Here is a 103,386-nt window from a genome sequence, read left to right as displayed (position 1 = left end):
GGAGAGGGGATGGAGAGGGGGGAGAAAAGGAGGAAGGGGGAGGGAGGGGGAGACAGGGATGGGGAGAGGAAGAGGAAGGGGAGAGAGGGAGGGGAAATGGGGAAGAGAGGAAGAAAGAGGGAGGGAAAGGAGGAGAGAGAGAGAATGAGAGCAGAAGAACGGGAGAGGAAGAGAGAGAACAATAACCAGAGGGTCCCCACCTCGCAATCACCACAGATTGGAACCAAGCCATTAGCATGTGGACCACTGGAGAACACAAAGCCTAAACCAAAGCCCCCTTCCCTCCTTCCTACTTTTTTGAACCCCATAACCTGCTCCCACTTCCCTGTCTTCATAAACAACTGATCGATGGTGCAAAAGATGCATATTTTATATGTAAGTGCCCCCAGAAAAGGTCCGTGGCGTCTTATTATACTCATATGTGTAATTCACATAGATCATACACACACACACACACACACACACACACACACACACACACATACCTTTCTCCTCGTAGTAGTATGTTTTTAAAATCCACTCATGTTGCTATTTGTATATCAGTTGAGTTTTAAATGCTGCCTGATAGTCTGTGGCATCTATGTCAGCACATTTACACATTCCTTCTTCCAGGAATGTACATGTAGGCTATGTTTTCTTCCCTTGAATAATTTCTTTGGGACATGTATTCTTCAGCAGAGTATCTAATATATATGTGTATACCCAACACACACACACACACACACACACACACACACACACACACACACACACACACCATTTGCTTAAAGAGAATAAGAAGTGCCACCATTTAGAACATTCCTCCATTGCAGACTACTTGATGTTGTATACTTTTTTCTACATTGTACTCTGTATTCTCTTGGTCACTTAAGGGCTCACAGATGTTCTTTTTGCCATGGCTTAGAACTGGAGTTCACATGAGCAGTGAGTAGTCATCTACTCTGTGTTCCTGGTGAACTTGAAACCACAGTTCTGAGAGACAGTGGAATACACAGAAGAAGCAAGAAGAAATACAGAATGAGGAACAAGATTCGAATACATGAAGGATAATGGAATAATAGATGAAATAAAGTTCATAACCCACGGAAAGAAGTGAGCTTAATTATGTAGAAATGTAGACACTAGCAAATAGAACTCTTAATTCTTAGTGAGCAAGGAAGTAATGAGTGACGTATGAATACATACACTCGAGAGAGATGATGGAAAAATGTGAAGGCCTTTAATTTGCCTTTCAAACAAATAGAAAGCCATCTAAAAATGGGGGGAGGGGAGAAAATGGCTCAGTAGATTGCCACACAAGCATGAGTACCTTTGTTTGAGTCCTCAGAACCCACATAAAGCCAGGCATGTGTAGCACACACATCTGTTATCCCCCATCTCATATGAAGATACTGGGTGACTGAGACAGGAGCATTCCCAGAACCTCACTGCTAATTGTTCAGTTGTTGCCATCTGAGGCTGTGTTGTTGTTTGAATGTGAAATGTCTCTCATAGGCTCATGTGTTTGAAAGCTGGGTTCCCAGTGGTGGTGCTGTTTAGGAGAAGGTGCTTTGCTAGGGGTAGTATGTCACTAGGGGGAGGGGTTGAGGTTTTACAGCCTGGCTACTTTTCTTGATCTCTCTTTGCCTCCTGACTTCCAGACGGACCTTAGGCTCCTGCTACCATGCCTTCTCTACCAGGATGGATTCTGTCCTTTTGGAATTGTAAGCCAAAATAAACCCTTTCTTCCCCCAAGTTACCTTTTGTCTGGAACCTTTCTCACAGCAAACAAAATGAAACTAAAACAGGCTGTTATGAATAATGTGATCGTAAATATTCATGAACAAGTTTTTATGGAGTTATGTTTTAAAATTTATGGGGATATATACCAAGGAGAATAATCACTAATGATACAGGAAAAACATAGGCAACCCTTAGAAGAGCATCTACTATTTCAAGTCTACTTATTCCAAAGTATCTGCACAATTTACAAGCAAAGTTTATGGGTTCCAAGCTCTCAGAATATTCATCAACACTTGTTTTTGTCTGTCTTTCTCCCTTATATTTACCCTAGTGGGTGGGAAATGGCATCTTGATGTGGTGTGTTAGTGCGGCTTGGATTTGCATTTAGATAATCAGTAACAGAGTTCAACCTCTTTTTGTGAGTTTATTGACCATTGCAAATCTTCTCTGAAGATATAGACTCTTTTGTCAATGTTTAATAAGGTCACATTATTATCCTCATTACAGGTTGTAAAGGGTCTTTATATATCCTCAACTGAAATCCCTTCTGAGATGTATGTGGATACTGTGAGATTTCAACCTGAATCCTTGCAAATAAAATTTGCTTTCATTATATGAGTCATCATTTTTTTACACTTTTATTTATTATGTACAAAATAATGGGTTTTACTATAACAGTTCATACATGCATTTCATTGTGATTTGTCCATGGTCATTCCCAAATTACCCTCCCTTGATAGGTCACTGAAGTTAGTTTGTATGGTTTTATTTTTAAAATTGCCTCTATGCTCATCCAAGAAATTGCCCTATAGTTTAAAGGCTTCTATTATGTTGTGATCTATTTGTTTGATTTGTAGCAGGGAGGAACTTGCAGCAATCTTCCTTCTTCAGCCTCCTAAATTCTGGGACTACAGGTGTGAATTGCCACCTTTGTTATCAAGGGAGTAGCCTTTTAGACTAGTTTGGTAGTTCTTTCTGAAGCACTGGGTGAGTGGAGACTGTCTCCTGTTTCCATCTGAGTTCTTGTCTGCCCTCCTTCCAAGAATGGAGTGGGTAGAAAATAATAGAGAAACAATAAGGTAACTATTTGCAAGAAGAGCATCACAATTTTAAAAGAAAAAATTCCAAGGCCCTTGGTGGCAAGAGACACTAAGCAAGAGGCCATGTTCCAGCTCTAAGTCCACAGTAAGCTTGGGGTGAGAGGTTGCATGTGTTACAGGTCTGCAATCTCCAGGGGCTTTGGGGTGCCAGCCTAGAGCAATCTCTTACAGACCAAGTCTGCAGTATGCCAAAGAGAGTTCTCCAGGAGCTTCCCGCCCAGGGCAGACACTTCAGGCATGAGAAACCATTGAGTTCATCTCCTGTTTCCATCTTCCTCGAGTCTTGAGCACTCATGAACAGTCCATACCCAGAGCCAGCATCTGGGCTCTGAAGACTGGTGTCTTCCTCCTCCATCAAGTGTTCCATGACTAAAGTGTGCATTGAAGCCTTGAGCATGCCAGAATTTATTGAGAAACCAGCTGGGCCCTAGCTGGTTGAATGTGGGCACACAGCAAGGTAAGACTTAGGATCTATGAGGGAAGAGCTATCAACCTCTAACTTTTGGATGTTCCCAGTGATTCCAGTCATCTTTGCCAGCTTCTGCCTGCTCTTTCTGGCTTGTTCATACTCAGGACTCTGGCTGTTAAGCCGGAGCTCTCATGTGGCAGGGATTTGTGTCTTTTACAGATGCTGCTGCTACACTGACAGCCATCAGCTGTCTACTCTTGTCCTCAGGCTTGAGTTGACTGTCAGAGCCCTGCAGCATATGGGGAGCTCACACTGGGGCTCTTCCTACCCCTATCACTTCTTTGTTGTTGTTGTTTTCCTTTATTTTATTACTAGTTATTTGAGAGTTTTATTCAATGTGTGTTAATCATATTCACCCTCTTTTCTACCTCTTCCCCAACTTACCCCTTTCCTACACACTCAACTTTGTGTCCTTTTTGTTTTAATCCTTCAAGACCCGTGTGTGTTGCCCAAATACACATTCTTGGATGTGTGGTCTTCCACTGGAGAGTCATCAACTTACTAAGGGCTTCTCTCTCTCTCTCTCTCTCTCTCTCTCTCTCTCTCTCTCTCTCTCTCTCTCTCTCTCTCCCCCAGCAACTAACAGTTGCCAGTAGCTTCATGGCTAGGGGTGGGATTGCATGCCCCTCTGCCTGTTAGAATTTGGTCTGGTGTGGGCTTGCACAAGTTTTGTACATGCTGTGACAAATGCTGTGAGTTCATGTGTGTAGCTGCCCTGCCATGTCCAAAAGATAATGTTTCCTTAAAGTCATCCATCTCTCCTGTTTTTACGTCCTGTCTGTCCCCTCATTCTCGGTGATCCCTTCTCTTACCTGTTAGAACACGTGTCAAATGTCACTGGAAATGATGTACTTTCTGGTCCAGAGCAAACTTAATGAAGGACAAGGAGAGGTGATAAAACAAAGCTTCAAATTATAACTTTGAGGTTAAGTGGGATGGTTAAATGGGATTCATCATATATGTTTCTGTGTGTCCACAAAATCTCAGTAAACCCAAGATCCTAACAGGACTTCAAACTTCCCTCATCATCTCCCTGGTTCCCTGTCCTCCCTCCCTGCATGAGCCTCCTCCTAGAATATCTTGGGAGACTGGCTTCTTGCCAGACCTGTGGTGGTATTGCATTCCCCAAAATATTGTGCACTCTAATAAACTTATCTGGGGTCAGAGACAGAACAGCCACAATATTAAACATAGAGGTTAGGCAGTGGTAGCACATGCCTTTAATCCTAGCATTCCAGAGGCAGAAATCCCTCTGGATCTCCGTGAGTTCAAGGTCGCATTGGAAACAGCCAGGCATTGTTGCTAGAGTTTTCCTGCCTTGCCCACAGTCAGGACAAATCTTTGTCACCCGCCAGTCCCACAGCCACTCAGACCCAACCAAGTCAACACAGAGACTTATATTGCATACAAACTGTATGGCCACGGCAGGCTTCTTGCTAACTGTTCTTATAGCTTAAATTAACCCATTTTTATAAATCTATACCTTGCCACGTGGCTGCTGGTGGCTTACCGGCATGTTCACATGCTGCTGGTCATGGCGGTGGCTGCAGTGTCTCTCCCCCGTTCTTCCTGTTTCCCCAATTCTCCTCTCTCTTTGTCCCGCCTATACTTCCTGCCTGGTCACTGGCCATCAGTGTTTTATTTATATAGAACAATATCCACAGAACTTCCCCTTTTCTTCTTTTTTTAAAAAGGAAGGTTTTAACTTTAACATGGTAAAATTACATATAACAAAACAATTATTGAGCAAGAATTGCAGTTACAATATTAAAGAAGATGTCCTATGTATCTTATATTTGTGAGTTTAAGGTTTTATATCTAACTTATCTTTTATCATAATTGAGGAAATTACAACTATCTAGTCTTCAACCATATCAAAGACCTGAGAAGGAACATAATGGTACCTGAGAAATGGTAGATGGATGTAAGCAACTTTCAGGAATCTTGCAAGAGTAGACAGAGACAGCTGGCAGCCTGGACAGTCACCTAATGTTTCTCAGCATTGTTGGTGCATTCAAAGTGGCTACAGGCCTAGAGTATCTGATAGACCATTTTTATAAGCAGGAATTCTGAAAGACCATCTTACCCTGTCTTGGCAGAGTACAGTGGTCGCTTTCCTTGTGTCCTGCTTGTCCAGGAAGGACAGTATTGCATTTGTACTGTCAGCAGTTGAGGCAAGGGCAGTTCTTTGCCCAGTAGGCCATTTTGTGCCAAGAAGACAAACTTCCAAATGGAAATGTCTTAGAAGCCCAACATTCTCTCGGGATCAAATTGGTGCAGCCAGGAGCAATTGTGTCTCATGTCAACAGAATTCTAAGTTATTTAAATGCCATATTCTCTAGGTCTATGAAGTGTTTGAAGATTGCCTATCTATCTGAAATATATCTATGTATACCTAGAAGACAACTAACATGGCTACAAATATGATTATCATAGATGACTAATTATTAATCTATTTCTTATTTATCCATTACAATTTTAAATGAGTTACATAAACATAATACCTCAAACAAGAATAGAAATATATATATATATATATATACACAGTATAACAAAATTAACTTTAAGTTTGTATCAATAAACTAAAATTTATACCAATGTAAAACATTTTAAACATAAACTAAAATCTATACCAATGTAAAACATTTTAAACAAGTTGTTCTTTAAAAGTAGGTTCATTAATCTACCCTTTTATCTTATCATCTCTATATCCTATATATCTATATCATATTCCCTTTTCTTTTTTAGAAAGAGATCACATTTATAATCAACCTGTTTTAAATAAAAATATTGGTTTTTCTATGTCCCATACCAGAGGGCTCTTTTGATTTGGGACAGAAGAATCTTAACCATTTTTTTTAAAAATATGTCTGGGTTTAGAGGGGGAGTGAGTCAATTCCACCTCTAAAGCCAGCTTCGTATATTTGGGTATTTGGGCATAGCATCTCTTACTACTTCCTGCTGGAGGGGGGCGCTGTATCTTATGGGGACACAAAATTTTAGGCCTATCGGGTAGTCCGTGAGGCTGTATTGTGTGAACCAGTTGCCTTGAAACCTCTCTGGATGTTAGATCATCTGGGCCATGGTGTCATCAGAGATCTTTCAGGGGGTCTTGGCTGGTCAAACCTGATGTATCTTAATCTGGAACAAATCTATAGCCTCTGGCTTTCTGTGAAAACAAAAGCAGAACCTCTTTTCCAAAGTAACATATCCTTATATCCAAATTTTGAAGTCAAGGTACCTTTAAAATATACATTTTGCATAACTGAACAGCTTTTGTAATCAAATGTTGTTTTTTTTTAGTTACGAATATCAAAGAGAACATAATCCAGATTCTCTGTGTGGTAGCCATCTTTACGTGGCTTATTTTTTTATATTACCTTGAGCCTATTGCTTTAAACTTCAGCCTTTTAAGCCTGAAACAGCACTGGCACTGTGGCTGCTGGCTCCACCCACTTTAGCTTCCCAACATGGTGGTGGTACATTTTCCGCCAGCTCTGGGAGCCATCAACTCTCAGAAATAGTGGATCTATGCTTCTATCAAGGCAGCGTGTAGCCCAGAAATCTCTTTTTGTTTTGTACTAGCAAAGGCTAAATCCACCACACAGCTTAATGTGCCACTTGCAGAGGCCTCATTCTTGCCATACTGCAGGTCAAGTGTACAAGCCAGGAACCCGCCATAGTAGCTAGTAGCTCAAACACACATGCTGCCACTAACTTGAAAGAGACAACTAGGAACTGTTTTTAGCTCCGTTTTAGAATCTTTTTACTCAGGTTTTAGGTGGAAACTCTTGCCCCACATTGGGCGCCATTTGTTGCTAGAGTTTTCCTGCCTTGCCCACAGTCAGGACAAATCTTTGTCACCCGCCAGTCCCACAGCCACTCAGACCCAACCAAGTAAACACAGAGACTTATTTTGCATACAAACTGTATGGCCACGGCAGGCTTCTTGCTAACTGTTCTTATAGCTTAAATTAACCCATTTTTATAAATCTATACCTTGCCACGTGGCTGGTGGCTTACTGGCATCTTCACATGCTGCTGGTCATGGCGGTGGCTGCAGTGTCTCTCCCCCGTTCTTCCTGTTTCCCCAATTCTCCTCTCTCTTTGTCCCGCCTATACTTCCTGCCTGGTCACTGGCCATCAGTGTTTTATTTATATAGAACGATATCCACAACAAGGCATGGTGACTCACACCTTTAATCCCAGATGGCAGAAAGCAGGAAGATATATAAGGCGTGAAGACCAGAAACTAGAAGCTTTTGGCTGGTTAAGCATTCAGGCTTTCGAGGAGCACAGTTCAGCTGAGATTCATTGGGATGAGGACACAGAAGCTTCCAGTCTGAGGAAACAGGATCAGCTGAGGAATTGGGAAGTGAGGTTAGCTGTGGCTTGTTCTACTTCTCTGATCTTCCAGCATTCACCCCAATAACTGGCCTCGGGTTTGTTTTTATTAATAAGAACTTTTAAGATTCCTGCTACACAGACCTGATCCCTGCCCTCTGCTTGCCCCAGGTATCCCTGAGCTTCTCTCTGTCCGCTTCTTTATGCCTTTGATCACATTTCCCCCGTCAGCGAGGCTCTTGTGTACCCCTCCCATTACCATGCACCCCATATACCTCTGTACTAAGATTTATTTTTTCTCCTTAGCGTTCACTAATTCTGACATGACATTTTCTTGTGGGTCTTGTTTACTACTGTTTTCACTATAATAAAGTCCCCCAAAGAGGTGTTCCACTAGTTTTCTTCATTGTTGTTTGAGACCAGTGCCTGGCACATACAAGTCCTCAATGAAAATGCATTGAATGTTAGGCCATAAGAGGGAGCCTACTGTTGTAATTTTGCTAAGTGCTCATGCTGTCAAATTGTGTTCTAAATATTTATATTTATTTCCGTAGATCTGTACTGCTCTGAACCTTGGTCAGAGAAGCTTTTTTCGGCAGTAAGTAGAAGTTAATGCAGAGATTCATAGCCAAAGTGCTGAGAATAAAGGGCTGTAAGTGTCCAGCTGTATATGGCTCCTCCATATCAACCTCCCCAATCCAAGGCTCAGCAGACATAGAAGAGATGACAGAAAGAATGTAAGAGCCAGAGGAAAAGGGTAAAACTTCAAAATACTATCTTTTGGCCGTTACACAAACTCATGGCAGCTGTGGCTACCTACACAAGACCTATGTAAGGTAAAACCAGTTAAAAATCCCAGTATGGATGGAGGCCTTCCTGGGGCCTTCCCCCTCGGTGAGGAACTATTGGTAGCTGGTAGTGGCTGGGGGAAGGACAGTCATTTTTCTCTGGAAATGTGACACTGGTAGGTTGCTCTTGCCCTAGTGAATAGCCCTATACTTACCAGCTTAGGCAGCATTTATGGACTCAGTGTATTACACAGGGGAGAGGTAGTAAAGTTTGGAGGAAGATATGTTGGAGATCTCCAATGAGTCGGAGAGGGGAGGAAGAGTGGATATAATCAAGATTCACTGTATACATGAATGAAATTTTCGAATAATAAATTTAAATTCTATTTAAAAAATTTATCAATTTCCAATACACCAAAAAAACATTGTTGCCAACTGCTATCTGTAATTCATCATCTGTTAGAAATAAGAATCACTTGTTCCTACCATATATGACTGAACACTAAATAGGAAGCTCCCTGTGAGGGACATAGGTAATGTGGGAATGTGTTTATAAAATAATCTTGATCTTCAAACTGCTGTAGCACAAATTTGTGAAGTACCTATTCTGCCAAAGGAGAGACTGAGTAACCAAAAAGTTAAATGGAAAATGCTTACAAGGTTGTGTTCACCACATCTAGTTTCTTGGGGTATGGGAGCTTTCAGAAATTGTTTTTATTTAAAAAAATATATATATATAATTACATGATTTCCCTACTCCTCCTATGTCCTTCCCACTCCTCCCCCCAAAGCCCTCCTATATAAATGAATAAACATATAAATACAGCCTTGCTGAGTTCCTTCAGTGTTGCCTACATGTATATGTTTCTAGGGTAACCACTTAGTATTGGGTAACCAATCAGGGGCCTCATTCCCCAGGAAGACAGATCTCCTTCTCTCAGCAGTTGTTGTTTGCCCCCTTCTATCCCTATGTTTCTTTTTTTTCATGTTTTTTTTAATTATTATTATTTATTTTACAATACTATTCAGTTCTACATAATAGCCACAGATTCCCTTGTTCTCTCCCTTACAGCCCCCCTCCCCATCCCCCCGGCACACCTCCCATTCCCACCTCCTCCAGATCAAGGTTTCCCCGGAGGACTGGGATCGACCTGATAGACTCAGTCCAGGCAGGTCCAGTCCCCTCCTCCCAGATTGAGTCAAGCGTTCCCTGCATAAGTCCCAGGTTTCAAACAGCTAACTCATGCAATGAGCCCAGGATCTGGTACCACTGCCCAGATGCCTCCCAAACAGATCATGCCAATCAACTGTCTCACCTATTCAGAGGGCCTAATCCAGTTGGGGGCCCCTTAGCCTTTGGTTCATAGTTCATGTGTTTCCATTCATTTGGTTATTTGTCCCTGTGCTTTATCCAACCTTAGTTTCAACAATTCTCGCTCATATAAACCCTCCTCTTTCTCACTAATTAGACTCCCAGCGCTTCACCCGGGGCCTAGCCATGGATGTCTGCATCCAGATGCTATGTTCATATCAGCATTGTTTGTAATAGCCAAAACCTGGAAACAACCTAGATGCCCTTCAACTGAAGAATGGATAAATAAATTGTGGCACATATACACAATGGAATACTACTCAGCAGAGAAAAACAATGACATCATGAGCTTTGCAGGCAAATGGATGGATCTAGAAAAAATCATCCTGAGTGAGGTAACCCAGACTCAGAAAGACAAATATGGTATGTACTCACTCATAGGAAGATGCTAGATGTGGAACAAGGATGACTGGACTGCTACTCACATCACCAGTGAGACTACCTGGAAAACGGGACCCCAAGAAAGACACAGAGAAATGGATGAGATCTACATGAACAGCCTGGACATGAGTGGGAGCAATGAAGGGCGAGGGTCAAGGAAAAGAGAGCGGGAGATCCCAGCTGGATCAAGAACAGAGAGGGAGAACAAGGAATAGGAGACCATGGTAAATGAAGACCACATGAGAAAAGGAAGAAACAAAGAGCTAAAGAGGCCCACAGAAATCCACAAAGATACCCCCACAAAAGACTGCTGGCAATGGTCGAGAGACAGCCGGGACTGACCTACTCTGGTGATAGGATGGCCAAACACCCTAATGGCTTTTTTTTTTTTAACTTTCCATACGCTATATGTAGGTATGTATGTATGTATTATGTATATAGGTTTTTCGAGACAGGGTTTCTTTGTGTATCTTTGTGTATCTTTGGTGCCTGTCCTAGAACTCACTCTGTAGACCAGGATGGCCTGGAACTCACAGATACCTGCCTGCCTCTTCCTCCCACATACTGGGAGGTGTGCTATAGTTTATCAGATCTTTCCCCTTCCAGAAGTCTTCCCAGATATTTCCCGTCTCCCTACCCACCCAACTTCATATTGTTTCTCACTCTCAAAAGAAAAAAAAAAAAAAAAAATCAGAGAAAAAAAAAAAAAAAAAAAAAAAACACTAAGCAGTAACAACACACACACAGGGAAACATGGAATCCATCTTGTGTTAATCAACTAAAAGCATGCCTGGGCTTGCTGCATGAGATAGCTGTTTGAAACCTGGGACTTATACAGGGATGCTTGGCTCAATCTGGGAGGAGGGGACTGGACCTGCCTGGACTGAGTCTATCAGGTCGATCGCAGTCCTCGGGGTGGCCTTGATCTGGAGGAGGTGGGAATGGGGGGTGGGCTGGGGGGAAGGGGAGGGGGCAGGAAGGGGGAGAACAAGGGAATCTGTGGCTGTTATGTAGAACTGAATAGTAATGTAGAACTGAATAGTATTGTAAAATAAAAGAAAAAAATTAAAAAAAAAAAAAAAAAAAAAAGCATGCACAAATTCAAGCCAGACAAAATCCCAGCAAGGAAGAGGGGAAGTGGGCACAAAGTCCCACCCCTAACCAAGACCCTGTTTGCAAATGATACTTGCTGAAGGGGGAAATCAATTTTCTCCAACCTAGTGACAAGGTGTGTGCTTCTTCAAAAAGGGCGGTCTCGGACGGGCACTGGGTCGCCAACACTCGGTGGTAGAGGCTGACACAGTGACTCCCCCCACTCCACCCGAGCTGTGTGGCGCGAAGGGACAAGGACAGAGAATAAGATACTGGCACTTCTAGGACAGCTGTGTGTTTGGCAGCTGCTCCCTTTATCCTCAGATGAACTGTGGAATCAGCAGGGCTGCTGCGTGCCACCGCCACTGTGCCCGGTGCCCACGTGGGCCTCTTGCGTAGCGCCCTTAGTAACCAAGCTCTTGCCCACAACCGCAGCTTTAGATTCTCCCGAGTGGGGGATGAAGGGGTACCACCCAGGCAGCAGTGTCCACCAGGCTTCCCTGGCTGCGAGGCTGCGAGGCCCCCCACAGAGGGCACTGTCCACCAGACCACACCACTGGCCCTGATGTGAGTGTGGGAGCCTTGACCCAGGTGCCATTAAGACTCAGACGGGGTCACACCAAGGACAGGTTTCGAGGCCATGGCCCCTGGACTCTCTCATCCTGAGTTCTCCCATTGCTAGGAATGTTTTTCTGGTAACAGTAGCTGAATTGCGATAGCCAAGCTCATCTATGTCTTTGGGAGAGATTCAGACGTCTAGGCAGTTTGCCCGGCTTCACGTCGGAGAATCTTCTAAGTAAGTGAACGCCAGTGGAAAGGTTGCCCGTATTGGATGCACACCATCACAAATCAAGACACCCAGGTTATGTGATCCACCAGATTTGAGGTCTAGGTTGAAACTTGTTTATCCTTATACCTGTGTTTATCCCTATACCTAACACTTTCAACAACCCTGGAGTGTCCTTTTGAACCTGGAGTCTGCATCACCAGGATCCTTAAAGTGATCTTCTCACACCCCAGATACATATATTCATATAGCCTAGATTTTATACATTGCCATCCCACACATACCACCCAAATTTGATGAAAGTTACTGAGTTCCAGCTTGTTCTTAGGAACAATAGCAAACACCACAGTGACTCTATCTATTCCACCCTCCCTCTGTGAGCAGACACTTCTTTAACTCCTCTTTGTTAATATTAAGCCGATGAATGGCTTGAGCCCATAGGATAAGACCCTGCCACCTCAGATACCCTGAACCAAAAGCCGTCCTGCTGGGTTGTTACAAACATCGGGAGCCCACAGAAACTTAGATAGGCATCATGCACTATAGAGCTCCAGGGATGTGTCACATGGTATGTGCTTAAAATCTGCAGTGTTGAGAATGAATATGACACAAACACACAAAAATTTGACACCTTGGTGGACCAGAAACTGATCAGAAATTGCTGGAGTATGATTTAGTGATCATATAAGCTTTTGTTTCCATGGAACCTTCCTTCTTGAGACATACTTTTACTGCACATGGAAATAATGTATTTTCACTGTCATTTGTCTTAATATCTTTTTTTACTTTTTAATTGTTATTATTAATTTAGCATATTTACATGAATTTATAAGAATTTAAATTTTCCTTATTTTACTGAGGGTGTCAAGTTCCATCCCATAGTGACTGGTGACAAGGATGTCAGTATAATTTCAATCTTAATTTTTTTTCTCATTTGCACTGTATTTTAAATGTTTGTCACCACATTTACTTTGAAATTTCTCATTTTATTAGTATTAAAACCCACAGAAACCACTAGCCTGGCTCATGGGAACTCAGAGAGTCTGAACCAACAACCAGGAGCCTGCATGGACTGACCTCAGCCTTCCATATGTATGCAACCGTTGTGTAGTTTGGTCTATATGTGGCATTTCCAGCAATGGGAGCAGGGCTGTCCCCAGTGCTTTGGCTCTTGGGAACCTATTCCCCTTGCTGGATTGCCTTTCCCAGCCTGAATACAGGAGGAGGTGCTTGGTCTTAAGGCAACTTGATATGCCATGCACAACCCCTTCCCCTCTCCCTCCCTGTTTCATCATCCCATTCCAGCCTTCCCTATTCATCTAAACTATCTATTCATTTTCCTCTTTCTAAGAAAACCCATCACTCCCCACTAGTCCCTTACTGTATGTCAAACCTCTGTGATTTATATGGACTAGCTTGTTTGTCAAAGACTTAACAGCCAACATCCACATATAAGCAGATAAATATTTGTCTTTCTGAGTATGATTGTTTTTTTCCTAGTTTTATCCATTTACCTATGAATTTCATGATTTCATTTTTTAACAGTTGAGTAATATTCCATTTTGTAAATGTTGCACATTTCTTTTATCCATTCATCCACTGAAGGACATATAGGTTGTTTCTAATTTCAGGCTGAGTAGAGCACCAATGAACATGGTTGAGCAAGTGTCTCTAGTAGAATGAAGCCTCCTTTGCCCAAGAGTAGTATAGCTGAGGTAGATCTATTTCCGTCTTTGTGAGGAACCACCACACTAATGTTCCACAGTAGTTGTGCAAGTTAACACCCCCACCAGCAGTGTATAAGTGTTGCTCTTTCTCCACATCCTCACCAGCATGAGCTGTTATTTGTTTTATTGATCTTAGCCATCTTAGTCTTGATTTGCATTTCCCTGATGAGTAAGGATGTTAAACATTTCTTTGTGTTTCTCAGCCATTTGAGTTTTCTCTTTTGAAAATTTCCTATTTAAATCTATACCCCACTTTTTAACTGAGATATTTGTTTTCTTCATGCTCAGGTTTTTGTTTGTTCGTTTGTTTAGTTTAGTTTAGTTTTTATGTATTTTGGATATTAGCTTTCTATCAGATACATAGTTGGTAAAAGTCTTTTCCCATTTTGTAGGCTGTGACTTAGTCTGAATGACTGTGTCCTTTGCCATGCAGAAGCTTTTAGTTCCATGAGGTCCCATTTATTAATTGTTAATCTTAGTGCCTATGCTATCAGTGTTCTGTTCAGAAGGTCTTTCCTTGTGCGAATGAGTTCAAGACTATTCCCCACTTTTTACTTTTCTATCAGGTTTAGTGTATCTGGTTTTATGTTGAGGTCTTTGATCCATTTGGAGTTGAGTTTTGTGCAGGGTGATAAGTAAGGATCTATTTGTAGCCATCCAGTATGACCAGCACCATTTGTTAAAGATGCTGTCTTTTTTACCATTGTGTATTTCTGGCTTTTTCATCAAACAAGTCAGGTGTCCATAGATGTATGGACTTATTTCTGGATCTTCAGTTTGATTCTATTGATCAATGTATCTGTTTAGTGCCAATATCATACTGTTTTTATTACTGTAGTTCTGTAGCACAATTTAAGATAAGGAAGGGTGATAGCTCCAGCCCTATTTTTATTATTCAGCATTGTTTTAGCTATACGGGGTGTTTTGTGTTGCCATATGAAGCAGAAAATTGTCTTTTCAAGTTCTTTGAAGAATTGTCTTGTCTTGGAATTTTGATGGGGTTTGCAATTGAATCTGTAGATAGCTTGTGGTGGGATGACCATTTTTACTATGTTAATCCTACCAATCCATGAGTATGGGATAGCTTTCATCTTCTGATATCTTCTTCAGTTTTTTTCTTCAATGTCTTAAAGTTTTTATCGTACAAATCTTTCACTTGCTTGGTTAGAGTTAACCCAAGATATTTTATGTTATTTGAGGCTATTGTGAAAGGTGTTGTTTCCCAGATTTCTTTCTTGGTCTATTTTTCATTTGTATATAGGAGGGCTACTGATTTTTTTGAGTTAATTTTGTATCCAGCTACTTTGCTCTAAGTGTTTACCAACTGTAGGAATTTCCTGGTGAAGTTTTTAGGGCCAGTTTTGTATACTATCATAACATCTGCAAATAAAGATACTTTGACTTCTTCCTTTCTAATCTGTATCCCCTTGATCTCCTTCAGTTGCCTTATTGCCCTAGCTAAGTCTTAAAGTACTATATTAATAAGTTTGGCAAGAGTGGACAACCTTGTCTTGTCCCTGATTTTAGTGGAATTGCTTTAAGTTTCACTCCATTAAAGTTGATGTTGACTATGGGCTTGCTGTGAACTGATTTTACTATATTAAGGCATTTCCTTGTATCCCTAATATCTCCAGAACTTTTATTATGAAGTGTTTCTCTAATGCCAGCAGAGAAACAAACCATGAGAGACAGGAAGGAAACTTGGTTTAGGATAACTTAGTTAGCTGGACTGGTTCAACCTTCTAGAGTCTGACCCTGAGCAGTTTATTTTTACATATTTAAACACAGTACAACTTTGGGAAAAGGTTTTCTCATGACAGTTATCACAATAAAGCTTAGGGCATGACTATATCAAAACTCCTTTGTAAATTACATCTCTTTTGCAAAGCACCTATGATTTTTTTCATAAGAAAGTGTTCAATTGACTGAGAAACAATGCTCAAGATAAGGATGTAGGGAGGAGGAAGGAAGTGTTTGTAATAAGCATAATATCAAACTCTTTTGCAAAGTACATGGCCCTTCTTTCATAAGAAAGGGTTCTATTGACTAAGAAACAATGCTCAGGAGTCTGTGAAGGCTGGCTTCACAGAACAGCAAAGATTAGCAAGTTATTCACACATCCATTCAGAGATTTTTAGATGGAAAACTAATATGCATATCCCTTTTGTTGAAGAGAAAAGCATTCTTGTTTAACAGTCCTAGTTTCTCTATTGCATGTGGACCTCATTCTCTCTACAATGAAGGGGTGTTGGATTTTGTCAAAGGCCTTTTCTGCATCTAATGATTGTGTGTTGTTGCTGCTGCTGTTTTACTTTCAGTTTGTTTATATGGTGGATTACATTTATCAATTTATATATGGTGGACCACCCCTAAATTTCAGGAATGATGTCTACTTGATCGAGGATGATCTTTTTGATGTATTCTTCAATTAGGTTTGCAAGCATTTTATTGAGAAATTTTTACACCTATGTTCATAAGAGAAATTAGTCTGTAATTCTTTTTCTTTATAGAGTCTTTATATGGCTTGGGTATCAGGGTAATTGTGGCCTTGTAAAACAAATTGGGCAGTATTTCTTCTGTTTATATTTTGTAGAATAATTTGAGACATGTTGACATTAACTCTTCTTTGAAAGTCTAATAGAATTCTAGGCTAAAACCATCTGGCTCCGAGCTTTTTTGGTTGGTAGATTTTAATTACCACTTTTACATCACTAAGGGCTATAGATCTGTTTAAATTATTTATTTGATCCTGATTTAACTTTGGCTGGTGGCTTAAATTGAGAAAATTATTCATTTCTTTTAGATTTTCCAATTTAGTGGAGTAAGACTTTTTTTTAGTGTTTTTTTCTCTTTTTTTTTTATTTAATTAACATTGTTTTCATTTATTTTACATACCAACCTCAGTTTTCCTTCCCTTCTCTTCTCCCATCCCCTGCCCCCAACTGCCATCTACCTCCCTCCCAATGCACTCCACCTCTGCCTCCATTCAGAAATGGGCAAGCCTCCCATGGACTTGAACAAAGCATGACACATCAAGTTGAGGTAGGAACAAGCTCCTCCCCCTGTATCAAGACTGAGCAAGGAAATCCAGCATGGCAAACAGATTCCTAAAAGCCAGTTAAGCACCAGGGACAGGTCCTGATCTCACTGCTAGGAGGCTTACAAACAGACCAAACTACACAATGTCACACACATACAGAGGACCTAGGTCAGTCCCATGCAGGCTCCCTCACTGTTGTTCCAAAGTCCATGAGCTCCCAAGATCTCAGGTCAGCTGTCACTGTGGGTTCCTCCATCATGACCTTGACTCCCCCCCTCATAAAATTCCTCCTCCCTTTCTTCAGGAGGACTTCCTCCATCTGCTTCCATCAGTTAGTGAATAAAGGCTCTATGATGACAATTAGGGTAGCTACCAATGTGATTACAATAGATGGCCAGTTCAGGAACCCTCTCTACCACTATTGCTAGGAGTCTTAGCTGGGGTCATCCTTGTGGATGCCAGGGAGTTTCCCTGATACCAGGTTTCTCCCTAACCCCAAAATGGCCCCCTCTAAAAGGATGTTTCTTTTGTTACTCTCTCCCTCTGTCTAGCCCCCAACCTACCTCCCATGCCCAGCCCACCCAACCCACTCCCTCAAGTTCCCATTTCCCCCATTCCCACAGCACCAACCCCAGTTTACCCAGAAGATCACTTCTATTTTGCCTTCCCAGGGAAATCCATGCATCCCTCTTTGGGCTGTCTTTGCCATCTAGCCTGTCTGGGACTGTGGATTGTAGGTTGGTTATCCTGTACTTCACTCCTAATGTCCACTAATGTGTGAGTATTTACCATGTTTGTCTTTCTGGGTCTGGGTTACCTCACTTAGAATGTTTTTTTTTTTTTTCAGTTCCATCCATTTGCCTGATGGATTTCATAATGTCATTGTTTTTTTTCACCTGAGTAATACTCCGTTGTGTAAATGTACCACATTTTCCTTATCCATTCTTCAGTTGAGGGGCATCTAGGTTGTTTCCAGGTTCTGGCTATTACAAATAATGCTGCTATGAACATAGTTGAGTAAGTGTCTCTGTGGTATGATTAAGCATCTTTTGGGTATATGCCCAAGATGTGTATAGCTGGATCATAAGGTAGATTGATTCCCAATTTTCTGAGAAACCTCCATATTGATTCCCAAAGTGGCTGTACAAGTTTGCACTCCAACAAGGAGTAGAGAAGTGTTCTCCTTACTCCACATCCTCTCCAACATAAGCTATCATTGGTGGTTTTTAATTTAGCCATTCTGACAGGTGAAAGATGGTATTTCAGAGTCATTTTGATGCACGTTTCCCTGATGGCTAAGGATGTCTAACAATTCTTTAAGTGTATTTTGGCCATTGGAGATTCTTCTGTTGAGAATTCTCTGTTTAGATCTGTACCTCATTTTCTAATTGGATTATTTGGTATTTTGATGTTTGTTTCTTGAGTTCTTTATATATTTTGGAGATAATCCCTCTGTCAGATGTGGGGTTGGTGAAGATCTTTTCACATTCTATAGGCTGCCATTTTGTCTTATTGACATTGTCCTTTGCCTTACAGAAGCTTCTCAGCTTCAGAAGGTCCCATTTATTTGTCAATCGCAGTGTGTTGTGCTACTGGTATTATATTCAGGAAGTGGTCCCTGGGACCAATGTGTTCAAGGCTACTTCCCACTTCTCTTCTATTAGGTTTATGTTGAGTTCTTTGATCCACTTGGACTTGAGTTTTGGGCATGATGATAGATATGGATCTATTTGCAATCTTCTACATGTTGACATACAGTTATGCCAGCACCACTTGTTGAAGATGCTTTCTTTTTTCCATTATATAATTTTTGTTTCTTTGTCAAAAATCAGGTGTTCATAGGTATATAGATTTATGTCAGGGTCTTCAATTTGATTCCATTGATCCACATGTCTATTTTTATGCCAATACCAAGTTATTTTTATCACTATAGCTCTATAGTAGAGTAGAAGTCAGGGATGGTGATACCTCCAGAAGTTCCTTTATTGTACAGGTTTTAGCTATCCTGGTTTTTTGTTTTTCCATATTAAGTTCAGTGTTGTTCTTTTGAGGTCTATGGAGAATAGTGTTGGAATTTTGATGGGGATTGCATTGAATCTGTAGATGGCTTTTGGTAAGATTGTCATTTTTACTATGTTAATCCTACCCATCTATGAACATGGAAGATTTTACTGTTTTCTGCAATTTCCTTCTTCAAAGACTTAAAGTTCTTGTCATATAGGTCTTTCACTTGTTTGGTTAGAGTTACCCCAAGACATTTTATATTATTTGTGGCTATTATAAAGGGTGATGATTCTCTGATTTCTTTCTGAACCTGTTTATAAATTGTATATAAGAGGGCTACTGATTTTTTTTTTAGTTAATCTTGTATCCAGCCACATTACTGAAGATATTTTTCAGCTGTGAAGTTCCTGGTCCAATTTTTGGGGTCACTTATGTATACTATCATATCATCTGCAAATAGTGAAAGTTTGACATCTTCCTTTCCAATTTATATCCCCTTGATCTCCTTTTGTTGTCTTATTGCTCTAGCTAGAACTTCAAGTACTACATTGAATAGATATGGAGAGAGTGGACGGCCTTGTCTTGTTCGTGATTTGAGTGAAATCACTTTAAGATTCTCCCCATTTAGTTTCATGTTGTCTGTCGGCTCACTGTATATTGCTTTTACTATGTTTAGTTGTGTTCTTTGTATACCTGATTTCCCCAAGACCTTTATCATGAAGGAGTGTTGGATTTTGTCAAAAGCTTTTTCAGCATCTAGTGAGATGATCATGTGGTTTTTTTTCTTTCAGTTTATTCATATGGTGCATTACATTGACAGACTTTCATATGTTGAACCATCCCTGCATCTATGAAATGAAGCCTACTTGATCATGATGCATGATTTTTTATGTGTTCTTGCACTTGGTTTGCCAGTACTTTATTGAGCATTTTTGTATCGATGTTCATGAGGGAGATTGGTCTGTAATTCTCTTTCTTTGTGGCAAATTTGTGTGGTTTGGGTATCAGGGTAACTGTAGCCCCATCAAAGGGGTTTGGCAATGTTCCTTCTGTATATTTTGTGTAGAATAATTTTAGAAATGTTGGTATTAGCTCTTCTTTGAAATTCTGGTAGAAGTCTGCATTGAAACCATCTGGGCCTGGGCTTTTTTTTTGGGGGGGGGGGGTTGGGAGATTTTAATGACTTCTTCTATTTCCTTAAGGGTTATAGATCTATTTAGATTGTTTATCTGGTCTTGATTTAATTTTTGTATGTGATACTTATCAAGAAAATTGTCCATTTCTGTTAGATTTTTCCAATTTTGTGGAGTACAGGTTTTCAAAGTATGACCTAATGATTCTCTGGATTTCCTCAGTGTCTGTTGTTATGTCCCCCTTTCCATTTCTGATTTTGTTAATTTGGATGTTCTCTCTCTATCTCTATCTATCTATCTATCTATCTATCTATCTATCTATCTATCTCTCTTTTGGTTAGTTTGGATAAGGTTTGTCTGTCTTGTAGATTTACTCAAAGAACTAACTCTTTGTTTCGTTGATTTTTTTGTATTGTTCTCTTTGTTTCCATTTTGTCGATTTCAGCCCTGAGTTTGATATTTTCTGTCATTTACTCCTCCTGAATGAGTTTGCTTCTGTTTGTTCTAGAGGTTTCAGGTGTGATGTTAAGTTGCTAGTATGAGATTTCTCCAAATTCTTTATGTGGGCACTTAATGCTATGGACTTTCATCTTAGCACTGTTTTCAAAGTGTCCCATAACTTTGGGTATATTGTGCATTCATTCTCATTGAGTTCTGGGAAGTCTTTAACTTCTTTCTTCATTTCTTCCTTGACTCAGTGGTAATTCAGTTGAGAGTTGTTCAGTTTCCATGAGTTTGTAGGCTTTCTGTAATTTATGTCATTGTTAAATTCTAACTTTAAGCCACAGTGATCTGATAAGATACAGGGGGTTATTCCAAATGTTTTTGTATCTGCTGAGATTTGCTTTGTAATGAGTATATGATCAATTTTAGAGAAGGTTCCATGAGATGCTGAGAAGAAGTTATATTCTTTTGTGTCTGGGTGAAATGTTCTATAGATGTCTGTTAAGTCCACTTGAGGTATAACATCTGTTAGTTCCCTTATTTCTCTGTTATGTTTCTGTCTGGCAAACCTGTCCATTGGTGAGAGTGGGGTGCTGAAGTCTTCCACTATTAGTGTATGGGGTTTGATGTGTGGTTTAAGCTTTAATAATGTTTGTTTTATAAATGTGGGTGTCCTTGTATTGGAGCATAAATGTTCATCTTGATGGAGTTTTTCTGTGATAAATAAAAAATATCCTTCTCCATCTCTTTTGATCAATTTTAGTTTGAAGTCTATTTCGTTAGATGTTAGGATAGCTATACCAGCTTGCTTCTTAGATCCATTTGAATGGAAAAATCTTTTCTCTACCCTTTACTCTGAGGTAATGTCTGTCTTTGAAGCTAAGGTGTATTTCTTGTGTGCAGCAGAAGGATGAATCCTGTTTTTATATCTATTTTGTTAACCCGTGTCTTTTTATAGGCGAATTGAGTCTATTAATAAGTGATAATAATGATCAGTGATTGTTAATTCCTGTGATTTGTTTGTTTGTTTATTTTGGTGGTGGTGGTGGTAGTGTGTGTGTGTATCCCTTCTTTGGGTTTTTCTGGTGTAAGATTATCTATTGCCTGTGTTTTGTGGGTGCAGCTAACTTCCTTGCATTGGAATTTTTCTTCTCATACTTTCTATAGGGTTGGATTTGTGTATAGGTACTGTTTAAATCTGGTTTTGTCATGGAATATCTTGTTTTCTCCATCTATAATAATTGAAAGTTGCTGTGGGATGGTCTTTCTGTATGCTGTGAATATGTGTTGCTATTATTAGTTAATAAAGATGTTATTCTGACCTATGGCAAGACAGGTTATAGCTAGGAGGGAAGTCCAAGACAGATACAGGGAGGAAGGTGGAGCCAAAGTAGATGCCATCCAGATGCCCAAGGAACAAGATTCCAGCAGACTGGTAATGCCATGGCCACGTGGCAAAATATGGATTAACAGAAATTGGTTAATTTAAGTTGCAATAGATAGCTAGCAATAAGCCTGAGCCATCGACCAAACAGCTTGTAAATAATACAAGCCTGTGTGTGTTTATTTGGGACCAAACTGTTGCAGGACACAGGAAAACTTCTGTCTACAGAAAGTTTTCCAGGGTATAGTAGTCTGGCTTGTCATCTGTGGTGTCTTAGTGTCTGAAAAATGTCTGTCCAGGACCTTCTGGCTTTCAGAGTCTCCATTGAGTAGTTGGGTATAATTCTGATAGGTCTGTCTTTATATGTTACTTGGCCTTTTTCCTTTGAAGCTCTTAATATTCTTTCTTATTCTGTATGGTTTTTTTTTCTGGTCCAGTCTATTTGGTGTTCTGTAAGCTTCTTGTACCTTCACAGGCATGTCCTTCTTTAGGTTGGGAAAGTTTTCTTCTATGATTTTGTTGAATTTATTTTCTGTGCCTTTGAGCCGGAATTATTCTCCTTCTTCTATCCCTATTATTATTAGGTTTGGTCTTTTCATTGTATCCCAGATTTTGTGGATGTTTGTATTAAGAATTTGTTAGATTTAACATTTTCTTTGGCCAATTAATCTATTTTCTCTATTGTATCTTCGATGCCTGAGATTCTCTCTTCCATCTTTTGTATTCTGCTGGAGAAGCTTGCATTTATAATTCCTGTTTGTTTACCCAGATTTTCCATTTGCAGGACTTTCTTGGTTTGTGTTTTCTTTATTGCCATTATTTTAATTTTCAAGTCTTAAACTATTTCCTTCATCTGAGTGTTTTTTCTTGGCTTTCTTTAAGGGATTTATTGATTTCTTCTGATTTTTTTGTTTGTCTTTTCCTCTATTTCTTTAAGGGAATTTTTCATTTTCTCCTTAATGGCCTCTAACATCTTCATAAAGTTATTTTAAGGTCATTTTCTTCTGCTTCATCTGTGTTTGGATGTTCAGGTCTTGCTGTTGTAGAACAAATAGATTCTGATGGTGCCATATTGCTTATGCTGTTGAATAAATTCTTACACTGGCATTTGTTTCACTGATTCTTTATATTGTTTTTGTTGTTGTTTCCATTTTATTTATTTGGTCTGGGTTTGATTTTTTTCCTGCCATCTGCTCTTTTAGGTGTGATTTCTTTTTATGGTTTCTTGTTGCTGTTGTTGTTGTTCTAAAACTTTCTTGTATGCTGTTAGGTTGCGAGTAGAAGACCTTTCCATGGGCTGGAGAGATGGCTCAGCCGTTAAAGGCTAGGCTCACAACCAAAAATATAAGAAGACCTTTCCAATTTTTTATGTAGGTACTTAGTGCTATGAACTTGCCTCTTAGAACCACCTTCATTGTGTCCCATAGGTTTGGTTATTTTGTGTATTCATTTCCACTGAATTCTAGAAAGTCTTTAATTTCTTTTTTTATTTCTATCTTGACACATTTTCATTCAGTAGAGAGCTGTTCAGTTTACATGAATTTATAAGCTTTCTGTTGCTTCTGTTTTGTTGTGGTGGTGGTGTTTTGTTTTGGGGTTTTTTTGTTTTGTTTTGGGGGTATTGTTTTGCTTTTTTGTTTTTGTTTTGTTCTGTGTTTTGTTTTTGATATCCAGCTTTAATCCATGGTGGTCAGAAGGATGCAGGGTGTTATTTCTATTTTCTTGTATCTGTTGCTTTGTATCTGATTATGAGGTCAATATAATTCCTCACCAGCAAATCAAAAGAGGGGAAACATACACACACACACCAACAACAACAGCAAAATAACAGGAACCAACAAACACTGTTCCTTGATACCTCTCTCAACGTCAATGGTTTAAATTCCCCCAATAAAAGGACACAGGATAGCAGAATGGCTGTGAAAATTGGATCCATTCTTCTACTGCATCCAAGAAACACACCTCAATGTCAAGTATAGACATCACCTCAGTGTAAAAGGATGGAAAAATATATTCCAAGCAAGTAAGTAAGGTAGCCATAAAATCTGAAAAAAAAATAGACTTCATACCAAAGCTAATCAGAAGAGATAGAGAAGGATAATACATACTCATCAGAGGAAAAAATCCACCAAGGGGACATTGCAATTCTTAACATCTATGCACCAAACACAAGCACACCCACGTTTGTAAAAGAAACACTACTCCAGCTTAAATCACATACTGACCATCACATAGTGATAGTGGATAGCTTCAATACCATACTCACCAATAGATAAGTCATTCAGACAAAAACTAAACAGAGAAATGCTGGAGCTATCAGATGTTATAAACTAAATCAACCTAACAGGTATTTACAGAATATTTCACCCAAACACAAAGGACTATAGCTTCTCAGCAACTCATAGAACTTTCTCCAAAATTTATCATATGCTCAGACTATTACTTCTATCTTGTCTTTGCTGCCTGAAATTTTCTCTTTCATCTCTTGTAGTCTGTTGGTTAGGCTTTCCTCTGAGGTTCCTATTCAAGTTCCTAAAGTTTTCATTTTCAGTTTTCCCTCAGTTTGAGTTTTCTTTATTTATTCTATTTCCACTTGCAAGTCTTGAACTATTTACTATTTTCTTCATTTCATTCCACTGTTTGCTTGAATTTTCTTTCTTTCTTTCTTTCTTTCTTTCTTTCTTTCTTTCTTTCTTCCTTCCTTTCTTTCTTTCTCTCTTTCTTTCTTTCTCTCTTTCTTTCTTTCTTTCTCTGGGGGGCAGGGGTTGAGATAGGGTTTCTCTGTGTAGCTTTGGCACCTTTCCTGGAACTCACTCTGTAGCCCAGGCTGGCCTCAAACTCACAGAGATCCACCCGCCTCTCCCTCCCGAGTGCTGGGATTAAAGGCGTGCACCACCACTGCCTGGCCCTTGTTTGCATTTTCATAGATTCCTTTAATGGATTTACTAATTTCCTCTATAAGGACCTCTAACATATTCATGAAGGCTATTTTGAAGTCCTTGTCTCGTGTTTCAGCTATATTCTATTTCTTGGGCACACTGCTGTGGATGGTTGATAAATAAAACACTGATTGGACAGTAGCCAGGCAGGAAGTATAGACAGGACTAGCAGAGAGGAGAATTGAGAGAACAAGAAGGTGGAGAGGAGGAGACGCCAGCCTGCCATCCAGGGAGCTTGATGTAAAGGCAGCAGGATGTAAAGGCAGCAGGTAAAGCCACAGAACACGTGGCAACATATAGATTAACAGAAATGGGCTGAGTATAAGAGTAAAAGCTAGACAATGGTAGGCCTGAGCTAATGGCCAAGTAGTTTAAGTAATATAAGCGTATGTTTGTTTATTTTATAAGTGGACTACAGGACTCCCGGGGCTTGGCGGGACCCAGAGAAAAACTCTAGCTACAAATGGCGCCCAACTTGGGGCAAGAGTTTCCACCTAAAACCTGAGGAAAAAAGATTCTAAAACAGAGCTAAAATCAGCTTCCTAGCTGAGCTCTAATGAAGACATATTGTCTTGGTTGTTATTGTTTGTGTTTTTATGCTGGTATCTGGGCATCTGGGTTTAGGATGACTATAATTATAGGTGTTGACATCTAGTCTTGTCTTTGCTGGGTGGGTGTTTTGTTCCTTGGTTTCTGTTGCCCTCTCTGGTTCTTAAGAGAGTGTGGTTACTGTGGGTTGCCTGGTAGGGAATGCTTCTGAGATCCTGCCAAGTGTGGCCATTGAGGGTTCCAGATAGAATGAGTTTTTAGATGTTAGCAGCTGACACTTAGGAATAGAGTTGGGGGGCTGAAGGGGTCAACAGGAGGGAGGAAAGTAGGGTCTGCCCCCGAGATCTTCTTAGTCCCCTGGGAATGGGAGGAGAGAGAGAGAGAGAGAAGAAGAAGAAGAAGAAGAAGAAGAAGAAGAAGAAGAAGAAGAAGAAGAAGAAGAAGAAGAAGAAGAAGAAGAAGAAGAAGCCATAGCATGTAGTCTGCTATAGAACTGGGGATGAGACTGGGGACTGGATTTAGATGTGGGAAGAGAAAGTGAAAATCTGAAGATTGGCTACCTGTTTCCCTGAACTGGTGTTGGTAGTGGGTTCCCAGGGAATGCCTGTGGGAGATGCTGCTTAGACAAAGGGATGGGACATTGAGGGAGGCTATAGGAGATTTATGTCATCTGCCAGAGGAGGGAGTAGAGAGGAAGGGAGGCCACAGCAGGTGGTCTGTTGCAGGAGACTTGGGGATTGGATTTGGAGGAGAAGAAGGAGAGTGAAGATCTGGAGCTTAATTGTCTACCTGCTTCCCTGGCAAGCTGGTAGGCTTGCTAGTTTTGCCTTTTTTAAATGAACCCCTATTTTCTAAATGTTAGTCTTCTGCCTTCCCACAGTCTCCTGACAATGTATCTCCCCATATACCTTCCTTCCACATAGCCTACAATGTTTGAATCAGAGTGTTAGTGAGTGTGCTATTTTAGGGTCTGAAAAGCAAACATTTCTTTTCCCACTTGCTGGAGTTTTTCTCAATGCTGATGGTAGCCTGTGAGCTTGCTCATGTCCTCTTTCTGATATCCACATAGAAGAACAGAAAAAATCCCAAGAAGTGATATCCTCACAGAAGAGGGAAATGAGAAAAACAGATAATGAAAACTTCTAGTGTTGTAAAAAGGCTTTGGCTCAGGAACAATGTGTCATTCTCAATGTCACGCTGTCTAACACATTATCAGTGAGGTAGAGAGATATACTTCTCCAATGGGGTGAAGGGGGATTCTACAAGCCACATGGTATAAAGTCTTCTGATATGGAAATGAGGAGGACTAGCTGGGGACAATAATGAAGCTGGTTGCAGCAACTCTCTGAACCATCACCTACCAGTCAGCTCAGTCACCTACCAGCTACTAGGCTCATCTTTAGCAATATGACTAATGCCAGATGCAACACATTGCCTTCCTTCTGCTCTTCTTCCATAAGGCAGCATGAGAGCTCTGCTACTTCTTGCTCAAGAAGCCAGCCAAGAATGAGACTGTGTTACCTTCATACTAAACATAGTTGACTGTGACACCCACTGGCTTAACTAGAATTGGCTGTATACTTGTTCTATGGTGGAGAGGACATATTCTTTTATTATTATTATTATTAAGAAATTTTCTATTCATTTTACATACCAATGACAGGTCCCCTCTCATCCCTTCTCCCACCTCCCCTCCAGGCTTCCTCCCAACCTACCCCCTAGTCTCACCTCCTCCAAGGCAACGCCTCCCATGGGGAGTCAGCAGAGCCTGATACATTCAGTTGAGGCAGGTCCAAGCCCCTCCTTCCTGCACCAAGGCTGTGTAAGGTGTACCACTATAGGCACTGGGCTCCAAAAAGTCCACTCAGATTGGTGAATACCCTAAGTGTCATCATGGGGCATGTTCTTAAGAGAGAGAAAAAAACAGCAGTCAGGAACCCAAGACTCCAGTGGACTTAGGAGGGGCAGGCAATGCCTAGAAAAGATAAAGACAATGAGAGGACAGTAACTATATTTTAAAAAATCTACTCTAGGCCTGAAAGATGGTTCAGTAGCTAAGAACACTTGCTGTTCTTGGCTAGGACCTAATTTTAGTTTTTAGCACCCACATCCGGTGGCTATAATTCCAGGAAGTATGACACCCTATTCTCACTTCTGAAGACACACACACACACACACACACACACACAAATACATACATACAAGCACACGTACGCTTTTTTTTAATTTTTCAAAGTATCTGCTCTATCTCATTAAAGACCATGGTGAAGGAACAATCTGAGATGTAGCTCTTGTTTTTTTCCAGAAAATAATTAACCACATAATAAAAATCAATGACACTTGATTTACATTTTTAAAAATAAAGCTATTTTCAAAAAAAAATCTATGGTAGTCTAACAGGGACTTCCATTTTAAATACATTCTTCAGAAATAATTAGTATTACTTTTTTCTCTGTATCCCTTTACAGGAAAGCAGCCCATTCATCTTCTATAATTTTTATGCCATATCTAACTCAAAATGCAAACAAATAAAATACCAAGAACTTATATCTTAAAAGAAGAGACACGTGCAATGGGGGTAAGCACTAAATATTATTTTAGTTAATAAATAGTGTTACTTTTTACTAATAAAAAATATGGAGAAGCATTGATGTCATTTATAATGAACTCCTTGAGGTTCAAAATATGGATAAATGTGTTTTGAAGTGAAGAGAGACCGGAGCTAGTTGGACACACAGAGCAAATATTCGCACATCATTCCCAAATACTTCAACATTATCCCAGCCTACCCAGGTTCTTAGGCAACATATTCTGGGGTTACAGTTGTTTAAGAGATTTGTTTTCTGCCTTTGCTGGTAACCCTTGCTTGAAAATGGTTTAAAACAATGTTTGTAGATGACAAAATAAAAAGTCAAATAGTGGTCTCAAACACAAAGCCAAAAGACGCTGTATAGACTCTGGGGTCTTGTGTTGTCAATACTGTCCCCCACACTCATCCCCAGGGAAATCAAATAGTGAAGCATTGCTGTCCCTCTCAGCTCTCTTCAAATTTAGAACACTATACTTATCCATAATAACCATTCATATTTATGGGATCTGGAACAACATTTGGGTCTAAACCAACAGCATTAAAACTTACACCCTATCCAACCTCTCTACCCAGCCAGATCTTCCACATCCTTCTCCAGAATCCAACCCAATGACTCTATCAGACACTCCCCATATATGCACCCTCCCCAACCCACTAGATCTAGCTTGAGTCCCATATCCAGTACCCTGGATGAGTCTGGCCACCCCTACCTGTGCCATAACCAACTTCTACTACTCTGCCAGGACTTACCCTACCTAACCCCCAATACACAGGTCTCCCACACACCACATCCAAAAATTCCACTCATATAGATCCACCCCTACACTCAAGGCTTAGACTAAGAGGTACATCTGTACACCAGCCCATTCTCCTACGTCTACCTGGCTCCATTCCACCACCTAAGCTATTTTCAACCTCTAGGCCCAAGCCACACACACATCCTGTCTTCTATCCCAATCTTCTCTGCCCGTATCTGACTTAAAACTAACAAAAGAAGTTCTCATGCCCAGATCTCACCACAAAAATATAAACAATATGAAAGATTAATTATATCTTCATTTTAAAACGTACCAGATGGGAGGAAGGGACTGGACCTCCTGGACTGAGTCTACCAAGTTGATCACAGTCCTCGGGGAGGACTTGTCTGGAGGAGGGGGAATGGAGGGTGGGCTGGGGAAGGGGAGGGGTGGAGGGGGAGAATAGGGGAACCCATGGCTGATATGTAGAACTGAATGGTATTGTAAAATAAAAAATATATATCACAAAAAAAAAAAAAAAAAAAAAAATAATAAAACGTACCAGACCTATATAAATGTGTGACACTGTGAAAAAAAAAAAACTTTCAAATTATAAGCATAGATGAAGGAGGAGAATCCAAAGTCAATGGAATAAACCAGGTCTTCAGCAATATCATATAAGAAAACTTCCCCAAACTAAAGAAAGACACACCAATACAGATACAAAAAGTGTACAGAACACCAAAGAGGCAATAACAGAAAAGAAAATCCCCATGGCACACCATGGTTAAAATAATAAGTATAAATAACAAAGAAAGTATGTTGAAAGTTAAAGAGAAAAACAACTCACATACAAAGAAAAATCTACCAGACTAACAATTGATTTCTCAATGGAAACTTTGAAAGTCAGAAGAGCCTGGAGTAAAGCATTCCAAACTTTGAAAGCCAGAAGAGACTGAAACAAAACATTCAGACCCTAAAAGACCATGTCATATAGCCTATACTAATATTCCCAGTAAAACCACCAGCCATTATTGAATGAGAAAGAAAAACTTTCCATAACATAAATAGCCTTTAAAAATTATATCTAATAAGCCAAAGCTAAAGAAAATACAGGAAGTAATATTTTGGACTGATGAGAGGAATGAGCATAGCATAGAGACTGTAAAAGGAAATATGAAGCCATAATTATCAAGTACTACTGAAAACACAACACCAAGAGTCAATAAAATGATGACTGCAATTAATACAAACATTTCAATAAAATTTTTAAATATTAATGACCTCAATTATCCAATCAAAATATAAGACTGGAACCATCCCTGATGGCATCAGAGGCCCCAGAGGCACAGGTACCACATGCACTGATTGGAAAAAGAAACTCCTATACCTATAACTACCCCAACCCATATGAGTAGACAGCAGTGTAAGAATATATTCAACAACATAAAGAGCAATATGGCACCACTGGAACCTATTTGTTCTACAATAGCAAGACCTGAACATCCCAACACAGATGAAACAGAAGAAAATGACCTTAAAAATAACTTTATGAAGATGATAGAGGCCATTAAAAAGGAAATGAAAAATCCTCTTAAAGAAATCAAGGAAAAAGCAAACAAAAAATTGGAAGAAATCAATAAATCCCTTAAAGAAAGCCAAGAAAAAAAAAACAGGTGAAAGAAATAGTTCAAGACTTGAAAATTGAAATAATGGCAATAAAGAAAACACAAACCAAGAAAGTCCTGCAAATGGAAAATCTGGGTAAACAAACAGGAACTATAGATGCAAGCCTCTCCAGCAGAATACAAAAGATGGAAGAGAGAATCTCAGGCATCGAAGATACAATAGAGAAAATAGATTAATCAGCCAAAGAAAATGTTAAATCCAACAAATTCTTAGTACAAACATCCACAAAATCTGGAACACCATGTAAAGACCAAACCTAATAATAATAGGGATGGAAGAAGGAGAATTCCAGCTCAAAGGCACAGAAAATAAATTCAACAAAATCCATAGTAGAAAACTTTCCCAACCTAAAGAAGGACATGCCTGTGAAGGTACAAGAAGCTTACAGAACACCAAATAGACTGAACCAAAGGAGAAAAAGTCCCCTCACCACATAATAATCAAAACACTAAACATACAGAATAAAGAAAGAATATTATGAGCTGCAAAGGAAAAAAAAAGGCCAAGTTAAATATAAAGACAGACCTATCAGAATTACACCCAACTACTCAATGGAGACTCTGAAAGCCAGAAGGTCCTGGACAGACATTTTGCAGACACTAAGAAACCATGGATGCCACTCAGACTACTATAACCAGCAAAACTTTCAATCACTATAGATGGGATGGAGAAAACAATATATTCCACAACAAAACCAGATTTAAACAATACCTATCCACAAATTCAGCTCTACAGAAAGTAGTAGAAGGAAAATTCCAACTCAAGGAAGTTAGTTGCACCCACAAAAACATAGGCAATAGATAATCTCATATCAGCAAAACCCAAAGAAGGGAAACATTCACACACACACACTGCCACCACCACTACCAAAACCAAAAAATAACAGGAATTAAAAATCACTGATCATTAATATCACTTAATATTAGTGGATTCAATTCACCTATAAAAAGACACAGACTAACAGAATGGATACAAAAACAGGATCCATCCTTCTGCTGCATGCAAGAAGAATACCTCAACTTCAAAGACAGAGTAAAGGGTAGAGAAAAGATTTTCCATTCAAATGGATCTAAGAAGCAAGCTGGTATCCTAATAGCTAACAAAATAGACTTCAAGTTAAAATTAATCAAAAGAGATGGAGAAGGATATTTCTCTTTTATTACAGGAAAACTCCATCAAGATGAAGTCTCAATTCTGAACATTTATGCCCCAATACAAGGGCATCCATATTTGTAAAACAAACATTATTAAAGCTTAAACCACACATCAAACCCCACACACTAATAGTGGGAGACTTCAGCACCCCACTCTCACCAATGGACAGGTTTGCCAGACAGAAACATAACAGAGAAATAAAAGAACTAACAGATGTTATTCCTCAAGTGGACTTAACAGACATCTATAGAACATTTCACCCAGACACAAAAGAATATAACTTCTGCCGGGCGTGGTGGCGCACGCCTTTAATCCCAGCACTCGGGAGGCAGAGCCAGGCGGATCTTTGTGAGTTCGAGGCCAGCCTGGGCTACCAAGTGAGCTCCAGGAAAGGCGCAAAGCTACACAGAGAAACCCTGTCTCGAAAAAACCAAATTAAAAAAAAAAAAAAAAGAATATAACTTCTTCTCAGCATCTCATGGAACCTTCTCTAAAATTGATCATATACTCATTACAAAGCAATTCTCAGCAGATACAAAAACATTTGGAATAACCCCCTGTATCTTATCAGATCACTGTGGCTTAAAGTTAGAATTTAACAATGACATAAATTACAGAAAGCCTACAAACTCTTGGAAACTGAACAACTCTCAACTGAATTACCACTGAGTCAAGGAAGAAGTGAAGAAAGAAGTTAAAGACTTCCCAGAACTCAATGAGAATGAATGTACAATATACCCAAAGTTATGGGACACTTTGAAAACAGTGCTAAGATGAAAGTCCATAGCATTAAATGCCCACATAAAGAATTTGGAGAAATCTCAGCTGGGCGGTGGTGGCGCACGCCTTTAATCCCAGCACTTGGGAGGCAGAGGCAGGCGGATCTCTGTGAATTTGAGGCCAGCCTGGGCTACCAAGTGAGTTCCAGGAAAGGCAAAAAGCTACATAGAGAAACCCTGTCTCGAAAAACCAAAAAAAAAAAAAAAAAGAATTTGGAGAAATCTCATACTAGCAACTTAATATCACACCTGAAACCTCTAGAACAAACAGAAGCAAACTCATTCAGGAGGAGTAAATGACAGAAAATATCAAACTCAGGGCTGAAATGACAAAATGGAAACAAAGAGAACAATACAAAAAAATCAACAAAACAAAGAGTTAGTTCTTTGAGTAAATCTACAAGATAGACAAACACTTATCCAAACTAACCAAAAGGCAGAGAGAGAGAGAGAGAGAGAGAGAGAGAGAGAGAGAGAGAGAGAGAGAGAGAGAGAGAACATCCAAATTAACAAAATCAGAAATAAAAGGGGGTACATAACAACAGACACTGAGGAAATCCAGGGAATCATTAGGTCATATTTTGAAAACCTGTACTCCACAAAATTGGAAAATCTAAAAGAAATGGACATTTTTCTTAATAGATACTGTAGGTTTTGCAACTCTGGAAAAGGTGTCCTGACTATCTGGGGAGTCAGATAACACCTTGAGCTGCTTAGGACATCTCTGATGGCTGGAACTGCAAGAAGACAGTTCAGCCCTGGAGGGGGTATCCCAGACACCTTGAGCTACTAAAAACAACAGCTCTGCCCTGAAGGTGTCCCAGACACCTGGAGCTGTTTAACACAGCCCTGAGGGCTAGAACTGCAAAGAAGCAGCCCAACCCTGGAAGGAAAATTTTTCTGACTTCTTGGGAGAGTCAGGCCTGAAACTGCTTCAGAAGGGATGGGTATCCTCACTCTTCGGGAAAGTCAGGGTATACCTGGTGTGATGGGGGATGGTCTCCCCGTGGGATATAGCAATCGTGTTCCTCTCCTGGAGAGCCACTACAGCTGAGTTTTGCTTAGCCCCCACTTAAGGGGGCTTCCTAGAGCTCTAATTCTCCAGTCTAAGATGTTGCTTCTTTTGCTTCACTCTGCAAAAAGGGAAACCCCTGCAGAAATGTAGCAATCTCCTCCAGCTGGCTCCAGAGAAAAGTGTTACTTTTCAACTCTCTCACTCTGTCCACTAAGGGATCTTGTAACTATAGTTTTTCTGCCTTGCCCACAGTCAGGACAAATCTCTGTCACCCACCAGTCCCACAGCCGCTCAGACCCAACCAAGTAAACACAGAGACTTATATTGCTTACAAACTGTATGGCTGTGGCAAGCTTCTTGATAACTGTTCTTATAGCTTAAATTAATCCATTTCCATAAATCTACACCTTGCCACTTGGCTCGTGGCTTACCGGCATCTTCACATGCTGCTTGTCATGGCGACGGCTGGCAGTGTCTCCTCCCACCTTCCTGTTCTCTCAATTCTCCTCTCTGTTAGTCAGTCCCACCTATACTTCCTGTCTGGTCACTGACCAATAAGTGTTTTATTTATTGACCAATCAGAGCATTTGATATACAGACCATCCCACAGCAGGATCTCTCAGCAAAGATCTTCTGTCCAACTCCTCCTTGCCCTGCTCTTTCAGCTCTCCCTTATTTTGTCCACTAGAGGACATCTCAGCAAGGATCTTCTCTACACCAGTGAATAAAGATCTTCACATTCTAAACTCTTGAAAAAGAGATTTATTTGGGTAGGAAGAGTCCAGGAAAGTAACTGCCTTTACCAGGGTGGAGAGAACAGCTTTTTTTCTAACTGACCAGGCAGGGTGGTTTACACAGGATGTCTTGGGGGTGGAGTCAACCAGGGGTTGACTTAGCATGTTCTACTGTCATGCTCTGTGATTGGATGGTTTCATAAGTCAGTTGGCCAGGGGCAAAAAAGGCTCTGATCTGACTGAGCCAAACTATGTCTTTCATTGGCCTTATCTGAGCCATCTTTCCCTAGTTCTGGGCTCCAGGGTCAGGGTGGGTTTCTTTAGCCAGCCCCCTTTCCCTCCAGGTACCACATACAAAAATGAAATCAAGACAAGATAAACAATTTAAATGGACCTATAACCCCTAAGGAAATAGAAGAAGTCATTAAAAGTCTCCAAACCAAAAGAATTCCAGGGCCAGATGGTTTCAACACAGACTTCTACCAGAATTTCAAAGAAGAGCTAATACCCCTAAAATTGTTACACACAATAGAAACAGAAGGAACACTGTCAAACTCTTTTTACAAGGCTACAGTTACCCTAATACCCAAACCACACAAAGATACAACAAAGAAAGAGAATTACAGACTAAACTCCCTCATGAACATTGACGCAAAAATACTCAATAAAGTACTGGCAAACCAAATCCAAGAACACGTCAAAAAAATCACTCATCATAATCAAATAGGCTTTATCCCAGAGATACAGGGATGGTTCAACATATGAAAATCTGTCAATGTAATCCACCATATAAACAAACTGAAAGAAAAAAAAACACATGATCATCTCATTAAAAGCTGGAAAAGCCTTTGACAAAATCCAACACCCCTTCATGATAAAGGTCTTGAGGGGATCAGGAATACAAGGAACATTCCTAAACATAATAAAGGCAATTTACAGCAAGCCAACAGCCAACATGAAACTAAATGGAAAAAAGCTCAAAGTGATTCCACTAAAATCAGGAACAAGACAAGGCTGTCCACTCTCTCCGTGTCTATTCAATATAGTACTTGAAGTTCTAACTAGAGCAATAAGACAACAAAAGGAGATCAAGGGGATACAAATTGGAAAGGAAGATGTCAAACTTTCACTATTTGCAAATGATATAATAGTATATATAAGTGACTCCAAAAATTCTACCAGGGAACTCCTATAGCTGGTTAACACCTTCAATGTCGTGGCAGGATACAAGATCAACTCAGAAAAAAAAAATCAGTAGCCTTCCTATATACAAATGATAAATCGCCTGAGAAAGAAGTTAGAGAAACATCACCATTTATAGTAGTCACAAATAACATAAAATATCTTGGAGTAACTCAAACCAAGCAAGTGACAAGAACTTTAAGTCTTTGAAGAAAGAAATGGAAGAAGATATCAGAAAATGGAAAGATCTCCCATGCTCTTGGATAGATAGGATTAACATAATAAAAATGGCAATCTTACCAAAAGTGTTCTACAAACTCAATGCAATCCTCATCAAAATCCTAACACCATTCTTCACAGACCTCAAAAGAACAATACTCAACTTCATATGGAACAACAAAAAACCCAGGATAGCCAAAACAATCCTGTAAATAAAGGAAGTTCCTAAGTCATCACCATCCCTGACTTTAAGCTCTACTATAGAGCTATAGCAATGAAAACAGCTTGGTATTGGCATAAAAACAGACACGTGGATCAATAAAATTGAATTGGAGACCCTGACATTAATCCACACACCTATGAACACCTGATTTTTTGACAAAGAAGCCAAAATTATACAATGGAAAAAAGAAAGCATCTTCAACAAATGGTGCTGGCATAACTGGATGTTGGCATATAAAAGAATGCTGAAATTTGCAGGCAAACGGATGGAACTAGAAAACACCATCCTGAGTGAGGCAACCCAGACTCACAAAGACAAATGTGGTGTGTACTCACTCATAAGTGGATACTAGATGTAAAGCAAAGGATAATCAGACTACAACCCACAGCTCCAGAGAAGCTAGGAAACAAGGAAGACCCTAAGAGGGACTCATGGATCACCTTTGGAAGGGGAAACAGATGAGATCTCCATAAGTAAACAGGGACAAGGGGGGCAATAGAGGGAAGGGTATGGGGGATGAGAACATAAGGAAATGGGATGGTCAGGCTGGAGGAGGGAGAGAGTGGGAGAGCAATGAAAGAGATATCTTGATAGAGGGAAATATTATGGGGTTAGGCTGAAACCTGTTACTAGGGAAATTCCCAAGAATCCACAAGGACAACCCCAGATTAGACTACTAGCAATAGTGGAGATGTTGCCTGGATAGGCCTAACCTGGTAATCAGATTGGTGAATACTCTCATTGTCATCATAGAGCCTTCATCCAGTAACTGATGGAAGCAGATGCAGAGACCCACAGCAAAGCACCAGGATGAACTCTGGGAGTCCAGCTGAAAAGAGAGAAGAGGGATTACATACATGAGCAAGGGGAGGAGGGGGTCAAGATCCTGATGGGGAAATCTACAGAGACAACTGAACCAAGCTCTTAGGAACTCACAAACTTTAGACTGACAGCTGTAGAACCTGCATAGGACCAGAGTAGGCCCTCTGCATACAGGAGAAAAAATGCAAATAGATTCATATCTATTACCATGCACAAAACTCAAGTCCAAGTGGATCAAAGAACTCAACATAAATCCAGTTACACTTAACCTGATAGAAGAGAAAGTGGGAAGTAGCCTTGAACACATTGGCACAGGAGATCACTTCCTGAATATAATACCAGTAGTACAGACACTGAGAGCAACAATTAATAAATGGGACCTCCTGAAACTGAGACTCTTCTGTAAGGCAAAGGACACAGTCAATTAGACAAAACGGCAGCCTACAGAATGAGAAAAGATCTTCACAAACCCCACATCTAACAGAAGGCTGATCTCCAAAATATAAAAAGAACTCAAGAAACTAGACATCAAAATAAGGAACAATCCAATTAAAAAATGGGCTTCAGAGCTAAACAGAGTATTTTCAAAGGAAGAATCTCAAATGACCAAAAGACATTTCAGGAATTGCTCAATGTCCTTAGCCATAAGAGAAATGCAAATTAAAACAACTTTGAGATACCATCTTACATCTGTCGGAATGGCTAAGTTCAAAAACATTAATGACAATTGCTGGTGGGAGTGCAAGCTTGTACAGCCACTGTGGAAATCAGTATGGCGGGTTCTCAGAAAACTGGGAATCAGTCTACCTCAAGACCCAGAAATACCTCTCTTTGGCGTATACCCAAAGGATGCGCAATCATACCACAAGGACACTTGCTCAAATATGTTCATAGCAGCATTATTTATTAGCATTATAGCCAGAACCTGGAAACAACCTAGATGCAGCTAAAGAATAGATAAAGAAAATGTGGTACATTTACACAATGGAGTATTATTCAGTGGCTTAAAAAAAATGAAATCATGAAATTTGCAGGCAAATGGAAAAAAATTAGAAATCCACAAGGATGACCCCAGCTAAGACTCCTAGCAATAGTGGAGAGGGTGCCTGAACTGGCCTTCCCCTATAACCACAATGAGTTGCTCATTGTGAGTTAGGTGTTACCTAACCCACCAAGCCACAAGTTGGGCATTCCCAGCAAAAACTCCATCACCAAATGGACATATATTTATGGTCAAATCCAAGCAAACAAGACAGAAAAAACAGCCCAAATGCTCTTACTAACTCTTCTCATCCAGCTTCTACCTGAGGCCTGATGGCCCTGTTATCAGGTTTAACAGGAAAATGTAATTGAGCCCTGGTTTACAAATGATTTTGCCTGATATCCAAGAACCTCCCAAAAGTAGGTAACTGCAATACTACAGCCCCTGGCTGGGATAACCCCTGAAGGAGAAATGCAAAGGAAAACCTTTCCAAGGTGTATAATTTCAAGCGTTACAACTGCTTGCTTATTTTGTATAGGAGAAATGGGAAGATGTATGATCAGATACTAACCCATAGCTACAACTTTGATGGTTCAACTAGACGGTCAGAAACTTGGAGGAAAACAGACTGATAAACTGGTAACAAGTGTAGGTGCAATAGTGTTAACTGTCAACTTGACAGACTAGGAAATCCTCAGGAAGGGAACCTCTGAGCATGCCTGCCGAGGATTAACTAGACTATGTCAATTGAGAAGGGAAGACATGGCCGCTGTGAGTGGTGTCATTCCCTGATCAGGATTCTGCACGGTGTAAATGGAGAAAGAGGACTGAGCAAAGCAAGCACGCCTCTCTCTTTGCTTCCTGACCCTGCGTAAAATGACCAGCTGCTTCAGGTTCCTGTGGCCTTGACTTTCCTGCCCTGATGGACTGCACCTTTGAACCGTTAAACAAAAGAAACCTTTTCTTTGTTAAATTGCTTTTGTCAGAGTATTTTTTTTTCACAGCGACACTAGGAAAGCATTATTTGAAATAAATCTCGAAATAAGCAAAAGAAAATTGAAGATATTTGCATCTCACGTCAGCCCTCAACAAAGGGCATTCTCAGTAGAGGATTTTAGCAATCAAGTGGAGGGAATGGCTTGTGCTGTGGATACCTGCCTTAGTTTGCTTCCTTTCTGTTGCTGCAGGGGGAGAAAAAAAAAACATGACGAAAAGCAACTTGGGGAAGAAAGGGTTTGTTTGGCTTACAGGTTACAGTCTATCAACAGGAGAAGTCAGTGCAGGGAACTTGAAGGCAGGAGCTAAAGCAGAAGCCATGGAGGAATGCTGCTTAGTGGCTTGTTCTTCATGCCTTGCTCCACCTGCTTTCTGTTCTGTTCTGTTCTGTGTTTTGTTTTGTTTTGTTTTGTTTTGTTTTGTTTTGTTTTGTTTTGTTGAGACAAGATTTCTCTGTGTAACAGCCCCGTAAATGGCTTTGTAGATCAGGCTGGCCTTGAACTCACAGGGATCCACCTGCCTCAGTCTCCTGAGTGCTGGGATTAAAAGCATGTGCTGCCACCACCTGGCTCAATCCACTTTCTTATATACTCTAGGAATACTTGATCAGAAGTGGTCTCTCCACATCAATCATAAATCAAGAAAATGTCCCACATGCTACCCTACAGGCCAGTGTCTTGGGAAACCTTAGGGTACCTCTTCTCATTGGACTCCAGTTTCAAGTTGAAAAAAAAAAAAAAAAAAAAAAAAAAACTAACTAGCACAGTACCAACCCACCTCTTTCCCCATCTTTATCTCAGTTCCATAGGTCCTTATCTGGTTTTTGGACTTTATGAATACTATTTTTTTAAAACAAGGCCTAGACTGGCTTAGTCTCCAGTGGCAAAGGTCAACACTGGATGTGGGAATGGGTAGGACAAGGAGAACCAAAGTTCAAGACCCAGATAAGAGGAGAAGAGAGAAAGAAGTAAGAAGAGGCCAAATGTCCCTAGCTGGTTTTGTGGGTGAAGAACAAGAGATAGATCTTTTTGCTAAAGTCTGCCTAAAGATCCAGCCTAGGAGGGAGAGCAGTACTCAGAAAGAGACTTTCAGATCCCCAGGGTCAGCAGTTCTCCTTTTAGCCATGGTGTCCTTCTGAGAAAGACAGGTCAATAGGTCTCTGCTTCTCATTTAACTAGAACCACCTACAAATTCAAAATAATTGTCCTTGAAGTCTGCTGTTAAATAAAATCCTTCTCATTCAAGCGAAGAAGATGCAAACCATCCAACAGTGGCTGCCACAACAGTCTCCACCTGGGTTCCTCCTTGACATGTAATATTTCAATACTCAGAGATAGTGAACACTCACTGTCCTGAAGCAGACGGTTTGATATCACAGTGGAATGGTGTCTGTGGTCTCCATGACTACATCAATATCCTGCAGAGACTAGAACCAGCATCTTATTGATTGTTTTTCTCTGGAGAGCCTTGACTAATATACTAATATACAGAGCCACACAGACTGAAACAGTCCTTAGTAGATTCACTTTGAATAATAACATTGGCTTTCTCTTCTCACAGGCTGCACAAATAATGTTTGGCCTAATTCACAGTGCACTGGGGATGCTCTGGGTCTTTTTGTACAATCTAGAGGAAGAACAATACAGTGTCGGTACTGTCGGTATGACTGTTATCATCTTTTACATGTTGGCGTCTGGATCATTTGTGAGTAAACTGTGGCATTGCTGATTTCTATTTATTTGGTCCTAATTGATTGATTAAAGTATGCTGTGGTCAACAGTGTACTAGACTCAATCACTGATTTCTGGTGCTCATTTGAGCCTGAAAGAGTTGTTTTTTGTGTTTGTCTCCTGTTTTGGTAAGTATCTCAAGAGGCTAGGATGTACAGGTAAAAAAGATTTCAAAGGACTATTATTCAGAAGACTCACAAAGGGCAGGGCTGTTTATACAACAACTATAAGGCCGTTCTTTTCAGGGTGAAGATCCAAAAGCATGAGTTTAATGTCTAAAGAACTAGAGGCAATTTTTGGAAAAATTGCCTAAGGGAAAAGAAAAAAAGAGCCTTGGAGGCCCAAGAGGAGTTGAGGAGAATTAAATAGAGATCCCTAAAATTGATATTCTAACAATTTCTTGGGTGAATTTATCAAAATGTCCACATGGAGCATGCCCAATTAAAAGTAATTATACTGAGGAAAGCCCAAAGCTATGATTGCCCCAGCCATCTTAGTTCACAGACGCACTCGATCCAGAAGAAATCTGTTGATCAAGGGTCATTTATGCAGAAGTCATGTGGCCTTGTGGCACAACTGACTCCCCTGTAACAGCAAGTCTCTAGAAGCAGAGAGCTTAACCTAAGGATGAGCTTCTTCACAGAGAACAGATTTCCTAAATCCTTCCCCACCTTCTTGTTCTCCTCTACCAAAATGGAGCTTTGAAAGAGTAGAGGTCTGAGTGGAGCCCAGTCCCTGAGCTTTGTGGAAAGGCTTCCGAGACATACAAGTAGTCATTTCACTCAGCAGAGGTCTGACATTCACTTCTTTGATTGGCAGACATTTCCTCCAAGGACTCACCTCTAAAGGCATTGCAAAACTGACAACTTTGTAGAAAGAGGTGTGTACAGTAAAAATCGATGACTTAAACTGGAATGGTACAATGAGTCTCCAATTGCAAAGTATCTAGAAGGGACCCTAAGCCCAAGACATAAACAGGAAGCTTATGGAAGAAATTACTCACAAACAATATTCAATGATGTGTCTATCACTGCATCATGCATTTTCCAATAGCACTTCAACCTCATTTTGCCTATTGCCACAAGGATCAAATACAGTAGCTCTTCACATCCCACTTTATAAACCAGGAAGCCAAGTTCTGCAGAGTTTAAGTAACTCTGACAGAGTGCACCACAATAAAATGACCAAGTTTTCTTTAGACCAAGGTAAGGTGCCTCTGCTTTCGTAACAGGTTGTATCCTCCTGGACTGGGAGATTCTTAATATCCTTCTTAGGAAATTTAAGTCATCTTTTGTAAGTGCTGCAAGCAAATGGAATGCATACCACAGGAAAAAAGTTAATTCTCAATAATCCACAAATAATCATACTTTCAGCTAGTTCTAGTAGGTCACAGACATCACAGTACTTGAGGAAAATAGTCATAAATAAATAAAATAAAATAAAGCCATTTGATCAAATGTTTCCTGAAACCATTTTTCAGGGATGGGTTTTTCTCCTAGACTATTATGAGGGAAAGGATTCCTGTGAGTGAGAGATGCCATTCTAGCCATTTTATTTTCTAATACTTCAGGTCATTGACTTGCTAACTGACCATCAAAGCAAGCCAAGGATCCACTATTTGCCCCTCATAAAATTATTGAGAAATTCCTGAGTGCCATCACCTACATGCTGATCTCATGAACAATAAACAACTTTTGAATGTCTTTTCATCTCTATAATAGAGAAAAAGATTTTTTTTTTAGGGAATCCCTTAGAACCAAAATAACTTTTTCATTTTAATACCACTTTCTTCCTAAAATCCAGGGATACTCTAAGCATCAGAATGACACTGGTGTTAGGAATAGAATCTGTTGGGGGAATGGATCATCCTGAGCATGGGTGTTTCAATACTTATTTCTACCCACAGTTCGTCAACTCAGGGTCCAGCAGTGTAATCCACGGTAATGCTACAACATGTCAGGTATGTGGGAAAGCAGGACACAGCCCCAGAGACAAAGGGTTACATAGCACAAATAGAACGAGATGTTGATGATTCTGAAATATTGGTAGGGGCACCTCTTCCTAATGCTCAGATGAAAACTATCACTTAATTCTTTAAAAAAAAAATGCACCTCAATGTGTCTTTTGTGGGAGTGTGGCAAAGGGGATGCCTAATGAGCAAATAAGGAGAGAGATATGAGAGTTTTCATGGAATGGATCCCTACATGGCATCTAAAGGGAGTATCAATCATAAAACAAAACTCTCAAAGGAGAGAAGGTATTTAGTCAGTGCCTTAATTAAGTTTCTATTGCTATGATAAAACACCATGACCAAAAGCTATGTGGGGAGGAAAGGGTTTATTTCATCTTCTAACACTTAGGTCACACTCCATCACTGAGAGAACTCAGGGCAGAAACTCACGGCAGGAACCTAAAGGCAGGAACTGAAGCAGACACCATAGAGAAATGACGCTAACTGGCTTGTTTCTTGTGGTTTTCTCAGCCCCCTTCCTTATATAACTCAGGACTGCCTGCCCAGGGGTGGCACTGGTCATTCTGTCATGTGCTGGTCCCTCCCACATCAATCATTAATCAAGAGAATGCCCTACAGACTTGCCTAGAGAAAAATTTGATGGAGGCACTATTTCACCTGAGGTTCATCCCCTTCCCGCCAACACCGCAGTCCACCCCCACCCCCACCCCACCCCACCCCGCCTCAGATAACTCTAGCTTGTGTTCAAGTTGATAAAGGGGTGGGGCTGTTAAGAAAGAGGATGAGAAAAAAATAACATGGAAAGAGAGAGATCTTCTGTAAACCAGGGCTATGGAATATCACCAGGACACCTCCAACAAGGAACAGTCCCCTGCTCATTTAGAACCTCCCTCCCACCTCTGCCAGCCCCTTGTGATTAGTCACGGCACTGGAAGGTCATATACATGGATTCTGGTTCTGAAGACCCCAGTGTTATCTGTGTGACCCTGAACAAAATGCTTCCCTGTGCATCCCACTAATCTGAACAAACAAACATGGATAACACTAGCAAGCTAAAAAACTTTGTTTGCCTGGGCTGGAGAGATGGCTCAGAGGTTAAGAACACTGGCTGCTCTTTTGGAGGTCCTGAGTTCAATTCCCAGCACCCATATGGTGCCTCACAACCATCTGTAATGAGATCTGATGCCCTCTTCTAAATAAATAAATAAATCTTTAAAAAAAAAAAAAAAAAAAAACTTTGTTTGCCATTTCAGCTAAAGATCTATCTCCCCTACCCACAAAGAACAGTGGCATGAGAGGCCAATTTGCTGAGAAGGAGCTTGGCAACTATGTTTGTGAGGAATCGGGGTTTGGGTTTCTTACCTTTTTAACTTTTACCATAACCTAGGCAGGGCTGGCTTTAGCTCAGCGGTTACTTTGACAATGCATCAGTTCGCTACTTTGCCACTTGTGGTTGAGTTCGAGCACCATCAACCATAACCTAGGCAGCTACTGTTAACGTCGTCTTCCTTCCTAGTCCTTGTTCTAAGATGGTGACCCCAAAAATATCTGCAAGCAAGTGTGCATGGGGCTAAACATCTGGTGTTGCTCTTCCAGAGCAATAGCGTTCAGTTGACCTCAAAGCCCTGGCAGCCCTCTGGAGGTTTTGCAAGTTCCTGACTCAATGCCAGCTTATCCTCAGTTTCTGCCTTTGTATGAAGTCTGAATTTGCTGTGCAGCAACCATGGTAACAGATAGAAGTAAATATGGCCTATTGGCTGATTTTCAGAAAACTCACCAAGCACCTTGGCTTTTTCTCCTGAAGTATGTGGGTGTGCAGAGCCTGACTGTAATTTCCAAGCCACAGTCTGCAGACTTTTGTAAACCCAAACATTTCTGGATGCCTCCTTCCCCTCCATACTACCTCAAGGAGAAAGGCATAAGTTTTTTTGTTTGTTTGTTTGTTTTTGTTTTTTTTAAAGATTTATTTATTATATATACAGTGTTCTGCCTGCTTGTATGCCTGCACACCAGAAGAAGGCACCAGATCTCATTATAGGTGGTTGTGAGCCACCATGTGGTTGCTGGGAATTGAACTCAAGACCTCTGGAAGAACAACCAGTGCTCTTAAACTCTGAGCCATCTCTCCAGGCCCATAAGTTTCTTTTCTATGCAAATCCAGCCTGGTTCCTTCTCTAGAAGCAGCTGGCATCTGTCCTCAGCACCACATTTTTATATTCAGATAAGTTTAGCACTTTTTATAAATCATCTTCTCAGTGGAAGGAAGAAGGAGGTGTAACAGACGCCTCTTCTTAGAATTTAGGGGTGGTTTGCTTTGGTTTGGATTTTCAAGACAGGGCTTCTCTGTGTAGCCTTGGCTATCCTGAAACTCTCTTTGTAAACCAGGCTGGCCTTGAACTCAGAAATCTGCCTGGCTCTGCCTCTTGAATGTTGAGATTAAAGATGTGTGCCACCATGCCTGGGAGGGTTTAAATTTTTAATCCTTAGCAAAAGTATTTCACTGAGCAAGCCATGGCCAGGATACTAAAAGACTGAACAGAGAGGGATCTCCTTCTGGTTTCCACAGCAGAAATTTACAAAGTTTCCTTCACTAAAATTAAATTAATGAAGAGGGCACTAAGGAAATAACTCAGTGGTTAGTTAAAGCCCTTTACCAAATTAATATGAGAACAGAGTTCACATATCCAGAACTCATATAAATGCCAAGTGGGCATGGTGACTCACCTTCCATTACAGCCCCAGAAGGTAGAGGATCCCCAAAGCAAGCTGGATAATAAGACCAACTAGACCAGTGGATTCCAGGTTTGACTGGAAGACTCTGCCTCAATGAATAAGGTAAGATGGAAGAGTGATTAAGGATGATACCCAGCATCAGCCTCAGGCCTCCACATGCAACCACCCACACATTCATATACATGTACACACACACACACACACACACACACACACACACACGCACACACACACACGCACACACGCACACGCACACACGCACACGCATGCACACACACACACACGCACACACACACACACACACACGCACACACACACACATCCTGGGTGCCCATCCTTTGCTTTGGCTGACTGTCATTAAGTCACACCTTCTTCCTGTTACCACAGCACATCCTCCTCTCTAACATGCATGTCTCTCACACATTTATACAAAATACGTACAGCTCCAGCTCCTTCTCAAAGGGACACCTTCCTTCACAGCTCATGCAGTGTCCTCCATGCCACTTTAAGCACTTTGGTGGCTGTTTAAAAGGAAGTTAGGAACCACTAAAAGGGTTTAAGTAGTGAAGTGGCAAGAATAAGCCTGACAAATCCCGAACTTGAAACGTGTTGATATCATGGTACTTACTAAATTTCACTACATAACAGTCAGAGAATATAACTTTTTCTCCTCATTATCATTATTGTAAGCCTCTCTTTTTTTCCATTTTATTTTTTACATATGTGGGTGTTTTGTCTGCATGCATGTCTGTGCACCATGTGTGTACAGTGCCCTCAGAGGGCATCAGATCCCCTGGCACTGGAGTTGCAGACAGTGGTGAGATGCCCTATGGGTGCTGGGAATTGAACCTGGATCCTCTGGAAGAACAACCAATGCTCTTAACTGCTGAGCCACCTGTCCAGTCCCTATTGTAAGCTTCTGATGCTTAACATATTACAGGCATTTCATAGTGGTACCTTGATGAGCACACATATGCTTCTTGTGAAATAAAAACCTTTTATGTTACTAACTTCTAGACAAGTTTGGGGTGAAGCCTTGATAGGAACCTCTTTTAATAAGCTTGCAAAAAGTAAGATTTTACAAGCTGTTTTTAGTATGAAAGAGATAGGGAGATGACTGTGTGGATTTAATGCTCATTGAACAAGCATGAAAACCTGAGTTCAAATCCCCAGAACCAATGTAAAGCCAGATGCAGTACCACACCTGCAATCCCACTATGTCTGGGATGAGATGGAAGGCAGAGAATCCCTATGTGTACAGACAGAGACAGAGAGACAGAGAGACTAAACCATGTTTTAAATCTGTTTCTTCTATCCATGACCTCTTTTTTTTCTTTTTACATCTATTGCAGGTTGTGTTAGCAATTGTAGCAAACATCTTAAGTGGCTTCGTGTGTATTATTGGTATAATTATAATGGGCGTTGAGTTTCCAGCTTTTGAATCATTAGGAAATAAATACATTTGGTCAAATGTAAGTACCAATTTTAATGATAACTCAGTAATAGTGTTAGATATAACTGAAAAATATTCTAAATGGCACAATGGAATTGCTCTAATATACATATGGATAGAACAATGATTTGGAAATTGCCAAGAAAGTCTAGAAGTCACATAATAGTTGGAAAAGGCCAGAGAACTTGCTGAAGTAGATATTAAAGTTGTTATTGTGATATCGGAATAAAATTATATAGTCTTTACACAAAGAAAAACTTACCATATAGCAGCAGAAAGAATTGAGACTGGAGGCAACCTCAACTACACATCAAGATCTCTATCTCAAAAAGCAATTTGTTTTTGAGAATTTCATATATAAGTGCACTGTATTTACATCATTTCCACCCCCACCTCTTATTCCAGTCCCTCTCTTCTCTCCTTCTTGGCTTCCTGACCTGTTTTCCTGCAGTCATTATTGTTTATAAACTTTAGAGTCCATTTAGTGTCATTCATATGTACATGTGTTTAGAGCTGACCACTTGGCATTGGATAACCTATCAATGGTGTGTCCCTGGAGAAAACTGATTTCCCCCTCCCCCTCAGTAGCCATTGATTGCCTGTCTGGAGTTGGACTTGTGAAATTTCCTCCCTCTTCCTTGGCATGTCAACTGATGTTGTCATTTTGCAGCTCTTTTTAGGCAACTGTACTGTTGAGATTTCAGAGGTACAGCTTCCCTGTCATGTCCAAAAGAAACTGTCTCACAACAGAGTTCTGGTCCTTTGACTTTTAAAACATATTTATTTATGGGATGAAGTTATATCAGTAAACGTGGAAAAATGAAACTGAAGTAGTAGCAAATCAATGGAATATCTATTTCAAAGAAAAATTAAATGGCCAATAGTCTTGCTGTATAAAAAAGTAAGTCAAAGATAAATGCATAAGCATAAAATTATGAAAATCACCAATAAAAGTTATATGTTAACTATATGAACAAGAAAGAAAACTAGGAAATGAGGGAAGGAAACTTACACATTTTGAGCTGTAAATATTTCATTTTTGATGTAATATAGGCTGAGATAACAATAGCTGAGTAAGTGAAGCCACTTCCCAGAGGGCTAGGAAATTGAGATCACTGCTCCAGAGGGCCAAGAGAGTGAGGCCACTGTCTCAGTGGACAAAGACAGTCCCCAGAAGACCAGAGGACAAGTCTACTGAGAATTATTCTCAGGTCTTTAAATCTACCAAAATGTAGCCCCATTTGGGTTGTAGACTTGAGACTTGACTAAGCCCTGTGAGCTTTCCCCCTTTTAATTTCCCACTTTGGGAGTGTGTCTTCTGTCTGCTCCACCCTTGTGCAGTCAGAAGGTTTCTCGGGTCCTGCCTGCACACCTCCCTCCCCCACTGGGAACCTGCAACTGCTTATAAAATAATCACTCAGAAGCTTATATTAATTATAACTGCTTGGCCATTATCTCAGGCTTATTACTGACTAGCTCTTACACTTGAATTAACCTTTTTTTTTTTTTTTTTTTTTTTTTTTTTTTTTTTTTTTTTGGTTTTTCGAGACAGGGTTTCTCTGTGTAGCTTTGCGCCTTTCCTGGAACTCACTTGGTAGCCCAGGCTGGCCTCGAACTCACAAAGATCCGCCTGCCTCTGCCTCCTGAGTGCTGGGATTAAAGGCGTGCGCCACTACCGCCTGGCGAATTAACCTATATTTTTTTAATCTACTTTTAGCCACATGGCTTGTACCTTTTCTCAGTTCTGCCTTGTCATCTTGCTTCCTCTGTGTCTGGCTGGCGTCTCCTGACTCAGCCTTCCTCTTTCCAGAATTCTCCTCATCTGCTTACCCCACCTATACTTCCTGCCTGGCTACTGGCCAATCAGTGTTTTATTAAACCAGTGTACAACCAGCATTATCCCACAGCATTTCTCCTTTTCTGTATAATCAAAAAGGAAGGTTTTAACTTTAACATAATAAAGTTATATAATAGAATAGAATAGAATAGTTATCAAGCAAGAATTACAGTTACAATATCTATTCTATTTGTATTTGGCAAAATTAAAGAAAATATTCAGAGCCAGATGTAAGACAAATTGCTAAACAGTCTTATTAATAAAAAAAAAAAAAACCAGAGCCAAATATTGGGATAAAAACTGAGAGATCAGGGAAGCAGAAAGAAGCCAGCCACATCCTTACCAATAGAAATCCTCAGCCAAAAAGAGACCTGCTTCCTGTATATATGCCCATGCATATATGCCTTTCTGTTCCTGTCCTCTTACTTCCTCTGTCTGCCCAGCTACATCACTTCCTGTCTGTCTGTACAGATCTCCAGACTTTCATGGTTAGTGCTGGGATTAAAGACATATGCCACCACACCTGGCTCTGTTCCCAGTGTAGTCTTGAATTCACAGAGATCTGAATGGATCTCTGACTCCTGAATGCTAGAATTAGTGTGTGTGCTACCATTACCTGACTTCTATGTTTAATATAGTGGCTGGCTTTTTTTCTCTGATCTTTAGATAAGCTTTATTGTGATTCACAATAAAATATCACCACACCCTTGTGTCTTAGCATCAAATAACTTGTTTTCTGGTTTCATGAGTCCACAGGTGCAGAGAAAATTTACCCCCTACCAAACAACAGTATGAGTATTTCCTACAACTAATTTCAAGAAGGATTTAGGGCTTCCTTGACTTGATATTATTTAGAGAGATTTTGGACTTAGAATTGATGCTGTAATAAGTTAAAATCTGGGGAGATGCTGAGATAAGATGAATACATTTTGCACATAGAAAGGGCATGAACTTGGAGGCACTAGGGGCAAATAGTTATAAGTTGAATTTTTTTTTAAGTATTGCAACTGTGACATTTTTGATGAATAGAGTCATTATAGTTATAATTAGTAAGCTGAGGTCACACTGGAGGAGGGCAGACCATATTACTGATGCTCTTGTGAAAAGAAAAGCTGGTACATGAGGAAAATGGCCATGTGAATATAAGGACACATCGAAGTGATGCTACTGTAATTCAAGGGGCTTCCAGAATCTGAGGATTGAAGTACCCTCTTTCAGAGTGTCTAGAAGGAGCATGGTCTCACCAATACACTGATTTGGAGCTTTTAGCCTCCAGAACTATGAGACGGTTAATTTCTTTTGTAGAAGCCATTCATGTTATAGTGCTTTATCACAACATACCTCGGGAACTAGCACAGGAGGCCAGTAGATAGCTGTCTACTTCTACAGTGTTTTATTCCAATTAAGACAAGACACAACAATAAAACAACTGAGCTAAGACATAAGAATGTACACAGAGCTGTTGATTATTACCTTTGAAATCCTTGTCAATGAGTTTGCTAACACTGATGGTTTTAGTCAGGGTTACTATGGTTGTGATGAAATACCAAGACCAAAGAAACTTGGAGAGGAAAGGGTTTATTTGGCTTACATTTCCACATCACTGTTTATCATCAAAGGAAGTCAGGACAGGAATTCAAACAGGCCAGGAACCTGGAGGCAGGAGCTGATATAGTGCCCATGGAGGAGTGTTGTTTACTGGCTTGCTCCCCATGACTCATTCAGCCTGCTTTCTTAGAGAACCCAGGACCATCTGCCCAGAGGTAGCCCCACCCACAATGGGCTGGGCCCTCCCCATCAATAGTAATTAAGAAAATATTGTACAGACTGTGGGAGCCCACAGAGGTTTCCTAGTGAGATCTGAGCTTGCTTTACCCAGCAGGGCTGCCTGTGGGAATGATTGGACCAAGGGCATATTTGCCAGGTATTTGGAAAGGTCTACACTTGACTGTATCTAGCAAGGGGGAGGTCTTTTGTCTCACCCCTTGGCATTGTTGTAAAAAGCCCTTTTGAATAAAGTTCATGGCCGTTGGGTATTGACCCAAGTGCTCCCGAAGCTATCCTGTTTCCATCTTTCCTCTCATCACTATATCTCTCTTTCTACCTAATATCTCTTATCCCTCTCTCCTCCTCATAGGAACCCTGTAAAAGATGGAAGCTGGCCTCCCACAACAGACTTGCCTATAACCCAATCTTATAGAAGTATTTTCTCAATTGAGGCTGCCTCCTCTCCAAGGACTCTAGCTTATGTCAAGTTGACATAAACTAGCCAGCACACCTATCTTCATGGATTAAATCCATCTGCCAATTTAAAATATATAATAGAACAAATGCTTCCCTATTGGAAGCCAGACAAGAATCAGTTATTGAAAAAAGAGTAGGATGTTCTAAATACAATTCATTCTGGAAAAAAAAAAAAAAAAAAAAAAAAGATGGAACCCAAAAGAATCTGATTGTTTCTAACATAATGACCCATTCCCCTAGGTAGTTCTCACTCTTCCCATGAACTGAGCAAGAATAGCTTTATCAAATTCATGCAGTAACATTTAGAGCAGGGTGTAATAAATAAAACAGTATACACTGAATAGAGTAGTATAAAACACAGATCCTATGATCAGCCCTACCAAATGAGACTGACAAAAAGGAGGTTTCTCTGCTAACCACATACTACTCTGCTTTCTCTACTTTCCAGCCTCATCATGTGTAAAGCAGAAGTAAAAGGTAGGAAGCTGTTAACATAATTAAAGCACTTAGCAAGAGATCCACTGCATAGATAATGAAGCAACTAACTTGAAATAGCCATAGCTGTTTGGAGCTGGGAGGGTAAATTATGTATTCTGACCCAGCAATGCTTTTCTCACAGTTCTCAGAGGCTTTATTCACATGAGGAATGTTTCTTTTCTGCCTCAGATGGCTGGCATGATGCTTCTACAGATCTCTGCTGTATGTACCATCTCAGAGATGATCCTTGCAATCATAGTGGCCCACTGGTTCAGAAGAGTGTTTGATCAACAGAAACTCTGGGGTGAAGGTGAGTAACGGAGACCAGAGAGATGGCTCAGAGGGTAAGGTGCCTGATTATATAAACATGGTCACCTGAATTCCAGTCCCAACTCGCATGTGAAAGAAAAGGTGGGTGTGGTGGCAGGTGTCTGTGACCCTCCCTGGGGGACAGAGCTGAATGGTGAGCTGTAAATTGAAACATCAAGTATCAAGTTCAGTGAGAAGAGACCTGTGTAAGATGAATAACCAGGTAAATAAGGTGGAGAGCAACATGCCCACATCAACCTCTGGCCCCCACAGAAGCCTGAAGAGAAACAGAGAAAAGCCCTTAACAAAGGCTAGGAGTTTTATTGGCTCAAGGTAATTAAGAAAATCTATATCCAATTATTAGCCCACTTTGCCACTTACCTATGCAGCTTTCAACCAAAACATTCTGAGATATGTAAATAAATGGCAAAGCACGCTCTTCACAAATGGAGAAAAATTAGTTAACTAATTTTTTTTTCTAGGGAAGCCTAAACCCTAGACTTGAACATGAAATTTTTCACTCAGCTATTTCAAAATTTGACTAATCAAAAGAACAAAAATAACTGGGTTTGAGGCAGATTGATCCCCAGTTTTCTAAGGAACAACCATATAGATTTTCATAGCAGCTATATAAGTTTGCCCTCTCACCAGCAATGGAGGAGTGTTCCCCTTGCTCCACATCCTCACCAGCATGAGCTGTCATGTGCTAGCCATTCTAACATTCTCACACCTTGGAGAAGTGCTCTTTTCTAAAGAGAAATGGAGGGAGAGTTGATCTGGGGGAAAGGGGAGCTGGGGAGGGGAACTGGGAGAAGTGGAGGGAGGGGAAATTGTGGTTGGGATGTATCATATGAGAGAAGAATCTATTTTCAATTTTAAAAAAAAGAACAAAAGTAATCTTCAAAAAAAATCTAAAAGTATAGCAATACCTAACTTAAAAAGACACCAAAACTCATTAAGAAATATCAGAATCCCAGAGCAGAAAATTACATCAGCAAAGTTGAAAATTTTAATGCAACCAAAAGATTTGAGCTGGAAGAAAAAACACCAACTTGAAGGCAGGTCAGTTTCAATTATCACCAGTGGCAAAGGATGAAAACAAATGCAGAAAAATGAACAGAGCATCAGACACCTGGGAAACGCCATTGGGAGTGCCAAAAGGTGATTATGAGGGGTCGCAAAAGGAGAAGACAGATGGAAAGAAAGGAGGAAGGAGCATAAGAAACTTTAAAGAAATGTTAGAACATTTGTAGCTGTAAAGAGTATATTCTTAAAAGTCTCAAATCAAAAAACATAACTTTCTGCTATTGAAAAAAACTAAAATAATGACTTTAAAAACTAAACTTAATGTGAGATAGTGAAAATAATACCCTGCAGTAAAAGTGAATGCACACACTCCATACAATAAACACATGTAAGTAAGAAAAAGAGAACAGAATAACAAACCGAAAGTGTGTTTGGTTTATTGTCTAAAAATAAAAATTTTTTAAAAAGCTTTAGCTATATGGACAACAGGGAAAAGGAGATCGTGTTTAATGTTCTAAATTATGAATGAACATTGATAACAATAGCAAAGAAATAAAAACACTGAAGTGGCTATTAGGAACAATGACATGGCAACAAGCCAAATAACTGTTCTAGTCTGCCTTCTGTTGCTGTGATAAAACACTGACCAATTTGGTGAGTAAGTAATCTTTTCAAATGGTCCTGGGACAACTGGATTGAAACTAAACCACTACCTTATACAAGCTACACGAGCTCATTCAAAATGCACAAAGACCTCGGCTTAAGAGTTAACAGTCAAACTCTTAGAAGACACTATAGGTATAATTCTTTGTAACCTAGGTTAGGTCATGGTATAGTGGATACAACATCAAAAGCACAAACAAAATTTAATGCATACATTAATTGGCTAAGGAAAGAAAACCGCAGAGCAATCTGATGAACCCTCACCACCAAAATCAAAGCAATCTACCAAAGCAGAGGCTGCGGAGATGGCTCAGCAGTTACTTGTGAAGACCCAGGTTCAGTTCCTATAGCCCACATAGAGCAGCTCACAACCACCTATAAGTCTATCCAAGGGATCCAACGTCCTATTCTGGCCTCAGTGGGCAGTGTATGCACATGGTGCACATACAGATAAGCACGCACACACACGTACATGCAAATAAAGATAAATTGGATTTCTTTTTAATTCTTCAGTTACCAAATCAAATCCAGTAACATTGTAAAAAGTTTATGCACCATGACTAAGTAGGGTTTATCATAAGAACTCAAATTTAATTAGCTTATAAAAAATAATCAATAGAACATACTACATTATTAGGTAAAGAACAGAAACAAAATCACTGAAAATGATGGGTTGTGTACACTGATTGTAATGGTGATGCAGCTTACCTAATTTTTTTCAAAATAGATCATTAATCTCAAAAATACCTGTATTCTTATATCACCCTAAAATCCTACCCTGGGGCAGAAGGAAGTTAGGAAGAATTTAGGCATAGTTGGTACAGGACTTTCTTCTGTTCTTCCACTTTGCTATCTGCATCCTTATCCTAAGCCTATTTCACTTCATGACCCCAAGATGGCTCAAGCAACATAACTCTTGGTCACATCCCTCACAGACTGGCTCTTTTTCATCTGAAGGAACAGAAAACTTCTCCCCGCCCCCCTCTCTCTCTGATGCAACTGCCTTCAGCCTATCTCTGAACTAAATAATAGCAAAGAGGATGGTATTGGCATAAAGGGGTTAGATAAATCATGGTGGTAGGGTGATGTAACCAGACAAATCTCTCCCACCTGCCTATTCCCAAATAACTACTCAGAGGCTTATATTAATTATAAGTGTTTGGCTGATGGCTCAGGCTTATTACTAGCTAGCTCTTACATCTTAAATTAACCCATTTCTATTAATCTATGTATTGCCACATGACTGTGGCTTTACCGGTCTGATGGCATGTTGCTCCTTGGGCAGCTGGATGGCATCTCTCAGACTCCACCCTTCTTTTCCTGTCTCTGCTTGGATCCCCACCTGGCTCTATCCTGCCTTGCCATAGGCCAAAGCAGCTTTACTTATCAACCAATGAGAGCAATACATATTCACCACATACAGAAGGACCTCCCACATCAGGGTGATTTTGAGGGAACCCACCAGTTTCCAGGTCATTCTAGAAAGAAATGAGAAAGAGAAAACACAGCATTAGACAAGAATAATTAATAGAGTGTTCCAATAGACCAGCCAAATGCTGTATATCTAAACTTAAATAATGCAGAATACAGAAAGGAAGATAAGTTTGACAGAAGGTTTATATACATAGTGTATACTAGTTTTATAATCAGTTTGCTCACACAATCAGGACTATAGATTGCTCAGCCTTTATTTATAGTTCCCATTCCACTCAAGAGTTATTGAACATAGCATTGAATATTTAACCTTAATTCCAGTAGATTAAGGGATGGTTTCTTAAATATTCACGTTTTAGGAAGATTTTTGTGTGTCCTTACTCAGCATAATATTCTTTAATGCATTTAAAGGACACATAAAAAGAAAACAAAATTTTTGCTAGGGAAAACAATAATAATACCATCTCCCTTATGATGTGTTCTAGTCTCAATTTCTGTTGCTTTGATAAAACCCCCTGCCCCAAAGAAACTTAGAGAGATAAGGGTTCACTTGGTTTATAATTGCAGGATGCAGTCCACTACTGTGGAGAAGTCAAGGCAAGAACCTAAAGCACCACATCCATAGTCAAAAGCAAAGAGAGAATAAAAGTGTGGAGCATTTTATACTGGCTGATCTCAACCAGACCAAGGCCTGACCCATGACATGATGCTACCACATATTAATTGTGGTATTCCCACTACAGTTAATAATCAATACAATCCCCACAAATATGCCCACAAACCAATCTTATCTAGATAACTCCTTAGCTGAAAGTCTCTTCCCAGGTGAGACTAGGTTGTGTCAAGTTAACAATTAAAACTAGCCAGTGTAGGATGCCCTCTGCATGGCATCCAAGACCTCTGAAGCTGATAGAGCCACCATAATATAACAGAAAGTTAAAGACTTTTTCAAAGGAGTACTGCTTTGGGGTTGCTGCAACTCACGGAAACCTGTGAGGTGAATATGATGCATATATATGTACTCCAGCCTTCAGGAGGCTAAGGCAGAAGGAGCATACATTCCGGGGCAACTTGGACTACATAGTGATATTCTACCCAAAAGCAAACTACTCAAGTAAGTAATTAAATAGTACCTCACATGCCATAAGTTCATGGGCCTGGCACGCCTTTGACGCCTCCCTCAGGACACACTAAATGCTGTCTTTCCAGAGTTTCAGCTCTCCACGCTTCAGGTTTTCCTATTTGAGTAGGTGTTGTGTAGTCTAGTTTTAACTCAATAACTCAGGACAACCTTTTATTTTCAAGATGATATTAATACTGATTTGCTGTCACTTAACTTTCCCTAGATTCCACATCTTCAAAATCCATATTGGAATCCCCATCTCAACATGAAATGGAAAAATTCTCTGGAAGCTCTGAGCCAACATTAGTGGAATAAGGAATAACATATTATAATAAGTGAGAACACTGCGATTTGGCTTTACAAGACACCTCACAGAAAATGCACTCCAATGATGTCCTTGCCAGTTCTCACTTTTTCCTAGTTCCTTAATAAAGGATGCAATTTGATCACGAGTTGGCTCTTTCCCCCACTGTCTTAGTCAATGTTCTACTGCTGTGAAGAGACACCATGACCATAGCAACTCTTACAAAGGAAAGCATTTACCTCAGGCTGACTTATAATTTTAGAGGTTTAGTCTATTATCAGCATGGTGGGAAACATGGCAGGATGCAGGCAGACATGGTGCTGGAGAAGGAGCTGAGAATTCTACATCTAGATCCCCAGGCAGCAGGAAGAGAGATCCACTGGGCCTGGCTTGGGCTTTTGAAACCCAAAAGCCCACCCCCAGTGACACACTTCCTCCAACAAGACTATACTTTCTGATCTGTTCAAATAGTGCCACTCCCTAAGCATTCAATATATGAACCTATGGAGGCCATTCTTATTCAGAATAGCTCACCCACTGTAGATTACCAACCTCTTCTACCCCTAAGATTTGGAGCATGATGAGCCAACTTTTTGGAGCCCAGTACCTATGGTGGGTATCTTACGAAGCCTTGGTGCAGGGAGGAGGGGCTTGGACCTGCCTTAACTGAATGTACCAGGCTCTGCTGACTCCCCATGGGACACCTTGCCTTGGAGGAGGTGGGAATGGGAGATGGGTTGGGGGGGGAAGGCTAGGGGGCGGGAGGAGGGAGGAGAGGGGAATCTGTGGTTGATACATAAAATGAATAGAAAATTTAATAAAATAAATAATTTTTAAAAAAAGATTTGGAGCATAAAGGGAAGTAGAGGTGATTGCTCATTTTTATCTCAGTTGATGGAAAACATTATGAAGGAAGAGATCTTTTCATTGCAGAAAAGAAAATTCTAGTTTTTGAAGAAGCATAATGTGGATGTAGCAGAAAGTAAGACTAGTTTGTCTATAACGCTGCCAGCTTGTCAATAAAGCAGAGTGGTCCCTAGCCCGTAGAGTAGAAGGGAGAGTTACATGATGTCATTAAAACAGCTTAGAACAGCTCATAGTTAACTCATAGCACTCCATCAACAGGCTGACATTATCATTCATTAGCTCTCATTATTGTAACTATGGTGATTTAGGAAGTCAGAAGGAATGTTTCCTACTTCCCAATGCTACTGACCAGAGCCCATCTCTGAAAGCTAAAAGTGTGATTACTTTTAGTAATTTTTTAATCCCAAAAGAGTCCCTGAAAGCTTCCTATAAGAGATTGTGATGGGTTTGCGTCCTTCAACTTAAAAAAAAAAAAATGATGTCGAAGTTTTAGCACCTGGAATCTCAGAAGATGACCTTACTTAGAAATAAAGTCTGGGGCTAGCAAGATGGCTCGGCAGATCAAGGTGCCTGGTGCCAAGTCTGACAACCTGAGTTTGATCCTTGGGACCCACATGGTAGACTGAAAGAACTCCTACAAGTTGTCCTCTGACCTCCACATATGTACAGAAGTATGTGCATGAATGTACAAACAAAATGATTTTGTTTTGTTTTTCAGACAAAGTCTCACTGTGTAGTCTTAGCTGGACTAGAACTTAGCATGTAGAGCAGACTGGCCTTATATTCACAGAGACCCACTTGTTTCTGCCTTCCCAGTACTGGGACTAAAGGCATGTGCCACCACGTCCAAAAAATAAATAACTTTAATAAAAATAAAGCCTTAGTCAGACAGTGATCACACATGCCTTTAATCCCAGCACTCAGGAAGCAGAGACAGGCAGATCTCTGAGTTCAAGGACAACCTGGTCTACAAATGGAATTCCAGGATAGCCAAGATTGTTACACAGAGAAAACCTGTCTTAGAAAACTACAAAGAAGAAAGAAAGAAAGAAAGAGAGAGAGAGAGAGAGAGAGAGAGAGAGAGAGAGAAAGAAAGAAAGAAAGAAAGAAAGAAAGAAAGAAAAGAAAGAAAGAAAGAAAGAAAGAAAGAAAGAAAGAAAAGGAAAGGAGGGAGGGAGGGAGGGAGGGAGGGAGGGAGGGAGGGAAGGAAGGAAGGAAGGAAGGAAGGAAGGAAGGAAGAAAGAAAGAAAGAAAGAAAGAAAGAAAGAAAGAAAGAAAGAAAGAAAGAAAGAAAGAAAGAAAGAAAGAAAGAAGGAATGAAGTAAAAATGTCATAAGGGTGAGATCTAATCCAGTGCAGAAGGTTCTCTTTCAAAAGTGGGGATCTGGACACAGAGTCAGGCAAGCAGAGAAGGGGAAAACCCACAGGGAGAGGAATGTGGACAGAGAAGGATTGGAATGATGCCTCTACTAGTCAAGAAATGCCAAGATTAGCAGGAAACCATCAGAAGTCAGGAAGAGACGTAGAAATTCATAGCTCTCCTGGATACATGTGGCCTTCAGAATACACCTCTAACAGTGTCCCAAGGGAGCCTGAAGCTGATAACATCGTGATCTAGAACAATGAAATGATATGTGCTGTGGGACGGTCTGTATGTCAAATTGCTCTGATTGGTCAATAAATAAAACACTGGTTGGCCAGTGGCCAGGCAGGAAGTAGGTGGGACAAGGAGAGAGGAGAATTCTGGGAAGTGGAAGGCTGACGCGGAGAGACACTGCAGCCACCGCCATGACCAGCAGCATGTGAGGATGCCGGTAAGCCACCAGCCACGTGGCAAGGTATAGATTTATGGAAATGGATTAATTTAAGCTATAAGAACAGTTAGCAAGAAGCCTGCCACGGCCATACAGTTTGTAAGCAATATAAGTCTCTGTGTTTACTTGATTGGGTCTGAGCGGCTGTGGGACTGGTGGGTGACAAAGATTTGTCCTGACTGTGGGCAAGGCAGAAAAACTCAAGCTACAGATATGTTTCCACTGTTCTTAGTCACTCAGTCTGTGGCACTTCATCCAAGAGCTCCCGGAAGCAAAGATGGGCACCTGTTCACTCCAAGCTGCATCCTGTTTGCTCCAGAGGGGCGGGTGTTTACAAAGAGAGATCACCTTCTCACCTGGCCATCCCAACCACGGGAAAGTGGCATTTGAACTTCTATTCTCTCCAAAGTTGGGTGAGATGAGAAGCTGTGAAGTTTGTGGGTGCTATGGGCGAATGTCACCTCCCAGTGTTAGGCTTTGAGATAGATGTGAGATTTGCTGGCCAGCTCTAGAAAAATCATGACAAGATCCATGGATTTCAAGGCATTGTTGCCCAGTCGTTCAGGAAGACCCATAAACCACCCTGTAATTCAAAGTTTACAAGAAGCAAAAGGACTCCCTCCTGCCTTCAGGCCCCACTGTAGAGCACTGGTGGGAGATGAGCCCAGAAGCCGTGAGTTTCCTGAGAATCTCTGCAGCATGTGGAACAAAGCATGCCAAAGCATTTCATCAAAATGCTGCAGTGGTGGGTCGGTATCAAGATGCAACAAGTGGCCAAAAACGCCATCAGTGCCACTAACAATTGCTTAGAATTAGGAGGCTCTTTGTTAGGGCCCCTAGGACCCCCCAGAATCCCACCTAGATTAAAGAGGACAGTCTACAGAAAGAAGACCATATTCTGACCTCAGTGTGTGCATGGGTGTAGCAGGCTTTCTCTGGGCCGCCAACCAGCTCCCAAATAAAGACGCGGAGACATTATTATTAGTTATGGATGCTCTGCCTTAGTTTATGCTTGGCCCATTAGCTCTTATAACTTAATTTAACCTGTTTCTCTTCATCTGTGTTTTCCCTTGGGGCTTTTTACCTTTCTCTTCTTCTGTATGTCCTACTTTCACTGCTTCCTCCATGTCTGGCTGGCCCCAGGCATCTCCCTCTCTTTCTCCTTTGTTCTCTCTTCTCTCTCAAGCCTAGATTCCTCCTCCTACTTATTCTCTCTACCCACCAACCCTCTACTCATAGCTATTGGCCATTCAGCTTTTTATTAGACCAATCAGGTGACTTAGGCAGGCACAGCAACACATCTTTACATCGTTAAACAAAAACAAATGCAGCACAAACAAATGTAACACGCGTTTACATAGTCAAAGTAATATTCCACAACACATAGGTGTATGCACTCTGTACACATATACACACATGTGCACATGGGTGTAGAGGCCAGAGGACAGCTCAGGTGTCATTCCTAAAATGTTATCCTTCTTGCTTTTTGGTACAAGGTCTCTTCCTGGCCTGAACCTCCCCGAATGAGCTGAGGTCACTGGTTGGTGAGCCCAGGGACCTTCCTGTCTCTCCTTTCCCACAGCTGAGATTACAAGCACATGCCAACACCTGCTTTTTCTCAGCATGGGTTCTGAGACTTGAACTCAGACCCTCAAGCTTGCAAAGCACCTTGCCAACTGAGCAATCTCTCCAACCCCACAGGAATCCATTTAATTTCATTTAACCTTTTTAAAAATTAACAAAGGTTGTTTTTAAATACGCATATTGGGTCCGACAGTTTGAACGAGATGAAGACAGAACCAGAGCTGTGCCCTGGCCAGCAGGACTTCAACGGGAGCACAACCACCTGAAGGATGGAATGAAAGGGACAGGAAACACAAAGGAAGACAGCAAGACAAGGTTCTGATCAAGCTGCAAAATTTTATTTTTTCACGAGGGCTTATATTGTTCTTGAAGGGTGGGGAAGGCAGGAAATTAGTATTCTAGCTAGGTCGGGCTTGTACAGCTGCAGAATGTCTGTGCAGGATGTTGGGCAGGGTGAGAAGGCTAGTGGTCAGGGTCCCTTGCTCGGTTGCTAAGCTACCTAACCATGAGATGTTCTACCTAGATTTTTCCTGAAGCTACCTAACCACAAGATGTCCTAATCACATATTCTCTGAAGAACTGACAGTTCTTATGAAACGCTGGTTTTCTGAGCTAGCCATCATTGCAAGGCCAAGTCCCTTGCGGATAACTGAGGGGACAGCATGGTCTGGCCCCTGGCATCTCCCCCAGTTTTTGTTTTGTTTTTGTTTTTTTGTTTGGTGTGTGTGTGTGTGTGTGTGTGTGTGTGTGTGTGTGTGTGTGTGTGTGTTTGATTTTATTTTTTTTTTATTTTATTTTATTTTACAATACAATTCAGTTCTATATATCAGCCACGGATTCCCTTGTTCTCCCCCCTCCCGTCCCCCTCCCCTTCCTCCAGCCCACCACCCCCCCCACCCCCCCACCCCATTCTTTAAAACTCTATAGGCAGTGGCCAAGTCCTGGAGCCAGTTCAGGAAGTCTCAAATGTTATTATCTCTTAAGAGGAGGGCACAGAGGTCCAGTCCAGCACTGCCTGGGGTTGCTCTTTGGAGGGAGGAGAAGGGAACTTGGGCAAGGGGAATTGGGGCAGGTAGAAGGCAGGGGGGTGAGGGGACCTCAAGGCCCCAAGGTTCGCTAGAGCAGTCATGGGGCCAGGGGCTGGCTCCTCAGCATCCGGCATCCGTGGTGGGAGGGGTTGACCAAGAGAATTAGTTTTTGATCTGCACTCCCTGGCCCAGCGATGGCCCTTGTTGCATCGGGGTGGAAAGCGGGGAGGCCGCACAGTGGCTATATCTTGGGCAGGTTGGACTGGAGGTGCAGGGCCGTTATTTTTAAGAGGGCATTCCCTAGCAAAGTGTCCCAGTTGTTTACATGAATAACAGGTTCAGGCTCCAGACTGTTGTGAGGCTCTCAGGGTGGCGCCCATTGCTAGCCCCATGGTGTGGGCAGCATCTACGCCTGAGCAAATCTGAGAAATCTGCCCTGTTCCTGTGAGGGTGGAGAACGTCCTGGTAGGCAGGGTTTGCATTTTCAAAAGCCAGATGTTTTATGAAGGTACTTTCGTTTTCGCCCGGTCCAAGCAGTCTCTCAGCGGCATCGTTTAAGCGAGAGACAAAAATCGCTAAAAAGCTCATCAGGTCCCTGGCAGGCTTTTGCCAAGGAAGTGGTGGCTGACCCCTTTTGCGGGAGGTGCTTCCAGGCTCGGACTCCTGCATTTTGAATCTGGACCAGGAGGGGTGGGGCATCCTGCCTGTACCTCGTTTTTGTCATGGGGGGGGGGCTGCCAAGGAGCCCCCAGATTTAAGCATCCAGATTTTTGAGGAGGACTGTTCAGTGTTTTTTAGAGCAACTTCTCAACAATTTTCTGCAAATTCTGTTTTCCAAAGGACAAAGTCACCCCCTGAAAGCACCACACGGGTGAGAAAGTACCAATCGTTAGGTGTCAGCCAGTATTCACTTTGATTTTTTTACTAGGGCCAAAGTGAAAGGAGCCGTGGGGCCATATTGATCACAAGTGGACTTTAATTTTTCCATAAGCCGAAAATTTAGTTTTTGATAAGTCTGTCCTGGCTGGGGGTCCTCTGATGGTGGGTCCCCTCCTCCTCCTCGCCCTGCTCTAGGACATTGAGGTCCTCAGAGGGGCGGACGTGGGCAGTTGCCTCAGATGACTCTCTGGAGACCTGGCTCCAGGTAACGGGGAAGGCCGGGACGGATTGTGATTTTGGTTTAGGCTTAACAGGTTTTTGAGAACCGGGAGTAATGGGGATTTTATTATGAGTGGGAGCAACTGCCTCGAGGGCAAACTCCTTAAGTTCTTTGTCTAGATTTTTTAATTCTTTTAAAAGCTCAAGATGGCCGGGTGTTGGTGGCGCATGCCTTTAATCCCAGCACTCGGGAGGCAGAGCCAGGCAGATCTCTGTGAGTTCGAGGGCAGCCTGGGCTACCAAGTGAGCTCCAGGAAAGGCGAAAAGCTACACAGAGAAACCCTGTCTCAAAAAAAAAAAAAAAAAAAAAAAAAAAAAAGCTCGAGATGTTCTTGGCAGGTTTGAAGGGCATGGCATAGCCGACCGAGATCAGGAATAGGAGGGGTGTAAACTCGAGGATGGGTCCACAAAAGCAGGAAGGCAGGGAGACATAAGGAGGCAGCATTATATTAGGAGGGGCCGTTGGAGTTTTTGGGGGTGGTTGGAATGGGCCCAGAGATTTCTGGTTTAAAGGGGGGTTTTGAGAGTGGGGCCAATCGGATTGTGATAGCGGGCTGCCTCCTCCTCCAGGGAAGTCTCCTCAGCAGGGTCCAGAGGAGGTCGGAATTAAGGTTTTTGAGGAAGGGATAAAGCTGGAGAGGGGTAGGCTCTTTAGGGCTCTTACTGTCAGGCAAGGTGAGAGTCCCTTCCGCCACAGACCGGAGGTCGTGGTCAGAGGGTCAGGCTGAAGGCAGACGGGAGGCCTCTCTTGGGACTTTTTCACCCGTGTCAATGACTTCCTGTCTGTCAGGAGAACGTTTACGGACCGTGAGTATATCATTAATAAGGTCCCAATAGGAGAAGGTGGTGACAGGGACCTTTACGGATCAAAAACTTTGTAGTAGTCATTTAGACAGTTCCCAACGTGTAACCATCTCTTTTCATCTATAGTTCCCTCCTGGGGGAACCAAGGACATGTGTCTGTTATGTAATCAAAGAAGGCTTTTAAGTCTTTTCTCTTAACCCTAGTTCCCGTGTCTTGAGAGCCTTTTTTAGGCCAGAAATGAGTAAATCTTGTGATGAAGTTGCCCATGGCTCGTCACTTCTCACCTGCCTTGTCGCTGCTCTCCTCTGGATCTCCTCTCTGAGGCAGGCGTTTTCAGGGGGATCCAACAACTTCACCAAGCGCTTGGTCTTTCCTCTGGGAGAATACATTCCAGGTCCTTCTTGTGGGGGTGGAGCGCCCATGTGGGGGTCGAGCCCCACGTTGGGCACCAGTTGCCCCGGCCAGCAGGGCTTCAACAGGAGCACGACCACCTGAAGGATAGAATGAAAGGGACAGGAGACACAACGGAAGACAGCAGAGCTGGGGCGGCAGTCAGTGGACACGGGTTCCCCCCGAGAGCTGAAGATGGCAGTGAATGTGTACTTGACATCAGTCACCAATGATACTCAAAGACAACATGACATGCTGGCTTGGATCAATGAATCTCTGCAGTTGAATCTGACAAAGATAGAACAGTTGTGTTCAGAGGCTGCATACTGTCAGTTTATGGACATGCTCTTTCCTGGCTCCACTGCTTTGAAGAAAGTGAAATTCCAAGCTAAAGCTAGAACATGAGTACATCCAGAACTTCAAAACACTCCAAGCAGGTTTCAAGAGGAAGGGTGTTGACAAAATAATTCCTGTGGATAAATTAGTAAAAGGAAACTTTCAGGACAATTTTGAATTTGTTCAGTGGTTCAAGAAGTTTTTTTTGTTGTTGTTGTTGTTTTGTTTTTTGTTTTTTGGTTTTGGTTTTTCGAGACAGGGTTTCTCTGTGCAGTTTTGTGCCTTTCCTGGAACTCACTTGGTAGACCAGGCTGGCCTCGAACTCACAGAGATCCGCCTGCCTCTGCCTCCCGAGTGCTGGGACTAAAGGCGTGCGCCACCGCCGCCCGGCTCAAGAAGTTTTCTGATGCAAATTATGATGGAAAAGAGTATGACGCTGTAGCTGCCAGACAAGGTCAAGAAACTGCAGTGGCTCCTTCTGTTGTCGCTCCAGCTCTGAGTAAACCAAAGAAACCTCTCAGCTCTGGCAATGCAGCTCCCCAGAGACCCATTGCAGCACAGAGAACTACTGCAGCTCCTACGTCTGGTCCAGGGATGGTGCGAAAGAATCCTGGTGTGGGCAATGGAGACGACGAAGTGGCTGAATTGATGCAGCAGCTCAAAGTATTGAAGCTTACTGTTGAAGACTTGGAGAAAGAGAGAGACTTATACTTTGGAAAGCTAAGAAACATTGAATTGATTTGCCAAGAGAACGAAGGGGGAAATGATCCTGTACTGCAGAGGATTGTAGATATTCTTTATGCCGCAGATGAAGGCTTTGTGATACCTGATGAAGGGGGCCCACAGGAGGAACAAGAAGAGTATTAAGCAGCCTGGACCAGCAGAGCAACATCTGAATTCTTCACTCCAAATCATGTGCTTAACTGTTAAATAGTCCCTTTTATTATTCTTAGAGGATTCACTGGTTTCTTTCCATAAGCAAAAAGTACCTTTTCTTCAAAGTGCACTTTGCAGAAGTCTCTTTCTGGTGAGTTTGAGTTAGAAGCTGTTGCCTTGTAGCAGAGCAGTATTTACATCTAGTTGGTTCGCCAGGGGAACAAAGAGACCAACCATGGGGCCCTTCATGTGAATGCTGGTCACACTGACTGATGAAGAAGGGGGTTTTGTAACACATTGAGGTGACAACCTCAGAGAAATGTAAAGACTGAAATGAATTTTAAGCTAATGTGAAATTCTGGCAGAGAACGTTTTAATAAATAAATGCCTTAAGAGTATTTAAAATATGCCTCCATATTTCAAAATATAAAATATAACGTGACAATGAATAAATAAATAAATATACATATTTGTCATTCAATATTGCATATTTAATATCTTATAACAACAAAAACTATTGTGAGAACTACATATGTAAGTTTTGTATTTGGAGTTTGCCTTATTGCTTCTCAGTTTTTCAGCTTCTCCAAAGGCTCTTTCACATGCATAGTGAGCAAACTTACTATCCCTGAAGAGGTTTAGCATTGCATTGGCAGACATCTGAGCACCCTTCAGGGAGGTTACAGTTTGGGTGTGAATTGTCTCTACAGGTTCACGTGTTGAAGACTTGGTTGGTCATCAGTCTTTCTATCTCTCCATGCTTCCTGCTCATCTCAAATCCAAACAAACAGCATTTCCTGGTGTTGGTTTGGATATCTCCACCCCTCCTGAGGCTTCCCTCTCCTCAAGGTTTCTAGTCCCTTCAAGACAGTTGGCACCATTTCCAGGAAGTCAATAAAAGGGGGAAAATCCCAACCTATATAATAGCTGGCTAAGTCTGGTCCCATAAGACCCACATGACCTAAGGCTTGGTCATTTACATGGCCCAGTTCATACACTTCTTATTACTTCCCTCAGTACAAGTGGTTTGTGTCATCCATCTTTCTTAGAGGTAGAAGCTGTCAAGTTATTTTATGGAGCTAGACAAATTACAGGAAATCTCCTCTTTAAAAAGAAAATTCACAAGAAGAGCAAGAAAAAAATGAAGAAAATGTATTGAATTTCAAGAAAGACTGATCCTACCAGACATTGTATAGAACCTCTATAAATGAAAATACCATTGAAGTAGCATCTGCATAGACAAGCAGGCCAGTGGTATGTAAGAAAAAGCTCTCAAACAGAAATTGAGCTTGTTACTAAGGTGGCATTTTAGTTCACTGCAGTAAAAAATGGACTGACTGATGGAATGTTCTAAGATAACCAAATAGCCTTTTGGAAAGGCATAAAATCAGGTTTATAGCTTATGCTATTTGCAAGAATGAAGTCATACAAGGAAATCAAAATGTAAAAGGAAAACTGGAGTAACATGTAGCTCAAGTGGTAGAGCCCTTCCCCTAACCTGTGTGAGGCCCCGGGTTCCATTTCCTGTACTGCAATTTAAAAAAAGAAGAAGAAGTAAAACCACAGAAGTACTAGAAGAAAACAAAAGTGAATTTCCATTTGATCATGGGTTTAAAAGGTCTTCTAACTGTGACTCAAAATCCTAAGTAATAAGATAATTGATATACTTTAAATGTAATTTTTTAATAAGTCAAAATCCAATCACCATGCCAGGGTGATGAATCAAAATGGCTGCTGAGGAAGCCTGAGGACCTGAGTTCAGCTCCTCAGCCCCTATGTGAAAAGCCAGATGAGGAAGCATGCTTCTGTAACTCCAAGGCTGGATCCCTTACCTGCCAGTCTAGGAGAAGCAGCGAGCTTCAGATTCAGTGTACGACTCCATCTCTAAAGACAAAGCAAATGGGCAGGGGCTTATGAAGTCACACCACTCCTGGAGATCTGTGAGCAGTTAATGGTTGCTGAGGGAAGGAGAGATATTTCCTTCATCCCAGCAGACATCCATGTACCTGTAAGTAAATTCTCAACAGGTTTCTATAAGCGATCTTTATTAAAAATATTGTTCCCTAAAAATGAAGAGAGAGAAACATGAAAATAGAAAAGGAATTGTTGGTATGAGGAAGAGGATCAGCAGGAGGAGAATATGAAAATAATGAGGAGGTGACTATAACCCAAATATAGTATATAAACATATAAAATGTCAGCATGAAACCTATCACCATATATAACTAATACATGCTAAAGAAAAGTTTGAAAAAATAAGGCAGAGAGCAATAGAGAAAAATATCCAACATAAACCTCTGACCTACAGACAGACAGACACACATTGGCCTACAGACAGACAGACAGACACACACACACACACACACACACACACCACATGCACACACAATAAACAACTGCCAAATTTGGAGAAAACATCCCACAGATAAGATCTAATGAAGAGCTACCTACAACTGAACCAAGCTCATAGGAACCCACAAACTTTAGACCGACAGCTGTGGAACCTGCATGGGACTGGACTAGAACCCCTGCATACGGGAGACAGTTGCATAGCTGGGTCTGTGTGAGGGGCCCCTGGCAGTGTGATCAGGATCTATCCCTGGTGCATGAGCCGGCTTTCTGGATCCCATTGCCTATGGCCAGACACCTTGCTCACCCTTGATGCAGTGAGGAGGGGCTTGGCCCTGCCTCAGCTAAATGTACCAGGCTTTGCTGTTCCCCCATGGGAGGACTTACCCTTTAGAGGAGGGACGGGGGGGGGGTTGTGAGTGCGGAAGGGGTTTAGGCGAGAAGGGGGGTTAGGTGGAGGGGAAGCAGGAGGAGGAATGAGAAGAGGATCTGTGGGTGGTATGCAAAATGAATAAAAAATTTTAATAAAAAAAAGCTAAGGGACAAATCTGGTAGAAATGGGCATTCACAAGGTTTGGCTGCATCAGGTTTCTCATCCTTTTACTTTCAATGTGCCTTGTGTGAGCCTGCCCAAAGCTTGTCTTGTGCTTTCTTCTCTCCTAGGCTTTGTCCCTTTCCATAGCCTCTGTCTATAATGTTCTTTCACCTGGCCAACTTACAAAGTTCCAGTCATTCCCTTGTCTCTATGTCTCAGTCAGTGAGATTTTGAGTGTCTCTTATATGCCAACAGGAATTCTCAGCACCTGCGTGGTGGTTCACAACCATCTGTAACAGCTCCAGGGGATCCAGCGCCCCTCTTCTGGCCTCTGTAGTCACTGCACACACATAGTAGACAAGCATACATAAAGGCAAAACACTCATTAACATAAAATAAATAAAACTTTAAATATATATATGGGGGTCGAGTGTAAGTCTCATTTTATCCATTGGTTCCAACTTTTCTCCTTTCAGTTCAAATAGCTAAGCACTCCAATGCCCATCAATCATCTCCCTCTGTGTTCTCCTGGGATCACCTATCTCTTGGTTGTGAAATTGATTTCATCCTGTCCTCTATCTCAGCCCAGTACATCAAGTCCTGAATGCCCAGGTCATTCTTTTGTCTCCTAGAGCACCCAGCACAACCTCATCTATCCATTCAGGCATCATGAAACCCTTGACAAATGGAACTGTATTTAATTGATTCCGTGACTAAGGCAGGAAGCAAATGTGGGTGTGGGAGCTCTGAACATCTGCTGAGCCAGCCCCCACCCAGGAAAGAAGTGGAGTGGACTTTGGATCATTCTAAATGAATCGTCCAACTGTACAGGGCACAGCCATTCTCTAGGGAAGCAAGCTTTCCACAGCAGAGAGTCGGGAACAGGAGCAAGAGAGACTTACTTGGCAACAGGCACAGCAAGGTGAGTGTCCATGATCAAGTATTTTGTACGGCTCACTGAGGGACAGAGATAAGGGGTTTGTGTCAAGTGAGACATGGGCAATGTAAGTGGGTGAAAGGTATTGAAAGGATGTATTGTACTCGGTTTATTGTGTCTGCTCCAAAAGTAAAGTGGAAGAAGGAAAGAAAATGTTAAAGGCATACGAACTCAGTGGGCAAGAGTTATTGCTACCGAGACTGACAACATGAGCGTGAGATCTAGGAACCAGACCTCAGTAGAAGAACATCATCTCCCACCAGTTATCCTCTACCTCCAAATGTGTGACATGGAAAACACACACAACACACACACACACACACACACACACACACACACACACACACACACACACAATGATAGATAAAGAAATAAACGTAACTTCTTTAGTGGCCCTAGAAAATTGAGCAGGACAAAACACACATACACACACGTGCATGCATGCACACTCACACACACACTACACTGACAGTGGACTTTTCTTGAGCACAATGACCTCCATTTTTCTAATATGTACATAACATTGGAGAAGCCCCACTCTTGGTTTCTTTTCCAAAGTCTAAGAGAATTGAACTCAATATTCCCCAAGAGTCTTTCCACTGTGGCTCTTCAGGATAGATTTCCAATCTATGCAAATCAAGATTGAAACACCAGGAGACATGCAAAGAGGGAAAAGGCACAACCTGTCTTCTGGGATCACCTAACCTCTCTGGGCCTTACTTTATTTATCTGTGGGACTGGGGTTAAGTTTGAAAGAGATGCCTTGTAAAGCATTGGCTGCCTGGCATGCCCAACAAGTCCTGTAAAGAATGTTTAACATTGTCTCTAAAATGGGATTAGCGAATACACGGGGTTGAATTGCTCAAGAAAAAGTCATTCTCAGTTGGGTTTTTTTATTTGGTTGGTTGGTTGCTTGCTTAGTTGGTTGGGTTTTGTTGGGTTTTTTTTGTTTTGTTTTGTTTTTTCGAGACAGGATTTCTCTGTGTAGCCCTGGTTGTCCTGGAATTAACTCTATAGACCAGGCTAGCCTTGAATTTACAGAGGTCTGCCTGCCTCTGCCTACTGAGTGCTGGAATTAAAGGTGTGCACCACCACACCTGGCTTCATTCCCAGTTATTTTAAAGTGTTTAATGTCCTATGTGCGTGCATGTGCGCAGGTGCACAAGCACATACATGCACATATGTATGGAGGCCACAGGTCTATGTAGGGTGTTTTCTTCACTCACTGTTCATCTTATCTTTTAGACTGGCTATCAGCTAGCCCTAGAGATTCCCTGTCTCTCCTGGCAATAAAGACAATAACAACAATGTTGTTTTTATTATTAATTATTGTTATTACATTATATTTACTTATTGTGTATGGCCAGACATGTGCCACTAAATGTGCTTGGAGATCAGAGGACAACTTTGGGGAACCAATTCTCTCTTTCCACCATGTGAGTCCCAGGGCCCAAACTCAGGCCATCAGGCAGCAAGTACCTTCACCTGCTAAGTCATCTCAAGGTTATAACGGTGCCAGAGATCCAAACTCACATCCTCATGCTGGTGCGGCAAGTAGCTACTGATGGAGCTGCCTCCCCTGCCTCTTGAAGTCTTTTTAAAACTGTAAAACACAAGTATGTAAGTGATGAATGATTCTGTTGCACATGTTTTTTTCATCAGCATGAATCCAATGACTCCACCAGGCCCTCCGGTCAACTCTGTATATGTGGTGGCACCCCCCAACGGTTACCCCGTGGTCCCAGGAACTGTGACTCAGGTGCCTCTGTATCCAGGCAACCAGCCTCAAATCCACGTAATTCCTGGGAATCCACCTGGTTTGGTGACAGCGCAGAAAGTCTTGAAAAATGGCAAAGTCCTGGGGGTAAGTAAAAGTTCACTTTGTGAGCCCAAGGCCGTACTATAGAGGAAAGCAGGGGTTTGAGATAGATGAACAGAAATTCCAAATAAGAGGCAGCAGAATGGGATAGCCCAGTTAGTAAAGTGCTTAGTGAAGTGCTTGCAGGCTGAGTGCCATCCCTAGAACCCACCTTACATAAGCTGACTGTGGGGATGCACACTGTGATCCCAGAACCAGGAAGGTAAAGACCGGCAGATCCCTGCAGCTCTCTGGCCAGCCAGCCCAGCCTACTTGGTGAATTCCAGGCTAGTGAGAGACCCTGTCTCAAAGAAAAAAATGTAAATGGTTCCTGGAGAAGGATATCCAAGGTAGATGTCAGCCTCATCATTCACATCCTTGCACACGCACATAACTCACACAAAAGATGTGCAGTGCCCGAGGAACCACACACTCACACTCATGCATGAACATACACACATATATAAATACACATGTGTGCACACACATATATATATATACATACATGCATACATAGATACATAAATACAAACAAAAAGAAAGAAAAGAAACTTCAAATAAAGCAGGTCGGGCTGACTTAGCAAAACCCAGGTCTGTTGTAAATCTCTTTATCACAAGGAGCCTCAGTATACAACCTTGTAGTTTCTGATTTGAGGCATTTAGGAAAAAAGAATTAAAAAAAAAAAAACAGCCAAAAAGCAGTGATCTTGAATGTAGATCCTTTTGCCTCTATGCATTTACTTGCTATAGCTTAGGAAGTAAGAGTGTCCAACAAGGACAAAGTTTCCCAAAGGTGGAATGAAGCCCAAGGTTGCTGAAATCAAGTCTTTGCCCAAAGCAGAAAGAAGGCAAGCAGGCCAGACAAGCAGCAATGGCTGAAAGGCTGGCCTAAATAGCACAAGGGAGCCCACTTTATTGCGCAGTACATGAGTGACAAGCATTGGTTCTGACCCAGAGCCCATGTTCCAAACCCAGCTCATGCTGTAATCTTGCTTAGGGAAGTCTAAAAAGAGGCAATTTGTATATTAAAAAGCCTCCAGTGGTGCATTTCTGAGACTTTAGCCTCCAAATAAGCCAAGATGCACAAGAAATGTGTTACCTCTAAGTTTATTTGTTGCAGTGTGGCTTGTAGAGACAGAAGGATGGATACAACTGAATTATCTATTCTATTTTTGTTTCTGTTGCTGTGGTAAAATACTCTGATGAAAAGTAACAGATGGGAGAAAGAAGTTTGTTTGGCTTACACTTTCAGGTTACCAGGGAAGTCAAACAGGAATCAGGTTACATCACATCCACAACAAGAGTAGAGGGAAACTAATACATCTATGCTACCTTCTAGCTCTCATATAGCTTTCTCCTAGCCTATACAGTTCAGGACCCCTGTCTAGGGAATAGTGCTGCCCACAATGGACAGGATCTTCCTACATGAATGAGCAATGGAGGCAATCCCCCACATAAATTTCCACAGTCTAGCTTAATCTAGATAGTTCCTCATCAAAACTGTCTTCCCAGGTGACTCAATGTCGTGTCAAGTTGACAGTTAAAACTAACCAGTATACTATCCATCCATTTAACATTGGTCAAGTCACTGTATTGTACTAATAACAAACAGAATAATATGGAACTATGAAGGGAACAAGGAAGTTCTTTGTGCAATGATTGGGTCTAACTCCGAGAAATGTTATTAATGTACCATTAGTATAAACTTAAGGAAACAATATATATGCTTTTTACAACATGTCTGTAAGACACACACACACACTCACATGCATGCACATACACATATAAACATGTACAAACTCACACACACAAATACAAAGAAAATGTAATGGCCAAAAGATATGCTCATGATAAAGTATTAAGTTAATAAAGTGTAGAGACACTGTTTCTATGCTACCAAGATACATGTTTGAAAAAGAATAATAGAAGGTTATAATAAAATGTAAATGCTTGCTTTCTCCAGGTAGTGTTTGATTATAGATAGCTTTAATTTTATTATATTGTTTCTCACATTATTTTTTAGACCAGGGAAACCAAATGGGTATTAAAATATAAAGGAAGTTAAAGGAAAGGCAAGATCAGAGCTCAGAGGCAAAGGTTTCAGCTTGTGGCTCTCCTGACAGGCCATCCAGATCCTGATTGGCTTGGTGCACATTGGCATGGGCTCCATCATGATGACCAACCTCTCTGGGTACTATATACCTATCTCCCTCTATGGAGGCTTCCCCTTCTGGGGAGGCGTTTGGGTGAGTAGCTCCAGTCTGATGCTCAGGGCCACCTTGCCAAGCTGTTCAGGAATATGGAGGTTCTTGCTCAAATGTCTTAGTTGGAGAAGGAGTTGGGATAGACTATAATGAAGTGCCATAGGCTGGGTAGCTCCAAACTATAGAAGGGTGTCATCTTCCAGTTCTGAAGGCCGCAAATCCAAGACCAGAATGTCAGCTGGTAGTCACCACTGTGGTCTCTCCTAACCTTACAGCTAGACATCCTCCCCTGGTATCTTCCCTTTGTGCCCATCTTGTGTCCCAACTCTTTGCTGCTGCTGCCGGTGCTGCTGGTGGCGCTGGCGCTGGCGGTGGTGGTGGGTGTTTTAAATTAGTGTACAAAGTAATGGGTTTATTATAGCACTTTCACTCAGACTTTGTTCTTACTTGTCTTCTCCCCGACACTCCTCCTCTCTTGCTCCCCTGCTCCCCTCCCACTTTATCCCTTCCTTCCCGGAATACCTCCCTGTTTCAGTTTCATTTCTGTTGCTGTGATAAAATAGCCTGGCAAACAACATAGGGGGAGAAAAGAATTGTTTTAGCTACAGACTACAGGCTACAGTCCTTTATTGAAAAGAAGTCAAGGTGTAGGGAACTTGAGACAGCTAGTCACATCACAGCTGTAGTCAAGAACAAAGAGAAACGAATGCATGCATGCTCACTTTACAGGCTTGCTTGGGCTCAACTCATGTTCTCAACTCCTACATGGTCAGAAACCCCTGTCTAAGGAATGGTGCTGCCCACAGTAACTTTCGTCTCCCCACATCAATTAACAGTTAAGATAATCCTCCCCAGACATGATCACAGGCCAAATAAATGTACACAATTCTTCATTGAGAATGTCTTCCTAGATGATCTAGGTAATATCTGGGGGGTTTGTTTGTTGTTGTTGTTTTGTTTTTTGTTTCTTTGGAGCTGAGGATCGAACCCAGGTCTTGCGCTTGCTAGGCAAGTGCTCTACCACTGAGCTAAATCCCCAACCCCCTGTTGTATTTTTAAAATGGCAGGAAGGAGTCACACCATACAACAGGGCCCACTGGGAGGTTTATTGAGGGGAGAGGAGAGAAGTGGCAGAAAAGGGGGCAGAGTCTTGTGCCTGGGGACAAGAGCAAAGGAAGAGAGAGAGAGAGAAAAGAGAAAAGAGATGCGAGGTGGGCAAGGCCCGCCTTTTATAAGGAAACATAGTGAATGCTCACAGGAGGTGCTTTTAGTGGCTGCAGCTGAGGAAATATCCTGTGAGGACCCTAGGGGCAGGCCAGCACAGATGCCTGAATGCTAACATTTCTCTCTTTTGTTTATTATAAAAAGGAGTTAGAAAGGGGTAGCAGGTCAGGCGGGGATGAGGGTGCCGTGTTCTTGAGACTGCTTCCTGCTGGCCTGGGGAGGTGTCAAACATCTTTGGGTGACCTGAGAAAACTAGGGTGCTGGCCATGTCCTGGGGTAGCTGGCTGTTTTACTTCGGGTCCAGGCTCTGTGGAACCATCTGGTGCTTCTTGGACCTGGCAAGATGTTGTTCGAGGTGAATCCAAGTCCACTCCCCAGAGCTCACAAGAATTTTCTTAACCAGCACCTATGGAGTCCTCTCAAGAACAGTCATTATTGTGTGAAGATTCAAATTCAGCTGTTGGCATGGAACTTTCAGAACCTGTTGTAGATAATGGAGAGACAAAAATGTCCCCAGAAGAATCCTGGAAGCACAAAGAAAAAATAAGTGAAGCAGAGCCAGGCAGGTGGCTCCTCAGGAGATGGAAGGCCACCAGAGGAAAGTACCCAAGAAATGATGGAGGAGGAAGAAGAAATACCCAAACTTAAGTCGGTGGTGGCACCGCCAGGTGCTCCTAAGAAAGAAAGTGAAAAATGCTTTCAGTTCCCCAACTGCCTGGTCCAAAAAATACTGAGGCCAGTCTCACATGCAGGGGAATGGTCAGAGGCGGGTAAGCCCACCAGAAACCCCATTGTTGGTACTGAATAGAGGGCAAAGCTGTCGGCGAATGAGAAAGCAGATCTGTTGCAGGTGAAAGAGAGTAGATCTCCTGCGGACGGAGCAGGCTGATGGGGTCCTAGTGTGAGATGGGTACCTTTGGCGGCCCTGCCAAGGTATGCCGCTAAGCAAACACGCCACACACAACAGAGTTAGTGCAAGAGGTTTGAGGGAAGGGGGGAGCAAAGAATGAAAGAATGAAAGGCTACGTCGGAGTAGGGACTTGATAAAAGAAAGCTTGAAAGTAAGGGACCCCCTTCCACCTATTGGATCCATGGCAGAAGTCGCAAAGGTCCTGTAAAATACCAGGGTGCTGGTAAGTGGCCATTTTGATTGGTATCTAAGAAGTATGGGACCAGGTCTGACTGGAAAGGCAGATAGATAAGTTAAGCCCTTAAATCAAGTGCTAGACAGGGAGGTAGGAGCATTTTCCATGAGTGAGGTAGAGAAGGTCCAAAGGCTGGAATCTCTAGCATCCCAGAGATTCACCAAGGACCAACAAAGAGGCACAGCTGCTCAGTGGACCAAAAAAAAAGCAGGGGCCAATGGGCTAAGAGCCCGATTGAGACACAGACACCTGGTACCAGGACTTCAAGAAATGCCAAAAGGCAAGGAGAGGACTGTGCTCGAGAAATGAAGCCTCATTCATGGGAAATCGCCAGAAGCTGGAGGCTTACCAATCATCAGTGTTGAATGGAGAATCCCAGTGATCCATTAGGTGGCAAAGTAGGGCTGTTGCGGGAGGACCAGGTTCCAGGGTCCTGGCATGTCTCAGACTGCCAGGAGAGCCTTCCTAGACAGGGAACCAAATATTGTATTTTAGAGTCACACCATACAACAGGGCCAGCACTCCCTGTGTGCATTCACTGTTTCCTCATAAAAGGCAGGCCTTGTCCACCTCCTGTCTCTTTTCTCCTCTCTCTGTCTCTCTCTCTCCCTTCGCTCTTGTCCAAGGCATTTCTTGTAGATCATCAACCAGAAACAGCAGCATTTAACTCACAAAGAAAACGATACTGGAGCTAGGCTTTCAAGCATTGTTCAACAGACACCCAGAAGACTAAGCTCAAAATACTTTGTTGTTGTTGTTGTTCAATAGTCAGTAGAGTCTGTGGCCCAGCAGTGGAGATGTCTGACTCACTGTCCATAGATGGGCTCAGAGGCCATTTTAGTGGAATATCTAGCATAATAGCTATGAATTCTTTTTCTGAAAAGGTCTGTGGCTTTTATTAGATTCTCAAGGTGATCTGTGACGCCACAAAAATACAATCCTTCCTGTATGCCAGTTTATTGCCTTTGAACTCTATGACTCTTTTCCTGGTACCTCCCCAATACACACACACACACACACACACACACACACAGAGACACAGACGAGAGAGAGAGCGAGAGCTCTTCTCCAACTTCCTTTCCTTTTTGTTTTTACCTCACCTACCTGTGACTCAAATATGTTTTCCCATAAATATCCAAACTCCAGAAGGACCTTAGAAGTCAACCAATGCCAACCTTTCCTAGACAATAAAACAAAAACAGATTGGCACTCTGCCATCCCCATAGCCTCACAAGCCTGCAGAACCATAAGGATGTATCCTTCAGAGAACCTGTTCCCTCTTGCTCTGACCCACGTTCATGACTCAGTCCTCTTCATGACTCATCCTTCAAGGCTGCAGTTTCTTCGGACTCTGAACTGACCTGGACGTGGACCTCAATCCTCTTCTCTCAACCCTCTACAGATCCTTGGGCTTATAGATAGACCTGTATTGAAACATCTCATAGTGTCACAGCCTTGCTGTGTCCTGTTAGCTTCCCCTGAGTGCTGGTGAACACCAGGAAGTGCCCTGGCATCCCAACGGCCCTGCTGGCCCTCAGGTTGTTGGACCCCAAAGTTTAAGGTCTCAAGTGGGCGCCCCAAGAACCCAGACTCCAGTCCAGTTGATGCAAAAGCATGAGGATTTATTAAAGCTTCAGTACAGAAGGGCAAACTCTTGTCCTAAGAGCAAGAGCTGCATCTTACTGCAGCCCCATGGGGGCTTTTAAAGGAAAAACCCACAAAAGCCATAAGATTACAATTCCCATACAATTTCGTTTCACCAGATCATGGTCTTGTTACAGAGTGATCACATAGGGGGTACAGTTACATCAACAGGTACATTCTTCCTGAGACCTCAAGGGGGGGTATCAGGGTGGGAGTGGAGTTTACACACAGGTCACGGTGGTCCTTCCTGGAACACCTGCAACTATCCCAGTCACAGTTGAACACATCTCTTAACAGAAATCTTTTTACATTGTTATATGGTTGCAGGGGAGATTGAACAATGCCTAAGTCAGCTTGCCCTTGGAACTAGATTTTTAGTTTCTCATTTCCTGGTGCTTGAAGTTTCTCTTTTCCTGAGGCTTGGGGGTGTAAAGCCTGAAGGGCTAGGATCTTTCAAGGTCACAACTGTCCTCCCTTTGTCTTCTCGTGTTTTGTTGCTGCCATTGTTTGTTGTTGTTCCTTGTCACTTTCTCACTCCAGCTCTGTCTTCCTAGTCCCCGTCCATTCCCGATGCCCTCCTCCAGAGCAAAGGGAGCTCTCCAGTGTACTAACAAGAACATGAAAATCCAACTCTCCGCCCTTGCTTCCTAACACATTTCTATAAGGGAAAGGCTGTGAAATTGAGACTTGTTTCTCCAATGACAGAAAAAAAAAATAGGACATTTTCCTGGGAAGGGAAGCAACCCAAATATTTTTTTCATTTTAGGTAACTATGCCTCTGCCCCAAGTGGGAACACAGGATGAAGGCTAAGACATTGAGTCTGAAGTCAAGCTACCTGGCTTTGATCTCAAGCTTTGCTACTTGCTTGATGATTTTGAGTGAATTGTTTGAAGTCCATAAGCCTCATTCTGCCTGTATTTTCAAATCTGCTTTATTCACTTTTAAAATTGTACACACATGTTCAATATACTGTGATTACATTCACCCCCACGGCCTCTTTCACTCCTCTCCCCACTCCTACTGACCCCTGTTTTTCCCCAACTAGTCCACCTCCTACTTTCATGGTGTTTGTTTTTTGTTTTTTTTTTTTCTTTTGACCCATTGAGTTTAATTAGGGTTGCTTATATGAGCATGTGTGACAGGGTGTTTCCTGGAGCATGGCAACTCACTAGGGGCTACACTGCTGAAGAAAATGCTATCTCTCCTACACCTAGATTTTGCCCATCTTTTAAAAGGAAATAACAGTAGTGTTAGATGGAGAAAGGAAGATATGGACAAGATTGCTACTGGGTATGGGATGATGAAAATGTTCTCGACTTAGATTGAACAACTCTATAAATATACTAAAAATACTGGGATTGTGTGCTTCAAATCAATGAATGGTAAGATGTGGGTGTTCTCTCAACAGAGCCATGTCTTAAAGCACCTCAAGTAGAACCCAGCAGATAGCAGAGTGTGTGAAATCTTAGCTGCTCCTTCTCAAACCACCACTGTTATCACACTGGGCAAACAATGGCAGGTGATCCCTCGGCCACATTGCCTGCAGAGCACCAATATTGGCAAGAAATTCTCCCTTTGTGTGATGCTCAGCATCTGAGACTCACATTCATTATCTATCTACCTGACTGAACAGAGCCCATTCAGGCATGCAACAGGAAGGACTAATGCTGAACTCCTATCTCACCCAGAGGAGTCAGCACCCTTTTCCTCTTCCCTCCAGAGGCCCACACCTCATGAATCCTGATATAGACCCTGGAAAGTCACAGATGGTGAAGATGTGTAAACAAACAGCAGGAAATGGGATAACATCAATTGAGTACTATGAACAAGACACAGTACATATGAGGCATAAGTTACAACAATGATACCTAGAAAGATATGAATGTCCACATTTTTTCAGATGAGGAAACAAAGACTTGGGTTATTAACTCACCAAAGATCATGTAAGTTTCAAACTAGACTTTAAAACGTGTTCTAGTGAATCCTAAAGTCCTGATTATCCTATCACTGTCCCTTAGCCAGTCAGCACACACACGTTTTCTACCGTTGTAGAGCTGGGGTCCCCATAAGTAAGTCTGTATGTGAGAGACTATCTGTTCTCAGAATCAGATTCCTAGGGAAGGGTATGCTGATGCCTAACTCATGGTAAGTTCCCAATCTTGTGTACAAGTTTATCATTTCAGGATCTCTTTCCGTGGCGGCAGAGAATCAGCCCAATTCTTCTTGCCTGGTAAGTCACATTCTGAAGCTGTCTGTCCCAGCTCCGGACCTATAGTGTTGCAGTGAGGAATAAGACTGACAAGCAATCCTTCCCTTACTCTTGCACCACCAAGGCAGACCTAGGGCACTCACCTGCACACTATCCCTTGTATACAGGCACAGACTACACACACACACACACACACACACACACACACACACACACACACACACACACACACGGGGGTGGGGGGGAGGACAATGTCAGGATGGGAAGAAAGATGGAGGGAGAGAGGACTAGCTTGCATAGGAGGCCTTCACAGGAGGAGACACAAAGCTCCCATGTACTCAGGACACACTACACAGAGTATGCCCATAGCACATAGAGCAGGTTTCCAGCCATTCCTGCAGGGGCCAGTAAAGGTCCTAGCGCCTGCTTCACTAAGAAATCTAGAAACGGAATTCTGGAGTCATGTGGAAAGAGCTTTTTGTGCTTTGTCCCTAGCAATGGACCAGTGTACTAGCTCTGCTTCCTTGATGAGCAGGTTACCCAGCATAACTGTCTCCTAGTGATCAGGATCCTACAGTCAGATGAGCTCTATTGGAAAACATTCAGAAAGGAAAGTTTAACATATCTAGACATACCTTTCTGTACATTGTCCAGACTCATAAAGTGCTTCCTGCCACTAAACTATGACTTTGATAAATGATTACCATGGTGAAGAGGATGTTCGGTCTAATTTAGCACAGTACAAATGGGGGAGGGTTGCTGGCTGAATCTGCACGCCTCAGCTATACTCAACGTCCTCTCCCACCTTGACCCTGTGTGTCTCCTCCAGCTGAATGGCAGCGTGGGCTTGAACATCTTCAGCGCCATCTGTTCAGCAGTGGGCATCATACTCCTCATCACAGATATGAGTATCTCGGGAACATATGTTTACCCCAATGACTACCCTTACTACTACTACAGCATGGTGAGTGTCCTCAACCACTGAGCTATGTTCAGACCATGCCAGAAAGAGCCTGGCAAACCAAGCCTTCCTGCTGAGCACTGGAAGAAAAGGAAATGCTTTTAGTATCAGGACAGGGTTTAAAGCCCTCAGCTGTAGCCTTTCCTCGGCTTTTACTGCCTTCGTAAAACAGTGCCTGCCTTGTAGCACTGGAAAAACTCAACGTGATGATGCACAAAACTTTAGTAGCCCTCCACAGTTCCAGCCTTCCTGCCTGCTGTGTAGACCAGGGTTCGACAAACATTTTTTCCTCCTTTGAAAACTCCTTTCTGTTTAGTTTAGTTTTTTAGTTTTCTATTCAAAGTGCTGGGTTTCATCATTACACATACCTGTCATCCTCCTTTGTCCTCAGTTGTCCCCTTCCCTACTGTCCCTTTCCGCCCCCTCCACCTCCAGCTGGTTCACTCTCTTCCCCTCAATTAGTCCCAGCTCTGCTTGCTTTCTCTTTTTTTAATTGTTTAAAGACTTTTTATTTGATTCTATGTGTACAAATGTTTTGCCTACATGTATGTCTGTGTACCACATGTATGCCTGGTACCCACTGAGGTCAAAAGAGGGCCTTGGATGCCCTGGAGCTGAAGTTACAGATAATTATGAGCCGCCATGTGGATGATAGGAACTGAACCCAAGTCCTCAGCAAAAGCAGCCAGTAATGTTAACCACTGAAACATCTCTCCATCCCCCACCTCCTTTATGATGTTTTCCTCCCTTCTCAGGATCCCCCACTTCTAGTGTTATGGCCTACAAAACACACACACACACACACACACACACACACACACACACACACACACACAAATTAAAATCTAGGTTCCACATATGAGAGAAAACATGAAGCATTCATCTTTCTGAACCTGCTTATTTCTCTTATCATAATGCCTTACAGTTGCATCCATTTTCTTGCAAATATCAAGATGTTAACAAGATTGGGCCCTGTGACAGCGTCATAAGGGGAACCTAGGATTGCCAAACCCTAACAAACGTTTTCGGCAGAGCCAGATGGGCTTTTAGGCTTTGCAGGACATACAATTCCTGTCACAATACAGCAGGCCTTTAGCATCCACAGAAAACAGCACATGAACGAGCATGGCCAGACAAGAGCAGAATCAGTTCTGACAACTGTCACCTGCCCGCCTGCACTAGCAACCAGCACCGTCTAACAGAAATAGAATGTGGGCTGCATATGTAATTCTTTGCCACACTGAAAATTGCGACTATTTTTATTAAATTTTTCGGTAGCATACACTACTGAAAGACGAAGTTATGGCTGGAGGAGGGACTACAGAGACAGGCACTGAGGCGGGTTCTTTGTTCACTCCAGCCACTACAGGGGGACTCAGCTCCAGGTCTCAGTAGATGAAGGAGTCTAGAAAAAGTGGTTATTGCACTGGCAGACAGACAGACAGACAGGCGGCAGCATGGTAAAGACTTTGGGGATAGTTCAGGCCCACACAGCAGAATAGAGGTCCAGTCTTACAGGTCGAGGAAGGGAGGAGGCTGTGGTCCACAGCACAGGCCTGCCACAAAAGGAGGGGGAGGGCTTTGCATTGCCAAGGAGGAGGAAGGATTCTTCTAATGTGGAACTTGGATGTGGGAAAAATGAGGGGCATTTAGTTAAGGTGCAGTAAGGGTCGGGCTATTTTCTTTTTGCGTAGTGACCCTTTGAAGTCCAGGTTGTTTTACACTAACAACACATCTCAGTTTGGGCCTCAGCACTAATCTAGTATTCCGCAGCCACAGGGACTGTGTGACTGAACTAAATGGGCAGATTCGGGCATGTTCTGTCAAGCTGACAATGGACCACAGCCTTGCCCAGCAGACCAAGTCCTCCTCCCTCCCTCTCCCCCCTCCTCTCTTCTACACTATCTATGCCCTCCGTTTTCTTCGAGGTTTTCTATCAGCACAAAAGCACGCTTTTGTTTTTCCCATCTCATAAAGTAGCTCCATCCTTCAGTTGCTGGAGACAAAACCATGAAGGAGCCATTGAGCCCTCTCTCACACCTCGCAGCTGGTTCCTTAAGGAATCCAGGTGGTTCTTTGGGAATGCATCCAGAATCCAGCCATGTTTCCCACATTGTTTCCCACTGTAGAGTGGGTCCTAGCCACCACATCTCTCATCTCAGTCTGTGCTCCTGCCCCTGTTCCTGCCCCCCACCCCCTGACACCCTGGCTTCCTCAAAGCTCTCTTTGGCATGGCATCCAGCCTGATGCCTTTGGCACACAAGGTCATGTGTATTCTTTACTCAACTCATTTTATTAAGAAATTACCCCGATGCAATCTTTTTTGGCATTTCCTTAACCAATAACCCTTCTTCCCCTAAAGGCTGCTACATTGGATGATAAAATAACCATTTTCTACCCACAGTTTAGCCTCACAAAGACCTAGGAGACATTGGTCCCTATAAGGCTAGGGGAGGGAGACTTTGCCAAGGCCACACAGATGCTCCATTGCAGAATCTTGTCAAACTCATAGCCCAGCACTGATGCCCTCAGATTTCTTCTGATTCCAGACAATAGGCATGGCTCTTTCTGGTGTACTGCTCATCTTCTGCCTCCTGGAGCTCTCCATCGCAAGTGTGTCTTCCCACTTTGGCTGCCAAGTGGCCTGCTGTCAGTCCAACAATGTGAGTCCTGGGGCTCCTTTGTGGGTGGAACTATACCCTGAGATGATAGAAAACTCACAGGGTTTCTGTGAGTTTTGTTCCTGCTAAAGAGGAAGAAGTGGAAGAATATCTACAAGTCTCAATGTTTGTCTTTAACTTGCCTTTATTACTGAGGCACCTTAGTCTACTCTCTGTTGTTATCGCTGGGTAATTTGTAAAATAAAGAGGTTTACTTGCCTCTCGATTCCAGTGGCTGGAGTATCTAAACAGCATTGCCCTAGAGTACTTCTGAGTACTCTCTGCCTGGTTATAACACAGCAGAGAAGGAAAAAGAAGAGTGGCCTAGTTGAGAAAGATTTAAGCATGTGGGGTGACCTTGCTTTATTACAACATCCTCTGGTGAAAACTAGCCCTCTCCCTGAGTCAAGAATAAACCCATTAATGAAAGTGGTACCCACAGCCTGATCACCACCCCTCAGACATCACCTCTTACTGGCCCCACCACCTCAGCCACTCCGTGCTGGAGTGTAGGCTTCCAGCAATGAACCTCTAGAGGACTACTCTAGCACTGGTGAAGTGTGCATCTGCTGTATGCCTTTGTTTTTCAGGTGGATGTGGTCATTCCAAATGTCTACACAACAAACCCAGTGGTCTTCCCAGAACCTTCGAACCCAATACCAAGTTATTCCAGTGCAGTTCAAGACTCAAATAGGTGAAGCTGAAGATTCTAGAAAAATCTTTCACTGAGACCAAGTGACATCCTCCCTTGCCTAGGCTCCTATAAACCAGGTTCTTCCTTTCCTGACAAACTGAGCGAAATGTCTCTCTTACTGCTTACACTGTGGACTTGTGCTTCACCTCACTCCAGCAAGTCCTGATGGCTCTCTACTAGAGTAAGGTGGGAGATTGAAATGGATTAAACAAAGATGTCCTCCCAAGACAGGTGCATCTGTATGGTGACAGCCATCTCTACACCAGTCTTGGTGTGCACACATCCATGTACTCCCTGACTAAAATAGTTTTCATAATAGAGAAATAGTTATCTCATCACTCAAACTTCCCTCTGTCAATCATTCAATCATTTAATAAATATATATTGAGCATCAGAAATGCCCAAGGCATGAACATGACATAGTTCTTGACCTCATGGATAAGCAAACTGCTGGCCTCAGAAGAAAATAAAAAAACTCTGAGCTGGGCAGTGGTGGCTCAGGAGGCAGAGGCAGGCAGATCTCTGTGAGTTCGAGGCCAGCCCAGGCTACAGAGTGAATTCCAGGAAAGGCTCCAAAGCTATACAGAGAAACCCTGTCTCAAAAAAAGGAAAAGAAAAGAAAACAACTCTATTTTTTGCTAATCTAGAGCAGTATGCAGGGGGAGAAAACACAGAAAAAACACAGAGGTGGATATGATTTATTCTGTCGGTGATGCAACAAGGAATGAGGAAGCAAAGAATTGGGAGACCTCTATAGAGGATCAGCCCCTAAAATTGCTGGTATCTTTGTATACTGGCACCACTGAGTTCAGTAAGTTAAGTTTTCATATGACTTTTAGGGGTACAATATTCAGCCTATAAGATAGACCATGTAAAGTCTGCTAATATGATTTCAGATATCATTTATAAGAAACCAGTATATAAGTTGGGGGTTTCAGTTTCCAATAATGAGGGATGGGATCAGCAATATTAAAAGATGAGTTGTGAAAATTGCTAGCAGCAGAGGGTTTACTATAGCATCTGCTAACTAGGAACCAGGGGTGATGCTAAACACCCAGCAACCACAGGACATCCCCAGAGCAAAGAAAGCTCTGGCCCAAAATGGCAACCATACTAAGATTGAGAAATAAAACTCATTTTTTGAGGAAAAAACAACAACAATTATCTCAAAGGGCCGTGAAAGACTATTTCTTCCAAACACACAATTTTTTTTTTTAGTTCCATAAGTATTTATTCCACTACTTAGGTTTTTGAGAGATAGTTACACAGAAGGTCTATTAATCCCTGGGCTCCTGGAGGACCGGCATGGATTGCTAGCGTGCCCTCCTAGTATGTTAAAAATTAAGGGCAATGAAAAGTGTGCCGATGACAGTGGTGATTAGATTCAGTGCTCTGGCCTGGATCTAGTCCCTTAACTTCTCTGCAGGAAGTGCCTTCCTTTGTTAAATCAGAATAATGAGACTCTCCTACTGTTGTGTGGTGAGACCAATTAGCTACTGTCTTGGAAGGATTCAGATCCATAAACACATTGTAATCTATTCAGAGGTGAAAAGCTGGTTGATGAGGACTTTGTGAACGTCAGTCCATAAAACCAAAAAGAAAGCAAGCATGCAAGCTTGCCTGCAAACACACAATTTTACAGACCCAGGTTTCCTTCCTATATCCACACCAAAAACAATTAAAACAGAATAGATGGGAGAATCTACATTTCTTCAGTTGGGCCAGGCATGAAAGATATACACAAACCTGATGAGGTTCAGGATGCACCACCCCAAAATGTGTCATCAGGCACTTGAGAAAATCTGTAAGCAGGAAGGTCACCCTCACCTTCCCTTGTCCATCCCCCTGAACATGGAGCTCACTCAAGGGCCCTGTGGACCCCTAGAGGAAAGGCATCCTGCTGTCTGAAGACACAGAGAAGACATTAGGCAAACAGGCCATGCTAAGCTCACCTGTTCATCACCTTAGATCACCCTTTTTTAATTGTTTTAAGATGTTATTTATTTTTATTTACGGGGTGTTTTGTCTTTATGTGTGTGCAGCATATGCATACCATGCCTGCAGATACTACAAGAGGGCATTAGATCTCCTAGAACTAGAGTTACAGCAGGTTGTGAGCCACCACGTGGGCATTGGGAGTTGATTCTTAGTCCTCTGGAAGAGCAGCCAGTGCTCTTATCCACTGAGCCATCGCACCAGCCCCCAGATGGTATTTTTTTTTTCAAACCCAGTTCATGACTATCCACATCTCCAACAAACCAGGCACAGAAACAGCCACAAATTCTCCCATCATCTTGTCTTTGCTTCCCTACAAAGGTCAAGAGAAAGAATCATAGTAAGTAGATACATATGCTTTTCCCTTGTTCTGTCTTATTTCAGAGGCTTCATCCATGAACCTAGTGATGGGACATGCAAAGATATTTCTCCTCCCACCAACTGATAAAAACTAATTATCTTCTTACTAAAGTTTTATTATGGAAAATGGCTATTTTTCACCAAAGATGCTTATCTATGCTGACAGGAAGTGTTTTTAATTCAACAACTAACAAACACATCATAGACGTCTCTGCTTCATTTATTAAATGGTAAATATTAACAGATGGAATCCTCATAAGCTCTTTTAGAGTCTTTTATTGATTTCCTCCAATGCAAAGATGTCCTGAGTTCCTAAAGTTAGAATACACTCACCTGCTGTGTAATCCCTATCTCAGGGACCCATGAGAGTCCCCAGTACCCAAAGAACGAGTCTCCATTCAGAAGCCCCGCAATCCTGTCTAAGAGCCATTCACTCCTCCCCACAGCACGCAACCTTGGTCCTCCAGCCAGACTCAGCAGCTCATGGGTAAAGTCCACTAGACTTGGTTACTTGCTCACTCATTACACAATCACCAAATACCTGTGTGGGAGGCCGGCCTCCCACCTTTTAAAGGGTTCCTATGAGGAGGAGAGAGGGATAAGAAACTTTTAGATAGAAAGATAGTTAAGAGGAGAAAGACAGAAATACAGGATAGCTTCAGGAGGACCTGGATCAAAACCCAGCAGTCCCTTATGCCTCTTCCAAAGGGCTTTTTTATAACAATGCCAAGGGGCAGAGCAAAAGACCTCTCCCTTGCTAAATCAAAACACACTGCACAGCCAAGTGTAGACCCTTTCAAACACCTGGTGACCATGTCCATGGTCAAATCATACCTTTAAGCAACCCTTCTAGGTAAAGCAAGCTCAGATTCTCTGACCCTGAGTAAGTTCTCACTAGGAAACCTCTGTGGGTCTCTACATACTTGTCCATGCAGATGGCAACCAGGCCCCACTCCTAAGTGCTCAAAGGCTGATAAGAAGGAGTAACATGTATGGCAGCTGTGGTTTGAGAACACAGGACAGGTCAAAGACACTTAGGACAGAATATGTGGAGGGAACAAGATTATGGGAAATGCACCCTCCTCTGATCCCAGTGACTGGCCAGAGTGTAGAGGGTGGAAGCGAAAGCTAACTGTTCTCCATAATCATGCGGGAAGAACATGGGAAGCAGCTCTGCAGAAGCACCACTGAGACCAGAAGTGGGAAGACAAAGCAAGTCAGAAAAAAAGACCACAAGCATGTGAGGAGACCAGGTTACTGAGAAGAGAAAGCCTGCTCCAGTTCTCTGTGACAGAAACAGGCAAGGGACCAAGATCTGTGTTGAGTGACAGCTGTGTTGATTTGCCACCTGTCAACTTGGTGACCTCCACCTGTCTTGGTTTTTGTTGTTGTTGTTGTTGTTGGTTTTTCCTGTGGCACTGAAGAGACACCACGACCAAAGCAGCTTAAATAAATAAATAAATAAATAAATAAATAAATAAATAAATAAGTAAATAAATAAATAAATAAATAAATAAATAAATAAATAGAAGCGTTTAATTTGGGGGTTCACAGGTTCATAGAGTTATAGTCTGTGATCATCATAGTGGGGAGCATGGCAGCAAACAGACAGACATGGCACTGGAGCAGTAGTTAAGAGTGTACATCCTGGCTCAAAAGTTGGAGGCAGAGAGAAGAGAAAGAGCCAGAGAGAGAGAGAGAGAGAGAGAGAGAGAGAGAGAGAGCGCGAGCAGGGAATGCTGTGGTTTTGAAACCACAAAGGCTACCCCCAGTGACACACCTCCTCCAACAAGGACAAACCCCTTAATCCTTCCCAAACAGTTCTACCAACCAGGGACCAAAAATTCAATTCAAATATCTGAACCTGTGGGGGAGGACATTCTCATTCAAACCACCACACCCTATGGACAGTTATGCTTTGCTGAGTAAAACTTTAGAAAAATCAGGAAGGAAATCTCCAAAGTCAAATCAAAAAAAAAATTGAGATATGACTTTCTAATTTTAAATTTATTTATGAATAAAAAAAGCAGAATTACAATTTGGTACACACTTGCGTAGCCCATGGTAGCCTAGGATGTTGGTATTATTCTCATAAAAGATATTTTATGAGAACAGAGAAGTCTATCCTAGTTCTAGTAGGGGGGAAAAGGTCACTGGAATTTCTGGTACTTTCCTCAAGCTGGTGAGCTAAAAATAAAAAAAAGTATGGACAAATACAAATCTGCTCTTGTATCCCTGGGAAGCACTAATGACCTAAGAGCTGAGAAACTCCCCACAGGAACATTGACATGTTGATAACATCTGACAGTTAGGAGCCTGAAAGCTCAGGGCAGGGCCAACAGACCAACCTCCACTGTTGTTGACAAGAGCTCCCCGCTCCCCCGCCCCATAGAATCTTCCACCCCAGAAGTTCCCTTCTCTGCCCTTTAAAAACGCCCAAACCCTCTGTGCCTCAGTGCACAGGCTCCACACCTGGAGAGTCTGATGTCCTCCATTGTTCCGATGAGAGGACAGTCTGCCTCTGCTGAGGGTTGCCTCTGCTCCCATTTAACCTCCGTCAACCCCGATCTAACCTGTCAGGTGGATGTGCCAGCAGTGGCTGCTAAGTGCCCTGTCACTAAGTGACGAGAATTTTCACAAACTCTCTCTGAGCTTTTGAGGGCCACAGTAACAAAGTGACAAGAAAAGGATAGCTTACTAAATGGATGGCCCCTCAGTTCCAGAGGCTGGAAGTCTGATCTTGTATCAGCAAGGCTGGGTCCTTCTGAGGACTATGAGGAGACTCTCCTCTGGGCTTCTCCTAGCCTCCGGCTTATGGCAATATTTGGTGTGTTCCAGCACTACTCCAGTGCCCACCTGCACGTTCAAATGGAATACCCTCCCTGTGCTCACCTCTGCAAGTTCTTTAACTGCGACCCACAATGCAAACACAGGTGATGCACACATGAGAATAAGCCTGAAGCCACACCCTAGAAAGCCCTGGAGAACATCCACGGACATGTGTAGTCATGTTACTTGTACAATAAATTTGTATGTGGATTAAAGAATTTAAATATGTCTATTTATTTCTATAGCCAAAGATGAAGCAATTGTCTCAGGTTAGCGCTGTACTCTTTACCAAGCAAGAAATTCCTTAGGTGGGAAATGGCTATTTGAGAATGTGTTTGGGGATTTTCCTGTCTGCTTATGAGATAAGCCAACTAACTGCACAGACTGTTCTCAGGCCGGGGATATTTTGGTCCATGTTAACTTAACAAATGATTGTTCCAAAGCAGTTCAAAGGGAAAGTGAAAGTGACTTTCTCAAATGTATATATAGAAACCCAAGAAGACCAGCAGCAGTCTGACTGTCAACCAAGGCTGCAAGATGACGGTGGTAAGTACCTCTTGATCTATAAGGGGAAATCTATAGTGGGTGAGCTGACCGGTTTACTGGTCTTGGAGGGAATGAGTATCAGCTTCCATTTTTGAAAGCTTGTACGAAGTTTATTATTTCTGTGTCTGCTTTTCCAGGAAAAGAGTTCTTGCGGGGTGGGTATGCCCCGACTGAGTCCACAGAGCTGGAACCCAAGCCTGTGATATAGGGAAGAAAAGGCACTAGATTGGCATATGAAGAACCTGATCCCCCAGGAGCTGTGAGATTCACACACACACACACACACACACACACACACACACACACACACACACACACACACATTGGAATTTCTGGAGAGAATTGAGCAAAGGACTTAAGCATAGGTTCCTCCTGGTTCCTCTTCTCTGGGGATCACTTCACTGACCCTTTTTCTCAATCCAAAGAGAGGCCTCACTTCCCCTTTTCAAAATATCTCTGTGGGATAGACTTTTAAACGATCTAGCTTTCTCTAGATGCTCAGAGCAACGGCAGAGGCTTGTATTTGAGCCAGAAAACTCCCCTCTGCTGAAGCTGAGGTGCCCTGACTGGAGCTGAAATCACCTCTCCCCGGGGAGGTGTTTGGTGAAGGCCCTGCTCTCTCTGTGTTCTCTTCATGTTGGCCTTGCTTCCCCCAATGTTGCTCATGGAACCTCTTTCCTCTAACCACCTCGCTTTCTGTCTGTTCTTGTCCATAGCCTCACATCCTACTCACTCTTACCCAGAGAAGCCACTCTGTTTCACTCTAGAAACGAGAGCTGTCGGGCTCTAAACGTCTAGATTTGCCTACCAGTCCCAAATAGACCAACTAAACAAAGTAATAGTGAAAGGTAGAAAAGGTGTATTCATTGTGACCTGACTAAGAAGCAGAGCAAAGGATGACTGGCCCCCATCCAGATCTCTCTCTCAGTTCCTAGCATGTTAGGTTTAACTGGAAAGCCAGAGGTATACATAGCTAAGCATTTCTAATCAAGTTGGGGCCCCACTCACCATCACTGCCTCAGCTCCGGGCCTTCTGCAAGGTAGTCTGAAAAGTTGTCAGATAGTAGGCGACCTCCTTCTGGATGGCATCACCTTTCCAGCCTTTTCCTTTTCTGTGAGTACAAGACCACACCCTCAGGCCTCCTTCTCTATCTGAGCAACCTGCCAAGGTGCTTGCCTCACATAAAGATGGTTCCTCTTCTTTACAGAGGCACTAGATATAAGGGAGTAAGTAGCCGTTCCTTTTCATCTATCCTGGAGACTCTCAAAGACCCAGAGAGACTTTTACCTATGGGCCTGAGAGAGGATGTGAGAGTTCCCAAAGCCATAGAGGTGACCCATTGCAAAGTCACAGTTTATGCTCAGACATTCCCACATCCAGATCAGCATTCATGTCCTCTCCATTCACTCTATTTCCAGGTCTCTGAGATAATGGTTTTTGGTGGCTTACTCCTCTTGTGCTTAGTGCTGATTGTTCAGAGCTCTTCTGGGAATGGCTGTTCATTCACCTGCAATCAAACCACTGAAGTGAGTCCTGAGGCTCTCTGGGGGAGCGGGGAGGGGGAAGGAAGATACTCCTTAAGAGGGTAGTCTCTAAATGGGACTTCCTGTTTCTGGCTCTCTGCCCAGAGGCAGGAAGAGTCATACAGTGTCTGAGTCCTACAAGTTTGCACATCCTTCTTGCATCTTTATTACTAAAGCTCTCTGTGCCTGTGTTTCCTAGGTACATATTTCCCGGTCCCCAATCATCATAGCAAACATAGAGGACAACTCAAATGAAGAGAGATATCAACAGGATCATTTCAGAGAGATCGAGCATTCTAAGCAAGACTAAAGACTAAAATGAGTCATCTCCCTTCCAGATGTACATCATCCCACTTCTTCCTTTCCTAAAACCCTAGGGAGATATCTCTCACAGTAAGTGCATTCAAGGGTACAGGTGAAGCTCAGAAGTAGACCCTTGCCTTGCCTGTATTAGGGTAAATGAACCCTAACAACATGATATTCTTTAGTTCAGCCCTGCCAGTCTTCACTAAGAAGATGAAAATCCAGCTGGTATTCATGCATTATGTATTGTCAGCATCCATGTGCATGGTTTCACACATATACCATGTATTTGGTTTTCTGCTTGTGAACTTGTAAAACAGAAAAACAACTACCTAGTCATCCAATTTTATTCTTGTTATCATTCATTCACCTAATAAATATGGATTGAGCACCTGATATGTGTGAGGCTCTGTTCATAGAAGAGAAAAGGGTGATACTGAGTGCTGTGATGTAGTCCTCGACTTCCAGAAACTTGTGGCTTCTGCAGAGATACTTTGTAAACAGTTTTCTCTTACACAAAACAGCATGGGGGAGGGAAAGAATGAACACAGTGACGGATGTGGCTTCTTCTGGTGTTGATACAGTAAGGGATGAGGAAAGCACAGAGCCAAGCTAGCCAGCTAAAGAAGCAGCATTTGAGTGAGTCATTTAAGGTCAGGGATGGGAACTTCCCTGGAGCTTCACAATTGGAAGGGCTCTAGGGAGAGAAAGCATCAGAATGATCATTTAAACGTTATTCTTGTGAAGTCTGTGAGCGATCTGGACCGCTAGAGCAGCACTGAGGTCAAAGAACAAAGCTTCACTGAAACGGGAATTGCCAGGCTATCTCCAAGAGAAGGAAGAGCAGCCCCACCAAAAGGGAGTTTGGATTGTTATAGGATGCTTTAAATTGAGTGGGAGGATGGCAGGAGAACATTGGGGGAAAGAAACTTCTGTAAACAAAAGAACAAAAGGAACTGTCCAAAGCGGAAATGTTTAGAGGAGCTCTCCGGTCATGAAGATAGCAGGATGCAACTCCAGCCAGGGAAGCAGGTGGACTAACTACAGCCCTTCACTTCTTCCTCGGCTCCTCCAAAACCCCTAGTCTTATCCCCAGTTCCATAGCAGAACACCTGCTGAAGCCTCTCTCCCCAACCCACACCTTTTGAATAGATCACACTGATCTGCCTCTCCAAACTCCCTTCCCCCTACTTTATCCCAGCCTCCAACTCCAACCTGCATTCCTTGGGCCCCAGCATGCCACTGCAGCCAGCTAAGCAGGTAGACTGACTGTAGATCTTCACCTCTCCCTCCATCCTCCAAATCCAGCTCCCCCACCTCCCACCCCCTCCCAGTCTCATCCTAGCTCTGTAGCAGACCACCTGCTTGGGCCTCTCCTCACTCTCTGCTCCCATTCCTAGGAAACCCCTGCTTTCCTCCCTCCAGTGGACCCCCTCATTCCCACCCCTCCTAACCCATACCCATTCCTAAGTATCAGCTTGCAATACTTAGAAACACATTTTACCTGGAGCCCCTGGTGGGCAAACCTATCAGGATCCCAAAACAATTTCCTATCAGGAAACACATAGTCACCACACTCTCCTAAGAACCAGAGAGGGCAAAGAAACCGAGGAGCAAAACACCCACTCACAAAGACAAAACCAGATATCGGCACCTAAAACTATAATCCTCCCAAACCCAGACACCTAGATGTCAACATGTATTGAGAGCCACTGGTAGCAAAAGTCCATGAGAGTATACAGCAGTGACAACTAGTGTTCAGAAGGTCAACCTATCAGAACTAAGGGTTCTGTTAGAGGAACCCATCACGCAAGGTGTTATGGGATTACTGCCTTTTGAATGAACTGGCTGTCTCTTGTTGTAAACTTCTTGTGCAATAACAACTATGATTCTCCCCATTTACTGTGCATATCCATGTTAGTGTACATGTAATCTTACAATTGCATCTCAATCTTGGGCACAACTTTCCCTATACATTTGGGGTAATTGGACAACTGTCCCCAGCTGTGTTTATTTTTCATTAACATATATCTGGCCATGGCCATTATCCGGACAAAAGTATTTCATCAAAGATACCTTTTTCCAAGGACAAAACTGCATCTCTAATCTTTCAGCATTTACACCATATCTGGCTCCAGTTTTGTTTGTTTGTTTGTTTGTTTTTAAGACCATTAGAAATTCGAGCAACACAAGTCCCACCACCAGCTTCCCCTTGTTCAAGCCCCAGTGATACTGTCTGGGTCAAACAGATAGCCAAAGGGGCTCTGAAACCAACTTGGAAGGACCCTACACGCTGATTCCCTCCACTTCTATGGTCATGAAGGCAGTGGCATTATGTCACAGACCCGATGATAGATTCACAACACGCCCCCACAGTTGGGCATGTCCGGTGGACCTAGACACTTCCGCCTAGCCAGTTCCAAGTCAAAATAGCCAGTTCCAAGTTAAAATAGCCAGTTCCAGGTCAAAATAGCCATTTCCAGGTCAAGGCGTCTCGAGTGACCAGGACCCTGTGGCTTTGCATGGTTGCATAAGAGAACGCAACGCAACCATGTGATCTATGTGCATGTGTGGAGTAGCCACATGGACCTGTGTACACCTGCACTACCCAGCCTTTAAAAGCCGACACCATATTCCTGGCTTCCTTCTTCTTCCTCATGCACGTATTTCTTTAACAGGCCTGAGTACCCCTGTCTTTCTCTCTTATCTTAATAAAACTCTTGTTAGTGGATTCTGTTGTGTTTCGTGACATTTCCTCACAGGGTAAGAGTGCCGCCAAATAACTAACACCCACCACACCCAGGAAGACAGTGGCATTATGTCACAGCCCACCATACCCAGGTCAACAAAGCAGAAGCCACTGATGATGATGATGCCAAACGGACTATCTCCAGACTGTGGCCATCAAAATGAGGGTTTCCCTGGCCCTGACCCTGCACTCCCTGCCTCTTTGCCTCCTCCTGAGTCTTGTGTACAAGAGTACTGGGTCATAGCCCAGCCCCCACCACCCTCAGGTCCAGACCTGGGAACCAAGGAGGAAGACAGACACGGGAGGTGACAGTTAGCGTGACTGCAGACCAGCAACCCATATTCCATCTTGACCATTGCTCGCTGATGCCTGCTTAAATGTCTGATTGTATTGGAGAAAGATGTGAGAGTTTGTCTTTTGATATAAGAATTCAGAGTTTAAAATTCTACCCAGGCCCTGAGCCTAGGCTCCCTAGTTGCCAAGAACAAGGGAGTGTTTCCATTGCAAAAACTGGGATTGTGAAATAGAGACTTCCTGGAAACACACAGATGAATACATAGAAAGAGAGAGAGAAAACTCCCTCCCAAGAAATATACAATAGGAAAATGTAATCCAATGGCCATAAAATTAGAGGTCTAGAAATCCTTAAGAAAGATGGGGCAGAACGCAGAATGTTTTTCTCACAAGGTGGCCCTCTAGAAAGAATTGCATAAACTATGATAAGTGAAAGCACTTGAAAGCGAGAACATGAAGGTCATGCCCTAGCATGTTCCCATCATCTCATGGTAAAAAGAAAGGCCTGGGAAGAATATTCTTGGCTCTTTCCCCATGACCAAAGATGGTAGGTCATAACACCATGCGAAGTCCCTCACTGTACCTGTATTTTCTTAAGCTAACTGTAAACGACAAGCATTGTCTTGTTCATGGTGTCTCTTCACAATAGAATGGTGACTAGGACTGCATCTGGGATGGTTAATCTTTGTTTTCAGTTTGACAGGATTTAGACTCAGCTAGCAGATAGTTAGTTATTCCTCCAGCGGAGTCTGTGCGAGTGTTTCCAAAAAGGATTTAAGTAAGGAAGAAAATATAGTGTAATTCTGGGTAGAGTCATCCCATGGGATTGGAGGCCTAGATGGACTAAAAGAAGAAAAAGATGAGTAGCAGAGTGCCAGCACACACCCTCTGCATCCTGAGCCACCCATATGTGAGCACTAAACTGACCGTTGGCTACACTAACTTAAAAGATTAACCTGTACATGTGCTCGAGAATCAATAATGGAATTCAAATACTCATTTCTCTGCTTCACTAACCAGAGGTAAAACTGATACAGGATGAAGTGGAAAGACAAGAAAATGTCCCTGGAGTAATGTTTATTTTGCATGATTTCTCGTCCTTGATCCATATAAAATAAACATATATCTTGTCACTATTGAAATGGCTCATTTTTCTACTGGTATAAATTGCTGATACGTAATACATTTTCTTGTCAACACTGTTATACATTTTGGTATTATAACATTAACTGTGTTACAGGGAATGGCAAGTGATGAGGACACTAGGAAAAGCAACTATTCAGTTGCTGTTTGATTCTGTATTTACAATTCTGATTGATCAATAAAAATGTCTAGTAAGTGCATATGGTGGCTATTTAAGAACTTATGTGTGTACTCTGTGCAGTATTTGTCTATTGGGAAAATTACAAGACAACCTGAACCCATAAATTGCTTCCTGTCATCTTCTGACATTTTAACTTAAATATGTGACTTAACTGATACCATTCCATCTTCCTGTACTTAAGTGGAGAATTTTGTTTTTAGCCACAGATTTATACCAAGACTGAGATATTTTGCTAAAATATACACAGATATGTATTTGTTTCCTGTTGTTTATATTTCAGGCTTTTGCTAACTTAGCCTGCTGTTTGGACAGTCTTGCCATTTGGAACCTTGGTCTTATGATTATTGGTCTTGATTAAATGGTTAATTTATTATTGTATATATGCTTGTACATCAGAATAGCTGTAATAACTAGCACTATTCAACAAATTTATTTTTTTAATTCAACAAATTTATTAAAGGTCTAAAATTTTTATTTTTGTCAATGTTATAGATTTATCCTTCTGAGTCGAAGCTTCTAAATTTTGCTTTAAAAGTAGAAGCTGGGGCTGGAACGATGGCTCAGTGGTTGAGAGCACTAGCTGACCTTCCAGAGGGATTTGATTCCCAGCATCCACAGGGCAACTCACAATAGCCTGTAACTCCAGTTCCAGGAGGACCCAATGCCTTCTTCTAACCTCCAAGAGCACTGCATGCACATGGTGCACAGACATACAGTCAGGCAAATGCTTGTACACACACACTCACAAAGAAATAAATAATGTTTATTTGTGTAGTTTCTGTGTTGCACCCATGTGTACACATGTACACTTTATCTACTTTGTATGCAAGGGGGAATATTTGCCATGGCGCATGTGTGAATGTCAAAAGACCATTTTTGAGAGTCAGTTATGTCCTTCAATCATGCAGATCCCAGGGATCAAATCCAAGTTGTCAGGCCTAGCGGGGAGTAGTTTTACCCACTAAGTCAGCTCAGGAAAGGCTGAAAATTTCATGAGTAAACAAAACCAATGAAGGAAGTAGCTTTGAGCTGATATAAACAGGAAAGAATGAAACCAAACCACAGCTATTTCCTTTAAATGCTTCTATTAGAGAAAAACAAAACTGAACCTTAGAGCCAAAAAGAAACTGGAGATGAGCCAAAAATGTCAGTCCTCTACATGCGACCGAGCAAGTGGTTTCACTTTGCCTTCACGTTCTTTATATATATAAAGACTTCCCTTGGTCTGGTATCATCAGCACTTTCTACTTTTCAGTTTGGTGTTCTACAATTCAGGAATTGATTCTACTCAGTTAAACTTCTTCAAAATCTTGCTTTATCCTAAATTCTTCAGAACGTAAAAGAGCCAAGCAGGAGATCAGTGGGTACCACCTTCAGGATGTTTTCTGTAAGTCTCTTGATTTACAAGGGGAAGTCTCAGTGGGATGGCTGCCCTTGGGAGGGATTCAGTCCAGTTTGCTGGTCTTAGGAAGAGAGAATGCATGCCTACGATTTCAAAACTTGTATGAAAATGCAGCTACTGTGCAGAGGTGAGATTCCCTTGGGAGACAATGATGTTTTTGCAGAGTGGCTATCTCCCTGTGTCCACAGAGCTGGATTATGGTCTGGGGTATAGGAAGGGGAGACACTGATGGCTCAAGGCGGGCTGGGTCTTGCTCTAGAAGTTGTACCTGTCGTTGAACTCTCTGTGTCCCCTGGAATGGCAATCCCTCCACATGTACAGCCAGCCACAGCCTCTTCCTCGTCCATCCTGGTCCCTCTTCTGTGTCGCTGCTCCCCACACTTCCTGAAGCTTGCCCCGCCACACAGACACACACTCACACACCGCAATCCTCTCCACACACATAAGAGCACCACACACACACACACACACACACACACACACACACACACACACACACACACAATTTTAAAACAGATTCAGATGAGAACTTTGGAGACTTGAGAGAAATTTACCAACGTTAGAAAGAAAAGAACACAGGCAGGAAGGCAAGCTGAAGATCTTGGTAGCTGCTGAGACAAAGGGTGTGGAAAAAGAGAAAGGGACATGATACACTTGATAAAGTACATTAGAAACACACCTGGAGAACAGAAGCAGGTGCCCAGGGCCTCTGGTCTTTACATTTACACTTAAGTACAGATTTGACCTCCTCTCAAGTGACATCATAGTTTTAGGGTACAAGCCTGGGACCAGGTAGTCCTGACAAGTTAAGCTGGACTATTGTCTTCAAGATGTCAATTAAAGAGACAATTGTGAAATGAAGAGAAAGATTTCTTCAACACAGCTACACTGAGTAGAAGAACAAATAAAGAGATCCAGCAGCTGCTGCCACCACCACTACCACCACCACCAAGTCCGTCTTTCAATTTCACTTGAGATTTATATTTAAATAGAGTATCTCTCTTTGGAATATTTTCACTCCTTCCAGACAGATGCCTTGGGCACATAAATGACACTCCAGCTTTTCGGGCCAATCAAAGAGGAAATTAATATTTTTTTTTTTTTTTGCTTTGTTTTGTTTTGTTTTGTTTTGAACTTGTAGTAGCCTAAAAGTTTCACTGTGTAGCCTAGAACTCAGAATTGTGTTTGGGACAGACTAATCATTACTCATTGCAGTCCATTTACCTTTCAGTTTTGTTAGCTTTCAGCCAGGAGAGAATAACTGAACAGCATCGATTACTATCAGTTTACCTTACAGCTTTGTTGACCTCTGCCATTAATTCATCTTTACCTTGCGTTAGTAACAAACAGCCTTCAGCTCTTTAGTACTTACTGAGATCCAGTTCGGGTGTATTTCTAATCTAGCCATGGAAGCCCAGTGCTTGAATATGCCTCATAAACAACTTGGAGAGCTTTCATTATTGCACTTGAAATCTGCTCTCTCTCATTTTCTTCTAGTTCCCTATCTAGCAGGGTATTGCCTGTGACTGATCATGCCATTTGTCTCCAAGGAAACTGACATATCGTCAGTGGTTCCTGTGGCTTCAAAGAGTGCCTCCCTTGCCTTCCTGCCTGCCTGGATTCAGGGCCACACCCCTGGCTCCCTCCTCTGCTGAGTTAGTTCAATTTAGGAATCACTTCATTGGATGTTTTTCACCAGCCAAAGAGAAGTCTCACTTCTTCCTGCTCTCCCCATCAAAATGTCACTGTCCTAGGGAAGCAGATGGCCTCAGGACCTGGCTTTATCTGGAGGCTCAGAGCAACAGTAGAGGTTTACATCAGGACCAGAAAACCACACACCACTGAAGATGTGGCACTTAACTGTGGTTGGAAGTCTCCCCTCCCCCAGGACACTTTTTCTGCAGCCTTTTTCCCTCGTGATGCTCATACCTCCTTTTCCCTGTATTTCACTTTTCTCTGTTGTTTTTTTAAATATTCATTTATTATTATGTATACAGTGTTCTGCCTGCACCAGATCTCATTACAGATGGTTGTGAGACACCACATAGTTGCTGGGAATTGAATTCAGGACCTCTGGAAGGGCAGCCAGTGCTCTTAACCTCTGAGCCATCTCTCACAGCACAGATACTATTCACTTCCTACACAGAGCACTTTCACTGTCTCACTGACGGCAGACTACACCTCTCCACCTGATCAAACTACCAAACTATGTGCCTGAGCAGTGGCTCCTCTTCCTTAGAACACCACTGATACTGAGAGGTAAAATAAAAACTCTTTTCCACCCACACCAGATCCTCTTAAAGACTCAGACATTTTCCCCAATGCAACTGAGAAATAATGGAGGACTTCCCAAAGCTATAGAGACAGATTCAAAACTAAATTTGTTGGTGTCCAAACTTGCTTTCATGTCTTCTCTGTTCATTCTGCTTCCAGGGCACAGGAATACTTGGGGGTGGACTGACGTATATCTTCGTAGCTACTGTTTACTTTCTGTTCAAGTTCCTGGCCAGGAATGATGATACCCCTTGGTGAGTGTAGTTTAAAGGGGGGTCTTCCTGTTTCTCTACTCTGTAGAGAAGCAGATAGAGTCACACGGTGGCTAATCCCTCTGAGTATAACCTTCCTCCTGTCACTCAGTGTTCCTTCTGGTGTCTGTGTTTTCCAGGGAAACAGGTCCTGACCATGGCTCACATGGAGCCCAGAAGACATATGGAAGACATTCAAAGAAAAATTAAGTAAAAACTACCGCATAATTAAATAAGTCTAAAGATTCTAGAAGCATCTCTCACTGGAACCCAGAGCAGTCCTCCTCCTTCTGGGCTTTCCTAGCCCAGGATCTCCCTTCCTTACAAATGAGGAAATAACTTACCCACTGCCTATATCCTTGAATCTTGTAATATGATTCACTTTGATAAATCACTTGACCAAATAAATAGGAATTTAATATGTATTTTAACCAACAGGTCTTCCCAAGACATTTATAAATTGGTGGTGTGGAGCCTATAAATTAGCCTTAGTGTACACATAAACATGTATATATGAGATTTTGTGGGTTGGAAGAATAAATATCTAGAAATGTGATCTGTAATCACTTATTTACTTAATAAATATTTATTGAAAGCTTATTTCATATGTTAAAAGCTCTTTTCATGTCAGGAGTTGGGTAAATATTGTGAAGAAGATGACATTGGGGGTGGCTTGGGAAAGAGGGCTGGGGTGGGAGGAGGGAGGAGGGGGTTCTGTGGATAGCATGAGGAGTGAGTAGAAAATTTCTTAATAAAGAAAAATAAAATAAAATAAAGAAGATGACATTGTCCTGGATCTCAAGGAATATGGGGCTCTGCAAAGGGGACACGACACGTATAGTCAGCTGTTCATCACCATAACAAAGTACATGACATAGCCTAGTTATGAGGAAGAGAAATCTATTTCGCTCACAATTCAAAAGCATGGCACCTCTATCTACTCAGCTCTAGGGAAGACATTTCAGCAAATGGAAGACAGTAGTGGTGGAAGCTCTCATTCAGGTGCACTCCAACTTGCCAGTCCAGGAGCAGAGGAGGGCCGGCAGGACCAGGCTAGCTCTTTTCATAACTACCTTTAAGTGTTAGAGCTTTGGAGGGAAAGGCTTCCCCAGTGGATGTGTTACAGCTCTGAGTGGGAAGGTTTCCCCAATGGAAGTGTGACAACCCTAAAGAGAAAGGTATTCTGGAAGTCAGCAGCCAAGGAATATAATGCCACACAACAAACCTCACACAAGAGATCTGGGAGAGACACAAAAGGGTGGCTGCCTCTGCTCAGGGGAGAAGCAGCAAAGAACCAAGCAGGAGGCAGGCTTTGAATGGGGTGTCTTGGGGAACAGAGTTGTCCAGGGTGGCCTAGGAATAGAGGGATTTTGTGGCTTGATTTTAGGGCAAACTCAGGGATTGGTGGGATTTTGTGGCCTGATCTTGAGCTTTTTTTTTTTCCCTGTAGGGTAAGGCCTGGCCACTCTCCCACCTCAGGGTCTGGAAACCACTGCTATGGCCATTAGAGAAGTCTAAGCTAAGAGGGTGGGGCATAGCTGTTTTCACCTCGAGGGGTTAATACCACCTACCCTCTTGTACAACTACCAAAGGAGTCACACGAAGAATACCTAATGCCATAGAGGACCTAAAGACCTTCCGCCAAACCATTAGACCCAAAGATTCCACACCTTCCTCCAGGACAGGGCTACAAGACTAAAGTTTGAGGGAAAATCTAGCATATCCATTTTTACAAATAGTTTTATACACAGCAGCTGCAGCCATTGATTTTTCCCTGGCTCCTTTCTTAATACAACAGCAGAGTCCAACACCAGGCATCCTCTTTCATTTCTGTTAGGTGATAAAAATACCTGACAAAAACTACTTAGATCTCCCTATCTCAATTAGTCTATGAGATAATACTCCACAGACATGCCCAGAGGCCAGTCTCCCAGGAGATTCCAGATCTCATCAAGCTTGCAACTGAGACAAACAATCACACTATCTTATACCACCTGATAGAAAATTGTTTATCAACTCTTCTGTTGCATAGTTTAAGATGACATTTCATAATAAGCCAGATTTTTTAATTAATTATTTTTGAGATAATAATATAATTATATCACTGTCCCCTTCTCTTTCCTGCCTCCAAACCCTCCCATATTTCCCTCCTTGCTCTCTTTCAAACTCCTCTTTTGGAGGAAGGGAACTGAGCAGAAGCGTACATCACTCTATGCTTCCTGACGGTAGATGTGATGTGACCAGCCACCTCAAGCTCCTGCTGTCTTGACATCCCTGCCATAATGGACTGTACCCTGGAACTTTAATCCAGAATAATCCCTTGTCCCTTGGGGGAAAAAAACTACTTAGGGAGAGAAATGTTATTTTAGCCCCAATTCCAGGCTACAGTCCATCACTGCAGAGAAAACAAGGCAGCAGGAACTTGAAGCAGCTGATCACAGAACATCCACAGTAGTCAAGAGCAGAGAGAAACTATCGCACCATGTTCATGCCTTCGTTTGCTTGTTTGTTTTCAGCACAGTTTCTTCACTTTTGTACAGTTCAGGAACTACTGCCTAGGGAATGCTACTGCCCACAGTGTCTGGGTCTTCTCATGTCAATTAACTAATTGAGACAATTATCCACAGACATGCCCATAAGCCACCCAATGAAGACAACTCTTCACTGAAATTCTCCTCTCAGGTGATTGATTCTAGGTTGTGTCAAGTTGACATTTTTAAAGCTAAAATCACAGCAGGACAGAGACTATACAACCCAAAAAAGCCTAGAATGTTTATTATTGGACTGTTTTCAGAAAAACTCCCCTAACATGGAAGATCAATGCCAGCAATGTTGATGGTAACATCCCTATCCTTCTATACCAGGGTCATGTTGCTCCAATTTCACTCATTCTCAGTGCAAAGGGGAGGGCTATGATCCACACCTGCCCCAATCCCTGCTCTTCCCCTGATGATCATGCAGAGGTTTCCTCCTAGAGACATTAAGACATAGTCATGGTACAGGGATGCCACAAGAATGATGATGCTCAGAAGGCTTCTGTTGAATGTCTGGACTAAGTGATGGCAAGGGGAAACACAGGAAGAGTTGAGGCATGGTTCAACTCATGAGGTAAGAGCTCTGAGACTTAATAGGTACATCAAGCTCTATAGAAAGACCTGAGGAAGGCATTGAGCACAATGTTAAGGTGAGAGTCATTTACCTAGGTGGTGTTGCTAAAATTCTTTCCCATTGATGGAGAGACAAATTTGAAATTAAGAGCGCTTACTGCTCTTGAAGAAGACCCTGGTTCATTTCCCAGCATCCACATAGCTCACAACCATCTGTAACTCCTCCATAGGCTCCTGCCTGCATGTGGTATATATATACATATACTCAGGCACACACACACACATACACACACACACACACACACACACACACACACACACACTTCTCACATAAAATAAACTCTTTTTTTTTTTAATAAAATTCCTTCCCTGGCAGAAATGTAAACAATGTCTACCTCCCCTTCTAATGTCCTAATGATAAACTAAGGTAAAATTCCATGAATGCCCATTCTGGGTAACTAATGAGTTTACTGGACTTACTAATAGAGCAATGAGTAAGGGATTGCTAACAGGACTATGTGTAGCTTTAAAGCAGCCACACTGGAAGGTCTGCACCAAGATACATGCTGATTCCCCCATGGCCTCATACACCTGCTTTCTAGCCATTCCCAGCCTACATGCTGCTGTGGGTATCGCTCTATATAAATAAAACACTGATGGCCAGTGACAAGACAGGAAGTATAGGTGGGACAAGGAGAGAGGAGAATTGGGGAAAAAGGAAGAAGGAGGGAGAGACACTGCAGCCACGGCCAGGAGAAGCAGCATGTAAAGACGCGGGTAAGCCACCAGCCACGTGGCAAGGTATAGATTTATAAAAATGGGTTATTTAAGATAAAAGAACAGTTAGCAAGAAGCCTGCCATGGCCATATAGTTTATAAGTAATATAAGCGTCTGAGTGGTTATTTTATACGTGGATTGTGGGACTGCAGGGCTTGGGGAACCTGGAGAGAAGCCCTCCAGCAACAATATACCCTATCCTCTCCCCAAGGCCAAAGGCAATAAGGGTATATTTCCATACAAGTGATTCAGAAGTAGTGGCTGGATACTCAGGTAAGGGTCCTATGACCCTCCCTGTCCCTTCTTCTAAGAAGGAAGTTCTACAGTCAACAAGCCCAACTGCAATGATCTTTTGTGAGCAGGCCCAGATGAACCCCTGAAGATGATGTGTAGTGGGTAGCTGTTCTGTCTATGACCTTGAAGCACCACCTCTAGAGATGCAGCAGGTAACTGCTCTACCTGCCTATGACCTTGAAGTCCACGCCCCTGGGGTGTGGCCTCTTGATGACCCTTAAGACCTGAGATGCACATAGGCAATCTCCTCCTCGCTCTCTTAGTGGGATTTGGATGTGGGACTGACTCAAGTAGCTAGAAGAGCGTGAGATTTTGCCCCAGCATTTCAGAACCTGAGACAATTATGTTCTGTACAGTGAGTTTTTCTCCCCTAA

The 103,386-nt window shown here is 42.2% G+C and overlaps 3 protein-coding genes and 1 long non-coding RNA gene across 10 annotated transcripts; all 4 read left to right on the top strand.

Annotated features, from left to right (window-relative positions):
• Window positions 1-11,685: 11,685 nt before the first annotated feature.
• Window positions 11,686-55,849, top strand: LOC114703442 (membrane-spanning 4-domains subfamily A member 12-like). Of its 7 annotated transcripts, none has more exons than XM_037204826.1 (8): window positions 11,686-11,835; window positions 17,494-17,599; window positions 27,744-27,853; window positions 39,959-40,102; window positions 42,035-42,088; window positions 46,186-46,305; window positions 51,034-51,154; window positions 55,623-55,849. In XM_037204826.1, the coding sequence occupies exons 3-8, from the start codon at window positions 27,794-27,796 to the stop codon at window positions 55,712-55,714; spliced, it is 591 nt and encodes a 196-aa protein (XP_037060721.1). In that variant the 5' UTR covers window positions 11,686-11,835; window positions 17,494-17,599; window positions 27,744-27,793; the 3' UTR covers window positions 55,715-55,849. The 7 variants fall into 7 exon arrangements, with proteins under 7 accessions (XP_037060721.1, XP_037060718.1, XP_028740124.1 ...); XM_037204823.1 differs by having other exon boundaries at window positions 11,686-12,064; XM_028884291.2 differs by lacking the exon at window positions 17,494-17,599.
• A 7,441-nt stretch (window positions 55,850-63,290) lies between these two features.
• On the top strand, window positions 63,291-65,003 carry LOC114703498 (microtubule-associated protein RP/EB family member 1-like). Its single transcript, XM_028884343.2, is given in 3 exon segments — window positions 63,291-63,739; window positions 63,741-63,889; window positions 64,090-65,003. Coding segments are annotated over 3 exon segments (807 nt in total). The 5' UTR covers window positions 63,291-63,544; the 3' UTR covers window positions 64,553-65,003.
• A 3,078-nt stretch (window positions 65,004-68,081) lies between these two features.
• Ms4a8 (membrane spanning 4-domains A8) lies at window positions 68,082-83,382 on the top strand. The gene is made up of 7 exons (XM_028884307.2): window positions 68,082-68,367; window positions 70,045-70,246; window positions 72,364-72,486; window positions 78,629-78,688; window positions 79,497-79,631; window positions 82,178-82,291; window positions 82,879-83,382. The coding sequence occupies exons 2-7, from the start codon at window positions 70,046-70,048 to the stop codon at window positions 82,984-82,986; spliced, it is 741 nt and encodes a 246-aa protein (XP_028740140.1). The 5' UTR covers window positions 68,082-68,367; window position 70,045; the 3' UTR covers window positions 82,987-83,382.
• Window positions 83,383-96,132: 12,750 nt separating this feature from the next.
• On the top strand, window positions 96,133-99,433 carry LOC114703406. Its single transcript, XR_003736138.2, has 3 exons — window positions 96,133-96,293; window positions 98,742-98,836; window positions 98,974-99,433. It is a non-coding gene; the product is annotated as an uncharacterized LOC114703406 (long non-coding RNA).
• Window positions 99,434-103,386: the final 3,953 nt, after the last annotated feature.

This window comes from Peromyscus leucopus, chromosome 1 (genome assembly GCF_004664715.2).
Source record: "Peromyscus leucopus breed LL Stock chromosome 1, UCI_PerLeu_2.1, whole genome shotgun sequence".
In the NCBI taxonomy this organism is placed as follows: domain Eukaryota; kingdom Metazoa; phylum Chordata; class Mammalia; order Rodentia; family Cricetidae; genus Peromyscus; species Peromyscus leucopus.
This window is presented reverse-complemented; position numbering and strand designations above follow the sequence as displayed.

What these genes read in the sequence shown, in the direction of transcription:
- Ms4a8 (XM_028884307.2), top strand. Translation starts at nt 70,046, where the DNA reads ATGAATCCAATGACTCCACCAGGCCCTCCGGTCAACTCTGTATATGTG. An exon ending in CCTTCTGGGGAGGCGTTTGG is followed by an intron (nt 72,487 to 78,628) that starts GTGAGTAGCTCC and finishes CTTGTGTACAAG; the next exon opens with TTTATCATTTCAGGATCTCT. An exon ending in CTTACTACTACTACAGCATG is followed by an intron (nt 79,632 to 82,177) that starts GTGAGTGTCCTC and finishes TTCTGATTCCAG; the next exon opens with ACAATAGGCATGGCTCTTTC.
- LOC114703442 (XM_028884291.2), top strand. Translation starts at nt 27,794, where the DNA reads ATGCAAACAAATAAAATACCAAGAACTTATATCTTAAAAGAAGAGACA. An exon ending in ATAAATACATTTGGTCAAAT is followed by an intron (nt 46,306 to 51,033) that starts GTAAGTACCAAT and finishes TTTCTGCCTCAG; the next exon opens with ATGGCTGGCATGATGCTTCT. An exon ending in ACAGAAACTCTGGGGTGAAG is followed by an intron (nt 51,155 to 55,622) that starts GTGAGTAACGGA and finishes AACTTTCCCTAG; the next exon opens with ATTCCACATCTTCAAAATCC.